Raw genomic sequence first — 144179 nt, forward strand, 5'->3', positions numbered from 1 at the left:
GCATAGATCTCTTGATGCATAGGGTATTTCGTGGTTTGTGTGACTGATAATATGATTTGTCTCATTGCCAGATATATTGGCAGCCTAACTTTACAAGAAATTGCAGCACAGAAAACCCAAATATATCTTTGCTGGTGGTAGATTAAAAATGTCATACATAGTTAGTCAATCAAGACAGTCAATAGAGCATGGACATTTGTTTTTAAGTGTATTGGATTAAAAAAATGGGCATCCTTTTCAAAAAGGTGTGGTATGTTTTGTATAGACTTCATTTAAATTACATGTTGTTGGGACAATATTATCCATGAAAGACAACTTCTATATAAACCTTAATGTAATATTTGTTTCCATTCTGAACGGATATTCTTTGGCTTTCACTTCACACTGCTAACTAAAACCTGTTTATTTTTTAATCCAAATGTGCTCCAGCTACCTCAAAAGTGTAGCCCACATCCTCATTCTCTCATTCGTGTTCTACATCCCTCCTCATCTGGCATTCAGGCATGCTACAATGACCCAGTGATGCTGTGTGACAGGCCTGGCAGGGCACTGGCTGTTTGTGTCAATCCAGATCAATCACTCCCTCTTCTGGACGGACAACGTCATCAACGGGCAGAAAGGTCACAGGGTGTATTCAAGCCAGGCCTGATGTTGTGAGTAGGGGGGTCAGCAGAGCAAGTGAATACCCTTGACTGACTGAGCTTCATCTTGAATAGACGCTGTGGGCTTTTGAGCAAGACATTTTTTTTATTTGATTGTTAGAAGAAGTCATTTCTTCCCCCTTGAAATATTTTTGTTGTACTCTCCTGTGACTGGGCGTATACAAAAAGCATTAAGACTGTTTGTGGTATTGATTGATATTCCAGTGGGCATGATAAGCCCTCAGTTGCCCCACATCTGACGGGGTCCCTATTCTCTAATGATACGTGTAAATATGGCCCACCGCTTACACTTCTATAAGAGAGCAGGAAGAAACAACACAATAGCCAAAATTCAACCCATTTGAGGAAAAAACAACAAGAAACAGCACTTAACAGCCCAGAATGCACTGCACCCGAGGGAACCAACTCAATTACTGTTACACGTCCGAAGAGAACTCCAGGAGAAGTGATTGCTGAGATGGAAATGGCCGTGTGTGTGTTTGTGCATGTGTGAGTGTGTTTTTGTGCGAGTGTGTGGGTTGAAGGATGGATAGAAAGGCACTCAGTAAAAAGATCTTTCAGAAACACTTTGCCTCAGTGACGTTGACACGAGCTGTTGATTGACATGCACTTCTCGACAGAAACCAGAGCTATCAACCTATCTGCCACGCATTAAGAATGGCACTGTCCTCGGGGAGGGGCCTAAGTGGTAAATGATGTTGCTCAAGACACTCTCTGTCCACAATGTGTGTGTATTTCTGAGTGTGTGAGTGCTGAGGATGGCAAAGTATTCAATCAAGCTTTGATTGAAAACCCTTGTGTCCTTTAAGATCAGAAATCTGTTCGCTGATGAATAGGGTGAATGTGTGGATGCAGGGGTCAGTCTGTATGATTTTTAAATACAGTATGGTGTGCCATGCAGGGAAAACAGAGCTAGGCCTAATTGCAGAAACCTCGTCTCAAACATTTATGTTAACTAGTTCTGTCAAAGCAAGCGATGGAGTTTGTTTTTGTTTTGGACAATTTTCAGAAAGAAAGAAGGCACAAAACATTCTCTGCAGGGAATCTTGTAGACTCATATTTTCTCTTTAGATATGAAAACAAATGTCAGGCTCTCCTTGATATATCATATAACCACGTTCCATTCATCATCTTGCTCTTCGGCTGATCGTCAATTCGGTCTACAGAGACCAAGTTGTCACTAACAACTTTGGATTTAAGGAGATGAAAAAGTAAGCCAGATAAACACGATGTAGTAATAACACAAGGAGCACTAGGGGGCACTCTGACTTTCCTAGTATTGGGGACTGCTCATTGCACAGGGGGTGAGTGTTCAATGTCTTTGCAACTGTGAGTGTGTGTCAGTCAGAGCGACCGCTGGGGGTCAAGGCTGTGTGTTTACATGGCTGAAGTTCCCATGACAAATGTGGTCAGAACATCATCTCGATATGGGAATGCACTCTACAACTCCGCTCTTATTCTTTCTCTACAAACATGTGCTTTCAATCTCTCTAAACACTTGGTGCTCTTGCAGTTTTACAATGTCATTAGAACATTTTTTCTTTGTTTGGCTTGTTTGCTATGAATTAACAACCCCGCCCGTCTTTGTGCCCGCAGCAGAGTTTCTGATCTGTGGAGCCAGTTGCATGGGGCCCAGCTTTCCTCCTGTCAGAGCGCCGGCTCCTTCACTGCTGTTATATTTCAGGCTGTTATTGTTGGCCCTCTTGCAGCCCCGGTAAGATCTTTAGTCCTTTTCCCAAGCGATATAACCCCCACACACATCACACAGTATCTGACCCCTGTCTCCATGACACATGACAGGTCCACTGTGGGGCGAGTGTGTGCGTGTGTGTGTGTGTGTGTGTGTGTGTGTGTGTGTGTGTGTGTGTGTGTGTGTGTGTGTGTGTGTGTGTGTGTGTGTGTGTGTGTGTGTGTGTGTGTGTGTGTGTGTGTGTGTGTGTGTGTGTGTGTGTGTGTGTGGGTGGGCAATGTGAGCAAGGACTGATGTGTGTGTGCTTTTCCTGTGAATGTGTAGTAAATATGTGCATGGATATTTTTGCATATCTGGCACAGTATGTAGGTATTGGATATGCTAAAACAATGAGGCCACTTGTCACATGTTCAAAGTCACAGACAACCCGCTGTGATCTCAAACCACACACACAGATGTTCCTAATGGGACTAAAGTAGCATTCACATTCCTGTGGATAACCAGTCTGTTTATTTTCCTCTCTAAACTGAACTGGATTGCCACTTTTCCTGGTGAGAAAAAGGACGAGAGATAATAGAAAAACAATACAAGGGGGCTGATGAGAGAGGCTCCCACCATAGTTTAGACCTCCAAAGCCAACTGTCAGTCCCACTAAACCGGCAAACCTCAGCCGCGGTGATTTAAGGGTGACTGTAATTCAATGTATAATGGGAGGTGATGCTAGTGTGCAATACATAGCAAGCTAAAACTGCTGTTGTCTCATTCCCTAACATGAGGAAACGAGCTTGGTGTAATTGTGAAGGCTTATGTTTATGAGTCAGGGTGTAACAGTAAATCCTGTTGCTCTGTACACGGGCGAGGAACACGTACACGCAGAGAAACCCGCACAGGTATGCTCAAGTCCTGAGAGCATCTGCTCCTTTACAACCAGATTGAATTAGCAATTACAGAGAGTAAAAAACAGAACAAAACATCTGGAGCTGTGAGCAGCAGAGGTTATAAATCTGAGAGAGAGAGAGAAAGAGAGAGAGAGGGGGGGATATGAAAATGAGCCCAAGTGAGATTCTCAAGGACAGTGTCTCTGATTGGCCCATTAACATGCCAGGGGTGTCAAAAAGGACCCGAGGCAATGGTAGAAATGGGACAGAGCAGAGGGCTTTAGAGGGCGTGTGGAACACAGTAAATGGAGAGGTACAGGGAGAGGGCCGGTTAGATCCTGCAGGGGAGGGAAATGCAGTAATGGCAAAGATAATACAACTCAGTAGATACATGGATGGTGTTTGTTTCTTGAACCTCCTCACAGGAAATCAACCAGATAAGCAGAGAAAAGAATGTGGAAAAGCAAGGGGAGTTGTTACAAAAAAGACCTTGGGTTGATCGGGGTTTCTTCGCTTTTTTTGGATAAAGCCCTGGAGCTGTGTGGGTGTAAGAATTAAGAAACAGGCTGAGTATCACCAAACCATAATTATGCATGTTTGGACACAGAAAATACATCAAGTAAACGTGAGGCAGGGTGTTCATAAATGTATTTTAACCACTATATCCAGTTTGGTTTAAGTCCGTATAAATGTGAGGTTGGAAAGCACCATTACGACATCTATTTTTGCTATTATTGGCACCATAAATTACGTAGGCAATTTGTTTGCGCTGTTGTTAGAGTAATAGAATCAAATTATCCCATGTTAGGGAAATGATTATGTACGAAGCGGTACCCATCAGGGACTCACAAGGCAATCAGTGAAGTAAGGCAGAGCTGAAATGTTGGCGCTCTGCACATCAACGCTTCCAGGTCCACGACGTCATTTGGAAGAACTTCTCAACCTCGGATAGGAGATAATTGTACCTGAAGTAGTCTGGTTCACCCACTAATCTAGCAATGCTAACTCATTGTAGAGTGACTGTTAGTAGATCTCCAGTTCAACATCAATCCAGTAGAGATGTAGGAAGAAAAAACACAGAGTAAGAGTAGTAATTGAAAGAGCCTGACACGAGCGAATGTGTTCGGAATGAAGGACAATATCAAATATCAATTAAAAGTCAGTTTACATTCCCACTCCAAGGCCAGACACTGGGTGGATGCTTCAAATAGGTCAAGGTTGAAGCGAAAACAAAAGTTAGTTGATTAGCAGTCGAGGTGCAACATTCCTACTTTGTATGCTAATCTGGCAGATCATCATATCGTGTAGGCACTGCCGGCGATTCTACATCTGCACGCACTCATTTAATTATCCAAACACAATTCACAAAAGTCATTGGAAACAAACCAAGCCAAAATAAAATAATTTGCATATATTTAAAAGAGCAGATAAAGTCCCTCGGGGTTGGTTAATATTTCAGAGGCATAATAATAATATGCTAAATCATTCACATTTTATCCAGCACCAAAACAAAGTGGCTTTGTCGATGTAATTAGGGTGTTTTAGAGTTGAATCACCCTGGCAAATGACCATGTTTTTCTCTCTGGGAGATCTGTGTGTGAATGTATCTGCTCCTCTTGCTGCCTATATGTGTGTGTGCTTGTGTTGTATTGTCACCGTTCCTCCATGTGCACGCAGTCTTAGAAAAGGATTGATTAAAGAGAGAGTGTCTGTCTCAGAGCAGTTAATGAGGTTTAGTCCCATGAGCTGCGAGGTTTGGGCGTGTGTGAGTGCACGCACATGTGTGTGTGCGTGTGTGCATGTAGACCTAGTGGAAGACGTTGTTAATTGGCTAAGACTTACTTTCAGCAGGGGGATAGTCAAGGGCACAGTGCTTCCACATTTGCAGAGCGCCATTTGTAGAACACGGTGTTATGCTCACTTCCTATATTACAAATTATTTTTGAGGGAATGATGAGTCAGTAGCGGGCAGACAGGAATAAAAATGATTGTATTTACACTGTAGAAATACGAAGAATGCATGCTAAAAACTGAATGGACAACTGTTATTTTGCTGTTTTGTGTTACCTGAGTGTATCCGAGCATGTGAATGAAACTGTCTCTGGGGACAATAAGAAGACAAAAAGGAGAGGGAGAGGAAAAGAAGAGGAGAGGAAAAGACACAGAGAAATAAATATTTGTAAAAAGACTGGAAAAAGAGAGACACAGAGGAATAGAGGAAGAGGAAATGAGTCAGAGAAGGACAACAAACATGGATAAAGACATTTGAAAAAGGCCATGGCACTGTGGATGGATACAGTCTCACCTGCTCTCTCCACACAGACCTGTCCGTCTCCATGTATATACAGACCTGTATGTTCCTTTGCGGCGCAGCTCTTCTCAAACAGCAGGAAGCATCGATGCTTTCATGTGGAGCACAGCCCAAAGTAGAGCAAGATCACAATGTGTGTGTGTGTGTGTGCGCGTGTGTGTGTGGGTGTTTGTGTGTGCGTGTGTGAAACCCAGGCTTTTCCCCCCCTGGGACCTGCACAAACACGCTTCCCATCTTTCCTTTGAGTTTCACATTCAAAGGTTCCACTCGTTCAGCTGTCAATCATCCCCTCAGCCAATCAAGGCCCTTCATTCTCAGTCTGTTTATAGATCAAGGGTGGTTTAAGCGTATGTATGTGATGTGACTGGAATTTTTACCATGACTAATACTAATACTGTAAATATTCTCTTTTTTTTTACACATCACTTGTGGTGTCAATCAAAATCAACACTATTGTGCCGTACTGTGAGCATGTGGGAAGTCTATAATAATGTGTATGACTGCAGGACCTGGAAACCCATTGTTGGTACTAGAAGGATGCCAATAAATGCAGAAAGGAATCTGGACTAAGAAAAAAAAAAGGTCTCCAAAATAATATGGTAAAAAGGAAGTATGGATGTATGTAGAAGGAAAGAGGAAATTCGGCACACATGGAGGTTATTAAAAGACGTGTGTGTTAGGGCTGGTGTGTGTGTGTACATTTGTGGTATCAAAAGAGACTTGGTGCAGCATAGAGGCATTAACTATTGTGTTATAGGGCTATCGCAACCCAGATATGTCATTCTTAATTTAGTGGCTAAGAGTACTAGAGAAAGGGGGAGAAAAAAGTACAAATTACTGTGAAATGTACAATATATATCTGCGATGTTGAATACATCACACTGCAACTGCACTTATGCTTTAACACATGGGAGAAGGAAAGAGAGCCATAGTATCAGAGAGGCAGAAGCACAGAGCATCAGGTGACAGCAGGCATTACCAGGCCTCACCTCTGATTGCTATCTATTATGATAAAACAATGGTTTCCTGAGGGCCATGCTAACGACCTGTGTTTGTCAGCAACAGGGGGAATTAACCCAAGCCATAGTTTGCCTGTTTAATGCCAGGAGGGAATAAGACAAAGGGAGTGGAAGAAGGGAGAATTAGTCACACACCTGTTAGGTAGTGATAGACAGCTGCCATACAGTATGTCCATACCTGCACCGCGTGGGAAACAGTGCCGGGCGAGTATCAGCCGCCAACAGAGGGCAGCAGAGGGCTTCGGAGCTGACGGCCCCCTCACAGGCCGGTCACAAAGCTCAGTCTCCTTTCTCAGAAGATTGTCTAGTAACCTCACACATGTCCACTGAACCCTAACTTTACATTAAAAATGATTGAACGCAGCGCTTGTGCCTGTAAACAAATCATGGCTTCACCTCGGAGCTGCCACGGTTGCAGATACTTGTTTGTTTTTGTCAACTTTACCTATTTTCACCCAGCTGACACATAAGGTGGGAGTGAGGCTTGAACCGCAGGGCACTGGTAATGGCGGAGTGTGTGTTCTACAGCACGTCTGTGTGAGAAACTAGCTCGATCTATTCACGCTACATGCAGAGCCGTGGCCTCCAGGCTTGAGTTCCTGCTTCGGTAATGACTCTGTTCCCCTGTGGAATGTAGAACATTGTCTTTCCTCAAATGAGGAAAGCACACAATCGCACAAACATGGCCATAAACTCACACACACACACAGGGCCTCACACGCACACACTTCAATATGCATGGATCTCACAAGGTTGTAAACATATATGGACAAAATAGTGCACATTTGCATGTACACACACACACACACACACACACACACACACACACACACACACACACACACACACACACGCACGCACGCACACACACACACACACACACACACACACACACACACACACACACACACACACACACACACACACACACACACACACACACACACACACACACACACACACACACACACACACACACACACACACTCCCCAGTCTCCGAAGCATTGATTGGGCCTCCCTCTCAGGTCTGCTCGCCTCCCATGATCAATCAGTGAGTTTATAGACCACATTGTGTGGCAGCTTGTATTGCTCTTTCTCCCACTTCGTTACAGATCAGAGAAAATCCCACTCCAAGCAAGCGCAATGCACATTCATACAATTTTAATGACTCCTAAATTAACCATCATATTTTTGCTCCACTCCTTCACTGACTAAACCGCTTAATATGCATCAACACTGGCCTTACTTGTGGGTTCGAAGTGACATTTTTATAATTCCTTTGCACGGGTATTGTGTTTATTTATGAGTGTGTAGGCTTTTTTTGGCTGATAAATGGTACAATTAAACAGTGCTCAGACACTCGAGCAGGCGTTTCAGGCTGCTGACAGATTTTTAGTGTCCTCTTCCTTGGCTAACGATGAAAGTAAATAATGTCTTAACGAGGTTGCTCGAGCAGTTGTTTGAGGATTCACTTTATATTTTACATTTGCTTTGAGCAGCGTTGCTGGAACAACACTAAAGTGAAGTTCACAGCCTAGATTTTTTGGCTTTGAACATAATTTAGTAGCTTGTTAACAAATTCCTTGACAATTATTACCAAGGTTACAAATGAGAATTGAAATAATCTCTGACTTTTGTTCAGGTTTGTGTCAGCAGTGAGTAGACTTATAAATTATTTATAATGTTTGGTCTATTTCTGTGAATGTTACCACTCTTTTTGCAATGTGTCTAATTCTGTCCATTTTGTATTCGTACAACTTGATAACAGCGTCAAATAAGACAGCTGTGTTAAACTGCAGTTTGCAGAGCACCACACAATTCAAATCTGACTTCCTGTATGCATTATTCAAGGTCCCCTATTGGCTGCTGTGGGTTTAGTGATGAAAGCAGCCTGACGCAATACACGGCAACAGCGTTTTACAGTATTGTTTTACAAACTATTGTAAGGCAGGGTTAGAACAACGGAGAGCATTAGCCAGGCTAGGAGGAGGGTAGCTTTATGAGGCCGGCTGGGCTCCTGTGCAGTTCAGCAGTGGGCTACGGCGCTACAAGCTGCCCCTACATTTACAGAATGCCCTTGGACGGAGGATGTGTGCGAGAGAGAAAGTGTGGGGCATGCATGCTCATGGGCTAATGAGTGCATGTGTTAATGCCTGTGTGTGTGCTTGTGCGTATATGTGAGTGTGCGCGGACGAGATGTTGTTGGGTTGAGTCAGTCTCCAGAGGGAAGGAGAAGGACAAATGCTCCTTAAAAATAGCCCCTGGGCAGCTGGTGTACACAGTCTATCAGCAGTCCGTCCCTGGGGCCAAGGAGGGAGGGAGGGAGGGAGGGAGGGGGGAGGATGGAGAGAAAGAGCTAGAGAGAGAGAGAGAGAGAGAGAGAGAGAGAGAGAGAGAGAGAGAGAGAGAGAGAGAGAGAGAGAGGGGATGGATGTAGGAGAGAGTGAGAGAAATGTGGAAAAATAGGGTAGGAATGGAAAGGGAATGGGGAAAAAAAGATATGGATACGAAAAAGATAACTTTCTTCTCAAGAAAGAGTAGTAAAAAAAGAGTACCAGAAGTCAAAGAGAAGAGGAGAACAAACTGAGATAGTCAGCGAAATAGAGATGGCAAAAGATGGAGAGTGCCTCCTGGTCCCAGTTGTGAATGCTCTAGAGGTCACAGTGGAGGGAGAGGGTTTGAGAGAGCAACTCCGTCCCCAGACGTCTTCAGTTACTAATATACCAGTATGTGCTCGGCTAAATCGCTCCCAGTCGGCGGGAGTAGAGATCCTTGAGACCCACTGAGACCCTTTATGGAAATAACTCTACCCCATTTGCTCTTCATAACTTGCTGTAACATTTGTGGTGTGCTTGTGTGTGTGTGTGTGCGTGCAGGGGGTAGAGTGTGTGTGAAAAGGTTCTCATTGAGCGTTTGTTTTAATGGACATGCTCGTAATGGATAGATGGTTTTTACAACTGTTCAATCTACTGGGAGCGACAACATCATCAAGCTATTAGATATGTACGGAGCGCTCTGAATCTGAGGCTGCAGTGCATGCTTTTGGGGGATTCTGGAGTGATCTTAGGCATGGCATTGCCACACAGCAGAACATAATGTGATTAAACACAGCGTATGCAGAGAATTCTTTAAAGTAAGAGCAGGTAGATAGTTTTCAGCTACTAGAAAAGGGTTTGTGGGAGTATTTCAACTTTCAATGAGAAATAAAGAGCTGGAAGTCATCCTATGGTTGCCTGAAGGATCCCACACTCGCAGTATCACCAACACACCAATTAGAGCCACAGACTGGGGAAGGATCAATGCGGTTCTGAGTGTGTGTATGTGTGTGGGTGGTGTGTGTGTGCATGTGTAGATGTATTTCGTTAGCTCCTGCACCGAGCTAATTGAGCTGTTTTTCCTCAACAGTTGGGAGCTCTTAAGGCTGCGGACAGATGCCCTTGGGCACAAGGTGTGTGTGTCAGTTTGTGTGCATCTGTGTGTTTGCCACGGCGAGCATGTGTTCCATCCTGATTCCATAGTGATTGCGAGAGTTTGTCGGTGCATGCCAGAGTGAAAACTTGTGTGTGATGTGTGTGTGAATGGCACGCAGGCCGTTGGTCTGTCAGTGGCGTATTTAGTGGTCTCCAGGCGTCATTAGTACCCTGACTGTCACACCGCTCCGTCTGACTTGAGCTCTTTATAAAGCTTTGTTTGGAATACTCCGGCCACATGTGCTCCGCTGCGACTGATGGGCCCTGAGCGGGTGCTGATGGAGTGTGTGCGTGTGTGTGTGTGTGTGTGTGTGTGTGTGTGTGTGTGTGTGTGTGTGTGTGTGTGGAAGCGGGGTGCTGATGGAGCAGAGTCGTCCTGACAGAGATGTTACCCAACAGCAGGATCCTGTGCCCCAACCCCCTCCCCATAAACACACACACACACACACACACACACACACACACACACACACACACACACACACACACACACACACACACACACACACACACACACGCACACACGCACGCACACACACACACACACACACACACACACACACACACACACACACACACACACACACACACACACACACACACACACACACACACACACACACACACACACACACACACACACACACACACACACACACACACACACACACACACACACACACACACACACACACACACACATCGCCATCACCTACCCAAACAGCCTCGCACTCAATGTCATCGCTGGGCTCATGTTTAACTTGAGAGAAGAGGATATACTTTGTTTATATCACAGAAAGGACAGTTGACCATTCCTCGCATACAGGGCATGCAGGATACGGTAGAGGCCAGCAGTCACACCACACGGATGGAAAGTAAACAAGTATATTTAACTTCTTTCATTATACCTTATATTAAGCACTGCACTTTTGTATTCCACCTAACCAATTTCATTATACCCAAATGCATACAGTAATTGACAGATGTAGTTAGATTACAGTATGAGATTGTAACAAATGGTTATCTATGCATTTGATTAAAATGAAGTTAAAATCAGTGCATTTTGAGCAGCATTAAAGGACGGGCTCAGTCTGTTTGCTGAACTCATCGGAGATCGTCTGAAACCTCTTCACCAACACTTCCCTGACGTGTGGAAAGGTGGAGTCAAACAGGAAAACTATTCCCGCAGAGATTTGCCAGTTGTACCGACGTGTGTGAGAAGAACCAGGGTTTTAATTTCTGTCTCGTACAACTACTCCCACTTTTTTAGGAGATATTTTTCAACCATTTGCACAATTTATTACATCAAGACTCCAAAGCCACACAAGCAAATGCAGAGTAATTGGAGAAGGGAGGCAGTAATGCAGCCAAATAGAGGCATTTTAAGTTGTCACGTTAATGTAGTGTTGGTCGGCTCAATGACACACACATTGAAGTATATGAAATAACCATGCAAGATAAATAAAAATCTTTAAAATGACTATCAATACAAGACCTATGACCAGTGCTGCAATCAAACCAATGCACTTGATCTCATCCGTACTCCTATACTATATACACATACTACATATTTTGCGTAGTATTCGACGCAGCATGTTTGTCCATTAAAGTAAATTGTTGGTTAACGTTTGGACATGGGATATATTTGGTCCATATCTGATACCCTGGGATGAGACTAGATTACCAGACTGTGCCGCAGTGCTTCCAAATAAATATTGAGTATTTCTACTTTATTGTATTCCCATTTTCACTTAACTTAATATTCTGAATTCTTATTCTTCTGTACACACTGTGAAGACCACTGAGACAAATGTAACATTTGTGATATTGGGCTATATAAATAAACATTGATTGATTGATTGAATACTTCTTCCACTCCTGCATTGTGATATGAATTTCTATATGACAGGCTGTTTAGAATTAAAGCCCTTGCACCATTTTTTACATCAGCAATGGATGTAAGCACCCGTGGAATCAACAAGTAACTCGATGTTGTTTTGAAGGAAACTTCCCTGCAGCATGGAGCTGGTGCTGGTCGTCTCTCTTCACCACGGCAGCTGCCTGTGATGGTTATCTCTCATTCATTTTCAAACGCACACACCCACGCACATTTGCACACCCACTCTCACACAACTCGCACACTTCCACATTTGCACACTTGCTTGTTCCTTTCCTCCCTTTTTCACGCTTCTGACAACACAACTTCCAGCGTAACTTCCAGCAACAGTGCGCCACGCTCAGTCCTTCAGCAGCAGTCGTTACTTTGAGCTACTCGGGTATACACTCCCAACTTTATGCTACAAGACTAGTCATTGAGAGTCTCTCCTGGGACCTTTGCTATATAACTTATACTCAGTTTACAGGACTTCCATATCAGTGGAGCAAGGCTTCTCTTTGTGAACGCACTGAGGCAGGAGTTGGGATAAAGCTATTTGATGTTTTGTATCTGAGGTAATGGATACTGTGTGAAAAGCTATGGCTGTGTGAGTGAAGTGACAAAGTTAGTTTGGGCCATACAGATCTTTAAATCCCCCCGGATCACTCATGCCCCCTTCTACACTCGCCGCTCCAATGATTGTGTGTGTTTGTGTGTGGGTGTCAGATGATTGGTACCTGGGCTAGCAGAGAGGAGTCCCTCAGGTCCTTCTGTGGAGGTTCTCAGGTCTGGTCAGTTAACCTCCATCTCTCTCTTTGATCGCTGCGGCTCCGGCGACCCTCAGGGAAAACACAACACACTCAAACCTCAGTCTTCCAGCGGACACACACACACACACACACACACACACACACACACACACACACACACACACACACACACACACACACACACACACACACACACACACACACACACACACACACACACACACACACACACACACACACACACACACACACACACACACACACACACACACACACACACACACACACACACACACACACACACACACACAGATCCACACTTATCCACAGCAGACAAACACATTGACACATAAAGACAAGAAAAACTTTGCGCATATGCCAATGCGTACACCCCGCCGTGTACACATCTACACACTTTGCCACACAGTCAGTCCAAGGGGTAATGCTATACAGCCGGTGTCAGTGAGAGCAGGGTACTTAAGGTGCTATTACACTCCCATTACCTCTACTCTCATGTGCAATCAGGGAGAGGTGATGGCCTGCGCTCTGGCAACACACACCCTGTTTCCTCTTCTGACAGCGCTGTGGACAGAAGCCCGAGCTCCAGGAATGGAGGCGAGGAGATTTAATCTGAAGGGTGTGTGTCGTATCTGGGAGGTGGAAGAGAACGAGTGTAGCTAACAGGGATGAAGCTCATACTCCTATTTGCAGATGATGATGATGGATATGCAGAGTTTCATGTGTTTGGGAGTCTGTTTTAATGAAAACGTACGAAAAGAAAATATCTTTCCCCCTCCCGCTCCCATTTTTTCTACCTCTGTTTTTGTGTGCCCCCTCTCTCTCTGTCACACACACTCTGGCGCTCTCTCTCTCTCAGCTGGCCCTAGATAGTTTTGCTCTTCCCCCAGCTCCTCTGGGACCCCTTCTCTGTGTCGTTAATCAGAGCTTCTCAGCTCAGCTTCTCTCTCTCCCTTTTTCTTTCTTTTCCAACCAGCCCCGTGCACACACACGCACGTGTGCACACACACGCACGTGCACACATGCACACACACACATTCACACTCACAGTCTTATAGTCTCTCTCCCCTCCTTCCCCCATGCATCCTCAGCCCCATCCATCATAAAACGGCAGTAGGAAGGTGGGGTAAGTGTAAGTGCGAGTGTGTGGAAGTGTGCGCGTCAGCTCCTGTGTGTGTGTGCGTCATGTATGTGCGCGGTGGAGGCACACATCTTCTGTGTCTCCTCAGCAAAAATGAATTGAGACTTAACAAGAAGAAAGCAATTAGGCCAGGGCTTTGGCCTATCATTCACTGGCTAATGTATCAGAGGCAGAGTGAATATTATGAACGCACGGGGAGGGTAAGGCTCTGTGGATTTTACAGCCAGAAGGTAGGACAAGAAAAGACTAATGATTGTGATAAAGTAACCCCGAGTTGAAGGGTTTTAATCACTTGTAGGCTTTGTGGCTTCGCAGTTGACACTCTCTTTATGATAACTGCACGGCTTCCAGCTCTCGGTCTCCGCCATCCACTGACTGAACGCCAGTAGAAAAGAATCAAATGAGCCATTATCGAACATGCACAAGGACAGCTGAGTACAATGCAACAAGATTACTCATTCATCAGGATGTGTGAGTGAGAGGCCATAGGGGTGAGGGGAGAAAACAAAACGTGAGTCAGGAAAATGGAAACTATGATGAACACAGGACAAAGAGAGAAAGGAAGAGATAAAGGAAGAGATAAAAGTGCTTTGCCTTTTTTTTACTCTCCCATTCAGTGGCAGTAAACTACCCCTAATGTATGAAAATAATGTAACAGTAATACATGTGTACAAGTAATTGTATAACTGAAATGATTTAAGATGGCAGAACACGTTTTAAACGTTAATATGTTAAAGTTAGTTTAACACAATAATATCTGTTTCACCGGTTTAGTGAGTGTAAATGCATACGTTGTATACAATCTTTGGTGGCTCCAGAGGTGGGTCCGCAGAGTTTGATATATTGCCTTAAGTGATGTAACTCATGTCTTGAAACTATAAAGTAGATTTTAAAACTGTGGGGGTATAAAGTTGTAAAGAGGTAAGCTTACCAGACTGAAGTCTCTCCTAGACTGTAGCATGCTCCTCATATCTGCGCAGGCTAGCAGCTCAAGGCCAAGTTAGCCAATGCTAGCATATCACAGCCAAATCTCAGACAAACTGACGATGGTCAAGTTGCATTCTGGCAAAAGTAGTCTTGACTGGTCATCTATTAGGTTTGTATGGGACACCGTGATACATGTGGCTCCAACTGTCTATCTTGGTAGGGACGACAAGCTAACTTCCAGCTAGTCTAAAATGTGTTAAAATGGCAGCGTCATTGGTGGTGATAAGACAGATAGCAGCGAACAGTGAGTGTACCGTACTGCAGAGGTGGGGACTCGAGTCACATGACTTGACTCGAGTCGCATATTTTTGGACTTGAGTCTTGCTTGACTAACATTGATAAAAGACTTGACTTGACTTTGACTTGGTATTCATGACTTGAGACTTGACTTAAGCTTGAGACAGATGACTTGAAAGGACTTGACTTTTTTAAATGAAATATTTGCGTTTGTTTTTGTATTGAGATATTACGTTTAGTTTTTTCGAAATGTGATTGGGTGATTATAGCGCCATGCGCGCAAACCTGGCAACCCACTAGTAGGCAGGAGTCTCAGTTAACATGGCAGCGGCTAGCGTTACTCCAAAAATAGTCAAGTTTGGATTCAAGGATTATGTTGTCGATGACGCTAATAAGAAAAGAACAGCGGTATGCAGGGTCTGCAGCATAAAGATCGGTGACACGACCACCACAACATCCAACTTCATTCGTCACTACAAAAAACCCCACAGAGAAAGGTAGGCTACGTGCATGTGTTGTGTTAGATAGAAAGCTAACGTTAAGTTTAAGCTACGTTAGACTTGGTTTCAAATCGATTAAGCAAAGAGAAGACACAACGGTAAATTAACACTAGAACCGCCAAGAGAGAGAGAGAGAGAGATGCCTCGTTATTTCCCCTGTGTTATTATCAGAAGTTACTGTAAACTTTTGAATAATGTAGTTAATCTACTTTTAGTAGTTTGTTTAAATGTTTTAATTATGTTGTTTTTGTTTGTAGAAGTGCTTTGATTTATTATAAAATGAATCTGAACTTTTTTATCTGTTATGATGATAAACTGAAGCAATTTCAAAGTTAACCCAATTAAGTGAGTTTTAAATCGTCCTACTTAGTTTATAAGAAAATTATGAAGAGGAACAAATTAAATGATTTGAAAACGATATCTATGTAGGTGCTGACGCTGTTGGCGGTTCTAGTGTTAACATACATTTAAATTAAATATGTGTAATGGAAAATGCCATATATGATTTTCTTACCTGGAATACTGCCTTTTTTAGCAGACTTTTTGATTGAGTCCTAGCTATATTGTCTGCAGTTCTAGGGTTAATATTAATCTAATATGATTGTCATCGGTCTAAATTAGATTTCAAATGATTAACTGTGTATGTAATGAAGATCATAGTGTGGGTTGAATCAATTTTCATAACCACTGTCTTTTAACTGATTTAAATGCGGAAACTGGGCTTATTCATCAGAATTGTGTATGACTTGACTTGACTTGCTTGACCTGAGCAATGACTTGTCTTGACTTGACTTGCTTGACTCTCATCACAGTGACTTGGGACTTGCTTGATACTTGTAGGTCAAGACTTGAGACTTGCTCATGACTTGCACATGTAGGACTTACTCCCACCTCTGTCATACTGTCACAAGTGACCACACGTTTTACTTTGCCTAATTTTCAGCGTTGATATAAGCTGTCATGAATGGGGAAATAAGATATAGAAACCAAAACCATTTAGAACAGGGGTGTCAAACTCAATTTCATCACGGGCCACTTTAGCATTATGGTTGCACTCAAAGGACCGTTTGTAACTTTAAGACTATATCAAAATACATATATAAATATTTAAAGGTCACCTATCATGCTATTTTTAGGCATTAGCATAGGTCTCAGATATATAAAAATATATAAAAAACATGTCTATGAAGTGTTTTGCTCAAAATACCCATCAGATCACCCATTCTAGCCATGCCTCATATCCCTCCATTTCACTTCCTGTTTCAAAGTGCTGATTTGGGGTATAAAGCTTTAAAAAAATGAGGGGGCTGAGCTCATGCGGTGATGAAACGCCATATCATGGATTATCAAGGATTATTTCTAAAAACAGTATGGAGCTCAAAGGCTTTCTCTCTTGCCGGTTATACCACAAGGTGAGTTCCTTTTTATTTCCTGCTTCTTCACACACATGCTCTGGGCAGTACAGGTTAGCTCTAAGTGTTAGCGATGCTAATGTAAACATGCACCGGCCATATTACATCCAAAACAGTCGGGCATTGTTTCTGATAGCAACGTTTCTGATAGGGCATGTAAAGCCAGCCTACATTTCCGATATTACGTTGTAGCCCCGTTTTTAGAGATTTGGGTACGGAGGAAAAGAGAGAGGGTTTTATTTTCTGACGCTGCGTGAGTTCCCCGACACATATTTATGTGCATTTTGCATGATAGGTCCCCTTTAATATATATGAAATAATGTATTATATTTTTTATATAATAATGTATAATTTCCATGGGAAGTTAAGCTGGGGAATTTTGGAAATATTCCATATTGGAAACTTTCCATGGGAATAATGGGAATGGATGGGAATTAATGGGAACTAACTGGGAATTGAAGGTAATGTAATCGAATTGTATCGTATCCAAGCATAAATATAAACATTTTGTTTTGTCATAAGAAAACATCCATGCAAAATTATACAATTAAAAAACATGACATTTCAACAGATTTATTTGTAAGTAGAACAGAACACGTTTTAATTATTTTATTGAACAATCATGTTCATTGTTTAATTGAAGAACAAAAACATGAATGCTGAGTTAAATATTACTTCTAGAAATCATCTGTGCATATGATGGAGGAATGCACAGTGCCTGTAGGAAGTGTGGCCTCAATAGCCATGCAGTGCTATTGTTATGCAATAGCATAGGTCTCAGATATATATGAAAATAAATAAAAAACATGTCTATGAAGTGCTAGTGGATCGCCGGAGCTGTATTGGATTAACATTAATATGCTTATTGTAGTTGTAAGTGCACTGCCTTGCGGCCTGAAGCACCATCATTGATGGAGCATATGTGTGGGCTGGACCTGTATTATACAGGAAAGGAGTGAGCAGAGGGTCGAGTTGTCGATTCTTGTTCTGTTTTCTGTGACTATCTTCCTCACCCTCTCATACTTTCAGTTGCGCGTGCTACTAACGAGACACGCTGCCATGGAAACCAAACAATGGTGTAGCTGTATTAAAGTCCGAGTGGAAACAGTCCTGAGTAAATCTGATTTTGTCAGAAATCGGGAGAAATGCGGGAGAAATATGACCCCGGGAGGAAACCGGGAGAGGGCAATGAAATCGGGAGTCTCCTGCGAAAATCGGGAGGGTTGGCAACGGAATGTGATGACACCCCATAATTGACATAGAGCTGTTGAGGGCCGGACCATCAATGATAGTCTGAAGTCTGGTGCCGTTTGGACGATTCTCCATTGAATTACGACAAGATCTTGTTTTATGGCGAGGGTCTGCTATGGAAACGGCATATGATGACATCCCATAATTGATATTTTTTGTCCGTCCCCGCACCCTAGATATGCGTAGCGAGTTTCGTTCGTTTATGTGAAAGTGGTGGGAGTGGAAAACTTGAAATGTTCACGTAAAAACCGGAAGTGGCTTGCGTAATTTTTGACGTAAAGTTCCGGAACCAATTACACATCGCAATTTTCACTACTTCTGACGCGCGTGCAAAATTTGGATAACCGATATCAATAATGTGCTAGTTTACATGCGTAGCCCACGTCGCTGCGCGACCGATTTCAATAGGGTCTTCGCCGACCTCAGGTCTCAGACCCTAATAATAATAGCAATAATAATTGGGATGGGGGGCGCGGCTGTTCTTATGTTCTCTGAGGGGAGGCTCACCTTCCCACACTTTGAAAACCCCTGCTCTCCAGTACAGGTTAGCGAGTGTTAGCGATGCTTGCTAATGTAAACAAAGGTCATATTACGTCCAAAACACGTCGGGCATTGTTTCTGATAGCAACTTTCTGATAGAGTGCCATCCGCTATGACGTAAATAACGTTGTAGAGATTTGGGTACGGAGGAAAAGAGAGAGGGTTTTATTTTCTGACGCTGCGTGAGTTCCCTGACACACCGGGGACACATATTCATGTATAAAAGACATCAACAAGTGCATTTTGCATGATAGGTCCCCTTTAAGAATAATCTAGATGATTCAGTAATGAACAATTACAGGCCCATATCAAACCTCCCATTTCTAGGTAAGATCATTGAAAAAGTGGTTTTTCAACAGTTGAGTAATTTCTTGCATTTAAATAACTGTTTTGATGTGTTCCAGTCAGGCTTTCGTCCAAACCACAACACTGAGACTGCTCTTGTAAAGGTCTTTAATGACATCCACTTAAACACAGACAGTGGCAGAACTTCTGTGTTAGTATTATTAGATCTCAGTGCTGCGTTTGACACTGTTGACCACAGCATATTACTAGACCGACTGGAAAAATGGGTGGGACTTTCGGAAACAGTTCTAAATTGGTTTGAATCCTACCTAAAGGACAGAAACAACTTTGTTTCTATAGGTACATACACATCTGAGTTGACAAATATGACATGTGGGGTTCCTCAAGGCTCCATCTTGGGGCCTCTTCTCTTTAACATCTACATGCTACCACTGGCTCAGATAATGAAAAACAACAAAATAAGTTACCATAGCTATGCAGATGACACACAAATCTACGTAACAATTTCACCAGGAGACTATGCTCCAATTCAAACACTGAGTAAGTGCATTGCACAAATCAATGACTGGATGTGTCAGAACTTTCTCCAATTAAACAAAGATAAAACTGAGGTAATGGTTTTTGGAGCAAAGTCAGAACGTATAAAAGTGAGCGCTGAGCTTCTGTCTGCAATGTTCAAACCAACAGATAAAGCCAGAAATCTAGGTGTAGTCATGGACTCTGACCGAAGTTTCAACAGTCACATTAAAACAGTTACTAAATCAGCCTACTATCACCTAAAGAATATATCTAGGATTAAAAGACTAATGTCACAGCAGGATTTGGAAAAACTTGTCCACGCTTTTATCTTCAGTAGACTCGACTACTGCAATGGTGTCTTCACAGGTCTCACTAAAAAATCTATTAGGAAGCTGCAGCTGATTCAGAATGCCGCTGCTCGAGTCCTCATTAACACTAAGAAAGTGGATCACATCACTCCTGTTCTGAAGTCTTTACACTGGCTTCCTGTGTGTCAAAGAATATATTTCAAAATACTGCTGCTGGTTTATAAAGCACTGAATGGTTTAGGCCCAAATTACATTTCTGACCTCCTGCTAAATTATGAACCATCCAGATCTCTCAGGTCTTCAGGGACTGGTCAGCTTTCTGTCCCCAGAGTCAGAACTAAACATGGTAAAGCAGCGTTCAGTTATTATGCTCCAAATATCTGGAACAAACTCCCAGGAACCTGCAGGTCCGCTGCAACTCTGACTACTTTTAAATCCAGGCTGAAGACTTTTCTTTTTGTCGCTGCTTTTAATTGAACTATTCATAGCTTAGACTGCACTTTAACTTTTATCCATGTATTTTTTCTTAATTTCTTTCATTTTTTGTTTTTCTTTCATTGTTTCTTTTATTATCTTTTACTGTTTTTAAATGCCTTTATCTGAATGTCTTTCATTTTTGTAAAGCACCTTGAATTGCCTGGTGCTGAAAGGTGCTATATAAATAAACTTGCCTTGTCTTGCCTTGCCTTAATTTACAATAAACCTCGAAAGTACAAATGTATACAATTTAGAAAAGACCACCTCCCTACTCTTCCAATACATTATGACCCTCCCTTCTGCTAAAAAATAAGTCATATATAACCCTTCATTTCTGGATTACATTTCTGACCCTTCAAATATTTTTTGTACAGCCCCTTATTTTCTCCTTCAAATATGTATTTATAATTGGGCTGTCTTGGAGCATTCCTTTGCTTTCTGTGATGTTGAAGCTGATTTTGATTGTTGTCTTTGCTTGCTCATTCTTTTATTCCTCTTCTGAGCCAGCTCTTTTCTGGTGGTGGATTGTGAAACAACAAGAATGTGTTTTATTCCCGTGCGGTCTCACCCACAACATTTGTTTCCAATTTGACAGAATTTGGAACAGAAATTCTTGCGAGAGAAAATGATGTTTGCATGATGGTTCAAAAATAAGCTCTTTACGAAAATCTTCCACCGTTGCTCTTAGGCCTTCTCTCCTCTTTCCCCTGTTGGTTTGAGTCCAAACAAAGTCACCTCATCTTGTATTGTGGGAGAGATTGTAAAGTTTTCATTGAGCCCATGTGGAAGTGATTTAGCAGTAATTGTGACTGTAACACAGAAACAGGCTGGAACAGATTGGCCTCGTATTTTTCTTCGGGGTCACTATGGGCTTATCTCAATATTTAGCGTCTTGCCTGATTAAGTTATCATATCACATTTGCTGTTAAGAGCTGAGTGATGTCAACAAATGTAACCAGAGAGCACAAAATGTTGCTTTAAATCACAAAGAGGAAGGTTCCTGTTTGAAGAAAGCACACACATCAATGTCAGTGCAACCCGCAGAGACCCTGACTTTTTAAAATGCATGACATTTAAGAGCACTGTGGAGATGTGAAACAAAAATGCTGTTAAAAAACTCCACCATTACAGTGTGACCTATCCTAGATCGGAACCCAGTTTCCCCCGACACACACACACACACACACACACACACACACACACACACACACACACACACACACACACACACACACACACACACACACACACACACACACACACACACACACACACACACACACACACACACACACACACACACACACACACACACACACCCACACACACACACACCCACACACACACACACACACACACACACACACACACACACACACACACACACACACACACACACACACACACACACACACACACACACACACACACACACACACACACACACACGGAGAAGTCAAGAGCACTCTGCTCAGATGCTTCCGAGGTGCAAATGGTTTGTCTCTACGCATCACTGACCCCCCGCTGCTCCTTCACCCCCCCCCCCCCCCCTCTCCTCTGTCTGCTCCTTCTTGACTCTGTCAATCAATGCTCCACCTCGGTCACCCTCCAAACTCCAATAATTTGTATTTTGTATACAGTCCCTTATTAAGGAAGGGACTGATTGTTCAGCTAAGTAAAGTCACTTCTACTTTTCCCCACATTTCCTCCATAAAGTGAACTTGTTGAAATGTCCTCTTTGTCCACAGCAGCTCGTTGGTAAAACAATCCAGTGTAAAGTCAGAGCGTGTGGTCGTTAACTCCGGCTGGCATACCTGCCTTGCTTTTATAGGTGGCAAATGCTACTAATCCTTCAGTCCAATATTTACTTAGTCCAAGTTATGCTTTCCTGGACCCTAGCTATGCATCTCTCCTGCTCCCTGCTTATATATTCTTGATGTATTCCTGGCTCAGGAAACAACTTTTAGTGCCCCGCAAGGGCTGAGTGAGAATTGACAGTGTGTGCCAGAGTGAGAGCGAGAGGTAGGGGGCCTGTTTTAGTTCCACTGTGTTTGTAAGGTCACTCAGAGTACATCTGTATGGAGTGGGAACCCACTCGCTTTCACTGTCACAACCACTCACAACAGCCATCTGTAATGCTGTTATGTGGAGCACTGTGTCCCTTACATACACAGACACACTGGCAACCACACGGTCACCTACACATCCCTGCATGTGTAAGGGGACATACATGTGCACGCAGACACACACACTTACATGCTGTCACCGTTCACACGACAACAAATGAGCCAGTGCGAACACACATTAACATAATGCTAAGGTTGTAATTCACCAAGCATGTGTTTCTAATGAAAAAGTTGTTTTAGGGTTTTATTCCGCTCGGCTGTCAAACAATTCGCCCGTGTTTTGAAATATGTGGGGACCATAAGAGTTTCGAAACCAAACCAAAACATTGTTGCGATCCTGGTTTCTAATGTTTCTAATTTGTTAAAATATGCTGAGTGAATGACAAACGTAGAAGCTGGACCTGCCAAGAAAAACATATCAGAGGCAGGGCCATGTGGAAATACAGAGTCTCTTTAAGAAACATGATCAATGTAACCTTTGTTACAGGAAGGAGACGGGGCGAGAGGAGAGGTGGGGGGGAGACAACATACCGAGACAGTAGGTTCATGTTTGTGTACATGTTTATTTATCAGTGCATACAGTAAAAACACGCTTAAGAATTCAAGTGGACATTTTCCCTCACATGCGGCACATACCGATGTACACACACACACTGTTGTGGTGACTTTGTGCTCGGAGCGAATATGTTACAGAGATATTTTCACAAACTGTCAAACGCTGAGGGGAAGGGGAGAAGGATTTAATCACTTACAGATGGGAAGTATATCTTTTACTTCTCATTTATGCTCATTCTCTCTCAGGCTGGTCCGAGGAGGATGTGTAACCCCCCTCCTTCACCCCACACACTTACAACCCAAAACTAACATACAGCCTGGAAGTGGGCTGAGGGGTGTGTGTGTGTGTGTGTGTTTGTGTGAGAGAGAGAGAGAAATTCATATGGTTGCAGAGCATCCCCCCCCTTGCTCTCTGCTTCTCTTTCTCTCTCTGTCCCCCCTTCCCTCCCCACGTATCTGTTTCTCCGAAGAATAACATACAAACCCTCTGTGAAAGGATTCATGGTTTATTAAACCAGAGGTCCTTTTCCTGTTTCAACACTGAGAAGAAAAAATAAATACCACAGTTTGTTTTCTCTCCCTCTAGCCCGGTCCTCTATCTCTCGATCTATTTTCATACATTTGTTTTACTAATTTCTTTTTCTACATCTCAGTGGTTATGTCAATCTTACAACTTTGTTTTAGCGTATTTTTTACCCTGAACTTTCCATACTCTGTGTCCACTTCAAGTGTTTTTTTCATGTCTTGGACACCAATCAGCCACACAGCCCATTAAAGCCGAGTGTGTGACCACTGAATGGGTCCCACTACTTTGTGCGTATGAGTGTGTGTGTGTGTGTTTCGACGAGGGCAGACTAGGATAACTCAGGGTAATGTATTGTCCTGGGCGTGCACCCTGACAGTTCCCCCTGCCGGTGCCTGCTCATTCATTACTGCTAATTTGACATGTTTACGGACCCCCCTCCTAACATTACATACTTAAGGCAATCGACTGACCTTAAATGGAAACACCTTCAGCCGCGCGGCATGTCAATACCAGATGAGGATGTTTGTGTCTGTGTGTGTGGGGGGGTGTGTGTGTGTGCGTACCTACCTGTGAAGCAGTGCATCAATACTGAGTTAGCGTTTCATCTCGAGGAGCAGGTGAGTTATGCCTGCGAGGACGGTTTCAGGCATTATCTGAGTGTGTGTAATGTGGCTAAAAGGTGAACAATTCAGAATAAAACAGGAAGTGTGTGTGTGTGTGTAGAAAGCCAAGTGGAGATTAGACCTTTAAGAGCCAATATCAGTTTTTTTCAATCAGGACTTTTCTAATCCCACCCCCACACTCCTCTCTGCTTGTGTTTTGTTTGTACATATTCAGCACTTAAATACAGTGTTGTGTCATTAAACGACCAATCTTGCATTGTCTCTCACTGATACACAACATTAATCACCAATTAGCTCGTCCTGCGACTGGCCACCTCTCTCATTAGAATATGATAGAATATAATGGTACTTAATGATGCTTAGGAAACATAATTAAATGAGTGAGCTGTAGAACATGTGGAAGAACCGCGGTCCATCAATCAAAGACGACCCTGTCAATCCAGCGCTCGTCAAGAGCAAACACTGAGAGTGTGTGTGTGTGTGCAGGAAACCACTGGCCTCTATCATGACCTCATTAGGGAGAAATGAAGGGTGGACGTGTCCCCATCACAAGATACCATTGGTGCTTCAAAGTGTGAATGACATTAATGTGGGACTGTCTCTGCCTCTGAATGTCAGTTGGTCTATCTGGCTGCACTGGAACAGATGAGGAGAGAAAAAACCCTCATCTCTCTGAGTTATCTGCTTCCAGCTCTAATTAGCATGTGAATAAATAATCTATATTATTTATGGATTTGCTTTTATCATTAATCAACATAACAAAAAGCTTGTCTAATGTGCTTGCTGCCGTCGCAACCGTACTGTCAGCTGAGGGGAGAGAGAAAGTAGGAAGGGGCGGGCAAATAGCTTATCTTTTGTGTTTTTTGTTCTCATTTTAGTAGAACAATAAAGATAAGTGTTCTACATGCTTGCTTAACACACGCAGATCGTCAGCCTCCTCCCTCTCTCTGCCGGCAGTGGTGAAATCCATCTCTCCATCGCTATCTCTCTAACATCCATTACATACCCCAGCTCCTCACCTCGCTACTCATTAGGCCAACGCACAGTAAATTAGCAGCAGCAATTACAGGGAATATAAAGCACGGGCTCCCTCTGACAGGTACCACACAGATCATAGACAGACACCCACAGTCGTGGAGATAATTACTGTGGGAAACGACCACACACCCTCGTAAGCGAGAGCGCAAACCCTGGATGTGAGTGCACACACTCTTTCGAGGTATGCCTGCACTCAAATATGCTCTGTCTTGTCCCGAGTGTGTGCACCTGCAAACACACACTAAGCAAGGCCGGGAATGGAACTTTCTTCCCTCTATGATGTCCATTGTGACTACTTTCCGACATAGAATATTATTAATATTCATCCCTCCTCTCCTTTGCTCACTGCCTAGGTTTGCCTCCATTCTGAATACTACCCCCCCCCCCCCCCCCCACCCCCCCACTCCCCATTTCTTTCCTTTCTTTATCCTGGGATCCCCATGGGGACTCCTGTTTTTCTTTCAAACACGCCTCTCCGCTCTTCATGTGTCCATGCAGGGAGGAGAATGAGAAAACGGAGGAGGAGAGGGAGATGTTGAAGAGGAATATGTGCATTAATATATTTCATTAGGGTAGTAGCAGAGAAGCTCCTCTCTTGATGTGCGAAGGCTGTATCCAGAGCTCTCCAGGAATGGTGTCTAATGTTAAGTCCCCAGATAGTGAGGCCTCCCACTCCTATTGTCCTCCTCCCACACTGACCAGTCTATCTGGGCTGCTGGAAATAAAGAGCAAAATAGGCTCACCTTTTGTCTATATGTATTTATGATTTACGAGTGTGAATGTGTTGTGTTGCCAGCCGCATTTGGGCAAAGCGGGAACCTGGACAACATGGCAGTGGTGCTCGGCTCGCTACTCAAAAACATTAGGCTCCAGGACTCATTTTTTCCTGTGTGTAACCTCCATAATTCAATATCCCACCTCTTTCCGCTAAATCGTGCACACCACAACCCACTTTAGTGCTTGTCAGCAAAGTATCAACTCTGTTATTAGATGTATGGGAGAAAAGCCCGATGCAGTTACAAACCTTTGGGCAATTAAGGAGGCAAACACACTCACACACACACAGTGTTTACGAGTCCTCATTTCATCAGTACTTCCAGGTCGCCTCGCTCCCCCGCCCCTCGGGGTTGCGGAAGCCTCCAGTTACCGTGGAGACCCTGGAACACTCTGAGGTCAGCAGAATCCCGGGATCCGCTATTTTCACAGGCTAATCCAATCGCATGCCCCTAAATTAGATATGCAAAAAATAAAAAAATAATGAATTTTCTGCTGATGACCGGGTATGCAAATGATGACTCAATTATGGTGGGCTGGTGCGTTTGCAATTAATAACCTTGGAATCATCATTAACTAATATGTTTAGGAGGAAACTTGTCAGGCTAACCATGTTCACCATGCCATCAGTAATGCAGTAATGAATTAGATTCATTAGAGACAGGAGCCCAGTGGGGGAGGGGACGCAGGCCTTTTTCTGACCTGTGGTATTAGTGATGGCCAGGTCTCATCTATTCTTAGTCAACTGATGATGATGCTTTTAGATGTACATATGACAAAAAGCCACAGAAACCCCATCTTCATATGGCATCTAACTTAGATGGAAGGGGTCTGCGCTATATTTGTCTCTCCTTTGAGTTTCACACTTGTCGTTTGTATTGCTTTGACATAAGAAATTGCAGTGTCCAGTGTGAAGTTGTTTGAATTAGCGCACATTAAGAAATACCGGAGGCCATCAATGGTTGAATATGCACTTTAAAAAAAATAATATGACAACTGACAAAGTCACAGACAAGAGGTAACTTTAATTCAACATTGTGAGAGTCCAAAAGTTATCTTACAGCTCAATTTTCATCAAAAACAAAACAATCTATACAGTAGAATTTTTTTTCTTCCCTTATATCATAGAGCTGTTCAGTGTGTTTGCAGTCAAAGACAAAACAGAGGGAAAAATAGACACCAGCTATTTGGTTTGCATCTTTTTTTTTTTCATTGTTTGTTACCTAAATACAAAACGTTGTCACCCATTACCAATATTCATAATCAGGATGGAACTTTGCTTACAAAGAAGCCATTGTATGACAACAGACCTCTGTAGTTCATTTGAAACAGATATGGTGCGGCCCCTCCCGCCCGGCCCCTCCCAGCACAAGCACACAAGTGCCCGAAAAACACTCGTCTGTCAGCAGGCGCCTCTGTGAAAACGCTCCTTTCTACCCACTTAACAAAACCAGGCTCTAGGAAAGAAAAGCAGAGAGAAAAGCCCTATTCTCTGTCCAGCAACAGCTTGAAGATACACGGCAGATACAAAGAAAAGACTACAGAAATGGCTGAGGGGCCAAGGAGCCCCCTTTCATGCTTCCTCACTTGTTCTTGTTCTGTTTAGCTTGTAATGAAGCTGTATTGTCCGAAGGCTGATACATGGAGAGCAGGACTGTGGCGATCGGATGTCAGATACTGGAGTCAGACCTATGTGTGAGATTCAAATTGTGCTGTGACAGTGTTCCTCCTCACTGTGCGCCCCTTTGTACTACAATTAAAACGGCTCTGTGTTGTCACACTGTTGTGATCCAGTGGTTAATGAGAAATATTACCAACATGCGGATGAAATTATTTCATTAATTGGAAAAAAAGCTACATAATCGCTACGAAAGAAAAGTGTTTCTGTGAACACTAAAGTGCAATGAGCACTGCTGGGACGCGCCTCCTTCAAAGCGTGCCATTGCTGTAGATCGGGGTACATCGGGGTGTGTGTGATTGTTGAATTATGGCTCTTTGTATTCTAGTCTGGCTTCACCACCAAACAGTGTGTTTGTGCTTTGTCCCCAAGTTCCCATGAATTCCTCTGTGGCAATAGACAATTGTGGTGAGGGTAGAAAACTGTACATGTGATTGAATGAAGAATGGGTTTGCATTGTTAAGGCATCTAGACTGCTGGTAAAGATTACAGTGACCGAAAAAAAGAAAGAGTATAGATACAGTATGTAAGCAGGCATAAATAACAGGAAAAGAAAGAACAGAGGGGGAAAAGAAGAACTCAAAGAAAGAAAAACACAGAGCAATGTCTTAGTTCTCTTGGTTTCCACACACACACAAAAAGAAAGTGTCACTCAAGAGAAGAACCCATGCATATTATCAGTTCAAGAACAGGATCAATCTGAAAGCCCCAACAAAAAGATATAGATTTACAGTATATATTAATGTGTGTATATATTCTTAAAAAATCTACTTCAACCAAATACTCTGAATAAGATGCTACTTTTTTGCCATACAATAAACATTTTCATAAGGAAATAAACTGAAATGTTTTATTAACTTACAAATAATACAAAAATAGACAATGGCATGTTTTTGAATCAACAACTGAAAGCATGGTTCACCAATGCAAAACAATCAACATAGAAAAAAAAAAGATTAAAAAAAAAAAAAAAAGTCACATTTAAATAGTGAGAGACAACAGCAAATAACGAAACAAAACATTGTGAAATATGTTCACTTACTGTATTAAACGTACACAATACAACTAATCGAGGGTGAGAGGCAATGTACAAATACAAGGGATAAATACATTATTTATAGGATATTTTACAGAATCCCCTTTTTGTATCCAAATCCATGTTTGTCATGTGTCGCAGATGAGATATTGACAACACACAGTAAATCTATTTTCTGTACTGAGAAGCTGCCTTAAGACATTTTAATGTTTACATTTCAAACTATAGCTATCGCAGAAAAAGAAACATCAAATGATTTTTTTTTATATACAAAAATATATCACATATATCACGCATTTATTCTAATTTGATATTTGCTAGACTCCTTCAGTGCAGTGCTGGCTGGACACACACATCCTCTGGCTTTTCACTCAAATCTCAGACAAAATGTCAATTTTGGCTAAACCACCTCCTTTTTCTTCACATGACAAGCAGAAAAGCATATTGCAAACGGCTCAATCCTCACAGTTTTATTAAAATTCAAACAAACAAACAAACAAACCAAACGGGGAGGGAAATAAAAGAAAGGCATGGTTTCTGATGTGGAATTAGCATAGGGCGATTTTCTTATGCCATTTTTAGATAAATGGGATAATTAGCAGCAAAGTTGAAGGTTGACTTTTCTGTATTTCTTTGTTTTTGTGTTGTTGACCTTAGCTCCATTTGGCTAGTGTGCTGTTATGTGGTTTCACTAAAGAAAGCATCTTCTATTGTGACAGAGGTTACGCAAACTTCATGGCCAACTCTTCACTGTTGTTTGTACGAGTTACGGTTTGCGAGACGGCGTGGGGCCTCCGCTAATCAAACCCAAACCTTACAGGCATAAACATAAAAGATAAATAAATGCTCTTTTCATGAGGTCAGTGTCACACTGTGGGTAAACTATCAGTCTCTATACACTCCATCCAACGCGGTGTCAGAGAAGCTACACTAATTCAACCAAGAGGGAAATTACATCACAAAGGTTCGTATTGTTCCTTGTTCCTCTCCTCCCCTTATCCCTTCAGATGAAATCTCAATGGAAAGGCCAGAGTCCTGCGTCTTATCTTCACTTCCTTCAGTTCAGCTCAGCTCCGGAGCCCAACAGAGACTCGCCAGACTCTGCTACTGTGACTTTTCCCCCTCTCAAACATTCCCAAATCTCCAGCCATCCCAGATCCTCTACATGGGTGGAACGATCATCCCGGGAATCGCTGTTTTGTGGGAAAAGAGGGGGAGGAAGATTGTGGGTAAGGAAAGAAAGAGAAGGGGAGAGAGAGAGAGAGAGAGAGAGAGGTCAGTCATGTGATTGCTGGGTTTCATCTGTCATCACAACAGTCACATAACAGCAATGTGCTCCAGCATCTGGCGAACAAAGACGCTCTCCCTCATTATCTCTTCATTCCGAGGCCCCCAAAATCAAAACATTTTCCTCCGCCGCGCCGCTAACTTGGCTAACATCATTCCAGTTTTTTTTCTGAATAGCTGCATGCAAAAGCTGTCGCTGTTAATTGTTAGCAGTTACATTGTGTGGGCCCCTAGTGCAGCATGGAGCATAAATCAGACATGAGAGAGGGGGGGGACGCGGTGATGTGGGATGACAGAGGCGATGAAATGACGCTCAACTCTCGAACATGGAAATTGAAGTCAAGAGCTTTATTCACATTTTTACTTTCTTATATCATGCTCTGCCTGCCACTCGCTCCCCGGTGTTCACCTCCACTCTCCCACCTCCCCCTCACCCCTATCCCTTCCCCGTAGATTTACACAGAAGCCATCACTGGGAGGAATTTTTCATATAAGATATTGGCTCACTATTGATTCCCCCTTCTCTCTTCAATCCACTAATTCTCTGGTTATTTCCTAAGTGTCTCCGGCTTGTTGGGATTAACAGAGTGTGTGTGAGTGTGTGAGTGTGTGAGTGTCAATGTGATCAGTGCGCAGTGGCCAATAGCCCTTTGGGTCACCGTGGTCAGCGCTCATCAACGCCGACAGAGGAAGTGAGGAAGTGCTTAGCTCGGGGCTCTGATAAAGATTCCCATCCATCATTTCTCTCTCTCTCAGGATCTCAACACCGTACAACATCCTGCCTAGACTAACAGACCCTGCGCTGCATTCGATGGATATGGGAAAACAGAATGACTCACGGTGGCATTACAACCCCCCCTCTCCGCTGGAGTACAGGCAGGAAGCAGGAAGTGAAAACAGGAAATGGAACACATGTGGCGTGGCATGCTGTCTCTTGACAAGTCGAGGGTGACAAATAAAAACAGAAAGGAGAAGGAAGGGCAGGGCAGGATGAGCTGCCGGTGCAAATGATGTGTGGGAGAGTGTCGCGCGGAATGAAACAAAAAAGGAGGAAATCAACGTACTTCAGGAGAAGGCCAGGCCCTGCAGAGAGTTGTTTGATGAGTACTTGCTAGAATCCACAAAAGACTGATCTAAAGTAAGGAAGGAGAGTTGAAAGAGAAACAGGGAGTGAGGAGGAGGAGGAGGAAGAAGTGGGAACAAAAGGGAGAAATTGTTAACATAAGCAGGTGAAGAAAAGCAGGATTAAAGCTTGATGCAGAGATATACACATATATTGGATAGCATGTCAATTAATGTAAGGTGTTCGACGGCTTACCTTGCAGGCCGTTATTAGTAGCGTTGTTGCACGTGGGCGGGGGGGAGTTCTGTGGTCGCACGACGGGGGCGAAGGCGCTTTTCTGCTTGACGGCGGCGGACACCATGTTGGCGGGGGAGAAGGAGAAGATGCCGGAGGAGCCGCTGCAGTTGGAGGGCAGGCTGGTGGACGAGGCCATGGTGGGGCTGGATGGGACGACTGAGAGAAGAGAGACGGGCAGGATAGGGGGGTTAAGGGGGGTCGTAGGGAGCACGTCGGGGAAGAAGGACAGGGAAGGAGAGATGAAGATGGAGAGGGGGGAGAGTCGAGGTTAGAGAGAGGGCCGAGGGCAGAGGACGGGCAGTCGGGACGAACAGAAAGGGACTGGTCAATGGATGATGGTGGGATGGGGGAGGGGGTGATATTTTGGACTCAGATCAGCTGGCTCAGACTTAAAATGTTTGCATTTTTTTTTTTTTTTTTCAGCATCTACCTGGCAATGAGATATTCCATGGCCAAGAAAAAAAAATGTGTTGAGTTGGAAACTTGCATTGAAAACAGCCCCAAGCATTATTTCCCTCTGATGGCTCTGTTTTGATGACTCATGCTGTTGCAACAGCTCGATAAACATCTCCCCCCTAACTCGGGGTGCTGTACCCGTAATTCGTTTTCAGGGCAAACAAGGCTCTCCCACATCACCTTCATCACGGATAATCATCCGCGAGATTTCAATGAACAGCCAGAGCAGACGGGCTGATAACATCGGCGTGATAATGGTTCTTTGTGTTTTCATTGCTATCGCCTTGAACATGGTGTATTCGTTTGTCGGCCATATGTTGAGCCTCATTATCAGCATCATACCCTGAAAGCCTAAAGGCCTGATCACACGAGAGAATGGCACAGTGAAATTAATCTACACTTTTGCAAAGATATGTGGCTTTAGAGGCTTGGTGGCATCGGGGCTACTCTGTGGGCTGCTAGGCGAGCTAATGAAGCTAGCTAGTTCATTCAACAATGGGAGAAGGAAACAAGGTAGCTTACTAAGTGTACATTTGTACTAAAGTAGCTCATTTGCTTGTTCGCTAACAGGACCAGTTTATCTTCTTATAAACAGAACCACCTGCAACTGTGACTGTTTGTAAACCATGTCTTTGTTATTTTGAGTTAAATAACCCTTGATGCTGAGTATTAGCAAGTGACTTTTGTTCCCTTAAAGCTTTTTGTTTGGGAACTTCTCAGATTTGCGAAGCAACCCTAGCAGTCTGGATTACATGTTGTTAAGATTGGACATAAGACATTGGTTTTTAAAAGGAAAAACAAATGATTAAAACTAACATTTTGCTATTTAGGCTTTATACAAGGCTGGATTTTGGCTCACAGAAATGACCAAAACGATATCTTCACAACCTACAATTCTTCCTCCCCCTGCCATCATCCCATTCATCCTGCTGGGTTTGTCTTTTGTCTGCTAATACACTAAGAGCATTTTCCCCTTCAGTGATTTTACAATCAACCGAGTTGTATTTCACCTGCCCTCTGATATCTGCTTCTGCCTTTATTGTTGTTATTATCCAACACTTAGCTTTTATGGCTCCTCCTGACAAATCCTCGCAATAAAGTCATAATCCATTTATGAAGGGGCCTAACTAATCAATTAATGAAAATTGGACCTACAAAGGCAGGCCGAGGGGCCATTGATTGAAAGTGTCTGTGTGGGGCCGATGAGCCTGTTAAAATACTTGTTAACACCCAGGAATCAAAGAGCTGAAATGGAATTGCTTCTCTAGCAATTAGTTTATTGATTTAATCAAGGGTCTTTAATGTAGAGGGTGAATGTGTGTGTGTGTGTGTGTGAACAGAGGTGGTGGGGTGTGTCGGCAGGGGGGGTGCTAGGTGATCTGCTCCCCTGGCCAATAAAGTGGGGATTTGCGTTTGACTCTGTTCTTAAAGAAACAGATGAGCCAGCTGAACTGCATTACTTCCCCCCCTCGTGTCACATCTTATTCCCTCCCTCCTTTTCTCAACTCCTGCAAAATTCTTATTCTTTTATGTTTAAAAGGCTTGATCTTTTTTGCTTCCCATGTTTTATCTTTTGGCCCCCACTAGGTGTCGGGTGTGGTGTGTGTTGTACTCACTAGCATAGGGCGAGTTGCCTGCAGATCCATTGAGGAAGTTGGGCGAGGTGCCCAAGGTTGCCATGCCAGAGTTAGAGTAGCCATTCATGCTAGTGGTGCTGTAGCCGCTCTGCTGCGGAGTTGAGCTTGGGACATAACCATGAGGGGAGACACTGCTCGTGTTCCTACTGTAACCTATGGACGGGGAGACGGAGAGAAAGAGAATAGGTGTTGAGATTTAGCAGATGGCAAACAAAGCAAAATGAGGACATGCGGCACTGCCAAATAATCTTTTCCCTACACGGCTAATGGGCAAGGCTAAACAAGCCAAAATAATATACTGAAAACTCTTAAGACAGCATATGGCAGAGCGAGAAAGCAATGAACATGGCGGAGAGATATGATTTGAGAGGGAACTAGCTGCTATCCAACTACGGAAACAAGAGGCCTTTCACCTTACTGGCTCCGCTCCAAAATGAGATATATCGATAAGGCAATTAACACTAAAAGGCCTCTGCAGATCGCCTGTCATTTATAAAGAATGAAGCGAGTATTTCTGACAGGACCTTTCTCTCCTTTATGCTTTACGGGGGCAGCAAGACAGAAGGAGGACAAGATGGAAACTATAAATATACATCCGTGGTCCAATGCGCTGACAACGGAGAAAAAAAACAGCTGGAATTGAACATCAGGAATTTTCTGCTCTCTAGTGCAAACAGGGCGGCACTTCTCCACTGTAGTGCAGTAGCCTCCTTTTTTATAATTAGGTACCACCAATTCCCTTTCGTCATCCGTTATGAGTAGGAAACGGTAGTCGCGTAGTCTGTTGTTTTCTCCACATCTGAGGCATGTTTCCAGATGAAGATGAAGGACGGAGGAAGCTCATTGGAAGTATTGAGACATATCCAGAGGCTGGTCCATCCACTGGGCTCTCCTTCCCCTGATACATGTGATGAATCACCGCTGACTGCACCCACATCTCTCTCTGTCAGACAGGGGCCGACCCCAGTCTAATATACACACCCCTAGGACCCGCTCATATTTCTCCATCGTACTCCGTCCGCGGCTCTCTTTTTCTCCATTCTTCACTCTCTCACCTTCGTTCTTTCCTCGACTCAAGTGTTCCCCGTTTCTTACCGCCTCCTCCTGTCCTCCTTTTTCAGAATCTTCCTTATTTGCTCCCTGCTCTTAAATCACCCTCTCTGAAATTCCCACATGACAAATAAAAATCTCCCTTTCCCACCTCTTTACAATCCATCTTTCTTTGACCAAAGCACACATTTCCCATGATGATAACACGTTGATAGTTTGCTGTTGCTCACCCTGATTGGCTGTTTGTGCCACCTCCGACCCAGTGAAGGAGTTAACTGCCATCATGCCAGCATGGACGGAGCCGCTGCCGAGGCCGGACAGCTGGTTGTGCCCCCGTGGCACCGTCGTGTAGAGCGCCTCTGCAATATCTGCTGCTCGTTTCAGAATCATCTCCTGAGGAAGACAAACAAGAGCTTTGGTCATCAGCAGGAGAGCAGAAGAAGAGAACATCCACCCTCGATGCTTCATAGGAAGATCTGCACATGAGATATTGCTACATGTTCTTTATCAGTGGTCACTGGGAGTGCTGGGATTGGTTCCAGTAAAGGGAGCCTCATTAGCGTCTTCCTCTCAGTCTTAATCCCACTTCTCCACATTCTGCTCACTTCCTATTATCCTCTCCTCCCTCTACATCGTACATCTCCTCCTTTCCGCCCCAACACATGAGCGGATAAAAGCACCGACTTATTCCCACGTGTGTGCGGTCCCACGCCTCGCCTGAACACAGCAGGGTGCTGCGGGGCCGAAGGAGACGCCACCTTTGATGCTGCGTGCGGTCGGAACCCCACTCATAATTGGAGGAAAGAGAGAGCGATGTTTGTGCTGGTGCGAGTGTTTACCTGGTTATTGTGAGGCATCCCGTACAAGGCCTCCACCAGGTCTGCTGCTCTCTTTAAGATCACCTCCTACAATCAAGCACACAAAGGGGAAGGGGATTGATCACGAGTGTGAAGGCTCAAAGAGTTCAGTCACTTTTATTACATTTCACGTCTTACATTATGCTGTGAATGCAGAACAGAGAGCGCGATGAGGAAGGAGGCAGACGGAGGAAGGGAGAGGAAGAGAAATGGGCCTGTCCCAGCACTTTGTTACCAGCCGGGCAGTTTGGGAGAGCAGAGGTAAGATACTGTTATCTGTGAATAAAACATGAGCCTATATCTCTCTATCAGTCAGCCATCTTCTACATCTTCCCCTCCCTGCTGTCAGCGGCGGATCATGAATCTACTTCACATGATCATGCATCAATCTCATTTAACACAACATATCATCAGGCTGACGGCGACACAACTCCCCTCGTCAGCGGGGACACACCCGTCTCCTGCCCCGTATTAACCCTGGTAATGATCCCAGTGAATGGCCCTGCTTCCACTTTGTGAGATAAATGTAGAGCATCATTGCTCAGGTGAAAACCGCCGAGTGGAATTTCCCACATCAAACATTTATCCTTCAGTAGCGTTTGCCGCTCATTTTCTCCCGCTTACCCTCCTTTCTCTCCCCGTCTCTATTCTTCTCCCTGCCTGAGTGTGTGAGTGTGTGACTCCAGGCGGTCGTTATGTGTGTGTGTGATGTAGACACCTACAGCCCTACGAAACCCTTTTTAAAAGTTAATGTGCCGGGGCCGGGATATATGCTGGAGGCGCGACAACCAGAAAATTGCAGCCCCCTCCCCTCCAACCTTCCCCGCGTTTCTTTCTCTCCCTCCCGCTCTCTCTTCCACTCGCACACACACACACACACACACACGCTGTGCGCTATACCCTCTTGAGTGTATCCCTCGCTGTGAACAAGCCCTGGAGCATGTGTGCTCTCTGTTCCGTGACACACCGCCTTTCAATCAGACCATCACACACACACACACACACACACACACACACACACACACACACACACACACACACACACACACACACACACACACACACACACACACACACACACACACACACACACACACACACACACACACACACACACACACACACACACACACACACACACACACACACACACACACACACACACACACACACACACACACACACACACACACACACACACACACACACACACACACACACACACACACACACACACACACACACACACACAGTCTCTTAGCCCCGCACATTGTGGAGGCTGTCGAGCACGCCCAGGACATGACGAGAGGGTCAGCAAAGCAATAAAGATTGTAGAGCGCTGTCCGAGGTGCTAAATTCACTCAATAATGGGAGCGCTGCCTCTGTGTTAACCTCCCATTACTAGCACTATCTGGGGGAGGCAGAGAGGGAGGCAGGGGGAGGGAGGAAGAGAGGAGAGACGGAAGAGAGGGGAGACTGGTAGAGGAGGCCTGCTCGGCATGATTGAGAGATGTAGAGGCCCTGGGAAGGTAAGTGGTTCTTTAGTATGTATGCACCGCTCCTCGCTTCCTTCTCTATGCTTTTCCTCGACGCCCCGTGCCTCCCAGGGATTGCTAGATGGGTAGATGGATGATGGGAGGGAGGGGAGGGGAGGGGGAGAAAGTGAGGAAGGAGCAGTGGAAATGAGGGAAGTGTGAGGCATTAGGACACAAATGTATCCGCAGCTGGAGTGTAACGGTGGGCAGGCAGGTCATGGTCACTTCATCTAAATTGTCTTTTGTTTTTTCCTGCACTATGAGTCTCGTAGACTTTCTCTTCGGGACTTCCTGTCTGTCTCCTCCTCACCTTCATCACTAGACATCTTTCTCTCCTCCTCTCCCATCCTCTCTATTAATCACTCTCTCGTGGTCCTGTGCCCCGTCTGTACCTATCAGTCTCTCGTTAGCAAAGGGATCTGTCCGGTAGCTAAACGTGATTAGGCAGCGCTCCAGAGTCCTTCTGATAAACAGATAAATGTGGTTAGCGCCGAGCTGCCTCCCTGGCTCTGATGCTGTAAGGGGAGACCATTTCCTGGGCGCAGGGTCTCTTCCCGTAAAGTCAGGCCCACAGAGACGTCAACAGGAAGGGGAACCTGATCCAGAGCAGAGCCTGGCCTCGTCTGGCAGGGCGGTCACTCATTAGCCGGCCCCAGACCCCCAGCTCCACCACAGCTTGCAGCTAAACACCCTGCAGTCTGACTCTTGCTGTTAGCCGCAGCGCAGTATGGGGCAGTTTCAGCTGGACACTGGATCACTACCACAATACACAGCGATACAGAACAGGCTTTGGCAGACATCCCGCTCAGTGTTGGTTCATTAGGAAAAAAGGTGCCACTAGAACAGACTACGTTATATTCCCAATCAATTAAGTCTCCATTGCAAACAGAACCACCACAGAGAGGCTTCTGCCAGAGGGACCAGGAGAGGACACTTGCATCTGGAGAGGTTGCCAGTGTGTGCCCCTCTCCTGGATGATTGAGGCCAACAGTTGAGAGAAGTGCGGTCAACAAACTGTTATTACCTCAATAAAGGCACAAATCAATAGAGCTGAAATGAACAACCGGGCCTGCCAGCTACCGCTGTTCATTTAGAAGAGAGAAGAGACACCGCGGAGCGAGGGAGGAAGAAGAGGAGGAGAGGAGAGGAGAAGGATGGATTCAAAGATATTTAGAGAGATACGGGGGGCTGATAGGCCAAAGACCAGACACTCGCCGGGACAAGCCGCGTATCCGCCAGACATGACACGCGGCGAGGACAAGTGATTTCTCTATCTTCCTTCTGCATCTACCTGGGCTCTCCATCTCCGCCTCCTGGTGACTTCCCTCCGCCGAGTGTGTGTGAACAGCCACAAAGAAATGCGTGTGTGCATTTCTGTGTAATGTGTGTGTGTGTGTGTGTGCTGGAAGTAATAAAGTCCACCCGGGGTTGACTTCGATCCACTGACCCAGCAGGAGGTAAGACTGGACAGCTATGATGGATCACCTAACCTGCTTCTGCCTCTCTCTTCCTCCCTCAACCTCCTTTCCTCCCTCTTTTCCCTCCCTCCATTCTTCCCCTTCCCTCTCCCACTTTGCCAGTCTAAATGACCTTATACTGGAAGGATGAATAGAGTTGCTTGTGCACTCACAACGCTGTATAAAGTGTTTGTTTGGGCAGAAAATGACCGTATGATAAAATGTACCGCACGGTGTCATGTATGGCTTACTGTCCGGAGCACACAGTTATTCCTCTGTATGTGAGGTCGCGCTGCCCTTGTGCCACGTCTGTCCGTACATGCTATGAAACTCGAGGAGTTGTCAATATCTCTCGCTGTTACCAAGACAAATCCCTATGAAGATAATAGCACGTGGCAACCGGACACACGAGAGGAGCGGAGCAGTGTACCTTGGGTAATCTCTCTTGGTCTCCGGGGTGTCTGGGGATGACCTTCTGTAACCTCTGGAAGCCGTAGTCTATGGTGGGCTCGTTCAGTGCTGCAGAAAGAGAGACGGAGGGAAGAGAAATACAACTTTTAACGTTTGATTCTTAATAATGACAAACACCCTCGGCTCAGCAGCATGCGAGCGCTTCCGCGGGAGGAGCGATTCTCTCCTACGGTAGAAACGACTGAATTAAGCAGGTTTTTTTCACACTTCAACATTAAACTAAAAGCGGGGGAAATGTGGGTGTTCTCTATTAAGTCTGGTGTGTGTCTTTGTTTGCCTGTGATGTAATGAATCTCTCTCTGTCGCCTGCTTTGGTGGTTAATAAAAAGACTGTCAGGAATCAGGCAGAGTGTGTGTGTTTGTGTGCATGCGGGGTGTGTGTGTCCTGTGGTCTTGCGTTGATCAGCGACTAATATAAGCAATTACAGAGACTGGTTCCAATATAACAAAGGCTTGATCGCTCCGGGGAACAACCTAAACACACACACACAGACACACATAGAGGCGGTCGCATACACTCACGCACACACACACACAGACACACACACACAGTCAGATCATCCAGGCAGCAGGGAGAAATCACTCTCTCGGCATGCTGTGGTCGTGCTACGGTAATTGAATATGAGAAGATTTACCATGAATATTTAAACATTAGAATAAATACAATGAAGATCTGAGGCTCATAGTACAAACACTTCAGAGGAGGATTGTTGGATAAGTGCTCTCTCCACATAATTCATTCCTAATGTACTCTCTTTCTGTCTGTTACCCTCCTCCCCCTGTGCCTCTTTGTGGGTTGCCTGGGGAGTCAATGCACAGCATGGATAACAGTCTTGACTACTTTCTCGGCTGCAGCCTACACGAAGCTGCTTCTGTTTACAGTGCGTGGCTTCATCCCGCACACTTGTTTGTGTCGAGTGAAAGAAAAGGAGCCGTTGTGCGTGAGGATTCTCTGTGTCTGTGGCGTCCGTCTGTTTCCCCCGTGGGTCGCAGCTTGGACGTTTCCTGGGGGCTGATGCCCTGCTCGCCTCACATCTGAGCAGCCAGGCGGCCCCCAGAAAAAAGGCCCCTAGAGGCTATGAGTACAAGCTGTCCTGCTGGACCTCCAGTGACTTCACCATGGCTCCTCCTGAGCCGCTCGCTCAAAACACACACAGCCAAAAGAGAGCAAAGCAGGGGGAATCGGTGTTGCTCTGTTTTGGCACCACAGACGCATTTGGAAAGCTCTCCCAGAGGAACACTCCAGTAATCCAGAAGAGTGAGAGAAAGGAAAGGTGAATCGCTAGCAACGACAAACCAGAGAGAAAACAAGTGGAAGAGATGCCAGAGGCAGGCTCGACTTCTGAAGAATGACACGCATTACAGGCCAGCTGGTCCGCTGATAAAATAAGCCAAAACAAAGAGATGATCACATGCAACAAATAAAGTATGAATTATTTCCGAGGACAAATATTTGACATTACTTCCCTATTCTCTGATCTCTCTAAAGCTTTAAGGAGGATTTGCCCTGGATTAGGCGTGCCGTCTGAGGAGGGGATTGTTCTCTCAGAGGCTTTTGTTTTTATGATGAATTTGTTATCAGTTCTCTCCACAATGCGCCAAATGAGCCTCGAGTGAACAATAGCATAAAAACCCTAAGTCGTACAGCGATACCCCCTATTACAAATAAAGAGACACTTTTGGTAATTGAGAGAGGAAGCGATATTGTCTCCGCTCATTTTCAAGGACCATAAACCAGAGGAGGAGTATGTGGGGGACAACGTGCGCCGCTAACTACGTGTCTCTTTGGGGATTATCTCTGTGTTTTATGTTCTTATATCCATGCTAAATATTTCAAATGTCACAGCGAGAATTAGTACTGGAAGGAAGAAAGACCCTGCCCGGACGCAGCAGTGTTGTGCCGGTGCACTCCAGGATTCAAAGCACACTCTCCCATACAGGTATATTTATAATCCTTCGCTGTCGCTCTCCAGAAGAGCAAATCAAAGCCAGTAAAACATAACTGCCATAAATAAATGAATAGATGAGCAACAGCCCTGGACTGGAGGGATTCACCCAGCAATCACCCACATCAGATCAGATCAATGCTCATGGAAATTTCATGAAGCCTAGAATCCACACCGCTTCATATTTCACTATAATAACCCACAGAGCCGCAGGGGGAGTGAAGGGGTGAGGGGGGGGAGAAGGAGGAGGGTAGAGGTGCTGGACGTATGAGCTTCGGGTGGGGGGGGGGGGGGGACGAGGGGGGATGTTTGGGCCGCAAAGTGTAGGGGGGGGGGTGAGGGATAATTGAGAGGTCAGCACGGCGGAGTCGTCCTGGAAACATGGGAGAGGAGGAGGGGGAAGCTACAGTAAGTGTCCAGGAGCTGCCTCCCTCTCCTTCTGTGTCACAACACTGTGTGTGTGTGTGTGTGGGGGGGGGGGGGGGGGGGGGGGGGGTGTACTTGCAGGGTGAGGTAATTGGCTCAGAGGCTTGATGTTAACACCTTAACAGGCCCTCAGACAGTAGGTAAGGAGCTGATCATATCACAACCTTCTGTTTCTCTCTCTCTCTCTCCGCTCCTTCCCCTCCCCTCTCCCTCCTTGCATCCCTCTCTCCTCCCTCCCCTTACCCTCTCTCTCCCCCCCCTTCCCCTCCCCTCTGCAGTCTCCAGTGCTCAGGTGTGATCTCATAAGCGCTGCCTTGCAATCGATGCCGCCAGTGGCAGGGGGTTCAATAGCCCTGAATTACGGCTTCATTTCTCTCCCCCCCCCCTCACCCTCACACAGATGAGAGCTGCTCCCCCCCCACCACACACACACACACACACACACACACACCCCCCCCCACACCGACTACTCACAATCCAGATCAATACCTTACAATCTAATTTTTATCCATTTTTCCATAAACCTAGAGATTGCGTTTATTTGCAGAATCCGACAAGCTAAATAAAGCATCGCTTGAACATGTCAGGGAGACTAATGCATGGCTGGAAATTCATACACAGAAAACAGACGAGTGGAGCTTTTTCCTCCTAACGGAAGGGAGAGGCTAAGGGAAGAAGGAGAGGATGGAGGAGGAGGAGGAGGGGAGACGCTAAGAGATTCTACAAATCAATGAAGGTGTGGATGCTACCACAACCTAAGCTCTAATTATCTGTTGAAAAAGTGCACGTCGACAGATAACAACAGCACTGTGCGAACGCAGAACCTGGACATCCGAGGGGGGAAAAGTGTGCGCTTGAATTAAGATATAAGAAAACATAAGAAATCATCCCCCCCGGCGAACGTCGCTCATTTCAGCGGGGTATAAAATAATCTTCGTTTCGAAATTCATTTACATCATCATCACGGACCAGATGCTCCCGTAATAAGAACGGAGCGCGCTAAAGAGGCAAGACAAGCCACATGGTGCAGAAAATTAATCTCAATCTCAAATAGAGGTGTGAATGTCCTCACTGTTCAGACGGTGTGCCGTAAACGCGGATGTGTGCTGCTATCTCAGCTGGCCCCGTCTGGCCGGCCGTTTTAATCAACGGCAGGCCTCCACCCGAGCTCAATAAAAGACTGCATTCACAAATAGGAGCAAGACAAGTAATTGACCAGCGCGCCGCTGCACCCCACTTTTATTGCCGGATGACTGCATGCTGCATGTGTGTGTTGGTGAGTGTGCTTGTTCACGTGTGTGGGTGCGTCTCATCTGAATGTAGAATGTTTGTACGTCTGCGTTAACAACGGATTTTTCTACTGATTCTGCAACATTGCACCAACGTCATTACGCCCACACAATCAGCATCGGCTACATCACCCATTTGAAGTGCTCTTCTTGGCATAGGAATCTTTCTCAGCTGTGTGTGACAAGCATATTTAATGATGAATTCGAAAATATGAACTTTACTGATCATGTATGTTTTCACCTGGGGCATTGCCTGTGTGTCCCCGCTGTGTCTGCAGTGTGGAGAGTGACAGACAACTGACAGCCCTTCTTCCACTCCTTAAAACTCATTTGGATCTCAGAGGCGGAGAGACTTCAGCAGCATCCCGCCTGGTTTAAATTCTGCTCTTGACTTTTGTCTTTCACCTCACTTTTCCTGCTCCACCTCGCGCCGACTGACTGATGTTTCCTACACACCTAATCTGCACTCGGCGCTGAAAAACTACCCCTAATGTTTGTGCGTGCGCGTGTGTGCGGACGCGCGTGTGTGCGGATGCGCGTCGGAGCGCACGGTGCCGGCCTTAATGTGAGCCAGCAGAGCCTTTTAATATCAGCCGACGCTGTAGCGGGAGCACTAAGCAGACAAGGCTGCATACTGAGGAGGGAGGGATTGCCTTTTGAACGACAAGGGTGATTCATCAATCCCCCCAATCTATGGCCGGTATCCCTGCGTCACACACACACAAACACACACACACACACACACACACACACACACACACACACACACACACACACACACACACACACACACACACACACACACACACACACACACACACACACACACACACACACACACACACACACACACACACACACACACACACACACACACACACACACACACACACACACACACACACACAAATCCCTACGGGCCCTGGTGGCACGTATTATAACTCTATATAGCGCTGCGTAAAGAAAAGAGAGAGCACCTCTGATGAATGTCACTAAGACAGCAATCCAGTATGAGGTGATACATAACCAAACATGGAGATGCATTTGTACAGGGGAGACTGGGGAGAAGGGGGGGGTGGGGGGTGGGCAATGACCTGATAATGAGAGATAGAAAGAGGGAGAGAGAGAGGGAGATTAGGGAGAGCTCTCAGCCCCAGAGGTGGGTAAGGCAGAGGGCAGGGAGAGGAGGGGGATAAGGGGATACAAAGACAGAGGGAAGAGCCACATTCTTATATTCTTATCAGTGGAGAGCTTAATTGCCTTTGATGAGTCTAATTGGAGCTTTCTGAAGTCTAATGGCGGAGGAGTCCTCAGAGACGGCAGAGGACACATTACTGTAATAGCTTCTCTCCGAACCTCCTCTGCACCAAAAGTCCCTCGCTCGTCTCCTCCGTCCCGAACTGAGGCTGAAATGTTTCCATTCAGCGCCGGCCAGTTGTGGAGTATCACTGATCCGGCGGAGGGTGGAGGGGGGGGGGGGGGTAAACGTATAGATGTGTGTGTGTATGTTTGCAAAGTAGCGGTAGCAGCATTATTGGGTATGTGTTGACTTAATTAGGTCTGTGAGCTGCTCGCTTTCCTCTCCTCAGCTGAAGTTGATTAGCAATGCCAGCTGTCCCCAATGTAATTCGCCGAGCGCACGTGTGTGTGTGTGTGTGTGTGATCGTGCGTGCACATGTAATATACGAGTGTATGCACGTCCGCCAGTGTTGATGTGTGTGTGCGCGCTAGCTGCCAGCTGCCACGCGGTGCTGCCAATCCTCCATGATTAGTACCCACTGGCAACTGGGCTCAAACTGGTGCCAAACAGACCCAGGAGGGCAACATGGCCCATGGTAATCCTCCATCCCTCTCTCTCCTCCCTTTCTCACCCACCTCTCTCCACACTCTCATCAATTGCATTTGTTACGCTCCAAATGCTCAGCTCATCCTCTCATTCCAGACACCAAATGTGAGCAGGTTCTTTCATTCTAGAAGAACGCGAAATCCTAAAAAAAAGGGGGAGGATAAAGGAGCAGTGGGAGAGATACAAATACCCGCTGAGGGTGCAGAGCGGGGTCTGAAGTGAAGTGTGTGAAGAGTAGAAGTGGGATCTATGCCTCGACACGGTTGACTGTGTCACCGTGAAGGTGCCAGCAGCTTGGCAAGCAGCAGCACGGTGTGTGTATCGGTGTGTGTGTGTGTGTGTGGCTTCCACTGGATGACCTCTTGCTACCCCTCACCTGTTGAGATTGTTCTATCCGTGGGAGCCAAAAGGCAGAGAGATGGAGAGCGCAGAGAGAGGGAGATGAATTCATCTAAAGAAGCAAGTTTTGAATAAGTGAATGTGACAAGGGGAAAGAGAGGAGGGCTGGGCGAGATAGGGCGTGTATGCATACGGTTCCCACATGTCTGGCACATTAAAAGGCTGTGCACACACATCTCCGCACGCCGATGTACACACAGCTCTGCGAGTTTGGCAGAGAGAGGGCTGTTGGATGGCTCTGGCATGGCAAAGGCTGCCTACCCATCTGCCCTCTGTCTTAGTAATGCAGTTACTTGTCAACGTGCATGTGTGTGCTTGAAATACATTCACACGTACATACAAACAAACACAGGCGGCCTTCCTCGCAGCCTTCCCTCGTAAGTACACAAACACAGAGTCATAATTATGACGCATTGGACATGGATCCTGTCCATGCCCAGTAATTAGGACACACACAAGATGCAGAGAAAATGCATGGCGGCGATGTGACGCACACGCTCGCTCTCAATTGTGATTTTGTCAAATGTTGGCAATTCCAGCCGGGGGCTTTACGGCCTAAGTCTATCAGTGGTTGAGATTACAGACAGATTTATGTGATTCACAACGTCCCCGGGGACCTGTGGCCTCGCATTGGTTAATCACCGCTTCGCATTCACTCTTCCTGCCGCTCTTTTCACCGCGTGGCTATAACTCTGCACGATACACGCTCTGATGTAACACTCGGGGTTTGCGTGCCTCCGCACTCGCTGTCAAAAATCACACTCTCCTCCTGGATGGCGCCTTCGACAGGGGTAAATCTCAATAATCCCTCTAATCAAAAGGTTAAACCTCCTCCTGACCTTCGCCTGCTTCATAAAAAGAGGGCAAACACTTTTCCTCCTCCGATCAGTAAAGGCTTTTGCGGTGAATTACCGAGTCGTGTTATTCCATTTTAAATTGCTGAGCATGCACATTGTTCTCCAGAAGCGGAGTGAAGACATTGACTGCGTGTGAGCTGCACCATGAGCAGATATTGCACATATGCAGTCAGAACAATAGAAAAGTTATTTATGTGATTATAGCTGTTATTCACATCTAAAAGGCAGGTGGAAAAAAAGAGCATCAAGGAGAAAATTGTTGTAAAAAAACCCAGCAGTTTGGAAGTTTGGGCTACATTATCTCTGCTAATGAGTGCCATTAGTAAGTGTTAGTCAGTGTAGTACCTGTGTAGATGAAGCGCCCAGGTGTGCCTTTGCAGAACTGTTTGGATTTGTAGGACAGCGTGACCTCCACCACCCCGGGGATGTGTCTGGGTGGAGTTTGCACACGGATGGCATGGGGGGTGATCAGCTACGGAGAGGCAGAGAGGGCAGAAAGATTAATGCAATGAAATTGAATATCCAAACATGTGCTCGGGGGACCGTTCTGGGCCTGCCTCAGACCTTTCCCTTTGCAGCTTTTGACTCTCTTTCCTTTGTATGATCAGCCTGAAAATGATGCGTTAGCGCTAAAGCCCTCAGGTGGCCTCGTAGCCTGAGGCAATGTCACTGTGAGGCTTGGGATGGTTATCAGTGCTGACATGGACTGTGTGAGAGGGGTTCAAAAGCAGTTATCTGTGTATGATTAACACACACCTTCCTGCGCATACATCTATTACGCGGTATAAGTAAACGTATAATATGCTCGTCTCTGCTGCGCCTGTCTCTGTGTCTGTCAGCTGAGGCTGCCGTTAGCCACATTAAAGCGCCATTGTGTCGTAAACAGGCTCACTTAGTGCGGCTGATGTGCCCATGTATATCTGTGTGTGTGTGTGTGTGTGTGTGTGTGTGTGTGTGTGTGTGTGTGTGTGTGTGTGTGCTGACAGGTATTTGAAGAAAAACGGTATTAAGACAAAACACAAATGGACCTCACTGAGTGCTCGTTTTCTGCACGCTATAGTCAACTAGCACTCAAAGCTAGCAGCGCTCAAAAGCTATCAATGCCTGTGCCAGCAGCTATAGTGCATGTGCGTGTGTGTATGTGTGTGTATGTGTGTGTTGTTATAACTATCCCTTTCATTGCTCACTTAGCTATGCTTTCATTCCACCATTGTCTGGCCCCATTCACCTCTCAGCGAGATAATATAGGAGCTTTTTATAGAATTATTCCTTTACTAAAGAGAAATCTGTTTAGCTGCGCCGCTCGCTGACCTTCAATTTCACACATACACTACATTTACATTTTAGTCATGTGGCAGATGCTCCGTACAAAGAGATTCATACAGTACGGTGTGCACATATTCCAAGAAGGTAGATGCTAACATAATAAAAGACAGGAAGGGAGATGAGAAGAGATATGACTAAAATAATAACTGGTACAGAGAGAAATGAGAAAGCAGGCTGTTAGGACTGTTGAATATTTGTGATATGGGTTTACAGTAGAGAAGCAAATAGTGATCATTGTTATTATTAATTCAGTCATGGATGCAATTTACACGGATGTGAAACTCAGAAATGAGGAACATTTTCACATTTGAGAAGCTAAAGCCAACTAATGTCATTTTATTTGAAATTACTTTAATATTCTGTTCATTAAGAATTAATTGATTAAGTCCTAGTTTACCACGGTTGTTCCCATCATGGTCTCAATACCCCCTTGGGATACCAAGATACTGTAGGAGAAGATCATCAAAGTGTTAGGAAAGGATATCTTTTTGTTACACACTATATGTATACATCTTTGGACTTTTTTCTTTTGTTTCTACCTATTATACCCATAAAAGGCATTCACGTCAAACATAAAAGGTGTGCCTTCAACTTATGCCTGTGAGATGTGGGCTGCAAACAGGCCTATGTTTTAAGTTGGCCCCAAGCTAAAGAGATTGGGAACCGTTTTGAAGTAGGAAAACCAATATTTGGTGGTCATGATGCAAACATATGAAACACACACCGTTGACCAGATGGTGACTAACCTCGCTCCAGACCAGCATTGTTCCGAAGATGACCTGCAGCCCGTCGAAGAAGTTGTCCCCGATGATGATGACGGTAGCGCCCCCTGTGGTCCAGCCTTCACTGGGGCTGATGGCTTTGATGCTGGGGGTCGCTGCAAGAGTCACAGACAACATAGATTAGATGGTAACCGACCTAATGACAGCCCATAAAGGTATTTGCTATTGCCATAATGTACGCTCGCCTCCTCTTCTCCATCTCTCTCTCACTCACACACACACACACACACACACACACACACACACACACACACACACACACACACACACACACACACACACACACACACACACACACACACACACACACACACACACACACACACACACACACACACACACACACACACACACACACACACACACACACACACACACACACACACACACACACACACACACACACGTCACCTCTCTCCTCTCTCCCAGGGGTCAGGGTGCGAGCGAGGAATACTAATCAGAGTGATTATACGCACCCCGTTATTAAACATCACCCCTGCCCTGTGTGCAAGGGCTGCTGCGGTGCGCTTGTTTTATGACACGTGGCAAAGCGTGCGGGCGTGTAAATGTCAGGTGTGCTGAGTGTCTGATCAAAGGCCACGCGACCGGGGAGCGGAGCAGAGCCAACAGTCGCTCTGCCCTGTGAATACGGCGCCTTCATTAACCAAACACTTCGCCCTCGCTCAGCTGTCTGTTTTTATATATCCGTGCGGCTACTGTATCTCAGCGCCTGTGGCCACAGAGCACGTGACCGGACGGGGTCATTTCAGCTCTGGCTCGGATATTCGTAATGCATTTTGTAAGCTTTCAATGTTTTCTCTCAAAAACATATTATTTATCGGGTACATGGAATAACAACAATAAACCGCATTTCCAATAACTGGTATTCCATGTGCTTGTTGGCCTTATCTGTTGGTATTATGGACTTGGAGATTACTGGATGTGATTGAAGAAAAGAACAGCATTGGGAAAATACATGTGTATACAAGCTAAATCTCCTCTCCTTAACAGATATGCAGCTTGTCAGACATGCTGTAATTCTGTAAAGCGGCATAATCCACTTTAGACTAGGCTGACTTTTTCCCCCTGCAGCCTAGCATTTGCTCTTTTCCCGACTCCCTGTTCTGTTGATCCCCCTCAACAAGCTGGAATGATATTTAACCCCTCGATACGCCTGCAGAGATCAACGTTCACCAAGCAGCAATCTGTGGCCGTAATCATGGCCTAAAATGCCTCCTTTTCACAGCCGCTGATATTATGTGCGCTCCATGTGCATGTGTGTGTGTGTGTGTGGATTAACCAGATGGTGGAACGTGAATCCACGTGATAGGATTATACTTTGGGGTGTTCCTCGGTGCCATCTGTTCAACTTTATGCCCCGCTCATCTATTACCGCCTGAAATGGGCCCCTAAAGTTATGTATCCTAGCACACAATCTCGAAACACACTAGAGAAATAAGTAAAGCCTTTCTCCGTATCATTTAATCTGTTCTTTATAGTATCATGCACTTTTACCCTTTCCTCTCATTGTTCCTACCTCTGTCTTTTTCTTTCACTCCTCTTGTTCCTACTTCACACCGCTGATGTCAGGAGAGTAAAAAGTCAGAGGAGCAAATTCTCAAACAAATCTCTCTGACACAGGGGACATCTGTTAGAATACTGTGAGTGCTCTCCTCTCTGTGTAAGATCCATGGCTCGCTGACGTCTCCAATATGTCTGTTAACTTTTCAAATCGCCTGTCATAGGGACAAGTGGTCCCCCTTTACCTCTGGAGAATGGTCATTAGAAAGACTTAAACATAACATTCAATCTGAATGCAATCTACTGTCGGCCATCATGTAAATCCCTTCTTAGTTTTTTGTCATTATCATCCCTGAGGTTGACTTTCCTCAAAGCAAAAAAAAAAAATATGTTTCTCTTATTCAATGTCTGGGAAATCGAAATGAGAAAATAACTGGATTAGGGACTTGGGAATCAGTGCGGGCTCCTAAATCATGTGCACATGTCATTATGAAGTATTACAGGTTTGGGTCTGACTGTGCATGCGGGGGGGTGTATGTGTGTGCATGGGCTTTTTTGAAAACCTGAGGGATGGGGAGTGATGGAGGGCTGGAGGATAAAAGCAGGTCTCCGAGGAAATAAAGCCAGTGTTGGCTTTAAGCAGAACAGACCTCATAAGACACATAGTGCTTATGCGAGGCAGAGTAGAAGGCCCAGAGGCAGAGACCTGGGGGGAGCAAGCCACAAGGGAGAGACGAGAGACTCACTAGCTAGCACTCTCTCTTAGCCCGAGCTAGAAACCCTACAAGGGAGGAAAATGAGAATCCGGGAGGAAGCAGGAGAGATATAAGAAAGCAGGTTTGAGAGGGATCGAGCGCAGACAGAAGAGGGGTTGAGTGCAGAGCCAGACGAGGGGGAAGGGGTGAGGGAGGGAGGGAAGGAAGGGAAGTTGAACAAAAAGAGAGAGAAAGTGAGGAAGACAAAGAAAAGCTTCTGAGAGGGCCTGGGTGTTTTGCTGCTGCTGTTCATACCGTGTTCCAGGTAGGACTGAGTCCCTTCCGAGGGGTCCAGTTTTCGGGCCCGGCGTCCGTGTTTGGAGTTGTTGTGCACAAACATGTTGTCGGACACGGCCAGGACGTGACCCTCCACGCTCACCGTAGTCGACACAACCACCTGGGAAATGAAAAGATTGAAGGAAATATTAAAACTACGTTAAACTCCTCAGTTTTGACACTGATTTAGCGAACATAGACACATAGACAGGAGAAGTGTTCCTGGCCACTTGGTGAATGTAGTCCTTATACTTCTGTTTTTGGCTCTTTAGCTGTGAAATACTTCAATATGTTTGTCCACCAGCTTTGGCTGTTTAGTGCTGGTCAGGTAGCGTACACTGAGCTTGTAAATGACTGTGAGAGCATTATGAGTAAAGCAAAATAATAAAGTTGCGTGCCAGTAAATACAAAAAACAGGATGGTGTTATTTGTGTATGAGAATTCTATTTGTCATATTGTAATCTTGCTGCTCTCTGGATTCCACCCTCGGAAATCCAAGAGTGTATTTATGTGAGAGACCCTGCTGATGCTTGAGCTGGGAGGTTATGCTTTTGCCATGTTGGATTGTTTTCCAAAAAACATGTGAAAGACAGTGGTGTGTACAGTGCTTCACACTGTATGCACATATGCAGTTGAGTCTCACCTGAAAACGCCTCATGTCCCGAGGGTTCCCTGCATTCTTCAGGCAGTTCTGGTTACACTTCAGGAAGAACTTGAGGAAGAACCTGCATGTGTCAAGAACAAGAGAGAAACAAATGTGTTAGTGAAAGAGAAGCTGTCTGTCACTGGAAGTACAGTATGAGCTACTTCAATAAAACACAAGGTACAAATAAAACTAATAAACCAGCAGTGGCAGACGCGGCTCATACACTGTCCCACCGCCATCCATCATTTGTTTATGACAAAGGGTGTTTGCAATGTAAAAACAGCTCGGGGATATTGAGTAAGATGCTACCTTGTATATCCATCTCCGAGCTGCTTGCCATAAACTCACCGGGGCAGACGCAGCCCCAGAACACCCCCCCCCCCCAGCTGAGGAGGTTATGCTGTAGCTACTATGCAGCATAGTGTTGCCATTCCTGCCTCTCTCAATCTCAGTGTGAGGGACCAAATCAACAGCACCTGCCATGCATTATTAATAGGCTGAGATGGCAAGTATGGCTACCCACATCAATACTTAATGAGGGAGGGGGGAGGAGTTAAAGGGGGGGGGGGGGAATGGGCGGGGGGGGGGGGAATGGGTGGGGGAACCGGAGGCCTGAAAAGCAGAAAAAAGGGGACGGCTGACAATTTTTATTCCCCAGCCCCACCCCGAGGCTTAAAGCCTGACAACTTCTTCTTTCACTGACGAGTACGTCTAACTCTCCCTTCTGCACTGTCTGTTTCTCTGAGAAGAAAACAAATGATATCAAATGAACCGCGAATATAAACAGCGCCGTGTACAAATAAACAAGAACCCTCAAAATGGGGAAAATAAAACTACACCATTTCCCGGTCCCCTCCTCCTCCTCCTCCCTTTGAGGTAGCTCAAAGAAGTGCTGACAGCTGAAACTGCTTACAATACAGATCTCCAGCAGCCAGAGAGAGAATCACTCCTTTGCTCAGCTTTTCTTTCAAATGTCTTATTTTCTAGCCTCTGTTCATTTGTTATGGCTAAGATTCTGCACTGGGCAGCGCGTTTGGAGCCAACTGCCTTTGATATAATCATGCACGAGCAAACGCATCTCACACACACACACACACACACACACACACACACACACACACACACACACACACACACACACACACACACACACACACACACACACACACACACACACACACACACACACACACACACACACACACACACACACACACACACACACACACACACACACACACACACACACACACAGAGAGAAAAGACATGTCAAGAGAAACACAGTAAGCAGCAGCGTGCCTTGGACAATTGCTTCATCGAGGGAAGAACAAAAAAAGTGGAAAAACAAGAGAGCAGAGAAGATCAGTGGACAGACCAGAGTTCTGTCTCATTGCAAGGGCCAGCCCACTGCTGTGCACATTACAAGCATCTGATGTAACGCAAGAACTTGTGCATTTATCCCGGACAACTTTTAAATGCATGACAGCTGGTTAGTGGTAGCCTCTTATGATGTGAATAACAAACTGTCTTATCTGCCGCGCTCTTTTTTTCTTCTTTGTTTGTGTTCTGATTTATGATCTCTCTGGCGCAAGAGGCTAAATCTGAATGAGAGAAAGGAGAGAGGGAAAAAGGGAGTGAAGTAGAAAGCGAGAAGAGAAAGAAATGATAGAAAGATAGACAGACGGACGAGGTGGAGAGTACGTGAAATCCGAAAGGAGAGACGGACCACCCTCCTGTATATTTTAGAAGCTGTAGGCCAATACCTCAATAATTCATGAAGCACAGAGATGGAGGCTTTTTTCCCCCACAGCGGCTGTTGGACCCCACAGGCTGAGGGTCTCCCAACTTTCTTATCTCCTCGAGGTCAGAGAGCAGCCTCACAGACAGCCTCACAGACAGCTGTGGACCACATCCACTTGTCCAACATACTCCACCTAACTCACCGCGCCTCCTGTTTTATTCATTGACTCCGCTCTCTTCCCCAACTGTCCTCCTCTGAGGTATTCATGATGGACGGATGATGGATAAGTGGCTAGAGGAAAGTCGGGGTCACCACAGTCAGAGGTGACAAAATCAGGTGGTTAAATATTAGAGTTTGGGTTGGAGAGAGGAGGCGGTGGAGGAAAAGGGGAAAGTGAGACTCTACCTAGATATCGAGTGCGAAAAAGTCAGCATGCCTCATTCGCTTAGCCATATGTCAGAGCGTCCCCTCGACCTCCTGCACGCGTGAATCATCTGATTCATTATTTACACGATTTAAGGTGTCTGGAGTCAGCTGCACGGAAACATTACAAAACTGCAGGATGTTGATTCCGCTGTGCTCTATCAACTTCCCTGGAATCACCACATTTACATGGATCAACAGAGTGTGGGTGTATGGGGGGGGGGGGGGGGGGGGGGGGGGGGGTGGATGAAGAGCAGTGTGTGTTGATATGCAATAGCAAAGAGATTACCATAAGGATTTATGGATAATCTGATTGACAGCTGACCAGTAAATATGGACAGATATCTGAGGATAGTCTGTAATTCCCTCGTTTGCTCAGCTCAGCTCTCTATTATTATGTTTTCCTCGCTTTTTAATCAATGAAAAAGGTGATTTTAAGGAATGTTGCTCTGTTAGTCATGTTGACTTTAAAATCCCTTTTTCAGACGGACCCCCATAACGTTATCCAATAAATTCCTCTTAAACGACACCACCCGCTATTCCAAATGAGTTCATTTAAACAGATTTTTAAAGTTAATGAAGTCGTATGTTTTATCAATTGACATCATGTTATAATCTCTGGAAATTTGAACATTAAAAGAATCTAAAGGAAGAATTACATGGGTTGTATTTTTTATGACGATTCTGTATCTTAAAGGGGACCTATCATGCAAAATGCACTTTTGTACGTCTTTTATACATGAATATGTGTCCCCGGTGTGTCAGGGAACTCACCAAGTGTCAGAAAACACAACCCTCTCTCTTTCCCTCCATACCAACATCTCTAAAAACTGGGCTGCAACGGATCTGATACAGACGGATACAGATTTGAACACTGTCCTGACGTCAGAAACGGGGAGCTCCGCCTATATGGGCAACTCTCCACCTATCAGGGGAATGAGAGGTTGCGTGGCATGGTAACAGCATGGTAACATGACGCTCATGCCTCGCCCCCCTCCTTTGCAGGGGGGCGTAGTCGACTGCAGCTCATTTGCCACAGAATCAGCCTTTGCAAAAACAGGGCTGGTATAGAGCAAATAGAGCGAAATGAGGCATGGCTAAAATGCATGATCTGTTTGGTATTTTGAAAAAAAAAATTCACAGACATGTTTTATATAGGTATGGCCCTACAATATATTATTCAAATATAGCATGATAGGTCCACTTTAAAACACCCAATACTTACCTAAAGTGTGACTTTTCTTAAGTGAAAATGTGGAGCTTTGGAACAGCACATTAATATCTAGTGAGATAAAATGATTAATGATCTACTTCAATTGTATCTTATCTTAAAACTAAAAGTTTTGGTAGGTCTATGGAAAATGTTGTCTTCGGCATAGATTGTTTTGATTATTGCCCCGGCTACCTTGTTTGTTTTTGAGACTCTTGCTGGTTTCAAGCTGTTTTACTGTGCAGGCTCCACAGCTACGAATATTACCACAGCAAATTGCTGTGCGGGCCCGGATTAAATGAAATAAAACCATTTCGCTCTCACGTAATTACCCCCAAATCCAGGAATGGCTGTGGAAGTGAATTTGTGTAAATAACCGCTTGGCCTCTTGAAGCCTCGTGGCGTACATTTGTAGCAGGGGAAAAAACAACGAATAAACAAATACAGCCGGTCGCCGTAGTAATTTAATGATCTCACACTTTCATCATATCATAACGGGCATTATTTGTCACATTGGAGCAATTAAACACAAAATCACCCTCTGCATAAAAAACAAAACAAGGAAAGCAATTATAACACAACTTTTAAGTAATCCCTGTAGCATCTAAATATTATTACTGTGGTGATAAAGATTGTCTAAGCGATTAGCTAACTGCAAGGAAGCCTCCGAGGGACAATTCTGTTATATTTTCTAATAATTTTCCTACATTAGCAACAAATGAGGTAAAGAGTTGTTTTCCTTGTCAATTTCAACACAGATAACTTCTGAACTGTGCGCTTTTATCTTCCCAAGTGCTTCTAGTTTATTCATCTGTTCAGCCTTTTGTTACACGTTGTGCTGTATATCTTTCTGCCTCATTTCTTTATCCTTGCCCCGCCTCTCTGTTGTTTTGTTCTGATGTCGATGCGCTGTAAAAATGGCTGTGGGTGATGCCATAACTCAGCCCTCTCCCTCTCCCTCCATCCATCTCTGCCTCGCAGATCATCTCCAGAAGAAAAGCACTGTGTCTGCCTCCTAATATGCTTCATGAGGTGTGTAATTCACTGTGCTCCGGAGGGGAGCCATTTGTCTCGGGGGTTAACTAAGTGACACAACAGCACTTCCCCACGCCTGTTACCACCGTGGGACATGTTGAACTAATCTAGGCAGGTAGAGCAGTGGAAGACCCCCGCACAACGGCAATTAAACATCACCATTTGTTCAGGAAATCCATCCTGATGACGTCAGAGGCAAGTTCAAATTAAGTGTAAATATTTGTAGGCAAATATAATGTTACAGCGGAAGAGAAGTAAGTGAGAAATAGGCGACTAAAATTAAAGTGAAGTCTGGCACTCTCAGAGAACCAAATATCTTCCTCAAGTCCTGTTTTGTGTATTTTCTTTACCTCCCCTTGTGTGTTTCACTTCTCTTTCTTTTCTCTGCAACTCTTTCCTTCACTCTTTCCGCTATGCATCACTGACACTTCAGCCAAGAGCCCGACTGGCTTGTTTTCGTGGTGACCTGTCTCCCTGCCTGCAGTATATGTTTAAGCGTGGAGGCACGCACACACATACACACACTAATTTAGGGAGATTTATGAGGGGGGCCTTGCACCAGGAGCCATGCAGGCTGACCCCAGGGGTGTAGAGGGGCACTGGGTGGGGGAGGGGGCCTGGCTCCACAGGGGGGGGACATTAATAATCCAGAACCAGGTCTGTCTCTGGGCCTGGCCCTGAGCCTCTGACACCAGGCTGTAACCGGCTGCAGTGGCCCAGTTTACTCGCAGACACATCCAGTTCAACATGCCGTGCTAATATCAGACACAGAGACAAAGATTGACTAAAAACACGAAACATAAAAGAAAAACATGCCGAAACACATATTGAACACACAGAAATGTGGGTATATCAACACACACACACACACACACACACACACACACACACACACACACACACACACACACACACACACACACACACACACACACACACACACACACACACACACACACACACACACACACACACACACACACACACACACACACACACACACACACACACACACACACACACGCACACACACACACACACACACGCACACACACACACACACACACACACACACACACACACACACACACACACACACACACACACACACACACATCGCTCCATTCCTTTGGAGTGCTACTCCTCAAAGTAGCAGCGAGCACCTCTATATTGCACTCATGTCTATCTTAAGTGTCATGATTTATTCAAATAGAACATCTCACAGCGCTGAAAAATTCATTTCCAGCTCGCTTCGTGCATCGCCCCATCCTCCTCTACGTCTCTATCTGCTCATGTCATGTCAGCTGAATTTGCTCCGTTGTTAAATATTTCTTAGAACAAATGGACCCTGGAGGAGGGAGACGATGGGTCATGGAGGATCGGTGCTGTGCCTTTGCCGCTGAGGGACAGCCCCACTTGGGAGGGATCGCTCCTCGCTTCCCCCGGAGCCAGAGCTCCAGTCCCAGCTTGGGGACAGAAGTCCCAGAGACACTTAACCGATTGTGTTTCATCCGAAAAAGGATCATTCAAAATTCAACTGAGAAATGGTGCAGCGAGCATTGAAAGACAGGCAATGAGATCTCGGCTGCTCGGAGGAATGTGGGAGAAACGAGTGCTGGGGTTGAACAACTTGTAGCCTGATAACATCGCTACCTGTGGCCTGGCTTTACACCAGAGCACCTGGGGGTAAATAAACATATCTGCATGCGTGTGTGTATCAAGGCCATGATAAATAAGAGGCTGTCTGGGTGATGGACAAGCTTGGCAGGCGGTGCTGATTGAAACACTTCCTCTGTCGGGGCCTGGCCCATTAATCTGATGGAGACAGAGACAAAGAGAGTGAGAGAGGGGGAGAAAAGCTCCAGGCCCCCAGACCACGAGAGTAATGAAGGTCCTGGTCCCTCTCACCTCAGTGCTGTCCTGCCATGCTGGGACACTCTGCTACCCTGTCCAGCCCGAGCCCTGCCCTCGTGGGACTGACCGGTGAATAATGGCCCTGTCATCAGCCCGGGTAGACGCCGCCACACAGCCGAAGGGTGTGTGTGACCGGGTGTGTGTGTGTGTGTGTGTGTGACCATGTGTGGTGTGTGTGACCGTGCCTCCGCCTGCATGCCTCCCCGCGCAGTCATTTAGCCTAACTGTTCTCCTCTCCACCTTAGCTGAAGACTGATGTATTCATATTGAATAGTGTTGATTTAAGCACATGTTAAACTTAATGCATAATGCATCGACTATATATAGCGTGATAAAGAGTATTGTGTCAACCCGGGACCAGCACCATACATTGTGGGGATGAATGTGCCGCTTGCGATAGTTCTTTCTTTTTGTTCCATTTAAGCACCGTATTAAATCATAACTATGACTGTGACTGTGCACAGGCTCAAGGTTATGTTTCTAAATGCAGCAGGATCAGAAATCAGAAACTTAATTAGTGTGCCGTGTATGTTCCCGGGTGAAAAGTTGTCCCCTCCGATGGGTCTTGAGGGAGGAATGTGGAGCCAGAGAGTGGGAGAGCCCGAGAAAAGGCAAGGACAGAGAGAGTGTGTGTGACGGAGGGAGATTGATACTGAACAGAGACGTGTGCTTTTGCTGGTGTGAGCGAGTGTATGTATGTGTGTGTGTGTGGACATGTGCACATGTGTGTTTTGGCCTCAGTGTTTATCAAACATATTACAGCTCCTTCTAGATTCCTCACCTGCACACCCCAAGCCTGCTACATATGGCCCACCAATCACAAAATAAGGAATCATGCATATATTAGCATAGCTAATGGCCTACCCTCTCCATTTAATATGCAAATTTCCTGAAACATTACTGAATGCCGTCTGTTCTAAATGAATAAATTTGAATCGCAATTAGAATAATCCTTTATAATTAATGAAAACTGTCAATTTTGGTTCATAAGTAATTTGATTAAAGTGGTGATGGGACACTTATGAAGTTCATCGGGCTGCGATGGGTGCGAACACACACTCACACGCATGCATGCAAACACACACGTTGCATGACAACCAACAGCAGGTCCAGGGCTGCAATATTGATGAAGATGATTAATAAACTTATGAAAGTGTTTTTCACACATTCCAGATCTTCCTTTTTTTTTTTTTTTTTAACCCAACACAACTTGTTTCCACTCCTTTACCGCCGTGGCGAAACAACAGATCAATCACGCCTTTCTGCCACCTGACAGAGAGGGAAAAGTGAGGGAGTGATTGAAAAGGTTCCCTGGCCTTGTGGTGCTGTGTCAGTGGCCTGTCTGTCCGGAGGGAGACACTGATGGACTGTCGAGGCGTAGAGACACACACACAGAGTCATTACAGGGGGGTGAAACGTTTCCTTGCTGTTCCTCACAGGGGGGACGAGCACTGCTACTGTTTTATCCGCGTATAATAACACATTATGAGGAGCATATAGTTGATGCGTTAGTGCGGTCAGTCTGTAACCAACCTCCCGTTCTTCACCGTTATCTCTCTCATGCTGTGCTATGCTGCCACTGAAGCGTATAATGGCGTCACTTAAATGAGGGTCACTCAACTGTGGGAAATTGTTATGAAAATGTGTGCTGCATGTGTATCTCTGTACGGTATTTATATGCTGGTGTTTGCGCATCAACGGGAACACGAGTGTGTGTACGTGAGTGTGTTTGCATGGCTTCAGCCCAATAATAATGGTCCAGATAGTGTGAGCCTCGCAGACTAATTAGCCATATCACTGAGAAAATAGCAGCCTGCTAATTAATGGGTATTATGGCATTTCAGAAGTCACTGCTCTAATTGGGAGGGGACTGAGCCTCGCATTTCCATACTGCAGTAATACCCGCTTTATCCGCCCGTCTATCTCTCTGTCTGTCTGCCCACTTGGCATGCTTGCTTTTAAAACACAATCCTCTACATGCATGCGGGGGAAATAATTATCCTGCTCACATTTTCAAAAACAGGATGTATTCATACATACACTGCCCATTTTTTCCACATAAAAGGGAACTACTTTATCCACAAAGGGGGAAACAATCACTGCACAAAACATTTGAGTAACCTCCGACCCATTATGTTATATATTTATTCTGATTAAATATCTTTTTATTGCTTTTAGAGAATAAAACGCCTCATGCCAAGTGAATCGGTGAGTAATATAATCCGTCTGAATAATTCTCTGCATCATTTTGTATGTGTGTGTCTCTCTCCGATGCACATACATATCCCCTATAGATTCCTCTTAACCCTATCAGACGGTGGGACAATCAAAATAGATTTGCATTCAAATGCCACATGCTCGGTATCAAATATCAAATCAAGCCCGAGTCAGTGAGACAGACAGACCTCCTCCCTGCTTCCTCCACTTCCCCTCCTTCCTCCACCCAGGGTCCCAGGGACTCCCATTCTCCCCCGGACGAGCTCTATCGAGTGACAGGCTGGCCAGAGCTTGATTGACAGCCTGTTGATGCTTCTCTTTCCAGCACACACATACACACAACCCTCTACTTCAACACACACACATTTGCCTCCACCACGGGCATGGGTGTCTGTGATAGCCCCTGGGCTAGTGCCCCGCAGGCTGCACAGCACTATACATACAAATCACAGTGTGTCAGCCTTGTGAATGGGCCCATTTTGACTTTGTCCTTGTAAAGCCAGCCCCCCCCCCCCCTGAAGCAGGCTGGATCTGTATCCTGCCTCTTTTTTTTGTTTTGTACTTTCCCTCTCAATCTTATATGCACATAGAGGCAGATAAATGATGAAACTTATACAAAGGGACAAGTAGTCAGAGTGTGCACACACATACACACAAACGCACAGAGAAACAAGCAGGAACAAATGTCAGATTTAAACGCAGTGCTAATGGCCAGCACCTCACAGGAGCAGGGTATAAATACATCAACAACAACACACACATAGACGGTACACACACACCCTAACGGCCAAGTCCCGAGGCCTAATCTCACACACTCAGCTAGTACACCTGGTTAATGTTAAGAGGGCAGTTATAGTCAATTACATTCCCATATAACGCATAAACCTCTACCCCGCCTCTGCCGGGAGAGTAATTGAAAACAGGCGCAGAACGCACTGGGGTCCAGACAAAAAGTCAACTTCCCACCCCTGACTTTCCCATTCACTACATGTGCCGTCTTCCCATTCCATATTGTGGAGTCCTGGGGGCAAATGTATGGGGGAAGAAGGGGCGGGCTGCCATTTGGATATAAGGCAGAGAAAGAGCAGGAGGATATGGAGTCATATGAGGTACTGGAGAGGAAGACAAAAGGAATGGGGAGGTGGTGAAGGCTTTGCCTCCCAGGTGAGGTCCAGTTAGGGTCGGGGTGCGGGGGGTGTCGGACTGGTGCTGCTCCATGTGGGTGGGGTGGGGGAGTTGAGGGGACAGCGGTTGTAAGTAGGAGTTTGAGACTGACAGGTGACATTACCCTGCGTCATGGCTGGAGGGACAGAGGGACAGAGGGCGCGATGGTTATCCAAGCAGAGAAATGTCAACGTCCAGACACCGCTGTGACACACACACACACACACACACACACACACACACACACACACACACACACACACACACACACACACACACACACACACACACACACACACACACACCACACACACACACACACACACACACACACACACACACACACACACACACACACACACACACACACACACACACACACACACACACACACACGCGCGCACACACACACACACACACAAAAACCAGGACAAAGGAGTCTGGAGGCTTTGAGAGCGGAAAAGGCTGGCTACAGTTGGCAGAGATGAAGAGATTACATCCTCTCCATTTAAAAAAGGAGGAGATGAGAATAAAAGAGACAAAGCAGAAGAAAAGGCGAGGAGTCACTGACTATACTACTGCGAGTCAACAACCTTGCATTTATTCATATCGTCTGCTTTCTAAACATCAGCTACCATCCTGTCGTGGAGCTCTTTCTCCGCATTTGTCCCTTTCCAATCTGCTGCTTTCATTAAAGCCTAACCCAATTTTGGCAAAGCTTATAAAATGTCCATATTGCTGCTCATTCGACCCCATTGATTTAGTGTTTGGTTAAATATTCACGACTGTGGATGCAATTAACATGCTGTTAATGAATAATTGATCGCATCTTAAGCGGCCATAAAACTCATGCATATTAATTATTGAAACAGGAAATATGAAAAAAACAACAACCTTCCTTGTTTTGCCTCAATCAACCTTCTTTCATTTTGTTCCTTTAGTCAGGAAATGTTGAGGGTATTCAAGGGGGAAAAGTGTAGCTCGTGAATGTGTGTGTATGGGCAGGAGACAGGAGGCAGAGAGTGCAGTGCTATGCAAATGGCTCCCGTGAACACCGCTTTAACAGCCCTTATATGCATTTAAGCAGCCTTTTGAGTACATCCATTTAGCTCGTACATACATCTCTGCAGTGTGTGTACAGCTCCGTGTGACGGGGAGTACAGTGCGAGTGAGTGTTGTGTTGACAGAGGTAGGAGCTGCCTGTTTTGAGAGGCAAGTGTTTACCGGGAGCGAACACAACAAAAACAAATCTAGCGAACATGAGAGGGCTTGTCAGCGCGAGGCTGGAGATCAGTCAGCCAACAATGAGCTTTCCTCTCCCACCGTGTGTCTGCTGGTGTGCGGTTATAGGCTGGTGTCACCCCTGGCACCTCCCTGGGCCCGGGTGAGTTTAGAACAATAGCGCTGAGAGGGAGGTGGGGGCGGGAGTCAGCCTTGAATGTGCCTTGCATTAAAGCTGCAATGCACCTGTGGTCAGGTGAACATTCTACTTCCTTCCTCGTGTGTATGTATGAGAGCAGGGTTACATTCATTATCCGAACACGTTGCACTCCTAAACCACTCTAAAATGTCTTGACATGAAAAATACATCCCAGAGGCAGCCACACACTTCAGGAAAACACCAATTTACATTGTCGCTTGTTATTTATTTAGCACAGAAAAAGCTCTCGGAGGTGTGTGTGTGTGTGGGTGGGTGTGTTACCCCCCTCTACCTCCCTCTCAAGCACCTAACTAACTATGTCGATGTTGGTGCCTCAGAGCTAAAAGTGACAAGCTGTCAATTGTGTTCCAATATTAACCCCTTCTCAATGTCTGGGTGCCGTCTTCTTCTCTGTGATGTTGGCTTGATCAAAGAAGCAGCACTTTGGCAAAAAGAAGCAGGGAGAGTGAGATGGAGGACACCATGCTGCTTACATACTGCTGAACGACTGCATGATTCCCCCTTTCCTTTCTTTGTCTGTTATCCTCTCTCATTATCTCCTTCTTTCTCTCTCTTGGAGAGGCAACATGAGGCGTTGGCGAATCAGGATTCAGTATCCTCTCTATACAGCCATGCAGTAAGTAGTAGTTCATGGAGTGTACAGTATACCATTTCACGGAGAGGCTATAGGCTCAAGCTTTTTATATGGAGACAGGCCTTGCCAACATTTCCCACCCCCCTATGCTGTTCTTACTTCTCTGAAGAGGTATTGAAAGAGGGCTGGGCGGGGATAAAAGAGAGAAGCAGACCACCTGAGTGATAGAATATGATACAAAGATGCCCCGTGTCTGTGTTTCATCTTATCTTAGACGGTTCACCTAGCGGTGAGATTCATCAAACACACCTTCAGTCAACTGCAAAGGGGATGGGGGGTGAAGGGAAATGGATGGAGAGAGAGAGTAAGAAAAGAGAGAAAGTAAACACACACACACACACACACACACACACACACACACACACACACACACACACACACACACACACACACACACACACACACACACACACACACACACACACACACACGCACACACACGCAGGGATAGAGAGAAAGAGGGAGATACGGGAGATAGATCTCTCTGTGGCTAATTCTCTGGGTGTGGGAAAGCAGAGCACCTAACACAGGTTGGCCTGGTTTCAGTAATGAGTTTGATTTTCCTCTCTGCCTCCTCAGCCTCACTAGGGACCAAGACTGCATAATAACATCCTCCACACACACACACACACACACACACACACACACACACACACACACACACACACACACACACACACACACACACACACACACACACACACACACACACACACACACACACACACACACACACACACACACACACACACACACACACACACACACACACACACACACACACACACACACACACAGGTCTATGGGGAGCTAATTATTCTCACCTGTGTTAATTATTGCTGTAAGCCAATCAGCGGACTCTGTGCTAATTAGGCAGTGTTAGGTCTGATTAGTGTTTTGCAGCAGGCCCACTCAAACTGTTATCTACCATACTAGTCCCCTCAGGCGGGAGAGGAGAACAGGTGGAGGCTTGCCCTGTGTGTGTGCGTCAGTGTGCGAGAGTGTGTGTGTGCACACTCATCCTTAATAATGAATAACTGAGGGACAAGCTTACATTCACAATAAGACAGAGTCTAATCAGCTTATTTTCCAATCAAACTTATATTAAACAAAACAAGGCATGCCATCAATTCAACTAGTCTCTGCCCTCTGAGTTAATTGCCCCGGTTTGGGGTCATTTCTTTTATCTGGACAAACAGCCCTGCTGCCCTTTTAGTTAATGAGGGCTGATCCAGGATCAGTTCTGTCACTAATGGCTCCTTTTTGCCAGGATAACCCCTTGAATTGATCCACACATCACACACACACACACACACACACACACACACACACACACACACACACACACACACACACACACACACACACACACACACACACACACACACACACACACACACACACACACACACACACACACACACACACACACACACACACACACACACACCCCATCCTGACCCAGGAGATCCATCTCCTGGGTCAGGAGTGTGTGTGTTTTTGGCAGAGATGCTCAAAAAGACAGGGAAAGACAGAGACGAAGGGAGTGGTGAAAGTGTGAATGGAGGGTCTGTAGACGTTGTCTCAGAGGAGAGAAATTAAAAGGGGAGACAAAAGGAGAAAAGATGAGAGGAGGAGGCGGCAGAGGGGGGGAGTGAAAGAGGGAGAAGGAGGCTGGAGGAAACCTTCCTCTTATGACACGATTGATTTTCTTTCAGAGGCTTGAGCCTGTCACTACTGAACACTTGGTCCCCCACTCCTCCTCCTCAACACACACACACACACACACACACACACACACACACACACACACACACACACACACACACACACACACACACACACACACACACACACACACACACACACACACACACACACACACACACACACACACACACACACACACACACACACACACACACACACACACACACGCACAAACACAATCACACACATGCACAAACTCCGTGCCCTGACCTCCATGTGTGCCTGCTGGTCCATACTGGGTCTAATGACACCAGGTCCTCCCGCAGATCAATACTAAACTGTCACTCAGCTGGCGAGCACACACGCACACACACACACACCACACACACACACACACACACACACACACACACACACACACACACACACACACACCACACACACACACACACACACACACACACACACACACACACACACACACACACACACACACACACACACACACACACACACACACACACACACACAAAGCAGTCGGACAGATGCAGACGCGCACAGACCCACATGCAAGGTGGGTATGCGCTTGCACATTTGTGTATGCTGGAAGCAATGTTTTATACAACCTCAGCAGATGCCCTCATCCTCCCACTCTGCTTCCCCCCCCAAACACACACACACACACACACACACACACACACACACACACAACACACACACACACACACACACACACACACACACACACACACACACACACACACACACACACACACACACACACACACACACACACACACACACACACACACACACACACACACACACACACACACTGGACCAAAGCCATATTCTCTCTCCCCAGCCGTACTCTCGCCCTCCTGCTCCCTCACACTGAGAGTCTGGGTCCTGATGTAATATTGATGAGCGGGGATGGAGGCCCTATAAAAAGTGATAGGTCCTTGTGATTGTAAATTATAGATTGTCATCGATTTGACCACACAGAAATGCACACACACACAAACGTATCAAAATAGACACACAACTGCTCATTTTGCCCAGGAGAGAATGGGGATAGACGTCCTGCCCCCCCCCCCCCCTCCTCTTGACTGACTTATTCCACGCCATTCAATGCCATCTCTTCCTGTTTCTTTTCGTCTGTCCCACCCGCCTCCCTCCTTCACTCTCTCCTCCTCCTCAACAATCTCAAGCACCCATCCGCCTCTCTCCATACACATCTCAAGTGGCACTTAGAAACCCAGACTGGGGCTCGAGCCAAACTCTTCTCTCAGTGACTGTGTGTTTTGTGTGATTTTTTGGTGTCTTGGAGTCAAGTTTGTGGAATAAAAAAATCAACACCGGATGTGTGTTTTCTTTTGATTCTGGACAAGTCCAATATTTCACCAGAAAATGGGTTGACTATGAAAATCTGTGACGAAAAACATTTGTTTGTCTCTGTTGAATCACTAATTATAGCCTGGCACAACACAGGGCAGATGCAGGCTAATTCACCATTAGGCCGTTTGGTGTTTATTAAACTTTTATAATGTGATCACTCTGATAACGGCACAATTGTTTCCCTGGGCGTGTGTGATTATACTGCTGTACCCTCTGTCCCCTTGTAATGGCTCCCGCCGAGTATGTGTGTGTGTGTCCGTATGCGTGTGTGTGTCTTGGAGCTTGCGGAGTAGTGTTTTCCATTTCTCATTAGAGTGGCACAGACTCCTGCTGCAGGGTCAATGGGGGGGAGAGGGTGTGTGGATATGTGTGTATCTGTTTGAAGGGGAGTGGGGTGGTAATGAGCGCAGGAACATAATACTACGGCGTCCACTAATGCTCTGAGGCAGTGACATTAGGCATACTTAACTAATAGAGCCAGTCTCTGCAATTACCCACTGTTATCTCTGCAGCTTTAGAGGGGAACCGGCTTTAATAAATGTTTGTAGTGATGTGATAAATGCCAGGTTTGCTCATTTGTAATCCACACTGCGGGACAAGGGGAAACGGGTGGATCTAATTGTTTTACGCCTCATTCAAGAATGAAGAAAAAAAAAGAACAAAAAAAACCAAGAACAATTTCCTCCAGGTATGTGTTCCTCCCTGTGTGTCGAGGACGTATCTCTCTGTCTCTCTTGGCTCTCAGTGGGGGACTGTTACAACTGTCCTCCTGTCAAACACTGCAAAGCAGTCCATACCGTCACGTCTCTGCCTCCTCTTCCTCCTCTCATCTCCCTTTCATCTTGGCCCACATCAGAGAGCGGCCGTGATTGTGTGTGTAAACATCTTGTCATGCTAACACGACAGAAGAGAGACACGCTTCATTAACGGCACGCTTGTAAGTTTGCCTTTGTGTTTGAACATGTGTGTGGGTTACATGTCCACCACTACAAGTGTGTTATAGTGGGTTTTTTAATTGTCCAGGGTCAGTGGCAGAAGGAGACGAGTTGTATGGACTAGGTTTTTAGATTTAAGGCTACAGTCTACACGGATTTACTCTGTCAATTAACAAGCAAGTAATCACTTGCTAAAGACAATACACCAACAGCTTTTACCTTTCGGCACACCCCTCACTCTTTTGGCAATAAATCTCCCCTGTTTGTGTGAAGACAATAGCCAGAGGAAGAGAGAGAGAGAGAGGTGTAGAGAGAGAAAACGAGGGGTAAGGGAGGGAGGCAGAAGAGAAAGAGGCGCTGTTAATTGTTTTCCAGAACAAGGTTGCGAAGGTCTGCACGTTTGAACTGAATGTCACCTCATGTAAATCACAGCGTCTGCGTCGGAGAAGCCAATAACTGGGATAATTAGCGCGACTCTCCGGCGCCGCGCGCAGAGAAGAACACGCGGCCGAGCAAGAGCGTTCAAACGCAGGAGGAAGATTCCAAGTGTGATTAACCAGAAAAACCTTCAGAGTTAAATCTGGAGTTCTGAGTGGGAGGAGCCAACAACAGACAGAGGCCAGGGGGAGAGAGCAAGGGAGATAAAGGAAAAGGTACACGTGGATGGTGAAAATCAGAGAGACAAACACATTAGGAGACGCACAAGGAAAGGAAACGAGTGAACATTCCTCCCAGCGAGGTCAAGCCACTCCGTAAACAAACAAACAACGTGAGCCGCGCACACACAAAGGGGGTGAGGCGGTGTAAAACAACAAAGTGTCTCAGTCGATTTGCCCACGCCTTACTTTGTCTCCCCTCATCAGTTACATAAACACAAACAAAGGCCTTTAAATTCGGCTCGGCTTTTTGAAGTGAAACAGTGACATGTGCTTGGGTCTCATTTGTTCATGATTAATGCAAAGTAAAAAGAATATATTAGAAATGTAAGAACATATCATCCCTTTGATCGGACCATGCTGTTGACCATAATTGTCTGCATGTTGACGTGGTTGCTTTACGTTTAATTACACCAGAGATACTTCCTTTAAGATTTATTTTTGTCTCCGAACATTAAAGCTCATATTAGTCAAGCTCAATGTCACACAACTCATATATAAGCAGATGGTTAAACTTGAAAATAATGATATGGGTACTAAATAGCCATGATAGACGTCGAAGTGTTTTTTATGTTTTCTGAAAAAAAATTAAAGTCATCCTGCAGAAATATCTCATTAAATGATCAGAGGACATGAAAAGGATCACTGTTGCAGAGTCTCACCACCACTATCACACTCCATATCTCTCCCTCCCTGTCTCCCCCATGCCGTGCAGGTTTTCCTTCCATTGTGGCGTGTGAAACTGAGAGCGCCGCTCACAGCGCCTGGCCAGCGATCCATTCTTCCTGGACAGATTGATGGAAAACAATCAGCAGACTATACATCTTGCTCGGGCACAGCGGGTCACCAGCACTCATCCTGGACACCTGGACTTACATCCTGGGCTACAGGGCTGAGGTAAGGCGCCAAAAGAGGCGCTGGGATGGAAACTGGCCGATGGGAAGTGAGACGCCAGGTTGGGGGGCATGTGGAGCTGGCATGAGGGCGTAGAGTCTGCGTTCTCGCTTAGCAGAAATAATCAGTAAACAATGAATCATCAGCGAAGGGCTGGGAGGCTATACTCAGCCTGATGGGAGCGGAGGGCCTGGGATCCTTCGCTGAGAGGAGCTGCTGTGTCTATTCAATTACGAGCAGCAGCACAGGCAGCCATGTAACACATTGCCTGTGAGAGAGCACTTAGTGGGCCGTGCGCTCGACTGTCCACACACATCAGAGTGCTGAGAAAACAAAGCGTTGCCCCTGCCGCACACACACATAAGCGTGCACGTCAAAATAGCGTCACACCGAGAGGCACATGCTCGCGCTCTTCACGCCTCATTTGAAAAGCAAATTGAGCGCATCTTCTAGGGCGAGTCACGGACTAAATCCTGGAAAACGGTACCCTTCCCTCACTGGCGGAGCCACACACACATTTCCCACGTCATGCGTGAGACCTTACACAAAGTAAATATATCTTCTTTCTGTTTCACTCCCCTTCTATCTCTATCTCTCCGGCCTGCAATTTCCAACACCAGAAATGTCTTAAATAGCTCTCAGAGAAGTAGGACGCTACTCATTTGGGTCAGATCTGGCCGGCCGAACCCCTTCATTCTGGGGAAGAACAAACTCGACACAAAGGCAGTGGGAACGGCCAAGCTGAGCAGCCAGGTCAAGCAGGGAATGTCAAGCAGTAATGACAAAGCATTTTGCAGAGAGAATAGAGCTACAACAGGGCTATTTACAACAATGAACTTTTCTCAGTTTTGACATTTGTAAATTACATTTTATATGCCCTAATAAACCTTCTGTTACTTGCATTCAGCTGGGGAGCATTAGCCTAACTACCTATAAAGTACGATGGTGGCTCGGTTTGGTTTATTGGGGAAATAATTAAAAACATAAATACACACACGCACCTTAGCATTAAACACTTACTTCCAGTGTTTACCCTCGTTGTTTCCTCCACAAAACAAAAACAGCTTGTGTTATTTGATATTTCATATCATGGAAACAAACCCATGTTTACTCTGGGAATGATGTGTTAATTATTTTATTTTCGTGGGGTGCTGGCAAAATGAAAGTGAGCCAGTTGTTGGGGGTGAGAGTGCTGAAGGTCTGGATGAGAGAGAAGGAGGCAGCGCTGTTTTAAAGGCTCCTCGACCTCAAAACTCCCAGCTGTCAATCAGCGCAGCCGTCCGTCCCCTGGGGCTGCGCTTTCCTCCAACCCCCGGGGGGGGGGGGACTACCGCAGGGGGAAAAAAAAAAGAACACAACCAAACAGATGCAGAGAGCTGCAGGTCAATGTGTGTGTGTGTGTTATATTTTTGCCCGCCTGTGGATTCTTATTAGTGCGCATGCGCCTGAATATGTATTTGTGTATAACTTTATTTGAGGGTGAGAGCTGCATCTGTGTCCATGTGTGTGCATGTGTGTGTATGTGCGTGCGTGTGTGCGTGCTTGTGTGGGGCAGATTTGTGAGGCGGCCAACACCTGAGGGAGGGGAGTTCTGCCTGCATATCGATGAGCCAGCAACTCTGCCTCTTTGCCCCTGAGCCCTGCTCAAACACCACAACCAGCTCAGGGCCAGTCCTTTTCAAAGTCTCCCATAAAGTGTAATGCAGCTGCCCCCCCCCCCCCCCCCCCACCACCAGCCAAAAATGAACAAAAGAAACATATGAGAAGAAAAAAAAAAGCCTAAAATAAAAAGATCTCTCCTCCCTAAAGAGAAACACTGAAGAGAGATGCTGTCAGCCTCAGGGTGTCATGACTCCAGCTTCTCTTTGTCTTGAAGGGAAATGTACAGCTAGTGATAGGTGGTTAAAGACACAATAGAAAAGCAGCGATGAGAAACAAGCGGACAAGAGGGGGGGGAATAATGACTATCCTGTATAATACAAAAAGAGGTCCAGGAAGTGGGACGGCACAAATAACTAATAAAGAGCTCAACAGACGTCACATCGGCAGATTCACTGACAAGAATGTGGGATAGCTGCACTGTAAGTGTGTTTTCACCTTCTCACTAACAGAGTCATGGATATGAAAGTGAAACTAAGCTGAGGGGACGGAAGGCGCTGCCAGTAAACCACATTAGCATCAAATGCAAATGAGAAGGGGGCTAATGGCTGGACAGGTGCAGACTGGGCCTCTAAATGACACACACGCACACACATCGCAGGCAACACACACACACAAATGAGATGGATGAATTAAACATGGGTGGGCTCGGCTTGGGGGGCTGGCAGGGCTGACATAAAGTCAATGACATACATTATTCACTAGAGCACGTTAGCCCAGCCAAGGCAACACATGACCTCTCACCCCAGGAAGTGCATCCAAACATAACAACCAAAACAATGAGGGGGTTCCCCACTACAGAGTGACAACCAAGCAGCGCGGCAAGAGGCATCGGCCGGGAAAATGCAATCCTCACAACACTGAAAAGTTGACTTCCAGATGTGTCGGGTTGTCTGGTGTAGAACCAGAGCAGGTGTCGGGCTGCGGAGGGCGGAGATGAACCAGAACCTGCTCCACAAGCACTAACTACCCACCGTGAAGCAGAGCCGCTCCGTTCCACCAGCTCGCAGAACAGGAAACTGTCGGCCATGACATCATCCTCCCCGGGAGGAGCACTTCCTGCCCGACATTCTTCACTCAAGACACACACACACACTCGCGCCAGGAAATGGCCTCTATCAACACACACACACTCCTGGGGAAATAACCAACATTGATGCGGATACACAAGCACAGACACGCATGCAAGGAAATGGGCCACATCAACGGCAGGCTGCAGGAGTGTGTGTTTGAAAACACACTCAAAAACAGCTATAAACCTGAAATAACACTGTCTGTGCATGTAAACTTGACCCCCCCCCCCCCCACACACACAATGGGAAATGCAGGGCCATCCAGTGGATCCTTATCTCTGGTCACAGAGAGTTTCTCTCCCCCTCCAGAGAGGCTCTCCCTGCCTGGGTGGGGGACTCCCTGCCTGGGTGGGGGACACCCTGCGGCGGGCCTGGGGGAGCTGGCCGGGCAGGAAAGGGCCACGGGACGCAGGTGGGAGGAGGCGTGAGAGGACACATGGGGCCAGAGGGACAGTCAAAGCGAGTCAGATGTGTCCTAAATTATCAGGATGCAGCAAGTAAATAAAAAAAAACAGATCTGTGTGGATTCAAGAAAAGCTATGTGGAGGAAAAGCAAAGGTGAGAGGGAAATGTGCTTGTGATTTGAGGCCCATCCAGGCACATGATAGTTTGACGAGCAGTGACTGCATATGATTAACCCCACACTAACCAGGAGTGATGGAGAGAGGTGGGAGTGGAGGTGGGGGCTCCCCTCATATTATCCTGCCTCTGTAAGAGGCTAAAGTGGACCACACATGTTTCCCCGGGGAAGATATAGAGAGGCGCACATGAGCTTCTCACCTTTCAGCTGCTGCCCCTGCCCAGTGTCAAGCACAGACACAACACATCATGCCAAGGTCTCTCTGAAGAAACCCCCTCCTCAAAGGGCATACATTATAGCATGAGTTGTCTCTATCTTCAGGAGTGACTCATTCAAATCAGATGGACTTAAAGAGACACTCAAAGGGATGACAACGCTACAAATTAAAATACACGTTGCTGCTACCATGATATCAACTATAAAGCTCCTGAAAACAGGACATATTGTGGGGATGTTTTTTTTCAAGTTGAGTAAAAATCTAAGAAATGTTAAAATGCTTTTTGCAATCAGCTTAAACAAATATGCTTCATAATTAAAATCGGCATGGCATGGGTCCTTGGAGACGCTCTAAACCCCAAACAAATTGTCTTTGCAACAGGAGGTGAGGTGAAGGGACGGGTGAGGGAGATTCTCCCGGTGAGAGCGCAGCACCCAGAGCGCTGCAGATCCTCACTGGACCAGATTTGTTCTCCTAACAATCAAATAAGTTTCTCATTAGCTGACTTTATTTTTCCTCATTCCTGCGGTTTTGCTGCAGTGGCCTGTTTCTCCCGTCTTAACGAGAGAGAGCTAATTAGGCAATCAGACCCATTATTCTTCCAGAAGAGTTAGAGCTAGCCCAGCTAATTAGGGCTGTAAAATCTAATCATCTCTGCAAAACAGCAGAGGGATAACGAGCCTTATTTAACGAACTAAATAACTTCAAGGCTGTTGATGGTATTTCTTTATGAATTTGAAGGAGGGGAACTCGTGGTAATTGAGTCAGTTTCACCCTCACAGTTGTTTGTTTGTTTATGAATCCCTGATTATTACAACTGCCAAGAATATATTGGTACTAAATGAGCAAACGTATAAACCCACCCTCCTTAATTCCCCTTCAGCCCCCCCCCCCTTTAAAGCGAGCCAACCCCTCTGTTCGCTCTCCTCTCACCTGACCTATTTTCCTGTCCAGAAAGAGAAGAGAGAAAGAGCTGGAGAGGAAAACAGAGATATTGCTGTTGTTTTCCCTCCCCCTGTTCTAATTTGTTGTTCGTTAATGCTGCCCTCACACCTGAGCCATTGGGCGTCGAGGGAATACCGCCAGCGAGCGACCGCAACACATGCTCAGTGCGGGGAAGCTGTTCAGAGCAGAGATCAGCCTGTTTCATCAAGGTGCCTCTGCTCAAACTGCGGCAAACTGAAAGGGAAAGTTTAACCGTACGCCGAAGCCAGGATGGGCGACAGATGAGAAATTCAACAAGTACGCACACATGGCAAACAAAAAAAAATCAAAGATATGGCACAGAGTGATGGGCAGGCGTGTTGTGTGAGGCCACGTGGCGGGGTGCAGCTGTCTCAGGGAGCGCTGAGGTGAGGCCTTCCGCTTCACTGGAGCGGAACAAGGGTGGCGCACACACAAACTCGCACACATACACACATACACACATACACACACACTCACTCAGGTAAAGAGTGGCTTTTGACAGAGCAGCAGCGAGCACAGGACAGCTGTGTTCATCAGATAGCACAGGTCACTGCTTCATTAACACTAACACAAATACACTCAAATGTGACAAATTCAAATCAGGCATAACACCTACATGACCTACGATGCACGACATGACCGTGCATTTGTTTGGATAGGTTGAACACAAACAGAAAAGGAGATACTTAATGGACAAATCATTTACACAGCCTCCACGTACAGCTTTTAATCTGCAGGCAGCAACTACTGCTCAAGTATAAACAAATCATTTCCCTCACACTGTAGGTCCGTATTATTCACACACGTGCACACAGCACAGGCCCGACTGTAAATCTACACACCGCTTTTTTCAACTGGCAGTAAATCAGGCGAGCTGCTGCATCATTCAGAGGTGGTTTATGACGGCAGGAGAAAGGTGTACACTTGAAGAAAAGTGTGTGTGTGTGCGCAGGAGTCTGCCAGTGTCAAAAGCGCTTCAGTGTAAAACAGTCCAGATTTATACACAGAAACACACACACACACACACACACACACACACACACACACACACACACACACACACACACACACACACACACACACACGACCGCCAGGCTGTAGCTGTAACCCTAACTGCTCATCAGCTAAGTCATCAGCCCAACCACACAAACACTGTTTGACCACACTTGAAGCAGAGCTCAACTGCTCTGTGATTGCTTCTCCACTTCTCTCTCACACACGGCATATTATTTACTGCCGTTTCACACATTTTGCGCACACAGACGATTAAGGTTTCTGTAATGTTAACCGGCCTGCGGCCTGTCTTATTAGACGTGCCGGTTCCTTTTTTTTCTCAGACAAATCAAATGCTTCCATTGGTTAACTCCACTTATATGAACATGTTTTATATGTACGGGTTGTTGCTGCCAGTGTATTCTGCACAGCTCCTATTCTGAGCCACAGGCAGCTGATGAGCTACACTTGTCTCTGCGATGACAGCGCCACATCACATCGGCTGAGGTCAAAGGGCAACGTCTTCTTACCTGTCGATGATGACAGGGTCTGATGGGGTCTCGTTCCTGTTGCCACAACTCTTCTTATCGCAGCATCGACTGTGGGGAGGGGGGAAGTAAAGACAAAGCGGAGTTAGTCACTGAGATGTAACACAGAGAAATAACGATAAGGTACATCACAGAGAGGGAGAGGAAGTCAGACGAGGGTGCAGGGAAGAGAAAGAGGAGTAAAAGGGCGTGGGACTTTGGCGGAGTTTTAAGAAACAATGTGAATTGGATTTCTGCCGGGCTTCCCGAGGTAAGACCGGGGCTCTAGCGCTACAGTAGGTGAGATCAGCGGGGTGATTTTTTGGAGAAGTTTTGAGGAGGAGAGCTAAAGCAGTGAGCTTGAATGGAGCTGGATACAAACTTGAATTAGCCTCCAGGGCTCAGGTTAGCTCCATTTCTGTCAGACATCACACAACCAGACATCTTATGTTCTCTATTTTTCCTCAGTGCTCGTCCCCTCCCTCTATCCCGCCTCTCTCTCTCGCGCTTTTCTCTCTCTCAGAAGTGGGTCACAGAGTGGTCCCACTGGACCTGGGGAGTAGTGCATGCTGGGTAGAAGGGGGTTGCATACTGATGTGACGAGTCCTTTCTGAATCGTTTGACTGCAGCACAATATAACAGTGTTGTTGTGTGCCGTCAGCCCCCCTATATCCCCCAGAAACTCACAGCGTCTACCTTTTCTTCTCTGTCTGTACCTGTGTCTGACTCCATGTGTGCTTCTACTGTACATGTGTGTGTGTGTGTGTGGGAGGGGATGGAGAAAGACACAAAAGAGAGGGAGAGAAAGGGGGGAGACAGATTGACCCTCCCCCCTACTTTCTTGCGTCCCTCAGGACAGGAGGTTTGGAGAGCCAGATCAGATTTCTGATCTCGACCGTTTCCTGCAGCGTATGAAAACAAGTGGTCTAAATGGCCTTGTGTGATAACCAGGAAGTGGCTACACTTTGCCACTGGCTATATTCTCTACATGTAACTCTACATGTATTTTTAAACGGCTGGTTTGTATGGGGGCAACCACAAACTTTGTGATGCTTTTATTGATTGTAAATGCACGCACAGGCCTGCGAAATCGCTACGCTTGCTTCTGTATATTTGACTGTGCAAGTGTTTGTATTTTATGTGTAATCCGAGCCTGTCCCCCTCTGCACATAGCTCAGTGTCAGGACACAGCAACATGCATGTATTACACAGACTAAGGAGGATGGGTTTGAGTAATGAGCTTTTCCTTGTCCTAATTAGCTGAACATGAGAGGGATACACACACACACACACACACACACACACACACACACACACACACACACACACACACACACACACACACACACACACACACACACACACACACACACACACACACACACACACACACACACACACACACACACACACACACACACACACACACACACACACACACACACACACACACACAGAAATAGGCCAGGGCACATCTTCCCAACCCACTTTGAGGGAAATTATAAGAATGTGATTGTAATTGAGCATTACATGCTCCTCATGTATTTGCCACCACTTTACACCGACAGAGTCACATCCGATGTGCAATAAGTATATATGTTGATCGGGTACAAAGTGTCAATTGGACCAATACATGACAGCTATACCTGGGTGTGTCTTGTCTTACCTGCACATGATCTCGTGGGTCAACAGGACCCGACACATCTCAGGGTTTTTATCCTGGCCCTCATAGATAATCGCCTGAAGGATGGAGAAGAAAAAAAAAGAAATCACAGAAGATTCAAAATAACCGTGATTGAGATTTTTTTTTAATTGGCATGTGAAAAAAAGGGAGCCGTGATGCAGGGGCAAATTAAAAGAGAGAAAAAGTGTGTCTCTTTCATCTGGGAGTAGTTTTGCCTATCTGGAAAATGTGTGTGTCGTGAGAATCCAGTCCTCCTGAACAGGAACGCTCTGTTCTGACAGAGACAGTTAAAGAGAAAGTGTGTGTGTGTGTGTTTGTGTTGTGCATGTGCATACTCCTGCGATTGCATATGTGTTAGTCCGTGCACGTATGTTTATATGCTGTGTACAGTGAGCAGTTGGACTGCCAGACTGGAGTATAGTGCACCATCTGGTCCATACAGCACATCGTCCAACAATCTAGTCTGGTTACCCCTCCAACCCCACTCAACATGCTCTCCAGGGCTGTGATCACCCTGCACACACACACACACACACACACACACACACACACACACACACACACACACACACACACACACACACACACACACACACACACACACACACACACACACACACACACACACACACACACACACACACACACACACACACACACACACACACACACACACACACACACACACACTGATAAACATGCCAACACACGTGCACAAACACACACGCACAAAAAACATCCCCTCCTACTCCTTTCATTCTAAGGCAAACTCTCTTCAGGCCTAATGGCACTAGAGGCGGAATTGGCAAAACAAAAGACCTGATATCAAAACAGCGTTGAAGGGGCTTATTTTCTGCGTGTCTAAGTCATCCGTACGGAGAATTCCCTCAGTCTGCGCCAGCCCACATGTGCTGCTCTGTATTTCTTTGTGTGATTGAATTGGCCATAACACACTCTGGGATAGTTTGTTCTGTTTCACATTGAGGAAATGAGGGTCAAGGTCCTCAAAGAGTGTGCTGGCATGCATCACTGTCTCTCTCAAACACTAACACACAACCGCTTCTGCACCTCGCTGAAATATTCACACACACACACACACACACACACACACACACACACACACACACACACACACACACACACACACACACACACACACACACACACACACACACACACACACACACACACACACACACACACACACACACACACCACCCACACACACACACACACACACACACACACACACACACACACACACACACACACACACACACACACACACACACACACACACACACACACACACACACACACACACACACACACACACACACACACACACACACCGCATGGTGCTTGTAAAAACACACACATCCACACACCATCCCCTAACTGGCTGCTGTGCAGAGGTAGAGTATGAGGACACATGTCCTCTACTTTTCTGGGCCCCTGTAAATGTATTCCACAGGTAAGACAGGTCGTTTATCAAGCCGCCTGTGCTGAGCTGAAGTTGAGGGTCTCAGACACAGGCATGCAGTGGGGGGAGGAGGTGGAGGAGGTGGAGGAGGTGGAGGAGGTGGAGGAGGGGGGCGGTTGGTTGGAGGTAGGGGCAACATTCAGACCCACACAACCCGCAAACGGATGCACGGGTTCACTCTTTAAACTGTAGTTTAATGCAGACTTCTTACCTGTTTAGTCATAGAGTCGATGAGACGAACATACAAGTCCTGCTCAGTCCTGATCCCTGCAGAGACACAGAGAGAGGGAAATGATTCAAATGTGACCGGCAGGCTTTGCTTCACATCTGAGGCAAAGCTTTCCCCATTCTGGGGGATATTTCAGATCACAAGTTGTATTCAATCTGAAGTCTCCTCTGAGACACTTATGGAAACCGATTGAGCCCAAACTGTTAGTAATGACTTTCTGTATGTGTTGCATGCTGTCATTTTGCTTGAGACTTGAAACATGTTTATTTTTTTATTTATCCCTGTTGATTTTATCGCTAAAAATGTATTAAGAACTTTGTAAATGTGCACAGCAGGGATGAATGAATTATAATCAAGATTATTTAATTATTCAATCGAGGCAACGACTACAAAAAAAAGAATCATTAAAAAGTAAGATGGCAAACATTTTATCATGCTGCCTTGGGTTGTTTACTGCTGACCGGAGAAGATCTATTTAATGTAGGAAGCTCCAAGCAAAACATAATTATAATTATAATAATGCAAACCTAAAAATAATAAGTATATAAGAATCATATTGTGGTAATTAAAATAATGTGTAAATAACATTTAAAGCATTTAACATAAAGCATTACTCATTCACGATTCATTAAAAAATAATACATGTAAAAAACACGATGTGACCTCTTAAGACATTTGTTTCCCGAGTTTCCTCTCGTTGCTGTGGCGTATCATTCACACACTGCTTTTGTTATTGCTCAATAAAAAAAATGATGGAAGCTAAACTCACCGTTACTGTAGAGGAGCTGAAGCCTATAATGGATCCCATTGTTGGTCTTTTCCCCGGTCGTTTCCTATGAAAATTAAAGCAAGCAGAGCCGGTCAGAGCAGGCATCTCCTCCTGCCTCTACTGCGCGTCCACAACATAGCACACGTTTGTCGAACTGTAATATCATTTAAATTACTTCGATATGACATCCACGCAGACAAAAGAAAGAAAAAAAGTTTGAAACTTGAACTACTTTTCTTTACATGTTTTGATGAAATATAGCGTAACACGTAATTTCTCGAAAATCTGACCTTTTGAAAAAATAACTGTAATATAGGACTCTTTTCAACTATATTTACCTAAATTAGAAACGGAAATCGTTTGAAAATATTACCACAAAGGTTAAAGATACAATAATATTATTTATATATTCAGTAAATCACATTGTGTACGGTATATAATATTAATGTGTGTTAATACTGACACACAGTAAAAGGCCATTTGGATCTAATAAACAAGTCAATACAAGAGCTGATGAATAAAACAAGCGTTTAAAGTAAAACACTCCCATTTAACGCTACTTGCAAATAGATCAATATTACGCTTGATCGACGTATCAAACACGAATATTGATGTTTTTTTGGGAAATGAAATATTGTGTCTGACAACACCTGCAGAAATAAAGCAACCCGCTGTGCTCAACTGACATACGAAATATTAATAATAGTGGCAAAAGTGTTCATTCACTTGATTTACACCTTTACGTAAATTAGTTCAACATTAACTTCGAAGGTTCTGTAATTATAAAGAAAAGCTATAATAATCAGAAGTGTGTAAATCTTTCAGGAAACCACATCTAAAAAGCCTCCAAGACCCATGATCCCTGCTGTGTGCGTCTGGCCACTTTGTTAACACACGTCTGGTAATTTATCACTTTGACTTAACAACCAATATACTGTGCATTCATCAGTCGATGCTCCGCTAAAATGCACGCATTACAAGTTTATTTTAAAGATTGTATTACAAACTGTCATGTAGTGATTTGTTTTGGGTTTTTATGAAATGTGCAAACTCACCTTATCCTTCTCTACAAAGTCGATGTAGGTGGTTCTCTCTATTTCCACCGGCTGGCCCTGTCTGTCGTACAAAGCCAGGACGAAGTGGAAGAAGTTGGACTTGCGAAGATTGGAGGGCGGCTGTTTCTCGAAGTGTGCCCGAGCCAGACCCACTCCGCTGCGGACACAAGCACAAACCAGCAGCAGCCACCACGGAGACAGTTACAATTATTTAATTCAATTAAATTGCAACATAAATGAGATTAGCTTTAGAATATATAATCTACAATCGCCTATGTTTCAGTCACTGTCCATTATAAAAACCTTAAATAGGCTACATATATGGCATAATTTAATTTAACATCTTTCTAATTCGCTGAAAGACCATTTTAAGTTTAAATCAACAATCATTAAACAACTAAGTACAAGTTTTGAGCTACAGGCCTAACACAGTTAAAACATACCAATGTTTTATTCAAACATAATTTTGACAAATAAATGCTTTGGTGGCAGGAAGATACTGTCAATAGAAGTGTGATATTTTATTTCTAAATGTAATAAGGAATTAGATTTTTTGGTTGAAAAAAACACTGAATTTGAACTGTAGAAATATATGCAAAAAATAACCTCTGCTTAGTAAAATGAAAAGCTTAACCACCACCGAAGTAAGGTGAACATCTTAAACTCACTCTCACAGCCCACCAAAGTGAATCCAAGCCTTTCATTTAAACTACAAGCCGTAAAGTGCCTGTAGCTAACTGTGCTTTTCCTCAAGAAATATGCTAAACCACTCTGAGGCACACGCAGTTATTATTTTTATCTTATATTTAGAGCTGAAAACTTATAAAAGCCAGCAGGAACAGTGGTTATCCAACTGTACGTCCTCTGGGAACGCGAGCTGCCCCGAGTGATGCAGCCCCTCCGTCTCTAACACCGCGGATCTGAACGCGCTCCCCGGTCTCCACGCCCCGGTGCAGCGCAGCGCCAAGGCCGCCTCAGGCTCACCTCTGGGCGGCTGTGTTGGAGTCCAGCACTCCGGCGCCCTGCATCCATGTCCGAACCGCGTTCATCCCGGCCACCATGGGCTCTTCTTTCATACTACTCCCACTCCTCTGGATGCTCTCGTGGATGCCAAACATCAAAACGCACCTTCACACCGTCGCTATCTCTCTCTCACTCTCTCTATATCCTCCTCTCCTTTGCTCCCTCCTTTTTTGTCTTCTTCCTGCCTTCCCTCCTCTTGCGTCCGTTTGATCGCACTGTCAGAGGAGCAAAGTGGCGTGGTCTATTTCACTTGGCGTTTAGTTGCGCGTGTGTTTCTCAAAGTAAACAAAAATATGCGACATGTGGAAGGAAAAGGGGAGCTGTCAGCATCCAGGGTTAGCTGCACCTCATGTCAGCGACTCCACAAGAAAAAGAGGGGGAAGCAGCGGCAGCGGCAGCAGCAGCAGCAGCAGCAGCAGCAGCAGCAGCTGTGAAGATGAACACCGTTGAGAGCGATGAAAGGGGAAGCGCAGGATGAGAGGCTGCACTGAGTTGGCGGCAGTCCCCCGGATCAAGGTGCAGCTGACAGAAACACAAGCAAAATGTCACTTTTTTCCTTGCAAACAGTCCACGGTGTGAAGGAAACCCAAGGAGATGAAACACGCTTCGCTCCGTCGTTTTATTTACTTCTCCTCTGTTCAGATGAATGAAAACGGGAGATTACGCGCAATTAAGAAGCAGTCCTGGGCAACAGCGTCTGTTCCACTCCTCGTCAGCTCCTGCTCCGGTGCTTTGCGCTCTATTCTTCCCTGAGGGATCACTTTGGACCATCTCTGGGATGCCAAACAGGAGAGAACTAGTAGGTGAGGGAGGCGTGGTCTACAAAGCGAACGGGGACGCCCCCAAACACAGTTAATAACACCGACAATCAGCTGTCCACCAACCCAGACGAGCACGCTGCCCGCCCGCCTGCCTGCTGTCCCCGCCTCGTCCCAGCGTCCCGCCCCGGCCACTTAGTCAGAAGCTGTGCACAGGTCGTATGTGTGTGTGCGCTCATGTTGTCCTGTGCATTGACAATTAACGTATATCACACATCAGCTCAGGGGAGTACATTAGTTTAATCCACGCAGTTTGCCCACTGCGACTAAAGGGCAGAGCGGAGAGGAGCCCGGGGGTGGCGGTGCTGACATCCATCCTCTTCTGGCTGCGTTTGTCACTCGATCTGCTATGGAAAAGTGCCCGCATCTCTGCAAAACAAGACGGAACAGAATGCGATTAAATGTTTACAAAAGCATTACACAAAGTGGATATTTGTCTCATTATTATGTGACAAAAACACCAACAGAACACAAACAGTTGAGCATAGTTGCAGTGTTTTGTGCAAATTTAATTTTGCTTTCTTGTGTCAAATTAATTCAACAGCAACAAACGAGTTAGGAATTTTCCACATTGTGCATGAGTGTTTCTACGATCAAATGACTTAATTTGAGCATTTAAAATGACATTTAAATGTACTTTCTCGTAAAATCGGAATCAAACGTGTTGAGCAGTCCAAGTGCTCATTCAGAGTATCAACTCTGGCAGATTATGAGCTTAAGAAAAGTTTCAGCTCACAAAAAGCTTGGCAGTCTCTGCGAGCATTTTTCTGTTACAGCCCGATGGTTTGAAATTAGCTTTGATTAGATGCATTACATAAATCTTGTGGGACTAAGTGCTGAATCCAACATAAATATGAGGATTACAGCTAAACTGCATGTGTCCCGCTGTCCAAAGAATTTGAAAACACTCGAAAGTAAGGGCTCAAAAACAAATAAACTAACACAAAATGGTGAAATACAACATTTGCATGGACCCTGAAACTGCATGGTGAGCTCAGGAAACAGTGTTGAACCCAGGTTGCATGAGAGCATTTCTTCCCCATGCTGCCATCCGTTCTGGTTTCCCCCATCATTACTGAGTCATTTCTAAATTGTCAAATCGAATTGTCTGGGGGCCATCTGTTCATAAGTCCTGTTTGGTTCATTGTAATGAAATGGAGCAAGGAGAGAGTCAGTTTGTTTTATCAGGTGTGCATCTTTGAAAATTAAGATTTTATCAGCAATGGTTGAAATCAGTTTGACACGTGTATGTTGTTTGGATCACAGATTAGTAAAACTGCCTCAGGAAAAAGTAAAATAGTATTACAGAATGCGCAAATGTGTGCAATATAAATACCATTCTGTAATTTTAAAAGTCTGAAACTTTTTTTTTAAGCAATGATATGACATGTTTTGAATGCATATACATGCAGCCAACAGACTCGGACATTAGAGTCTCAGCAGTCTGATAAATGCCATAAACGGTCAAGGTTGGACACCACTCCCCTGCAATCATCTCATTATTGTCTATAGATGTTTATTTATGTCTCTTGCTGTGGGAGGGGAAATGTGAGCACCCCTCCACGTGAGCACAATATTTAATAAATAGTGATAAATAAAAAGCGACGTGAGATAAAATGTCTCTCACATACGCGCACACACACGGCCAGAGACATCTTTCAGCACATTTGTCTGATTGTGGCCGGCTTTCTCGCCATGATCCCGTCTGCCTTGGTCGGCATGCGGGCCAGCGCGAACACTTGAGGCCTCTGGGGTGGCATATATTTATATCCCCGAGCACCAACACATACTGTTAGCCCAAATATCACCGTCTCAGTATCCAAAAACAGAGATGTCAGATGGGGCCCGATTATCCAGCATGTTAATACTGTGATTTACTCAATGGCACCCTGGAAGGTTTGCTAAATATTCCCGGTCATTACGCACAGGAATGCGCGCGCCATGTAAACGATGTTAAGGCGTGTGTATGTATATGACTTCCATTGAAGAGTCCACATATGGGATGGCGATTAAGATTTTCCTGCGTTATAATAGACATTTTGAAGCAAGTGATCAGAAAGGAGAGGCGCCTCTTCTAGCCGCCAGATGTTCTCGTAAATCAAAAGGTTGGGCTGATGATAATAATGGCCTGATTGAATTGAAGACTCGTAAAAATGACTAGTTGTAAAAAGCAGGCATATGCTTATGAGAATGGGCCTTATGTCTAACAATATGCTCTCTAGTCGACATAAAAGAAGATAAATATAGATGCTAACCGTTTAAATATGTCGACAAGATAAAAGCAGAATGTCATTTCCTTGATACCTACATAAAATACGACGTTATCATAACAGTGTGTTAAATAGTTTCTAAAGCATGGAAGGAAGTACTTTTCTGCTATTAAACTGAATGAAATATTAAGATTTTGGAATAAATCAGGGGCAAACTAAGATAAAATGTGTATTAGTAATAAATATCACACATGCTATACATTATGTTTAATTTCCCCTGGTTGTACAACACATCTGTGGCCATGATGACCTCTCATATTTCACTTCAGGTGAATTGAAGGCCTGTCAGCCAGAAACCCCAGTCCCTGTATTTGGTGCAATGTTTCCATCTACTGGCCTTAATATGACATTGCACGATTATAAATAAAACATGTTGTGTCCAAGTTAAATCACTATTGTCAAATGTAGTACTTGCATAGTAAGTGGAATGCAGATAAATGCCATCTGTCCAAGTTTCTCTGCAACCATTAACTAACATGGTCAATACATGTGGACAAGGTCTATGAAAAAGAGTATTCAAGTTGTATTATATTTGATATTGTAGGCAACATCTGAGGATGAACCTTAAGAATAAATCATGTAGATTCAGTCTAAATCTGGTGTTGTCTGAATGGGATTACCGACTCCACTTCAATTTATTTTCTTTCTAAATGGAAACAAGTCTTTGTTTTGAGGGGAATGATGGGAAGGAATGTACAGTTTGTGTGGGGAAAAGTTACCAATGTAATACCCTTTGAAGACAGAGGTGAACTTCTCCATTTGCTTTAGAAAGTTCAGATATGTGTCTAATTTCAAAATGACTACAATAGGCTTTCTTTGTCCTTACCTAAAGGTCAAAACAAATGACGTCAAATGGCTTTAGCAACTCTGCTGCCGACTGCTCCCCAGTTTCATGTTCCAGAAACGATTTTAGCCACACAACTATCACTTCAGCAAAGAGAGTTAAAAAATGTTTCATAGGTGGCGACAAAGGACTGAGAATCCATTGACTATTAACATGCTGGGTTGATGGCTGTGTTAAAACAATAAAACACTTTGATTACATTTGTACCCTTTGACATCCTTTAATCTGAGACACACTGCGGTTTGTTCCAGTGAAATCATGCGAAACAATACATCATTATAGTGAGACTGAAGCCAAGGTCACGGCTGACTCATCAGAACTCATAATGTATTAATTGCCTTTATGGCTGTCTCAGCTTTATATTTTTAGCACAGTACAACATAACCACTTCCTCCATTATTTGACATGGCTAGCTTTGTCTCGAAATTGTGCTCATGTAAATATGTGGGTCTTATAATGTAGATTATCCAATTAAACACATAGCTGAAACAATTGTTTTAAGTAATATTTAAAGCAAAAATTCCATGCTGGTTTTGTAAGATTTTGATTTGATACATTTTATGTATAAAATATAATAACCGTAATATCTTAGCATGATAGACTCTATGCATTACATTAATGCATACAATGTACAACAATATCTGTTTTCTTTTCTTATTACTGCCTTATTTTTATTCCATATTTTATTCCATTCTACTGTTATATTTTTTTCTAGTTCTCTATCTGTGTTTTAATTGTTGTTTTACTTTTATGAATGCACCACAACACCTAGTCAAATTCCTCGTAAGTGTAACCCTACTTGGTAATAAACCTGTTTCTGATTTGATTCTGATCTTAAGGTTTTGGACTCTTAGATAAAAAAATAACTAATATGTCCTTTTGGGTTTTGGCAAACTGAAATAGGAATATGTCACTACTTTCTGACAATTTACAGAGAACATGATAACCAGTTTAATTGACAAAACAAAGATGAATCCATAATGAAAATACAGTAATTGTTATTTGCAGCTTTACTGGATATCCATTAGTTCATTTCAAAAGACAACATGAAGCTGGATGACCTTACAATGATCAGCTCTATCATGTAATTTGAAAAAACGAGATTTATTAATGGACACACTGATACAGAAGATCTAATGTAATGTCACGTTGAATAGTGCCATAGGGCGTGCATTACAGCAGTATCAGTATGTTCTTCCCCTATTACATTCAGTGGGAACTGTAAAATGTGTCATGTGCTCTCTGTAACATTAAACCAACAATAAAAAACCTTCTGGGAAAAGGTCAGGAGTGTTGGGTCAAACCTGCAGTATGTCGGCCCCTGACTGTGCTTACATCACTTAACCTCTTCTGCTTTTGCTGAAGGGGAAGTGAAGGTTTACCACTATGACTTGGAAGAGATTCTCACTCTTCGGTAGGTATGGTGTTGTTTGTTTGGGCATTTCCAGCACGTGATGTGGTGTTTTGGGAATATACAAATCTGTGTAATGACTTTGCTAAATAAACACTGGATTTGAAGGTTACTTGGATCTGCTGTGTAAAAAGACACCATCTTGTCCACAATGTGCATAGGATTTATGGTGAAAAAAGTCTAATGATCTTTAAATATCTGCTTTGAGAGATGCAATAACACATTTCCTATCCTGTGTTTGCCTGATATATTTATTTTATCTTCTGAATGATATGACATTATGTGATTAGTATGATTATAAAAGAACAGAATGAATGCAGTTTGTCTTAGTTTAAATTCCCTTTGCCTTACAACCTGTCCTGATGCAATGTAAAATTCGACTTACTACATACAGTGGGGCAAAAAATCAATCAATCAATCAATCAATGTTTATTTATATAGCCCAATATCACAAATGTTACATTTGTCTCAGTGGTCTTCACAGTTTGTACAGAATATCAGTATGACAATACGACACCCTCTGTCCTTAGACCCTCACATCGTACAAGGAAAAACTTCCGGAGAAAACCCACACTTTAAAGGGAAAAATGGGAGAAACCTCAGGGAGAGCAACAGAGGAGGGATCCCTCTCCCAGGACGGACAGACGTGCAATAGATGCTGTGTGTAAATTGAAAAGATAATACATTTGCAACATAGGTAGTCCAAATGTTTGGAAATGCATGTGTGTATAATAAGAAGATGAATCCACGAGGATATCCATCCAGGACCTATGATCCAGGACCACAGCCACGACTCAAGATCCAGGGCTCGCGATCCAGGACACAGGACCGCAGGATCATCCATGACTCCGGTTCCCGGCGTATATAGAAACCAAAAAGAAAGAAATGTGGGGAAGCTGGGTTAATCGGAACATGAGAGTACACAGGTATAGACAGAGAGAAGGAAGAAGTAAGATGTACCCCGACAAACTAAGCCTATATCAGCAAAACTAGGGGCTGAATCTAATCAGCTCTAACTATAAGCTTTATCAGAAAAGAAGGTCTTAAGCACCCTCTTAAAAACGGATATGGTGTCTGCCGCCCGAACATAAACTGGAAGCTGATTCCACAAATGTGGAGCTTGATAAGAAAAGGCTCTGGCTCCCATTGTACTTTTAGAGACTCTAGGAACAACCAACAACCCTGCATTCTTGGAACGCAATGCCCTAGTAGGACAGTAGGGTATAATGAGTTCTTTAAGGTAAGATGGCGCCTGCCCATTAAGGGCTTTGTAGGCGAGAAGAAGAATTTAAAATTCTATCCTGTGTTCTATAGAATTAAGGCAGCCAGAACAGGAGTAATGTGGTCCCTTTTCCTAACTCTGGTTAGTACACGAGCTGCAGCATTTTGAATCAGCTGAAGCGACTTGACTGACTTCTTGGTACTCCCTGATAATAAAGAGTTACAATAATCCAGCCTTGAAGTAACAAATGCATGGACTAGTTTCTCTGCATCGTTTTGAGGCAAGATATGCCTGATTTTTGCAATGTTACGTAGATGGAAGTAGGCGGTCCTTGAAATTGATTTTATGTGGGCATTAAAGGATAAATACTGATCAAATATAACACCAAGATTCCTTACAGTCTCACTGGAGGCCAAATTAATGCCATCCATAGTTAGTATATCTTTAGATAATTTGTTTCGTAGATTCTTCGGGCCAAGTATAATAACTTCAGTTTTGGTCGTGTTTAACATCCAAAAATGTAAGGTCATCCATGTTTTTAAGTCCTTAAGGCAGTCTTGAATTTTATTTAGATGATTAATTTCATCAGGCTTGATTGATAAATATAGTTGAGTATCATCCGCATAACAATGAAAGTTTACAGAATGATTCCTTATAATATTGCCTAACGGAAGCATATATAATGTGAACAAAATAGGTCCGAGCACTGAGCCCTGTGGCACTCCATGGCTAACTTTGGTTTGCGTGGAAGATTCATCGTTGACACGTACAAACTGAGAGCGTTCAGATAGATAGGACCTAAACCAGCCTAAAGGAGTTCCCTTTATGTCAACTAAGTGCTCTAATCTTTGCAATAAGATATAATGGTCGATAGTATCAAATGCAGCACTGAGATCGAGCAAAACAAGAATAGAGACAAGTCCCTTGTCTGAGGCTATGAGAATGTCATTTGTGACTTTAACCAAAAAAGTATTTAGTCAGCCACCAATTGTGCAAGTTCTCCCACTTAAAAATATGAGAGATGCCTGTAATTTTCATCCTAGGTACACTTCAACTATGAGAGACAGAATGGGGGGAAAGAATCCAGGAAATCACATTGTAGGATTTTTAATGAATTAATTGGTAAATTCCTCGGTAAAATAAGTATTTGGTCACCTACAAACAAACAAGATTTCTGGCTCTCACAGACCTGTAACTTCTTCTTTAAGAGCCTCCTCTGTCCTCCACTTGTTAACTGTATTAATGTCACCTGTTTGAACTCGTTATCAGTATAAAAGACACCTGTCCACAACCTCAAACAGTCACACTCCAAACTCCATCTTGGCCAAAACCAAAGAGCTGTCAAAGGACACCAGAAACAAAATTGTAGACCTGCACCAGGCTGGGAAGACTGAATCTGCAATAGGTAAGCAGCATCAGTATCACACTACGCCGCCAGGGACTCAAATCCTGCAGTGCCAGACGTGTCCCCCTGCTTAAGCCAGTACATGTCCAGGCCCGTCTGAAGTTTGCTAGAGAGCATTTAGATGATCCAGAGGAGGATTGGGAGAATGTCATATGGTCAGATGAAACCAAAAGAACTAGACGTGTTTGGAGGAGAAAGAATGCTGAGTTGCATCCAAAGAACACCATACTGTGAAACATGGGGGTGGAAACATCATGCTTTGGGTCTGTTTTTCTGCAAAGGGACCAGGACGACTGATCCGTGTAAAGGAAAGAATGAATGGGGCCATGTATCGTGAGATTTTGAGTGACAACCTCCTTCCATCAGCAAGGGCATTGAAGATGAAACGTGGCTGGGTCTTTCAGCATGACAATGATCCCAAACAGACCGCCCGGGCAACGAAGGAGTGGCTTCGTAAGAAGCATTTCAAGGTCCTGGAGTGGCCCCGCCAGTCTCCAGATCTCAACCCCATAGAAAATCTTTGGAGGGAGTTGAAAGTCCGTGTTGCCCACCGACAGCCCCAAAACCTCACTGCTCTAGAGGAGATCTGCATGGAGGAATGGGCTAAAAATACCAGCAACAGTGTGTGAAAACCTTGTGAAGACTTACAGAACACGTTTGACCTCTGTCATTGCCAACAAAGGGTATATAACAAAGTATTGAGATGAACTTTTGTTATTGACCAAATACTTATTTTCCACCATAATTTGCAAATAAATTCTTTAAAAATCAGACAATGTGATTTTCTGGATTTTATTTTCTCATTCTGTCTCTCATAGTTGAAGTGTACCTAGGATGAAAATTACAGGCCTCTGTCATCTTTTTAAGTGGGAGAACTTGCTCAATTGGTGGCTGACTAAATACTTTTTTGCCCCACTGTAACTAAAGTGTTTAATGATGCGAAACAGATAAAGAAGGACAGAGAGCAACAGAGAGATGGGAAGAGAACATAACACAAACGACATGTGTCACTTGGCAAGCAAAGGAGGAAATGCCACACGTGCCACATCTCCTTCCAAAGAACCTTTGTGAGAAGGAGAGTTTCGTCTAAAAGCCACACTCACCTAACTGGTTAGGGAAAAATCATGAACAGCTGACAAGATGCAACCCTTTTTAAATGAGTCAAATAAAAAAAACGATTGATGCTTCTGTTCTAAAAAGGTACAAGGTTAGGCGTCAAGAGTGTAAAGAATGATACTTTGGAAAAACAATGTAAACAATTCCAATAAAGACTTGAGGTCAAATATCACTTCTTCTAATAGAGAATAATGCTGCTGATTGTAACTGTGAAATAAAGGAAAATCCAATATTCAGCAAAATGATACATAAGACAAACATTTTTGCGTTAAATAACATTTTATTTTTGTACTCATCAGTTAGAATATTACAAACTACAGGATAAATTATTAGATAAATAAAAATAAAAATAAATAAAAAGCACAACAAACATTCAATGATATGTCCAGTTTGGAGATTCTCTTTTCCTGTTGAGCTCAGGGTTTGTTTTTCTTGCGTTTGTTGTTTTTGTTCTTCCTGCCTCAACTCATTCTGTAATATTAAAAAAAGACAAGGAAATTAGTTCTGAAAAAGGCAAGCAAAATCATCTAATTGAGTTCTCTGTAAGGTAAAAGTTAAAACCTTGTCTACATCATGCAAGCTCCTGAGATCTAGATTGATGCCGTTGAGAAGGTTATCATCTCAAACTATTAATCAATCGGCAATAAGGAGAACATACAGTAATTATACTCTCTCACAAATTATCCCCTTCTTGCTTTAATGCAAATATGTCTGTATACAAAATGATAGAAGCAGGGGGAAGCCAGATGACAAGCAACAACAACAACAACAACAACAACAACAACAACAACAACAACTTGTATGAATTAAAGGGGGATACATCCTGAATCTCCCACTTGCCACCACTGGGAGGCACTGACCTGATGTGGCTCCACTCGCTCCATGGTGAGTCACAGAGCGCATCTTTAGCCCGGACACAGACCACCTTAGTCCTACGTTGAGTGATCCTAAACTGACAAACGTCTGAAGAGTTGAATGTCAATGTCTGAGAAATAAAAATAAGTTATATTACGTCATTTTTTGATTTGATAACATTTGTATTTTTACTTTAACTCCATTTTAAATTGCAGTTTTCAGTTGTTGTGTCTTACTTCAGTTGATTTTATGTTTCCGCACAGGTCCTTGCATCTTTCGCATCCCCGCCTGAGCTGGGCAATCTCGAAACTAAGAGGGAAGTAGGAGTAGGGACTGCTCCAGGAGCTCGGGTAACTCCACTGTATCGTAGTATTGTTTACTTTACTGATTTCCACCTTGTCAGGTTTCACTATAGAGATGAAAAACAAAGATAGAATCAGAAAACAAATAAAAACAGAGAAAGGGGACCTCTACAGGAAAACAAAAAAACATCTCCACACATACCTATCTCTGACAGGAGAAAGCGTTTGGAGTAGTTATCCAAATAGAAGTACTTCCTCCACACGTAGACAGTGATGTCGATATGCTGGCTCTCCTCAGTGAAGGGGCAGTGCTGCTCATCCCGGCACGAGATCTTCCTTTTTCTTTTCTTTTTTTTGTCCACTGAACAAATTAAGTTACTCTGACCTGAGGAGCACGTCCAACACCGACCGCTTTTATCCACAGAACACTGGGTTTCATAGTTGTCAGAAACACTGCATACAAAAATACATATCTTTATTGACAAGAGTTTGATATTCATGTCATTAACATGAGTCAACATTTTATAGACAAAAAGGCTAAGTAGCAAAACAGCATTCGGGAACTTCTAGAGCTGTGTTATTTATTTAAATACAAATCTGATTGCAATGATCCCTGCATGACATGTTAAAGAAGTACTTTGTTATGTTTCCTTTCACAAGGAGGTATTTATGCATGTCACTGTGTAGTCTCAGCTCTGACATGAGTCTGAACATGATGTTATTATTGGAGAGAGAAACAGAAAACATTTCAGCAGCTAGTGAGCTTACCGTCGAGCTTTGATAAATGCTACTTTGCCACCAAGACCGGTGAGTTTGGGCCAAGAGCAGAGGAACTCTCCGTTGTAATTTGTAGCGGAGCAATTCAAATTCTCATCTAATAGTGGAAGAAACATAAACATGCAGAAATGGGAACACACACAAAAAAAGAGAAGGAATTCATCAGTTGAAATCCTTTAAAAGTTCCCCAAATCGTGCTGCTGTTTAACTGTGACATTGCAATATTTCAAATAACACTCCACCTCTTCTCCGGTTAGTTTCATTGTCTTGGATCAGGACAACAGTGTGATTGAGGAGCGATCCATCCTTGCTGTGGCAGGTGAAGTTGCCCCCTAAGCTTTCCTCCAGCATATAGGTGTTTCCTTTCTGTTCTTTTTCATTTCCGTCCTTTCTCCAAAAAATATCCTCGATCTTGGCGTCTTTCCTCAGAAGCTCCGCTGGCTGCTCCAGGCACCTCAGGGGCATCTGGTCCCATGGTGCCTCCACGACCAAAACTACAGGAGGACACAGGAGTTAAATGAGGTTAGGGAAGTACATATTTGAACGTGGAGTGAGGATAATGTGTTTTCAAAGAGATCAAACGTACTGTGGGGCAGCAGAGTCCAGTGGCCAGTTGGATTTTGATGACTGACTTGCAGAAATACACAGACCATAGTCAAAACAAATAACTTCATCTGAATAACAAGGAGGAGACAGAAAGGGAGAAGGTGAGGTCTAAATACATACTACCTAAAAAAACATTACATCTTGAGTTAATGACACAAAATGCCATACATTGACCATGTTAGCATTATGTAAAAATCGAAGGAAATACATTTGACAATATAAACACATGAACATTACCTAAAATAATAGAAAATATACGGATAAATAAAAACAAAATAACAAGGAAACATTGCTTAATCTCAATAACCAAACATGAAGCAATATGATGCTTAACATTCCTTCATTACAACATCACTCAAATTTGCCTCAATATTGTCAAAATCTAAAACACATATGTAAACTCACTATACCATACCAAAGTTACTAAGAGCTACTGGCTATGTTTGGATTAATGAAAATGCAGTTGGCATGTTCATAAAATAAAAAATCCGGAATCAATTTAAAATATGTCTATATGTCAATTTATAGTTTCAACATTTTACTTAGTTATTTAAAACCCTAAAGCTACACATTGTTCAATGACTAACCCATCTTTATGGATTAATCTCAATATTTTTCAAAAATAAAGTTAAACAAATAACAAATCAGTCAGATATCTTACCTTTGCATTAACCTCCCGATTCTGCCATTCTGACGGACTTTTATGCCTTAACGTATGCTGACGTTTCAGAAGAGACAAACCCATTTCCCGTCCAGAATAAAAAAGTCCAGAATAACTTCGCTTTCCATCAGCCAGGCATGAACAGAGGAATCCATGCTCACTCCCACTGCCACACTTCACTTATTTTGTGACCTTTTCTATTCCTCTACATTATTTTTATTCAAGGATTTCACGGCTATTTGTCCCCTTTAGCAGCATATTAACGCTGTTTGCTAGCTGTAGCGATGCTATTAAGTGCAGTGCCTGTTTGTTTGTTTGTTTGTTTACCTTCAGGCTGGCATGTTTTACATTTCACTTTCATTTTGTCATAGCCTTTGTTACACTGACATCCGTGGGCAGGTTGACGTAACACTAGTTGTAAACAATAGCCTTAACCACATGTAATTTGACATGTTACTTATTTGGCTAACGGTACACTTTTTTCTCATGACAGTTTCAAAGTGTTACATTTAATGTATTTTACAAAGACACAACGTTACACAAAGATGAACATTTGCGCAGTACAATTATGAATGCTCCATAGTAAGTTTAATTTAATGTAACAACCCCACGAAAACAGCTAGCTTGTTTCATGACATGTGGAAAGGGAGATTAACGCTATGTGCACATTACTAGTCAATATCGAAATGAGGATTTATAATAAAGGTAATATAATAGTTTCATGCTGGGGGTTAGTTGGACCAGCATTGCAGGACATCTTTATATAGAAAATACAACATACCTTCCTTCGTGTTTTCTGACATTACTTTTGCCGTGAAAAGTTTGGCGTTATCCCAGGACCCACTGGGCCTGTGATTGATCGTGCACTTCTGTGCACACCTGCAGCGAAATCAAATTACACTTCCGGCCAAACCCTTCAGAATAAAAGGGTAAAACAAACCCCTACAAACGATAGATGTATTCTTATTACAGAGTCAGACACATGCATTTTCAAACATTTGGTCTACCTATGTTGTAAATGTATTATCTTTTCGATTTACACACGGCATCTATTGCACGCCTGTCCGTCCTGGGAGAGGGATCCCTCCTCTGTTGCTCTCCCTGAGGTTTCTCCCATGTTCCCTTTAAACTGTGGGTTTTCTCTGGAAGTCTGATATGCTGTACACACTGTGAAGACCACTGAGACAAATGTAACATTTGATATTGGGCTATATAAATAAACATTGATTGATTGATTGACTTACTTCGCCTCTCGATAGGCCTACTGACATTTTAAGACATAATTGTCCGTGACAATAATATTTTTTCCAAAACTATACAAATAAAGTTTTCACCCGCTTTTATTAGTCTTCTACATGAACCTTATTGATTTACTTTTGATTCATAGATGTTATAGGCTAATGCAACAATAACAATGTGTGTCTCATACTTTCTTGTTGTGTAGCTATTCAATAATAGCTTTGTGTTCATGTCCTTGCTTCCTCTGTTGATGAACAATAGGCGTGTGGGGCAGTGGATAGAGCCTTGGTGTTGGGATCAGGGGGTCACAGGTTCAAACCCCACGGCAGTCAGCATGTTGTTGTGTCCCTGGGCAAGACACTTCACCCCACATTGCTCCTGTGGGGATTGCCCACAGTATTGAGTATGTAAGTCGCTTTGGATAAAAGCGTCTAATAAGTAACATGTAATTTAATGTAATAGGCAAAAAATACAATTGGTCATACGACATACCTAAAGAAGAACGAGAAAAGGCTGGGAGGATTTTGACAGACCGTGATGGCAGTGGAGTATTTGTTTGAATCACACCCTGGAGTGATGTAACATTGTGTGTGTGTGTGCGCGTGTGTGTCAAGTGTTATTATAACCTTTTAATGACATCACTGCATTCACTTTCTGATCTGCAAAAATCAGGGGATTATTGTGGGAATTATGATAGCCATTTGCTTGTCTGACACAGGTAAAAGTCCATTAGAGTAAACAAAATATCATCAGAACCACCAATTTCATACATGATGTAGCATCACGTTATTTCCATGATACATTTAAACTTCTGTGTCTGTTTCAGTTTCCTCTGTTTTCGATTTTGGATTATCTAGAATCTTGATAAATTGGAATCTGTGATTGAAAACTCTCCTGGAATCTTTACATTGATCAATAAACTATATTTATTATATTTGTGTGTAATGTCGTAGCATGTTATGTGTCCTTGCAACATGATGTCACATGTTAATTTGGATGCATACCATTAAGTATGTGTCATCCTTAAAACAGGTTTGACCATTTCTCAATTCTCTATAGGTTTATTCATAGCCGCAAAACACTATGTTTCAAAGACAGAGAAAACCAGAACAGGGTATGAATCACATTTCTGGAAGATGTAATAAACCCTGCCAGGACACAATTCATCCTTAGGCCAGGAAAATCCACCTGAAGGTGAAACCAGGGAAGGGGAGGAAAATTAAATAGGCTGTCAGGTCAAAGAAGGATTTCTCTTACGGAAGGCTAATAATATGACAGATGTAGGATAAGATGATAAAATGGATAACAAAAGGGACAAATGAGGTCAGAAGATTGGACTTTACCCAACTAGGTGGACATACAAAGGACTTCATTCCTCAATGTCTGTATACCTTCACATTGTTAGGCCAATATGATACCAAAACAAGATATTTCTTTAGTAATCTTTTTATATTGAAAAGTGTGATTGCAATATCTTTTTATTTCAAAATATCCTTTGAGCATTGTCTGGTTTTAGTTCATTGGGGTTATGAGGGATAGAAGTTCAGATTATTGCATTTATAAAATACATTATCCAATAATAGGTTCACTGGGATTAAGTGTCTATATCTCTCTATCTCTGGGTGCTGATCCTGTGAAGCATTTCAGTTTTGTTTAGCCTCAACATTGATGTGAGTGATCTCGCAACACTGTAAACAAACCAAGTTCCTGTCCGGAATGTATTCATGACACGTTCCAATATAGCACAAAAGATGTGTATGCACAATGATTAATGATACTACACATTTAAGTATATCTTATTGGCTTCTCGTTCAGTTGAATGTCACATTTTTTCAGAGAATCATTTGAGGTTTTGGTGTATGTACGTGTAGCCTACTTCTCAAGTGTTTGAGAAGTAGGATTCCCATTGTTGCAAACATTAGTGTATTAGCTTGCAGTCCATTATAATATTAAAAGACAACAATAGTATTCCAACAGCCTGTTTTAGTTTAGTTTTTTAGTTTATTTATTTATAGTGTCGTGGACAGTGCCCATCGATGAACTGTCACAAAAACAGTAAATGGAGCAGCTTTAGCCGATATGGCTAATTTCCATCTGTTGTCCCCGGCCAGATGGTAATAGACACCCTTAAAATCACAATATATCAACAGCATTAGTTATACAAAAATATAAAATAAAATAAAAAGGATGAAAGACAAGTAGATACAGGCGAAAGGATAAGAGAGGATAAAAGAGAACAATAAACAACACACGTTACTACATACAGTACATGTCACATATAGCACATCACAATCACATAACAGAAACGAGGGGCAACATCCAGGATCACAACATGTAACACAATGTGCTTATGCACAATGATTAATGATACTACAGATTTAAGTATATCTTATTGGCTTCTCGTTCAGTTGAATGTCACATTTTTTCAAATAATCATTTGGTTTGGTGTATGTACGTGTAGCCTACTTAGTGTTTGAGAAGTAGGATTCCCATTGTTGCAAACATTAGTGTATTAGCTTGCAGTCCATTGTAATATTAAAAGACAACAATAGTATTCCAACACCCTGTAATGTGTTTCTCAGTGGAAGATATGACTTTTTACCGACCTGCTTTGGTAAGTTTGCCTGACAGATGGATCATCCAATCACCTGCCAGGTATTTTTTACAAACGTGTCTGATCTTTTCTAGTTGCCACTGATGTGTTCTAAGTTGCTTGTTTGTCACAAACCATCTGGCACAAAGACTGTTTGGACTGAGAAGCATCTTAGGAGTGCGAGTGGAATTACAAACCACCATCAACTTTGGATTGAAGAAGAAATTGCGATTTTCATTAAGCTGTTGATGTAAAATCAGTGTGTGTGTGTTTGTTTGTGTGTGTGTGTGTGTGTGTGTGTGTGTGTGTGTGTGTGTGTGTGCAGGGGCGGACCTAGCATATTTGGTGCCCTAGGCGAGCTTCACCACTGCGCCCCCCCCCCCCAAAAAAATCAAAACATCTTAACAGTTATACAGTAAAGTAAGGCAAGGCAAGTTTATTTATATAGCACCTTTCAACACAAGGCAATTCAAAGTGCTTTACAAAAAACGAAAGACATTAAGAAAATGGCATTTAAAATCAATCATTAAAAAGAAAAGATAATAAAAGAAACATTACAAGATAAAGGTTACAGTGCAGTTTAAGATGTGAATCAATTAAAAGCAGCGACAAAAAGAAAAGTCTTTAGCCTGGATTTAAAAGTAGTCAGAGTTGCAGCGGAACTGCTGGAGTTTGTTACAGATAATTGGAGCATAATAACTAAACGCTGCTTTTTTAGTTCTGTCTCTGGGGACAGAAAGCTGACCAGTCCCTGAAGACCTGAGAGATCTGGATGGTTCATAATTTAGCAGGAGGTCAGACATGTATTTTGGGCCTAAACCATTCAGTGCTTTATAAACCAGCAGCAGTATTTTGAAATCTATTCTTTGACACACAGGAAGGCAAGGCAAGGCAAGGCAAGTTTATTTATATAGCACCTTTCAGCACCAGGCAATTCAAGGTGCTTTACAAAAATGAAAGACATTCAGATAAAGGCATTTAAAAACAGTAAAAGATAATAAAAGAAACATTAAAAGAAAAACAAAAAAATGAAAGACATTAAGAAAAAATACATGGATAAAAGTTACAGTGCAGTCTAAGATATGAATAGTTCAATTAAAAGCAGCGACAAAAAGAAAAGTCTTCTTGCTGGATTTAAAAGTAGTAAGAGTTGCAGCGGACCTGCAGGTTTCTGGGAGTTTGTTCCAGATACTTGGAGCATAATAACTGAACGCTGCTTCTCCCTGTTTAGTTCTGACTCTGGAGACAGAAAGCTGACCAGTCCCTGACGACTTGAGAGTTCTGGATGGTTCATAATTTAGCAGGAGGTCAGAAATGTAATTTGCATAGCTATGGTAACTTATTTTGTTGGAAGCCAGTGTAAAGACTTGAGAACAGGAGTGATGTGATCCACTTTCTTAGTGTTAGTGAGGACTCGAGCAGCGGCGTTCTGAATTAGCTGCAGCTTTCTAATAGATTTAGTGAGACCTGCAAAGACACCATTACAGTAGTCCAGTCTACTGAAGATAAAAGCATGGACAAGTTTTTCCAAATCCTGCTGTGACAGTACTGCACCTTTATTTATTAAAAGCAAGAACAAGAGCTAAGAATAAATGTAAAGTGCACACTAAAGAATTAAAACAAACAACTTAGCTAACAAACAATAATAATAACAACAACAATAACAAACAATAAAAGAATGTGCAAATTTGCTTTCAAAGAAAATTAAGAAGAAATGTAAAATATGTTACACATATCAAATAATCAAAATATAATATGCTAAATAAACAAACAAATAAATACAAAACCTTTCACCTTGGCACGTTTCTCTTCTTCTTTTCTTCTGTTTTTATACTGCGCCCCGGATGGCTTTTGCCTCTTCATAGTTCTCTAACGTTAGTCTTTCTTTCCTCAACGCTTAATTTTATAAACACTTGACCGATACCCATCAATGCACAGCGCTCAAGCATGTTCTGACTGTGAACACCTAAAGCCGAGGCTCTTAGACCGACCGACCGTTTTAGATTTTTGGCTCATTTCCCCTTATGTTAGAATATTGTTTTTGTATGTAAGAATAATGGTTGCAGATATAGAGGGGTAAAAAAAAAAGTAAAAAAGTAAAAAAAAAAAAAAAAAAAAAAAAAAAAAAAAATATATATATATATTTTTTTTGGGGTCCAATTTTTGGCGCCCCCCTCTGGGAGGCGCTCTAGGCAACCACCTATATCGCCTGTAGGAAGCTCCGCCCCTGTGTGTGTGTGTATGTGTATGTGTGTGTATGTGGTGTGTTTGTGTGTTTTAGGTATACATGTGTTGCCTGGAAGCTCTGATCATGTAGGGAAATTAAATGATGAAATCAGGTCTAAACACATAGCTTTGAAATGCTGTGTATGTCTGTGTCTGTGTGTGTGTATTTTAATCAGCTGGATAGCACAAATACTTTGACTTATTGCCCCATTTCACCACCGGGTCAAATTTACCTGGGAAGACCACTTTTAAATAAAATACCCATAATTCAATTAAAGTAATGCTCATACTTTTTTATTGCAAAGAACATAACAGGGAACCATCCATGTAATTTGTGTGGCAATGAGATAATCACCCCTTTTTATCACATCAAAGCTTCTGAGATTGGGTCAACTTGACCCGACGACAGCAGGAAAGCTAAATAAACGAAAACTTGACTCAAAGTATACATTTTAAATGATTTTATTGACTTAAAGATGAGTGCATTGCTTCCTGTAAGAAACAAATATCTGTTCCACTGAGTACCAACGTTTTTAAATATGAATAAGATGCATGAAAACATATGATTCAAATTAGGCTATAAAATATATGAACATAACCTTTACAATAAAGATGTAAAATATACCGAGATTAATAGATTATAATGATTTATTGATATGAATTGATTGAATCAGCTACAATATGTTTGTATTGAATGAATGTGCATACTGTTAATGCTTAATACAGTATTCTTAACAATATCATTATCATTAATATTCTTCCTCTTTAAATGTTCATAATTTCCATGATTTTGTCCTCGAGACATTTGTCTCTGATTGCTTTTATTGTTCATTTTAAGAAATCTAAGAGTTTTTTTTAATGTAATCAATGTGGGGAAATTGGAACGGAAAAATACTCCTGGACATTTGTTCCTTCAAAGTGGCTTTCCACTCTTAGAGTTTTTTTTACTTGATTTCAGGAATCAGTTGGGAAAACCGAAGCACATTTTTCACTCGGAGGAAACCCGTGTGGATTTAGAAGGACAAAGACCCGTGGAGATCTACCCTTAATATCCCCCTAAATATTGCACGCTACAGGTTTTTCATTTGCAGTTAAATGCTAAAATGCGGGACAACCTGGAGGAACCCTGCGGCACAGTTCACTTACTGAACGCTCCTCCAGATGTTGGAGAAGGCTTTTCCAACAGACCTAAAGAATCTGCAGATGGTTCTATGTTTCTGAGGTGGGTTGAGCAGATGATCATCGACGGACCAGATTATATAAGCTCCAAGTCCTGGGTCCTTTAAAATCAAATGGGCCAGGACCATATCTTGAGAGCCCGCATTCTTGCACAAGCGCTGGTAAACAATCTTGTCAAGGTCATTGAAGGTTGTTGGGGTGGTGTAAAAGTCCCTGTGCTGCACCTCAGCCCAAACTCTATCAAAGAGGCTCTTAATGATGTCCCTGTCGTCCACAATAGTGCGCCCCACTTTAGATTTCTTGAAGGCCAGCGTGACCAGCTTCTCCACAAAAATCTGAATGCAGACTCTATTCAAATCCCACTGCCTGTTTGCGTCCTCCTCCAAAGGACTGGCAGTTCTCTCCTCACAAAGCTTGGCTTGCTGCAAAGCCTCGCCCCTCTCCAAGGCCTCTGACTGAAACGGAGCCTCAGGCCCCATTATGGCCTGTTGGACCCTTTGACTCTGGGTGGCGACCTGAGTGTTCACAAACCAGCTCATCAGCGACACGAAACGCCACGCCTGTTTGCGGATCTCCGCGTACATGTTGGCATGCACCTGAGGAACGAGCAACGTCCTGACGGACGAGTGCCTGACAGGCTCTGGGAAGTCACTGTGCGACATACCACTAGCAATGTGTCTGTACAACATGTCGGAGAGTGCCTCAATAAATACTAAATGCTTGACACTGGAGAAGTCCTTGAACCTTTTAAAGACACTAATTTCTTTCCCTCCCTTTTCACCTCCCTCAGTCATGAGAAGAGCACTTACGCTGCTCATCAGTGACATCATGGACTTCGTAGTTTCAGCTTTGGGCTCTGGGTGGAATTTCTTTTTAAGCTTTACCACCATGCGATGAATCCAAGCTTTGGCAACACGCTTTGCCAAGCAGTTCTTCACCCTCAGCTTTACGCCCTGCTTGCATTTGGTCTCCTGTTTGTGTTGACTGGTGGACTTGCCATCATGCGTCCTCTCCTGATTCTCCTCCTGCTGGGTCAGAAGGGCTGTGATGCCCATCGCGGTGTTGGCGATCTCTAGAGAGCACTCCTCTTGCAGCAGAGCATAAACCTGGTCAGGCAAATCGTCCAGGACAGGATCGGTGATTTTTCTCAGCTCCTGGTCAATGAGTTCTTCGACGGATTTTTGTTTGCGGATGTCAATCACTGAGTCCCCTGACGAACTCTGCTCCTGGACTCCTATTAGTAAGGAAACCACTGAGACCGGTGACTCAGCTCTGGGCTCCTCGTTATCCACCAATGGTATCTCCAGGGGGGCGGGACTTAATTTTCTCTGACGTGTTCTACGTTGGCATCTCCCAATTCTCATTTTTCCGGCAAAGGCCTTCAGCATTGTGCAGGTGCGCCCCACCATAATGTTGAGCCTGCGGGGGCGAATGACGCGCTCAGCAGTGTGCATCGGGGTAGAGAGGGCAGAGTTCACGCTCTCTGCCACCTCTTTGCTAATGGCAGCTGCACAAAGCTCCACGCTGTCGTCCTCCACCTGGCTCGCAAGGTCCAGAGCTTGGGCGATACTCTGGGAGAGCGCGTCCCCCAGGCTGGACCTGATGCTCTCATCAGAGACAGACGTCTTCATGCCCGTACAAGCAGCCAAAATGGCCTTAGTTAGGGACGTTACAACCTCGACAACAAGGTCTGCCACCACGATTAAGGTGGCATCATCAGGTTTGCCTGACCTTAATAGTAGCCACTGATCTCCTGTCACCCCTTTAACAAAGGGCTCAACAATAGGAAACAGAGTCACTCTGAGCTCTGGCATTGCCTCTGTCTGTTGGCTGTTCATGTCCATTACAACTGTATTAACCCACTAACCAGCAATTTAAACAACACTGTTATTGATTATTTTTAAATATCTAGCAACTGAACAAATTATGGGGATTATTTTTAAATAATTAGCAATTTAAAAAACAATCTGAATTATTTTTAGATATCCTGATATTCAAAGAATAATGTGGATTGTTTTTAGATATCCTGTTATTCAAAGAATAATGTGGATTGTTGCCTGTTATTCAAAGAATAGTGTGGATTGTTTTCAATGCTACTGTACTAAATTTGAAGGAACTGGTCTCAAGGTGACTGTCTGACAGGAGAAGCTGCTCCTATCTGCAGGAACATATGTCTACGTCATTCTAAATTTCAAGGACCAAAGTGATCTAGAACGTGACGCCATAGATTGAAGCAGCGAGCGATCGCTACGCTCCGCCCACCCACACAACGACCGCAGCTTTGCAACAGTTGCTAGGCAACCGCTGCCACTTGGTAATATCTGTTTCTTTTCAAACCTTTATAAACACATTTGAAGGCGCTTTTTGAAACCTTTATTAACACTTTTTGAAGGCGTTTTTTCAAAGCTTTATTAACATGTTTTAAGGTTTTTTTTCTTACGTTTTTTTGCAGTAAGACAACTCCAATATGATTTTTATAGAGCAAATAAAGTTTGTATAAAGTATTTTTATTATGTTTGCAATTTTAAACATGAACTAGTGACTTATTTTGTACAAATGTTTGACCAAGAATGGTTATGAATATTTACAAATCATATCAGTCAAAGAGTGAAATCTTTGATTTTCTTATCACTCATGTTGTGGACCAAAGCGCTCCACTAGAAGTAGCAAGGATTCTGCACACCACTTCCACACTTTGAAATCCAACTGGAGCGGCCAGAGTTTACTTTGCAGCTGGAATCTAGCAGAATCAGTGGATCACAAAATAATCTGAATCTTGTCAGGATTCAAGTAATGTGTTTGTGTTGTGAACGTTGTGAAGCAGCCATAGCATGTGAGGCTATATACAGGGGCCAATCAACGAGCGTCCTTTGAGGAGCTGCTGGCACTCACAGCCATGGTTTGGGAGTTTGAGGGGACATGAAGAGACTAAACAATAATAGCATCTGCAAGAAGTTAGCGTGGATGCAGCAGTAGCACATAGTTATATTAGAAATGTAGCGTGTGTTTTCATTGAAAGAAGAGCAATACATGGTGTAAACACTGATTTGTATCTGTGAAAAATATCAATTAATGCTAAGAATTAATACAACATATTTTATGATATTTTGATCACAAAAAACAAGGCTTACATGATTATAGTGTATAGGTGTGTCCAGAGAATATAGTGTTTGCCTCTGGCCACTAGATGTCCTCAGAGGGCTACAGGTGATTACAATACTTTAATGTGGTTTCCATTTGAAATGAAAAGTTAACTAAGCAGTTGAAGTAATACTTCATGAAACATATACCACCCTTGTTGTTTGATAAGTTATAGAAGTCAGCATGGTCTAAGCATTACCATACATTACACATGTAATAATATTTTAACTAATAATGTGGAATATGTGCACTTTGGCCTCGGTTTTAGATTGAATTAAGTTGGGCTGGTGTACTTGCACAAGTGTCGACCCCAGGGTCTGCAGCTGTTGAGAATTTCACAGCTGGGCAAGAGGCTCTGTGCAGGCTTGTGATCTGTGGCTCTGTGCTGGAATGTCTCCCAGATGCCCCCAAACCGTAACAGCTGGAACGAAATCAGTGCAATGATCTCATCTGTGTGAAGGGATGGAAAGTATGGGAACGAAAGGAAAAAAGAGACAACAGTAATGATGTCATTTGTTTTGTGAGTGGTAGAGTGAGAAGGGCTGATGAAGAAAGGAGAGGATGAAGGTGCATAAAGGTCTAGTCATATAAAACGGTGGATTCTCAGCCCTGATCCAAGGCTCTTATTTCGCTATTATTGACAGCGCCCTTAGTGATCTGTGCAACAACAGATTTGTTTTTCAGCATGGACGGACCTCACTGGCATTTAATTTGTTTTGGCAGGCTTTCTTGACGCTTAGCTGGTGTGTGTGTGAGACTGCATTTATATACAGATACACAGAGTCTTGTACCTCTCGCATACAGTGCTGTAACATTCATATAAGCAAAGAACCCCTCTTTAATACAACACCAAATGTATTGTGTTCATAACGAAGAAGTTAAACTGTCGAGTGAGGAATTACCAGTCCATCACATCGAGATGCCACAGATGTATTAAGTGTTCAAAGAAAGATAACCCACACACTGCACAACCTTGTAAAAATTCACACACAAAGAGTAAAAAAATGCTGTATCCATGAATAATTGTATTGCCTCTGAATGAGAGATTTGACACATTTAGCGTATACCCTTATGCACATTATTTTAAATGTGACTTTCCCATAGAAAGTGTTGATTAGTCAATGAATTCTCTTGATTTTCAAAGATGTTAGTCACATTACAATCAGTAACTCCTGACACTGTTTAAATTGAATCATCTTTTGATAGCAATCATGCAGAGGGCAACAAATACCAAAGCCTGTTACAGAGTTAATAAGAAAGTTCCACAAGTTCTAAAACGACTTTCGTTGCAGATGAAGAACAATGAATGAAACCAGCTTTCCATAATCTCTATCGTCCTCTCCCAGGGAAATATAGGCTGTTGCCTCACAGTTTATCGTCCCCTCTCAGAAGGACAGGGTCATTGAGGGGTAGCCTGCTGGAGAGAAGTGGTAGGTGGAGGGATTTTTTCCTTCTTATATCACCTTTTCACAGACTACCTTCCACAAAGTTTTTTCTTCTAACACCAGAGAAGTTTTGGCCCGGTTTACACACCAACCCTTTGTTAGAGAGGAACATATTGTTTTTTAGTAAGAGGAGGACTGAGGCTTAAAAGAGATCGATGTCATCCGTGTCTATCAAAAAAGCCTGCTGGGTTGGCTTCACAAAAAGGCCCTTTGTGTGTAACAAAGAGTGTCAAGATTCTACTGATGATTTTCGCAATAGACCATGAGAAGAGGAAGGAAACAATCAATTGGAGAACATTGTAACAACAGGAAATGTTTGGGGTATGGATTTTCCTGTTGTGCATTGTACATCAAGAGATTACGATGGGAAAATTCATTGACAGCTTTGTGGTTGAGACACAAGAGGTATTCTTTATCCCATGATTGATATCTCAATCATAGTTGGTGTCTTTAAATTGTCTGAGTTTGAGAATGAAAGGGTGGGGACACAGACAAAGTCTCTAGAAACCTCCACCCTTAACATACTGGCGATCAAATGATAACAGTGTGCAGGAGTTTTATATTTAAGGGGGATTTGTATGACATAATGTGCTCATTACGATACTCTAACTCTTATAATTGTACACGTTTAGTCAAGAGTGGATATAAAAAGGTGAAGGATTAGTAATGGTTTCAGAGCCCTTTTATATCAACTCTAAATGTCCTTTTTTTATTCCCAGGATGGATAGTTTTCCCTTTCAAAGAGCATGTTGTGTGATACAGAGATTTTTTCGCTTCAATCTGTGGGTGGTACAAGATGTTGTTGTTCTGTCTGACAACTTTATCAGACAGTCTCATGAGGTCAGTGACTGCTGTCTGGGTTGTGTGTGTGTGTGTGTGTGTGTGTGTATGTGTGTGTGTATAAAGTGCGTGCGCTTAAAACCAAATAAGATGAAGTGAGTCAATGGTCACTTCCCTTTAAGTTATTTTCAGAAACTGCCCGTTACAGTGACTCCAGCCGGCCAAATGAACTTACTTGTTCGGCTTTGAACGACTCAACCATTGGCTCGCTGTTATCTCTGAGTGTTAGGCAGGGTGCCAAGCTCCACATGAAGTGTTGCCTCAAATAATTAGAATTTCCATTTTTTTCAGTAATTAATGCCTTTCTTCCTTTTCTGGTGTTCTTATAGTGGCACGGGACAAAGGTCAGGTCTGGACTCTTCTCAGGGATCCTGGCATTCTGCCTGGAAGTCTTTTTGGGTGGAGGCAGGGCCAGAGAAATGTGAGACAAAACGGGCCAATCAGTCCTGCTATGTGCAAAGTAGCACAATCGCACCATAGCAACGGCAAATACTTTTTGCATGTACAGGGAGACAAAGACAACATGATTATTATTTTGGTTTCTACTGCAGCTTCACTTTAGGCTTTAATTTGAGGGTTAATACAAGGATGATGTCTATATAACATACAACAAAACATTACAAAACTTCCTTAACAATTCATATTATATTCCTCTCAAAACAAATCATTGCTTAACACATATGGGATGCCAAAGCTTTTAACAACCTTTTGTGTTGATGTATGAGATAATTCCTAATAATAATAATTCATTACATTTATTTTAGCACTTTTCCGAATGCTCAAAGCGCTTTACATTACATATTACACATATACAGTATGTAACAGTGAAACTGTGGACAATACCCACAGGAACATATCAATATCATCATTTTCATACCATTCTGATAGAAGAGTCTTTATGAAATCCAGTTCCCTAAAGTCTCTAAAATATCTTTAAAGAAGTCATTCACACCCAAAAGGATAATTTGTATCAAATCATTTTGTCTCATGTGTTACCTTATTTTCTTAAAGAAACATGCCTCTACTATGTTGAATGTGTCTCCCAATTATTTATAGTCTTTAAGCATTTTCTCCATTTTGAGATTCCTTGTTGAGGAATGCAAAAACATGCAAAAATATGCATTCTTTAAGAATTAAAGAAACAAGTTGTGTGAGGGTTGATAAACTGATGTTTATAGCTGCCATGTTTTACTTCAATTTGTCAACAACTTCTCCTTGTGTTTGTATTGTTAATTCCCAGGACGGTATCCAAGAAAAACAAAGTTGCCATCAAGGATTCAAGGTTGCGTGGAGAGAGTAATACATGTAATATTTCAAGTCTCTGACACGATGATTACATAACATACTGGGACAAACTTTTGTGAAATATCCTTGTCAGTCAGGCCTGTTGAGTGACGCTGAGCAGTCGTCCTGTATTTCTTGCAGTGACAGCTGGTGATGAAGAGAGCGAGTAAAGAGCATCCACAGGTTTTGTTAGCTTGTACATTTGATAAGGCTTCATATCTCAGATGCATTCAGGTGTAATTTTGGATCAAAGAGGGTCTAGTGCCAGCCCACACAATCAATGTAATGGACTATTTTGGGCAAGTCACAGTTTTATCTGAACCGTACTAGCTGATATGAGGAGAAGTAGACCTGTGAACCCGTGCCAGTGGAATGTAAAAAATGTCCAACAAGGTTCTTCAAAGGCAGGGTCATGCCATTGCATTGTTTTTTTCTATCTTGCCTGATGAACAGCTTGAGCAAGTGTGAGAGAAAGACTCACGATTCCTGTAACATGGGAAAATGGAGGTGCTGGTGGATCCTGTCCAAAACTCATAGCCCTCCGGGAAGTAATTCCTTGTAGTACCATTAATGACCTCAAACTTCTTTGGACATTTTGACACGTGCAGTTTGCTTATTTGATTTCATGTCACATAACGTTAACAAACACAATTAAATGTTTTTCTTAAAATGACTTCAATTCAAGCTTACAACAAAAATGGCTCATAAGTGAAATACAGATCAATAACAGAGATAAAAACACAAAAATAGACCTAAGAGCGTACAACACAAGTGGTAGCCTATTTAAAGATAAGGGTACGATGTGAGGGTCTAAGGACAGAGGGTGTCGTATTGTCATACTGATATTCTGTACAAACTGTGAAGTCCACTGAGACAAATGTAACATTTGTGATATTGGGCTATATACATAAACATTGATTGATAAGAAAAAGTGTAAGCACTAGCTAGGCAATACTGTCTTCTAGTAATATAACGTATGTTTAATAATTTGCGTCTGAGATGTTTTCCAAGCGTAAGATATTATTTTTTGTTTAAATGTTAACACAAGATGTACATTGCTGAAAAGATCCAGTCTCTCTAAATTGAGATGTCGTCTGGTTGTACACAGAGCACATTTTCATAGAGACCATATTGTTGACTGATGTCATTTGTTTACTAAATATGATCTGCTCTTGCACTACCTAATGTCCCCTTGTACAAAGCATGATTAGCTCGGGTAGATTACATTGGAGAAGCCAGCATGAGGAAACTAGATATATCAAGGTTCAGTTCTCGGCCCCCTCCTCTTCATCCTTTACCTGCTTCCCCTTGGTCACATAATCCGCCGTCATGGACTTCAATTCCACTGCTTTGCCGACGACATCCAGCTTCTCATCTCCACCAAGTCCATCTCCACTGCTACCCACTCAATTCTGACAAACTGCATCACTGAAATAAAATCCTGGCTCCAACTTAACTACCTGAAACTCAACTGCGATACATCTGAAATAATAATCATTGGACAAAACAAGCTCACCACACCTATCCATAACTTCACCCTCAACATAGACGGCTTCCCAGTTCAAACCTCCCCTCACATCCGGAACCTAGGCATCATATTTGACCAAACCCTCTCCTACAACAAATACATCAAACAGATCACAAAGACAGCCTTCTTCCACCTCAAAAACATCGCCCGTCTACGTCCATCCCTCTCTCCCACTGCTGCCGAAACCCTCATCCACGCCTTCATCACCTCCCGTCTGGACTATTGCAACAGCCTCCTCTACGGTTCACCTGCAAAATTCCTCAAAAAACTTCAATACATCCAGAACTCTGCCGCCCGTCTACTCACCCACACCCGAATCCGTGAACACATTACACCCATCCTCATCAAGCTCCACTGGCTCCCCATCCCCCAGAGAATTCAGTACAAGATCCTCCTGATGACATACAAAGCCCTCCATAACCTGGCCCCATCCTACCTGACTGACCTCCTCCACAGACACACTCCCACTCGCTCCCTTCGCTCTGCTACTGCCAACCTCCTGTCCCTCCCCACCCGGACCAACCTCAAGTTCTGGGGCGACAGAGCCTTCTCCGTTGCTGCACCCACCCTCTGGAACTCACTACCCCAATCCATCAGAGATTCTTCCTCCCTCACAGCATTCAAAACATCACTCAAAACCCACCTGTTCAACACTGCATTCAATCTCTGACCACCCCCCCTATTTTCTGTTCTGTTTATCTCTTTATGTATTTCTTTGTTATCTATTTTATTTATATTTTGTTTTTTCTTGTCTTTTTTCTCCTCTTAATTCTCTGTCAAAGCGTCTTTGAGTTCCATGAAAAGCGCTATAAAAGTCCCATGTATTATTATTATTATTATTATAATATATTATATTTTTTAGCATAATTGTCAATCTGCTTTCTACGGAAGAGGATTAGGGCCACATGAATATTTTTTTTGGGAGGATTTTAAAAAATATATATTTTTTTTTGTTCTGGGAAAAAAGTCAGAATTCTGACTTTAATCTCAGAATTCTGACTTTTTTCTCAGAACAAAACAAATAAAAATTCTTTGGGAGAAAAAAGTCAGAAATACCGGTAACTGTAGAACCAGCTTCAGTGAGAGATTTACACATTGCAGTAGGCAACAATGGAGGACGTGAGTGCATTTCTGCGCGCCAGAGGGGTCCAAGAGGAAATCATATTGCAAATGGAAGAACAAAAGGTGAGTTATAAATATATAAGTGTGTTTTGGGCGTTCGTAAAAACAACGAAAAGGCGTTAGAATATGAATGTGAAATGCAGACATTGATGAGCTAGCAGCAAGTGCATTAGCTTATATGCTATGGCTCCCCCCCCCCCCCATCTAATTCAGTAAATAATGGTTTAGTTTGTTGACATGCAAGTTTGTTCTTGTTGGAACAGTGGCGACTAACCAAGAGCAACAGCCTGGTGGTTTTCATGTTTCTGTAGAGATTTAATTAAGTGTGTTTAACAAGGCAGCTAGCAGGCGCAGCTAGCTGAGAGCCTGACAGCTACCGCTCATATCGCCCAACCTTCTTTTTTTTTGCCGTCATTACTTCAAATTATTTTGCCTCTAACAGTTTAGAGATCAGTGGTCAAAGTACAACGCAAGGAGGCAGTTGCTAATTATATTCCCAAAATTCGCCCATTGTAGCATTGTTACCACAGGGGTTTGGGCCATTGTCCTTTTACCCCACAATCACAGAATTATCAGCATATGAATATGAATCCTGCTGTACTGTCTGAAGGAGATTAAAACAGCAGGACAGTGTTGGTAATTGTATCTAGTATGTGTTGCTGCGTATCATGTTAGTCTCTAACGTTAACGTTACTGAAAGCTGCCGTTGGTGGGCCGCTGGCTCTGGCATAGGTGGGCCGTGGACTTTCACAGCACCGGTACCGCATCCGCCACCGCAAACACCCGCCGTTGTGAGGCTCTGGTGGCTCCGGCAGGTCCGGTGCAGCGGTGTTGTTTAAGTCCACCGCCGTTGCGAGTCTCCGGCTGTAATAATCCACTACCGCCAGCGAGTACCCAGGTTCGATTCCGGCCTGAGGTCCACATTTTTTTTTTTTAAATACAAAAAAAAATTACGCATCGAACTGATCAATCATATTTATTTGCCAAAAGTGTTTTTAACTTGTTCCAACAAGTTAAAAACACTTTTAAGGGTTATACTTATGTGAAGGTTATAAACTTTAGGGTAACCAGGGAAACTAGTAGTTTCTGTTTTTTTCTAATAAAGTGATAACAGTACCATCATGGCAAAAACTGGCTTTTTAAGTGTTAATATTCTGAAAATGAATGAATGTTTTGTATTATGAACAGGACTGATTTGGTCTGCGAAATGGCAAAAATAGTATATATCTAAATATAACGATGTACAAGGGTTGACAATAGTTATACAATGTGCACAAACTTGATTGTGTTTTCTTTTCTTTCTTCTTTGCAGATTGACAGCGACGTCATTGGTCTTATGGATGATGCCACTCTTCAAAAATACATCCCCTCCTACGGAGACCGAATAGCCATCTTTAATCATTGTAGAAGTAAAAAGCCCACATTAAAGCGAAAAAAAGGCCTTTATGAAAGACTGAGGGAAAAAATGACACTGAGACCGGAAAGTTCTCAAGGAAACGCATCAGGTACAGAAACAAGAAAAACACAGACAAAGAAGCTGAAAGCCACAAGAAATATTGAAATAGGCTGGATTCACAAGGACACTAACACAACCAAACAAGTAAGGGCAAAACAAGGAGGTGGCACTAGAAAAATTAAACTATCAACTAATGCTGGTTTGAATGAAATCCTTGAAACAGGAAAGACACTATTTTTTCCTGATGGAATATCACCTAAAGGACTTGAATCAGAGTTCAACTTTGAGGTGTGGGATTTTAAACAAAACTGCCTTACAGCTGAAACGTGCCCTTCAATTAGCACAATGTACGAAACTGTGCAAATGACAATGTTGCGATTTTACATTGCCACAAAGCGAAAACCTTCTGCAAACGCTGACAGTGACACAGTTGAAGAGACTTCTGAGTTTAATCTTGTCTCGGGTGAAAATGACGACTACACAGATGTCATTATTGTTTTGGACAACACACAGCGATCACTAAACATTTCTAGTGATTCTGAAATCACCTTTGGTCCTCATTTCGGCATCGAGGAAGATGAAGAAGAAGACACACTCATATTTGAGAATGTTCCTGTCCCCGCCAGTCCACTTGAGGCAGAGAAACAACTAACAATCACTGTACATCATGCGAACACCCTAGCTGACATGATTACTGCCTTTTCTGATGCAGAGATTTTAAACAAATCATTGAATGTGAGGCGCATTCTCCCAGACAACAAGGAAGAAGCAGGCAGTGGTTCTGGGGTACTGAGGGATGTTCTCAGCTGCTTCTGGCAAGAATTCTATGAGAGATGCACACTTGGGACAACAGTTAAAGTGCCCTTCATTCGCCATGATTTTCCTGCTGAAACATGGAAGGCAATTGGAAGAATCCTTTTGAAAGGTTACCAAGATTGTGAATATTTCCCAAACAAACTTGCACTGCCTTTCCTTGAACAGGTGCTGTTTGATAATGTGTACAGTGACCTCAAAGCATATTTTATGCAATTTGTGAGCAGCCAAGAACGTGAAGTTTTGATGCAAGCGCTGACTGATTTCACTGCAGTTGACACTGATGACCTTTTGGAGGTTCTCGACAGCTATGGCTGTAGAAGGAAAGTCAGCGCAGAGAATCTTCCTAAAATAATTGAAGAAATTGCCCACAAAGAGATGGTCCAAAAACCGATGTTCGTTATTGACTGCTGGAGGGAGATTAACCATCAACATCTCAACCTCAGTCCAGAGGCACTGACTAAGTTGTTGTCTGACCTGCAACCCACCACAAAAAAAGTCTGCACACTACTGAAATTTGATGTTGATTTGACTACAAACCAAAAGGAGGTAGCAAATCATCTGAAAAGATTCATCAGAGAGCTAGATGAGAGTAAACTTCAGAAGTTTCTACGGTTCTGCACAGGATCTGATCTCATCGTGACCGACAGCATCTACGTGGGATTTGAGAAAATGACAGAATTCACAAGAAGACCGATTGCACACACATGTGGGAATATTCTGCACATAGCTGACAGCTATGAGAACTTCCCAGATTTCCGTTCAGAATTCAATGCAGTTCTTGAGAGCAATGTGTGGGTTATGGACATTGTTTAGACTCCAACAACAATAACCAAACCAATCCAAACCGTTTCTATATTTCACATCTTGTGGATCAACCAATAATTTAAAAAAAAAAAAGCAAAGCAAAAGGGCTGTAATTTTCCGGTCATCCTTGTGCGGAATTCTCATGTTTTGTTAAATGTTACTTTTAACATTGAAATGTAAATTAAGGTTACATTGTGAATCACATGTATTTTCTTACACCACATTTGTATGCAGGCCTTCGATTGAATGTTGATAAAGTTTCCTATTCTTATGGGTGTAAAGTGATTGAATAAATAAGCTTTACAATAGTTGTTCCAAGGCTAAGACTTGTATTTAATTGTCTAGAAATGGTATCCTTTATTGTCTTAATAAAGTTAATTGTTTATTTTTGCCAACACTAGGTTGTAATGTTATGGTGATACAGTTAAAAGACTGATGTATATCAATACTGAGAACATATGATGAATACTGCACTGACATACTCATTGTATCAGCATTGGATAAAATGTGCTCCTACTGTATTAGTATGAACTCACAACCAAGCTCCCAAAGTCTGTTCACCTCAAGTTATTACGGCTAAATTGTTTCATTGAGTTCCGAGAATACATAAATGTAACCACATTTTGAAATACTCAAAGTAATTGAAATAAATAAAATGTGTTACTGCATAAAGACAATCTGATCCATTTAATTAATGTGTTATGCAAAAAGGTGTGAACGATGTATCTATTGGTTAAATCATTCAATTTGTGCTTACACTTTTGCAAGAATGTAATCAGACATTTTTAGTAAAAACAATGGAGTTATACTGAAAAATTAACATGTTCATTATTGTATGCATGTGGCAATCAATAAGTCATTCTAAACAAGTGATGTGTATTCACCAATACATGGCACTAGTAGGTTTGTTATGTCAGCGAATGGCGTTGTTATCCTTTCTTAAAGGAGGAAGTTTGTCCAGTGTAAGCAAGGCCGTCTCAGTTGCAGCAAACTACATGGCAATATTAATGACTGGCCTCTTACTGTTTTTAGAGCGCACATGAAATAATCTGGCAACTGAGTGAAAATTAGCAATCAGTTGTTACCATAATGTGTACATGGTAACGTGGTACATTATTTGTGTATACAATGTAGAACAATGTAACAAAGATTTGGCCCATACATACAGTACCATTAAAAAAAACTGTTGAAAAGCTGTAAAGAAAAATGAAAATAGTGTTGCTGAGAGACAAACATTTAAGGAATACATGAAATACATTGAATACATGAATACATTGACTATGATTTTTATTGATACATTTTTGACTAAATAATTACTTATTTTTTAAGGTCAGTTTTGTCCTGAATAGTATTTTGTGTTTTGCATAATGACATGTACGCTACATGTACCCTTAATCAAATACTTGTCGTCGTATTTCATCTCGTAACAGGATGTAGAGATCAGCTGCAGCAAATGGATCTGCTGGATCATCCCATCCGTTTTCCGCCATGAGTAGACAACACAGTTCAAAAACAGTTTCATCGCACGGAAACTGGCCTTTGGGAGAACACTCTTCCAGACACAGATTGACCTCCTCCATGGCAATAGGTTTGAGTCTATCCTCAGCACTGTGCAACTCTGGGAATGAGTACATAATCACTGGCCGACCAGATGCTGTGTCATCAGTTGATCTTGGTCTGATTTTGTGGGAATTCCAGGTGTTGACCACTTCATCAAGTTCATCCTGCATAGAAGAAAAGCACAGTAAATGTAGACGACACACGTCTTAAGAAGCTTTCGGACATAACTTCTACCTGTCTAGATGGAGGCTGAGGTTGCTGCAATGTCCACGAACATAGTGAATTATAATATTATTATTACTCATACTACTTTTATTAATGACTAATCTCAGAAATAAATAAAATATTTTACCTGAACAAGATTAAGGTAACAGAATTGGATAAGACTTTTGTCCAAAAAGTCTCCTGTGAAGTGGCCATCTTCCTGGAGAGTTTGGAACAGGTTCATCCAGAACTGCGCACTCTGTTTGCGGAGTATACCCCACCATGCTTCAATGCGCTGGTTTGCTGTGCTTCTTCCATAAAGGAAACTTCTCACCCCAGCTAAACTGTCTGGGTGGTTCCTTCGCAAAAACATCTGCATTTCTTCAACAGAAACATTTTCCGTGCCCCTGTCTGCACGAATCCTTTCTGGACATCCACCTATACCTGAAACTGTTTTGATAAAGTAACTTGCAACTACTTTAGGATCACTGTTTGTGGTATAGGCCTCCATCCATAACACATAGCGGCTAAAACCATCTATACAGCCATTGATGGCAATGCCATAGGGCTTTAGTTTATCATAACCATCCATGTGCCAAAGTGCATTTGGCCCTCTGCATCTGTACTGACGTCTTCTCAAGCGGTGGGCTCGTCTTAATTCCACACCTTGTGGATCAAGCAGTTTGATGATGCTTCTTATGCTATCTTGTGACACAACAAGTGTTAGGAATGGGTGAAGCAGGTAGGACTCAAATGCAGAATAACGAAAAGCGAGCTTTATTAAATAAATTAAAGCTGTGGCAAAACAAGGCAAAATCCAAAATATCCAACACCAACGAGCAGCACAAGGAACACAGACCGTGGAATGACATGGAGGGGAAACAATGAACCGACATGGAACACAGGGGAAGACTAGACTAAATACACAGAAGGGTAATCACAGAACAAGACACAGCTGGGCAGGGGAGGAGAAACACAAGGACAACAGGTGAACACAATCGGGTAATCAGGGAGGGAAACAGACAGAAAGCAGACAGGCAGGAAACGGGGGTGAACACTTTACACAGTAAAACAGGAAACCCAAAGACAAGAAAAACACCAACACAGACAAAACTACAAACGTGACATAACATGAGAATCGTGACAGAACCCCCCCCTCAAGGGACGGATCCCAGACGTCCCAAAAAAAAGGTCCAGCAGGGTGGGTGGAGGGGGACCGGAGGGAGGACACATAACTAGGGCCAAGAAAGGGTGGGTGGAGGGGGTCTGGAGGACGGGTGGAGGGCGGACGGCCCGGGGGAAACGCAGAGACCAAGGAGGGGGTCTCGGGCGGAAGGCCCGGGAGCAAGGCAGAGACCAAGGACGGGGTCTCGGGCGGAAGGCCCGGGGGGTAAGGCAGAGACCAAAGAGGGGGTCTCGGGTGGACGGCCTGGGGGCAAGGCAAAGTTCAAAAAGGGGCGAAGGCCACAGCGGGCAAACTCAAGGGGCCGAGCATGAGGGCAAAAGCAGCGGCAGGAAGAGTCAGGGGGCCGGGCCCGAGGACGAAGACCGCGGCACTCAGGGGGCCGGGCTCGAGGGAGAAGACCGCGGCTCTCAGGGGGCCGGGCTCGAGGGCGAAGACCAGACAGCTCCGGAGGCCGGGCAGGACCCGGTGTCAGCCGAACAGGAACCGGAGCCAGTGGGACAGGCTTCAGCAGGATCCCCCACGGAAGAAGACCAGTAGTTGGCAGGACCCCCGGTGAGACAGGTGATGGTGGGGCCTCCAACGGAACAGGACAAGGGGTTGGCAGGACCCCCGGCAGAAGAGTTGTCGGCGGGACCCCCAGAGGAACAGGACATAGGATTGGCAGGACCCCCGGCAGGAGCGCAGTCGGCGGGACCTCCAACGGCACAGGACATAGGGTTGGCAGGACCCCCGGCAGAAGAGTAATTGGCAGGACCCCCGGCAGGAGAGTAGTCGGCGGGACCTCCAACGGGACAGGACAAGGAGCTGGCAGGACCCCCGGCAGAAGAGCAGTCGGCGGGACCTCCAACGAGATGGGACAAGGAGCTGGCAGGACCCCCGGCAGGAGAGCAGACGGCGGGACCTCCAACGGCACAGGACATAGGATTGGCAGGACCCCCGGCAGGAGAGTAGACGGCGGGACCTCCAACGAGACAGGACAAGAAGCTGGCAGGACCCCCGGCAGGAGAGTAGACGGCGGGACCCCCAACGGGACAGACATACGATTGGCAGGACCCCCGGCAGAGGAGTAGTCGACGGGGCCTCCAACGGGACAGGACATGGAGTTGGCAGGACCCCCAGCGGAACAGGACATTGGGTAGGGACTTGAGACGTGACTCGAGAGGGGAACTAGAGACCGAACTCCAGAGGGGACTAGAGGAGAGACAAGAGGAGGGACTAGAGGAGGAACTAGAGGAGGGAACTCGAGAGGGGACTTGAGAGGGGAACTAGAGAGGGGACTCGAGGAGGGACTAGAGAGGGGACTAAAGGAGGGACTAGAGGAGGGACCTCGAGAGGGAACTGGAGAAGTGACTAGAGGAGGGACTTGAGTAGGAACTAGAGATGGAACTCGAGAGGTGACTGGAGAGGGGACTCGAGAGGGAACTGGAGATGGGACTAGGGAATTGACTAGAGGCGGGACTTGAGTAGGAACTAGAGATGGAACTCGAGAGGTGACTGGAGAGGGGACTCGAGAGGGACCTGGAGATGGGACTAGAGAAGGGACTTGGGAAGGGACTAGAGATGGGACTTGGGAAGGGACTAGAGAGGTGACTAAAAGGGGGACTGGAGAAGGGACTAGGGAAGTGACTAGAGGAGGGACTTGAGAAAGGACTTGAGAAAGGAATTGAGTAGGGACTAGAGAAGGGACTAGAGAAGGAACTATGGCAGCTGGGACCAGGACTGGGGCCGGAACCATGGCTGCTGGGGCCGGAACCATGGCTGCTGGGGCCGGAACCATGGCTGCTGGGACCGGCACTGGAGCCGGAGCCGCTGGAGTACGGGCTGGAATCCTGGCCTTGCATCTTCCAGAGACCCTTTGGAGGCTACGTGGACCTCCAAACGCCAGACGGGTTCCTGAGAAAAGGTCTGAGGTTGGAACTGGAGCCGCTGGAACCGGAACAGAGGCCTGGACCATGGCTGTGTGGGCCAGGTAATCGAGCAAGGAAACATAGCTCTGCGGGCCGGTACTGGTGCATGGATCCATGGCTGTGGAAACCAGAACTGAAGCCGGGATCATGGCTGTTGGAGCACGGGCTGGAATCCTGGCCCTGCGTCTCCTAGAGGCTTTTTGGAGACTCTGTGGACCTTCAACAGGACAGTAGTTGGATCCCAGGAAAGGGTTAGAAGCTTGTGCCAATTCCTCAGGGCTACTTGAAAAGGTTTGTAGCCACTCCGGCAACAAGCTCCTGAGCCAGGGCTTGCGAGCAACCTCCCGGCGTGCCTCCTTCAAAGCAGCCTCTTTACCCCGTCTAGATGAGGCGTTCTTCCAGGTGTAAAAAATGTACTCCAGAGAATACCCAAGACATTCCGCCTGTGGGGCCAAAACATTGAAATCTGCTGAGTCCAAATTTGGTCGGTTCATTCTGTTAGGAATGGGTGAAGCAGGTAGGACTCAAATGCAGAATAACGAAAAGCGAGCTTTATTAAATAAATTAAAGCTGTGGCAAAACAAGGCAGAATCCAAAATATCCAACACCAACGAGCAGCACAAGGAACACAGACCGTGGAAAGACATGGAGGGGAAACAATGAACCGACATGGAACACAGGGGAAGACTAGACTAAATACACAGAAGGGTAATCACAGAACAAGACACAGCTGGGCAGGGGAGGAGAAACACAAGGACAACAGGTGAACACAATCGGGTAATCAGGGAGGGAAACAGACAGAAAGCAGACAGGCAGGAAACGGGGGTGAACACTTTACACAATAAAACAGGAAACCCAAAGACAAGAAAAACACCAACACAGACAAAACTACAAACGTGACATAACATGAGAATCGTGACAACAAGGCCCTGTTGAATTGCACGGAGATGAAGCCAACGGTATCCCTGCATCTGTCCATTGGTCATGATCTCATGCTGTACAAAAGCTAGCACTTCCTCCAAGTCAGACTGGTTCTTCCTCCTGAACAGGTTAAGTCTTTTACAAATTCTCTTTAATGTTCGGACACTAATTACAATGTGATTAGTGTGTGCCAAAATAGCAAGTATTTCTTTGTTACTTAGGGAAAGTCTGAAGTATAGTTTAATTAAGTCATCCAAATCCGGCTCTGCAGGCATTGTTGTGAGCAGCGCAGCAAACTGATGTAATGCAGAATATAATGAGGACAATTTGGTATTCGTAGGAGGGTTTGTAATATGGCAGTTGAAGTTGAATTCTACATCAGACAATAACGTTGCTTTTAATCTGCAAAAAAGAAAAGAAAATACATTGTTTAAATATTGTAAGGTTAAGACTCTTCTTCCTATTTTACACAGTATATGCTCAGTAAAAGTGTCCATTACGGAGTACGGATCTTATTTATCAGGAACACTTTATATGCAGGAACATAAATCCTACCTTTAATTTAAAGCCAGAAAGTGTTAAACACTCTTACTGTTAACCTCACTAACTTGTTTCATAAAATACGCATTTTATGAAACAAGTCTAGAATGGAGTAAGATAGTTTTGGTTGTGGCCCACAATCAAAACTGTCTTTCTAGACGAGATGATGTTTGAGATGTTGATCATTTTGATGGTTAATAGCCTTCTGATTCTCAGCTAGCTGCTAGCTGCCTTGTTAAACACACTTAATGAAATCTCTACAGAAACATGAAAACCACCAGGCTGTTGCTCTTGGTTAGTCGCCACTGTTCCAACAAGAACAAACTTGCGTGTCAACAAACTAAACCATTATTTACTGAATTAGATGGGGGGGGGGGGAGCCATAGCATATAAGCTAATGCACTTGCTGCTAGCTCATCAATGTCTGCTTATACACTTATATATTTATAACTCACCTTTTGTTCTTCCATTTGCAATATGATTTCCTCTTGGACCCCTCTGGCACGCAGAAATTCACTCACGTCCTCCATTGTTGCCTACTGCAATGTGTAAATCTCTCACTGAAGCTGGTTCTACAGTTACCGGTAGAATTTTTATTTGTTTTGTTCTGAGAAAAAAGTCAGATTTCTGAGATTAAAGTCAGAATTCTGAGAAAAAAGTCAGAATTCTGCGATTAAAGTCAGAATTCTGAGAAAAAAGTCAGAATTCTGACTTTTTTTCTCCCAAAAAAATAAATGTTTTTTTGTTCTGAGAAAAAAGTCAGAATTCTGAGAAAAAAGTCAGAATTCTGAGATTAAAGTCAGAATTCTGACTTTTTTCTCCCAAAAAAATAAATGTTTTTTTGTTCTGAGAAAAAAGTCAGAATTCTGAGATTAAAGTCAGAATTCTGACTTTTTTCTCCCAAAAAAATAAATGTTTTTTTGTTCTGAGAAAAAAGTCAGAATTCTGAGATTAAAGTCAGAATTCTGAGATTAAAGTCAGAATTCTGACTTTTTTCACAGAACAAAAAAAAAAAATATTTTTTAAAATCCTCCCAAAAAAAATATTCATGTGGCCCTAATCCTCTTCCGTAGCTTTCACCTTGGACCACAAAGAACACAGAATTTGTAATCCATTTCTATAAAAAACCTACCCAGGTAAAAAAATAGTATACTTTAGTGTATTAGAAATATAATGTAAGTATACAAAAGTGTATACAAGTATACTTCTACTTTTTGTGCTTGATTGAAAGTATGTTTAAAATGTACTTTTAAAAAGTATAATTCAAAATAGATGTCATTTAGTTCAATTTTAATGTACTAAATATAAATATACTATTTCTGAAATACTTAAAGTGGTATTTCAGTGTGCTTATTAAAAGTGTACTTGAAACTAAGTGTATTGTGAATTGCAAGTAAGTACACTTTCGCTATACGTACTACATCGCAAATACTTATAGTAGTCATTAAGTATACTTATCGAAAGTACAATTCTTTTTTTACTATTTTGTAATACACTATTAGCATGCTTTAATAACAAGTACTTAAATACACTTCATTAGAAATGTATTTAAGTACTCTTATAAAAAGTGCACTTTAATATACGTTAATGTTAGTTCATTTTAAACTGCACTTCAATGTACTTTGTTTGTAAGTGTTTATTTTATAACACTTGTGAATAGTGTACTTTGTTTACACCTCTGGGAAGTGTATAGGTCTGGACTATTACCATAATGTAATAATAAAATCCATAAAAGCATTTCAATTAATATTGGGAGTCATGTCGTTACTTTGTTGAGAATGTGGCCATGTAATAAGCATAACACGCTTCGCGTCGGGCTCCTGATCGGCCTGTCTGTGTTCTTTTCCCCATAACGACCGTGTCGCTGCACATTAACTCTTACATATGATTATATAGAGTCATTATTCATTTGTTTTAAAGCAGGAGGCGCAAACGCTTGCCTCGGGGGGGGGGGGGGGGGAAGAGCCACAGCGGAGAATAAACAGAAGGGCAACCATGGCAACCATGCAAGGGAAGTCTTCTTCGCTGCTTTTGTGGCAGACTACAGCGCCACTTACAGGCCTGGCATATGTACTACAGCGTCTCCAGCGCTTTCGAGCAGCAATGGCCGACCGTGGCCCAACCTCTGATTCCCCTGATAGGTGGAGAATTGACCAATAGCCGTAGCGCCACCGTCCTGAGGTCAGGACAGTGTTCAAATCTGGATCAGTCTGTATCAGATCCGTTGCAGCCCCTTTTTTTAGAGATTTGGGTATGGAGGAAAATAGAGAGGGTTGTGTTTTCTGACACTTGGTGAGTTCCCTGGAACACCGGGGACACATATTCATGTATAAAAGACGTACAAAAGTGCATTTTGCATGATAGGTCCCCTTTAAGTAAAGTATCTAAAGTATCAGACAGAATTAGTCGTAATTTACTGTAATATTCTGAGCAGCCCCCGACCAACACACCACAGTTTTGTGTGTCTGTGTTATCGGAACTGGTAAAAAACGAATTGTAAAAATCAGGCTATTCAGTCGTTATAATTAGATGTGTTGTAGAAATGAAAAGACGGGGGGAGGAAAGAGAAAGAGGCCTGGAACATTGACTTATTTCTTGCCTCTACCGCTCACAGCCTCACAGCTTCTTTGGGATGCCGTTTTGTCTTTACTAAATACTCCCATTTATATGCAGGTGAGGGAGCAGGTGGATGCTAGTCTATTATTCCCTTGATTCCTATTTCGAAAACAACACGTCAGAGATGATGGTAGAGATGGAGAGGAATCAGATTCTATAATTATATCAGCTCTTTTCCGGAACACAGCACTAATATTAGAGATTCTGATAATGCATCTTTCAGTTAAGTTCTGAAATTAGAAGCTGCATAATTCATCACTTGCCGTCTTGGCACAAAACCTGGGTTTGAAAACTAACGCCAATTATTCATTGCTTGATAGAAACCATCTGTCTGGAGTCAAGTAGGTTTGAAGATTACTGATATATCTTAATGCTGGAGATATAGAAACATTGAAACAAAATCTAATGTAAGATGACTGGCAGCTGAGCACTTTCAGGGCTAGGCGTGAACCAACAAGTCCTCCAACTCATACGACCAAATAGGTCGATTGTTCAGCAGCTTATTACGACCTATAGTCATGTTTTAAAGTTTAGCACCTCTAGTGGTCGTGTAAGAAACAACCATTTGCGGCAATTGCAAACGCTCCGGAGGGTTGTATATAGGGTTGGGTATCGTTTGAATTTCCACGATTCCGATTCCGATTCCGATTCTACTTTTCGATTCCGGTTCTTAACGGTTCTCGATTCCGGTTCTTTGAGGGGCAGGGTAAAAAAAATGATACATGCTTCTTCCACCAAAAAAATTACATTTATTCGAGAAACTTTTACACAGGTTAGTTTACAGTAATATTCACATTAATCAGTCTGTTTATATTCACTGCTATGTAACTGTAACCTGAGAACCACTGAAGCTACAACAGTGCAACAGTCCAACTTTTAAAGAACAGTTCTTTTTGAGAAAAACAAGCATCTGCCTTCTCAGGCATACCCGGAAGAAATGTTTGAACATTTTGAAGTAAAATGCTTCAATCTGGTGCACTTTAAGCATAATTACTAGAGACTAGATCTAGGGGGTACAACTCCAAACACCCATATGAAAAAGATCGGTTTACATTTTAATAATTAAATAAGTATGTGAGCATAACCAGTAACCTACCATAGCCAATAACAAATACATGTAACGTATTTTATTTTTGTTGTTCATTCATATCTTATTTTACTATTTTATTTATGCATATGTTTGTATCTCTCCAGTTTAAACGATATGTCTGGTTTACTGTCCTATAGTATACATTGGAATGATTTCAAACCTGTTTTATCCCAATAATTATAAAGGAGAGCCTTGGAAATATGTGTTTACGTAAATTGTGATCAAACCGTTTGAGACCCACTGAGATAACTTAGACTAAAGGGAACTATCTAAACACTCAGAGTCCTTTACCTCACTGAGCTGAAGTTATCAGCCTCAGTCTGACTGGAGAGGACTCTCCCTCCACATCATTGTAGAAACATCTTCTTCTTCCGTTAGAGCAGCTAGCACCAGATGCTAATAACAACAGCGCCCTCACTTTCTCCCTCGCTCGCTCGCACTTTGGCTGTGAGCTGCGGTTGCCAGATAAGCCAACATCCCCCATTTTCATCACTTACAGCGCCCGTCGTACAGGGGAAATGAAAATTGTAACCGGGATGAAAAGGGTGTTACATTTACTTAATTATGAATGTTGTTACATCAAGGCCAAAAATTAGGATGAGCACCAACGGTCAAAACATTTGTTTTCCCTCCCAGAGCTGTCAGCGTGGCGCCTCCACAGATCTGGCGCCCTAGGCGAACATCTATAATGCCAGTGCAACGGGCCGGCCCTGGTCTCAGGTTACACTGTAGGAAGTGTAGGTACAACGCTACATTTCCCGCCCAGCTGCAGTCATGCAGTAGGCTACGGAGAGCGCGAGAAACATTTCCTCAGGAATCGAAAAGCGGAACCGAAATTCACATTTCTAAATGATGCCGTTGGAATCGAAATGTTGGAACCGGTTCCGAACCGGAACCGGTTCTCGGTACCCAACCCTAGCAACCTGATCTCACCAGAATGCGTGACTCCACCACGACTCCTTAACACCACAATGCGTGTTGGAGTCACGAACTTTGTTACATTTGCGTGTCGGCACCACGCAAACAACCCCAATGTAAAGTGAATGAGGCTCCTTTGTCGTGGTGCACACACGCATTTCTACAACGTCCCGCAGTGAGCTTTTGTTCTATACAACGTTTTTAAAATCTACTATATAGCTTGTAGTAACTCACGGGAGGCTTCTTTTATTTTATTTGTATTCATAATCATTTTTATTTTTCGTCAGAATGTAAAAATGACATTAGTTACGAATTTGTGTTCTCAAAAAACAGTGCATTGTGTGTAATGCAACTGTGATTTTTATTAAATTAGTTAGTTTTTAAGGAAGGCCAGAGCTTCAGCTGTGTCAAATAGATTGTTCCCTTCAGTTAACGTTATTTAAAAGATAATGATCATGTCCTCTGTATTGTATTACGAGCGTCCATTCCCATTGGATAACGGAGAATTTTACACCCGGAAGTAAGTAGCCTATTCTCCTTACTGTCGATTGATTTTACAGTGATATCTGCACTACTCATCGACTAAAAAACACCAAATTGTCCTTGTTAATTACACAACATTGATTGGTTTGAATTGTGTGCAATGCTTTTGTATTTTCCCCCTTCGATTCGGAGAAACAAATATTTTTTCGGAGTTTTAGGATGGCCGAAGACACTACACTACCCAGAATCCTCAGCTATCGTTTGGGACTACACCATGTGCTTAGCTTGACAAACCCCGTGATCAGTCCTCAACCTCTGTGATTGGATGCGCGACGTTTACACAGAGCGTCCAAAAGGACTTTGAAATGGAATGGAACCCATCGACGGCACACTATTCAAAACAGGAATCGAACGTGTCCGGCCTGTGGGATGAAGCTGTCTCTGTGTCTGGTGGTTTTAGTCCGAATGCTGTGGTACCGCCTGCCAGACTGCAGCAGACAGAACCGTTTGTGGCTGGGGTGATGGTGGTCTTTTATAATCCTGAGGGCTTTCTTTAAGGTTAACCTGTTATCCACTACATTTATTTTAGTTACTTTACAGATTTGGATTAATGATGTGAAATATAAACAACCCTTAAATCAGACTTTAGTTACACCTGAATGAAATTCAGTGAAGGTGATTGTCAAGTGCCAACAATCAGGCGAGATATTTGATAGTTGGTGCTTGAGAAGACTAAATATTTATCTGCAGATCCGTTTAAAGCATATTCATTACTCGTTATTCTCTAATAGTTCATTAAAGACTGTATATAATTGCTATTTTGCACATCCCTTTCAAGATTTCAAGATTTTCTAAGGTTTATTGACATATCATATACACAATAGCGTAGTTATGCAATGAATGACAAACTTGGGTCACAGGTTCATCAACAGTGCATTACAAGACATCTATCAATGTGTGTATACTTCCACCATTACACTGTCGTATTCTGCACATTTCTTTAAATAAAGCCTTATTAGTTAGCACATCCTCCTATCAGGCACTAAACTGTTTTACTCTAGATATCATTTGAGTATCTTCTTGATATTTTCTATTCTATATTTATATAATTGACCTTCTACTTTCCCACTATTTTGTATGTACTCTTAATATTTGAATGTTTTCATAAAATATAACACATTCAAAAGTGCGTTACAAAAATGAAAGACATTAAGAAAAAGGCATTTTAAACAGTCATTAAAAAGCAACACAATCTTCCTGCATTGCAATTACTCTAAACGTGTAATAACGTGCTTTAACCAGTAGGTGGTTTGGGTTAAAAGCATAGGTCAAAAGGCTGTCAAGTTTACAGTGTTAACAAAATAAAATATACTGCTGTTTCCGGTTTAGTTTACGACGAATAGTATTTTGTTATTGTTTTGATATTTGTAACACAAAAGCGATGGAAAAAATCCATAGCAACCAAAAAAGATGGTCTTAACATGACCCAGTCGTCTAGTAGTTAATAAAAAACAATAATATCAAAACAAAATATTACTACTAACTTTATTGTGAAATTAAAACAGAACGGTAAAAGAATAGTTTCCGTTCTATTCTGATGCCCAATCTCTGTAGATAAATAAAGAACTAAGACATATGTGTAATATTTAATGCAGCCAAACCATTTATTACAATGCATTCATGTGATGACTATCAAAGAGTAAAGCAAGCACTGCTGAATAAAGTATGATTTTCTCTTTTACGAAACGTTTTTTTTCATATGGAATGCAGTTGGAGGTCAACCAATCAAAGAGCTTGAGGGCTGATCACGGGGTTCATGGTGTAGTCCCAAATGATAGCTGAGGATTCTGGGTAGTGTAGTGTCTTCTGCCGTCCAAAAACTCCGAAAAAATATTTGTTTCTCCGAATCGAAGGGGGAAAATACAAAAGCATTGTACACAATTCAAACCAATCAATGTTGTGTAATTAACAAGGACAATTTGGTGTTTTTTAGTCGATGAGTAGTGCAGATATCACTGTAAAATCAATCGACAGTAAGGAGAATAGGCTACTTACTTCCGGGTGTAAAATTCTCCGTTATCCAATGGGAATGGACGCTCGTAATACAAGACATGATCATTATCTTTTAAATAACGTTAACTAAAGGGAACAATCTATTTGACACAGCTGAAGCTCTGGCCTTCCTTAAAAACTAACTAATTTAATAAAAATCACAGTTGCATTACACACAATGCACTGTTTTTTGAGAACACAAATTCGTAACTAATGTAATTTTTACATTCTGACGAAAAATAAAAATAATTATGAATACAAATAAAATAAAAGAAGCCTCCCGTGAGTTACTACACGCTATAAAGTAGATTTAAAAAACGTTGTATAGAATAAAAGCTCACTGCGGGACGTTGTAGAAATGCGTGTGTGCACCACGACAAAGGAGCCTCATTCACTTTACATTGGGGTTGTTTGCGTGGTGCCGACACGCAAATGTAACAAAGTTCGTGACTCCACCACGCATTGTGGTGTTAAGGAGTCGTGGTGGAGTCACGCATTCTGGTGAGATCAGGTTGAACCCTAGTTGTATATTCACAAATAACCCTCTCTGGAAAATCCTAAATTGTAGGATAGTTTGGCCATTAAAATGCTTTTTGATTAGATTTCTAGCGAGAAGTGTATATTGTACTTTTAGAATCCACGTCCAGTGGATGTGTATGTGTATGTGACACGAAACACAATTAAAAAAAATTCCGATTTAATTCAATTTCCTGCATTCTACAAATAATTAGGGACTATGGTGTTAAAAAATACAAGAAAAATATGTAGTGTAGGTTGGGAGGGTTACTTTGTAAATGTAATCAGTTACTGATTACTGAATACAGTAAAACTCCTGTCTCCTGCACACCAAAACGTACCCATCACAGATGGGTATGTTTTGGTGTACAGGAGACATGCAGGATATGAATTAAAATGTCGAACTCGGACTTCATTTTAAGGACATTTCGGCCAGGGGTGTAGAGCTATATTTGTTTAAGCCTATTGTATGATAACTGTGTGATTACTATTTCTTTTCAAATGCATATGCCACCCATTTACACTGCTCTTCCCGTCAAGAATTGGAATTTGAATAGAATTTAGTTTTAGTTTCTGGATCTCACAGAGAACACTGTCCCGCTTCATTATAGGATTTCTGCCTTGTCTCCACTTTATAAATAAGTAGCCTAATTAGGCTACCTTACCATTAGGCTATTGCGCTCATAAAGAATGATAAGAATAATGCTGGCGTGATCAGATCACATGACCTGTTCAAGCCGGTGCCGCATAAAAACAACAGTCCGGACAAGTACTGGCTTGAAACTATATGCCAGTCTTTGTTTCATGCAGAAAGACCCAGTAAACACGGAGATACAATGATATAAAGTTAATACAAATATATTTAAAAAGTATGAAAAATGGAAGCACATATATTTTAATAACTTTCGCCGTATTTTATAATTTTACGTGATTAATGAGTTTATTTAAGGTAATTAGGTAGAAGCATTAAACACACAGCTGAGAGCTGCCGTTTCATTCAGACTGTTTAAAAAACGGTAACAACGGACAATTTTTCTTAGCGGATGCATGTCAATTTAAATCAATACATATAACTATTTTTTAAATCATTAAAAACATTTTCTAAATCCATAAAAGCATTTCAATTAATATTGGGAGTCATGACGTTACTTTGTTGGCCATGTAATAAGCGGGATAATGTGCAGCGACTTGGTCATTATGGGGAAAATAACACCCTTCATCCAGATCAAGATCCCTCCACTACGCGTCGGAACCCTGATCTGCCTGACGAGGCTCCATTAAAATATAAATATTTTTAGTGAATTACTGAGTTTAGGCACGTTAATAAAGTTTTAATGAAGTTGACTACAGTATATTCATATTTATCAATGCTTTCATGTAAATTCGGCCAACATAAACATAAATGATCGTGGTGAAGATGATGATTAAATTAGAATAAAAAATTGAGAGCATTTCCTCCCCGTTCGTTTTTGGAGCCGGCGGGCTTCCTGATGTTTTTTGTGCAGTAGTTGTGGACTAACCAACATTATTTTGTTAAATAAAAACATGGTGATGTTTTGTAGCCTAAATGATTACATGTCTCTTATTTAACACAGAGTATGATCCTATCCGTGACATATGGATCTTAACAAAGATCCGCTACACAGTAGTAGCCTACCAGACATAAATCTACCGTACTATATCAGAGTTTATTTCACATGAGCTCCAGTGTGGAACCCCACTGCACCCCCTGGTGGATCAATGATCCATTGCAGCTGGCTTCATTATAATTACATTTATTTATCAAGGGGGCGGTCTCAAGTCACGCTGGAGGTTTTCCCTTGAGCGAGGGCAGACCCCGTGCCGACCACGGCCCTCACGTTTCAAACTGTCTGAAATGAGGTGCTACATCTATAACATTGAGGGAACGTTTTATAAAGAACATCTTTAATGTGTTACCCAACAACGTCCAAAACACATCCTTAGAATTTTGCAGGCAAAACGTTCCACCTTTGTTAACATATCACATTAAAGGAACGTTTTATAAAAAAACGTTCTGTCATCTCAGGCCTCAATAACATCCTCAAAACATCCTCTGAATGTTGCAGTTAAAACGTTATGTCTTAGTTAACCTTAAACCTTATAGGAACATTATTTGAAAAAATAAACATCCTAAAAAGGTTCTTTGAACATCAGATTAAAACGTTTCTTTAAAACCTTATTAGAACCAATAGGTAACATTAGCCAAAGTTGTGAGAACGTCCCCCACTAGCTGGGATACTCCCTGTCCCCACGCACGTTCAGCAAATGTGTGGCCACAGCGCTTCAGCCGCTTCGCAACCAGGGCATGAGTGTTTTCTTTTATCTGGACGACCTCATAGTCATGGCCAGGTCCAGGGAATGGGCAATGTTTCACACAGACCAAATTGATCATACACCTAACCAAGTTGGGTTTTGCGATCAATTGGAAGAAGAGCAGTCCCATACCTCACCAGCAGGTAGAGTATCTGGGGATGTTGCTCGATGCAGACAGGCTACACCCTGTCAGAGACCAGACAGGCATCCCTGCTTTGCAGACTGCGACAGGGGGCAACGGTGACAGCTTTGACCATCATGCAGACTCTGGGTCTCATGGCGGCTGCTCACTTCGTGGTACCGCTGGGGTTGCTGCATATGCGCCGCCTGCAGAGGTGGTTTGCCGGCCTTCGCTTAGATCCCAAGAGGCACAAACAACAAGCATCTGCGGAGGGGAACTCCACTGGGGCGAGTGACCTCCTACATCAACAGGCAGGGCGGAGTCCGCTCTGCCGCCTTGTTGACCACAGCAGAGAACCTGTGGTTGTGTGCATCAGAGAGTGTGTTATCTCCACATCCCGGGAATGGAGAACAGGGGGGCCGACCTCATGTCAAGAGGCGGGCCCCTGTCAGGCGAGTGGATGCTTCACCCGGAGGTGGTGAAGCAGATCTGGCCCCAGTTCGGGAGAGCGGAGGTGGACCTGTTCGGCGCCGTGGTACGCAGAGGTGACACAGATGATGGTGGGCCAGCCCTGGGTGATTCCTCAGGTCTGGGGGGCGCTGTATCAGGAAGCAGGTGCAATAGGGGCGTTACCCTTTCTGGGCCAACCTCTCCAGGCTTGACTCCTGAGAGGGACAGGCTGAGACAGGGGACACTGTCTGACAAAGTTATTCAGACTATCCAGGCAGCAAGAGCGGGATCCACCACAGCCTGTTACAGGACGAAGTGGTTGGGATTCCAGCGATGGTGTGAAGAGGGGAGTCTAGAGCCCCTATCTTGTACGCTGGGCTATATTCTGTCCTACTTACAGTTACTGGTGGACAGGGGACTGGCTCATTCCACAATCAAAGTGTATGCAGCAACCATTTCGTCCTGCCATGAGGGATTTGACGGCAGGTCAGCCTTCAGTCAGCCGCTTATGACGCGGTTTTTGCAGGGGGTCAGGAGACAGCAGCCAGTAGTGCACGCCTCCTCCCTGCAATGGGATCTGCCGTTGGTGCTCGAGGCTCTGGTCACAGAACCATTTGAGCCCCTGGAGCTCTCCTCCCTGAAAGCACTGTCATTGAAAACAGCTTTACTGCGTGCCCTGACCTCGGCCAAGAGAGTGTCCGAGCTGACCGCTCTGTCGGTGCACCCGAGTTGCCTTTTGTTCTGGGGTGACCGTAACGGGGCGACACTCAGACCGAACCCCTCCTTTGTTCCCAAGAATCTGAGGAGTTTGTTCAAGTCGAGGGCTATACAGCTAGACAGCTTTAGTCTTCCACCCCATATTGGGGACAGGGAGGCTAAATTGCACCTCCTCTGGCCGGTGTGTGCGCTGGCATGTTATGTAGAGCGCACAGGCTTCCATTAGGCGCACTGAACAGCTGTTTGTGTGCTTTGGGGATGGTGTGGCCGGTAAAGCTCTGTCCAAGAAATGCCTGACAGGCAGGGCCACCTTAATGCACGGGCTGACCTGGGCTGAAGCCCAGGGGCCTACGGAGATTGGAGGCCTATCATGAACCAATCAAATAAAAAAAGATTAACATCTTTTTTTTATTTCGGGTGTTTTATTTTTATTTTAAATAAACAAAGTCTTGGCTTTCAGAATATGAAACTTTTATTTCCAAAATCACACGGTAAATACATTTTTGAAGCTTGGAAAGGGAAGATTACAGCTCTCCCTCGCTACTCTACTCTTCCACAGCGCTGCTTCCCCTCCCTCCGCTGAAATTATGAATGTAAGGCGTATAGTAATCATAGATAACACGGCAGGGTCCGTTACAGTTTGTTTTCATCTGATTTTAATTAAACAAAGTCTTGGCTTTCAGAATATTAAACTTGTTTTGGCAAATTCAGATGATAAATACAGCTTTGAAGCTTGTAAGCGGAGAACGGAGTAACTTGACGTCACAGCAGGCATAACAACAGCCGGTGTTTCTCGTGAGTGTTTTCCCCGGGAAACAAACACAATACACACAAACGCAAAAATACACAAACACACACGTATACACACACTCGCGAGCTTCCCCCAGACCAGTAATCCAAACGAAAATATCTTCCCTCCATACTATTTTGATCATTTGCTCTGCTAATCAATCAGATCGATGGATTCCAGAGATTTTTCTCAAAAATGATGGCTCCGTTACAGTCAGTGGGCACCACTTAACAGCCAATCAGAATGAGAATATGTTTCACATGTGACGTATTCAAATTGTGAGTGATTGAGTGACAGATGAAGGTTGTTTAGGAGAACATTTTGGAGAAGAAAAAGTTTGAGAGTGGCGCTCGGAAAAGGAAACCTAACACTGATGTCAATTGAGCATGACATTCTTCGTGAGATGGATTTTAAGAACATCATAAAGGCTTTTTCTTCAATGAAAACCAGATGGAAGCTAAAGAGGTAAGGCAATGCTGCACTATTCATTGATTCCCAGTATCCTGCAGGTTTAAATGTGCATCGTTTTACATAACTATAGGTTTGTGTTAATCCACCGGAGATAATGATCATTCTCATCTACTGATACCTGGCATTGAGGCCATATGTTGCTATTCATGGTGCTGAATTAGTGGTGTGTGTGTGTGTGTGTGATCACAGAGCCTGTACATGTAGGCTATAAATGTATTTGATTTGTTCTTTAAATAGGGGGCCTACAAAACTGAAAAATCAGCCCCAGGGCCTGATGGCAGGTTAAGGTGGGCTTGCTGACAGGATGGCTCTGCGAGTGCATTTCACATGCCTATGGACAGGCGGGGAGAGCCTTCCCCACTGGGGTCCATGCACACTCAACACGGGGTATGGCTGTGTCAACAGCCTTGTTCAACGGCGTGAGTGTGGAGGACATATGTACGGTGGCGTCTTGGTCCCCTTCATAAGGGGCCTGGCATCTCTCTTTATCACATGTCTGGCTCTTTCTCATCGTCTGTGCTTGCAACACATGACTGGTGAGAGGGGGGGGGGGGGCTGTGGGTCAGTCGGTATCTGACCCCCCCCTCCCTGGGACATAGCTGCACTTATGTTTTTCCCATGCTCCTTAGGGACTCGGGGAACATGGTGCTCCATACAGAGCCTTCCTCACTATTTTCCATACACACTCTACACGAGGTAAGCGTGTGTGAGTGTGCTCTATCCACAACTGGATGAGAGGAAGTTGGGGTGCGGTGGCTGTTAACCAAAGGCCGGTCAGGGGCAGTGTGATGGGTCGATGTTGTTGAACGACAGGGCGTTTATCCATCAGGACTCCACCCAGTGTACCCATAAAGTCCAGTAGAGGGCGGAGCCTGTGTAAGATATACGGGGGTTACGTATTGTCAGGGGCACTGTAAGGGGGTAAAAAGTTAGGATGATTCTAAGGGCCCATGACTGACAAGGGCCCAAAACATTTTTAGAACATTAAGAAAAAATGTTTAAGTAACCTTTCATCAATCATCAACAATTAACATTAATATAACGTCAAATTGATAATGTACTCACTAAACCTACGATTCATTTCACTTTTTTTCTTCCAAAAGTTAATTATCCAAAGCCTCTGTACACCCCCCTCTATTTACAAGTAATGGTTTGGTCCTGCCTCCAAACACTGTGCGGCACCGCACTTTCTGGCCGAGAGTGAGAGCATGTGAGGAGGGATGCTAGTACTAAAATGTGTACGATGTCTCAACGACTAACAAAGTCAGGCTTTCAAGAAAGAAAAGAAAGGAGAGAAAGACAAGAGAGAGGGACTAAAGGGCGACAGTATGTCACCCAGTCTTTCAAAAGAAAAGGTGGGTGTGGTCCATGAGTGGTGGAAATTAGTCTGTTAGCTAAGCTTAGTCCATTGTAAATAATAATTGTAATGTTTTGCTGACATTAAGTACTGTTAATATCTTCACAGGTTGCTGAGGTTATTCATTTCACTCCTCTTTTAGCTGGCATTTAATAAATGCAGGTACATTTTTAGCAGCTATTCATACTAAATCAGTTGTCCCTCCCCCTGGTGCCAGGACCAACAGATCCATATTTAGGCTCAGGAGCCCTGTCCCTCCATAAGGCTTTGCAGTCTTGCCATGCTGTCCATTGAAAGCAAGTTGGCTAGAAAGCTGGACTTCAAGGACTTGATCAGTGACTTTGCCTGTAAGAAGGTTAGGCGCTGGGCTCTTGGTGAGTAAGGCTGAGCCAGGGCTTGTGATAACTGTTGAAGGGCAAGGCTATGGTAACGATATTGGATCACTACACACAAGAAGCATAATGAGAAAAAGACTGAGAACAGGTAATAGGCTCTGATTTAGCACCACCATCAGGCCTTTTCACTTCCATTTCCGTTTTGTTGTCCATTTACACTTTAACACCCGCTTATTTTGTAGTTGGTATGTATATTTAATAAAAAAATCTGCTGCTTATGTTGTTATGTTTTTTGTTATAGCATTTTATAAATGATAATATTGGTGTTAATGTTCACTTTATTTTAATTTAAGAGGTCATGTATATTTAAGTTTTTTTATTTTGATTTATGAATGTTCCATTCAAAAATGTTATTAAAAAGGCATGTACACCATAAAAGATGACTATTGAGGTCTATTGTCAGGAATGTTAGTGTTATATCAAATAGTGAATTATACTGCAGCAGAATGTTGCACGTCTGCACAGTGTTATATGTTCACTGCTCAGTGTCAGTAAATATTGTGCGGTTAGTATTGGACTACAAGATAGATGCAAGCCTGTACAGGTAGAGTTATTTAAAGCATAAATGAGTCCGTTGGGTTCTGGAGGTGTGGTTACAGCAATTGTGCTTGGTTGGCGTGGCCTGTGCCTGGTGGTGGGGCCCAATGTGATATATTTTCATGGGGCCCAAAATCCCTGGCGGCGCCCCTGCGTATTGTAACCCTAGTATATAAGCACAGGCGTAGCCCTCTACCTGGGTGCCCTGTCGTTCCTATGCCGCTCGCTGAAGAGGGTGTTGGATGACAGTCAGTTGGCGTGGCCGCCTTATATACTGTGGGCCTGTGCACGCATTCAGTGAAGGAGTTGGGACTACTTTTCTCCGCGCCGTTCCTAATGAGCTTGCTTTAAAAGGAGGAACACTCAAAACAACCAGGACGAGGGTTAAACAAAAATCTGTTTTAATCATAAAAGGTAATAATGCAATACCATATTATACATTACCATACAAAGCCATATCATATGCGTAATGTCAGGAGTATGCCTACTCCTGGCCTTGTTCACGGGCTGCCCCGACCTCCCGGTCCGAGCCGCGCGAGAAGAGAGAGGGAACAACAAGTTGCATGTCCCAAAACCAACAGAAAGGGGTGGAGTTTCATTTGGGAGATACCAAAATGCTGTCTCACAGGGAATCAGCGCAGGCAGCTATGAAAGCCACAGGTGTTGGGAAGGCCTGCAGGATGCACCTCATTAAAATCAGGGGAAATGTCCCTCCCAATTTGCAAAGCCTATCGATGGTTTAACCCAGAAAAACATTCTAAGGGATAATCTTTACACTCAAAACAGAAATCACCATTAATTCTGCATCTTCCTTCTTCACAAATAGCTTAAAACACCCTTTTGATAAACAGGTAAAAAGTCAAAGAAAAAGACTATTGCGCTAATCTACTTTTAAGAAAAAGGGAACATTGTTTCAGGAATCTATAAAAAACCTCTATATTTGAGAAGAAAAATGTACCTTTTGTTCCTTCAACTATTAACACACAGGAATGTATAAACCCACACATATACTTATTCAAGATATGTAGATTTCCCTGAAACATGACCCGCTTGAGATCTTAAGCAGAATATACTCTTTCCCCACCAATCACCCTGTCCTGCATATCTCCACCTCCCCCACATGGCAATAAAACCCAGTTTACTCTTAACAGCCCTTTGTCTATCGCCATTTTAGTCCTCACATTTATGAAAGGCTAAAACAGAGAAATCACTATAAAACACAAACACAGGTATTGTTTGAACAGTATTCACTTAACTGCTACTATTGATAATTACCAGAGAAACTCAAAGGGACCTCTTTTAATATCTGGAAATTGCAACAAGACTTTCTGCCATTTCAAATGTAACACACTTCTTCGGTACAATATCTCACATCAATTTCCACAATTCCCTCTTTTGCACTCTTAAAAAAGAGTGCAACTTACACAAGGCACTTGAAACATAACTATTGTCACTCCTCTCCACTGTGTTCACCTCTCCACATTATATTTAGAGCTCTTTAAACATTTGGAAACAGCCCTTCATAGCAATTTCTTATGGCAGAATGAGAGGGAGACCAAAAAATGACAAAAAACTGCATCCTTGTCTGCTGAGTCTCCATACTTGTCCTCTCCCTCCGAGACACAGGCCAACAGTGGCATTTGATACGGGGGAGGAGAAGCATCTTTTCCTTCAATGGTGGAACTGATTAGTCTGACACATAATGAGCGGATGCACGGCACACAACAACACCCACATGATAGTCTTTGTCCATGGATATAACTCGAATGGTTTCATCAGACCCCTCTGAGGGCAGGATGGGCTGGTTACACGCAGCACATTTAGGCGCCAGGACCCTGTGGTAGTCTTTCAGACAGTAGATTTTATTCTCAGTGTCCACAGTGAAGGGCACTCCGTCCAGGCTCTCGTTGCAGATGACGCAGCAGAAACAACCGGGGTGGTACGACTTCCCCAGGGCCTGCAGGATCATGTCCATGATCAGATGTCCACCTGCGTTGCACTTGTCTGCAGACTGCTGGAACCCAGAGTACAGAAAGTCCTCTTCACAGAAAACCCTTCCTCCGTCATAGTAGAACGCCTTCCCTCTCAGCCTTCGACTACAGGCGCTGCAGGTGAAGCAGCTGTCATGGTAGAGGCTGCCCATAGCTTGGCAGGCCTGGCTGGCTCCATACACCGTCTTGTTGCACTTAACACACACTCCTGTTTCAGCGGAGAGTGGAGTCCCCTGTGCCGTCCTGGCTTGCCGTGTCTTTGTCCCCCCGATCCGCTGACGGCGGCTTCTGGGCTGCCTGCTAGAGAGATGTCTTCCTTCTCCTCCGGCTCGCTGATGGCGGCTTCCGAGTCGATGCTGAATAGATGTCCTCCCGATCTTCCTTCTCCGGTCCCATGATGATGCCTCCCGGGACGACTGCTGGATGGATGTCCTCCCGATCCTCCTTCCCCGGTCCGATGATGATGCCTCCTGGGACGACTGCTGGATGGATGTCCTCGAGGTCCTTCTCCTCCAGTCCGCTGATGACAGCATCCGAGTCGACCGCCATGACGAGAGCCAGATCCGTCCTGATGTCGTCTAGGGTCCTCGCAGGTGTTTTCCCCCGCCGCACACTGGCTCCCGTGGTACGAGCTGTCCCCCTTTCCTTGTAGGCGGATGGCATGGGATGTCCGCTGGGTCACTCGGTCAGGGCCGGAGAGCCTGGGGTTGATCCACTTTGTCCTGCTGACAGTCAGCCTCCTGCGTCTCGGGTCCCCCTTTTGGCGTCAACAACCTGTGTGGAGAAATCTGATACAAATCCCTCAAGCCTACGCTCCGGGCTCTGGGGCCCTCGGCTGTTTGACCCACCAGTGCGTGGCCACTTGGAGCCTGTTGGTGGGGTGTCTTAAAACAACAGACGTCTGTGCACAGGTTTTCTAAATTAATTGTGCAGCTTCAGAATCTTAATACTTGGACTGTGCCAACTAAATAAGAACCCCAACATCTTTAGGTAAACTAAATAACATATTTCAATAGCTCTGAATTTCTGACAAGCATCTGTGTTTATTTTTAAATGAAATCCTTGAGATCCCATTAAAAATATAAATATGATTTGAACTGCTAATGTTTCTGGTAAAGAAACACACTAATGTTATGGATTCAAAAACAACCAAAATCACAATACTAACAAAGTGAATGGCTTCCTGGTGATACTGCTTCTACCCGTCAGTGCTTAGATATTATCCCGCTGAAAAAATTAATACAGAATTCCAACAAACTGTCATCAAATGTCTTTCTATTATAAATGTAGATGAAATGTATATCCCCATAATGACCTAAACAATAAAGTCTATGGCTCTTACTTCTTTACCAGGCTAGTTACATGATGGTGTTTAAATTACATTTTGTCTCATTACATTACTATGTTTTAACTTAACTGTAAATATGTTCTTTCTACATTTCAAACCTCAGTTACTTTAATACCTGTTGAAACATTAGTTAACACATTACTCACAGGTCAGCTTCTTCAGTATTCCATTCTGGACTTACATCTCTCTGGTAGCCCCTTGGCCACTGATTCTTTATCTGTGTTACCTGTTATAACTCAATCAATATTAGAGACATGTCAACATTCATCAAACAGTGTCTTATCCCCAGATATGGAGCAGGTCAATTCTAAAACTGTCAATCAATGGTCAGATTGAACAATCGAGTTTGGGCAGCCGGTTCCTTTCAGTCCCTAAATGAAAAATGTACATTGTGAAGTTTACACTCCCCCTTTTTACACATTAACTCATGTGTAAACAAAATCCTGTATGGGAAGAAAACCTTCAGGTCATAATGGATTATAAGACAATACCAAACATTTTTCCCAAATGTACATCCATCATTTCCACAGTAAACACTTCAGTGAAATGAAGTGTTTCTCTCCCTCTTTCAGTCCTAAAAGAAACAGAATCCTCAAATGTCATAGTTTGAGTTTCACATTCTGCAAACTGCCACCTCCTGTGGGAGTGAAATATTATCAAGCAGATTAGAAACGGTTTCCCCTTTTGTGCAATGTTAGGAAACCTCTCATTTCACACATTATTATCACACAAAAATAATGTGTTTGTCCAAAAACATGCTTGATTAGTCATTGTTTTAAATCATGCAGTTGCACTGATCAGATGCAGACATACACTCACTCTAAATGTATCAATATACATTAGAAAGTGATGCTCCTGACTACCATACAAGTTTAAGAAGATAATATTGGTTTGAAAGAAATCAAAGCTATAAATAAACAGCAACAGGCTCTTTAATAAGGCACTGTTAGTAACATGTAAACTAGTTGTTCACACTAATCCTAATATTATCACTTAATATTAGCAAATTCGATTTTATTTTTTAAAACATATTGATGTAAATACATACACATATCGATTTGTTGTATAAATATTGCAAATCAAAACCTTTATTCACTAATAGTTAACAAAAATCGTAGTTCTATCTCCTGTTATCAATGCATTCACATTGCCCGCCATGAACTTCCGGGGAACGATCCTCGTCTACATGAACCACGTGACGATAACCGTTTTTGGACTTCCGGTGTCGTAACTCTTCTATCTATATGGCGCTGGTTCTAGCTAATGATATAGCTGCTGCCCCTCCCTACACGCAGATCACGCAGACTCAAACCTCATCAAATGCCCAAATGCGCTCCGCAGCCGTTGCGAGGTTCCGGCGCTAACAGTTCATGAGCGTGCTCCCCCGCCCCCTGTCAACACTCTCGACCAGTGTTGGGACTAATGCTACGTTCACACCGGACGCGATGCGACGTTTGGGGGCGGCGCGATTACATGTAAAGTCAATGCAGAGACACGATCAGATGCGAATTCGCTCCGACGGCGCGCATGAAGCGGTGGACGCGGCGCGAATCACGCGATTGAGGCGATTGAAGGGGGCCGCGTCAAACGCGAGAGTTCAATTTTTTCAACTCGGGCGTCAAATTCACGTGACGTGTTCTCGCGGAAGCCAATCAGCGGTGAGGATCTCAGCCTGCCGTCACCGACATTCAACCAGAAAACATCAGCCATTAGCTGTTAGCAGTTAGCACACAGAGATCACAGCTCCTCATATCTGTTCAGAAACTGTACAAAAGTTAAACAAGAACAAACCACAGACTGTCTGTGTCATGGCGAATACAGTCGCTGGTTTATTTATGTCTGTAGGCCGTTGTTATGAGTGTGGAGTGAGCATATACAACGTTAGCTTAGCCTGGTCGACCCAATCTCCATTCAGAAAACAAGCATTTTAAAAAGGTTTTTCGCCTGCCGTCTGTCTGCAGACTTGTCAAAGCATAAATTCATGCTTTTTACTAACCGGTATCAGTATGTTGTTATGTCGGCATCATTTAGAAACGTGTATTACAATTTAATCACGGTAAAATATGTTCATTTTGTTGTAGTTGTAGCTCCCGAGCCAGCGCGTCTTGTTTGAATGATGCGAGTAAACACAGCTGGCAGCCGCGGTGAAACTCGAGCGACTAGAGCGATGCGATAGGAGCGTTTAGAGCGAAGCGAATATTCACATTGCGTCCGGTGTGAACGTAGCATAACGCGTTACTAAGTAACGCGTTACTGTAACGCGTTACTGTAACGCCGTTATTTTTGGCAGTAACTAGTACTCTAACGCATTACTTTTTAAATTCAGTAACTCAGTTACCGTTACTACATGGTGCGTTACTCCGTTAGTTTTTTTTATATAGTCAACAGCCAGGCGAACAGAGATGAGAACTGTACTTAAGTACAGTACTTGAGTAAATGTACTTAAATACTTCCTGTGTCACATGCGGAGACGGGCTGTGGGCGTGTTTGTGTTGTTTACTAACAAGACTATCATGGCGGCGGTGGAGCTCAAGTCTAGTTTCTCCACCTGGAGATATTCTCACTATTTCACTTTTGTTGAGCACAAAGAAAAGAAAGTTTCTGTTAAATGTAAGTTGTGTCCTGGCGGGTCAAAGAGCCTATCTACTGCCCAAAACAGCAATTCAAATCTCTTAAAACATCTGCAAAAACAACATGCTGGGACGAAGCTAGTAACTACAACCGGCACAGACCCAGACTCATCCAACGCCACTCCACCTCCACCTAAGCAACAGCGGCTGGATTTTAACCAAGGGACTGCCAGCGCCATATAGATAGAAGTCTATAACAGTCTATATGGCGCTGGGGACTGCTAGCCAGGGAAAAGTCGATAAAGCCATTGCACGGTATGTTGTAGAACAAATGCAGGCTATTGCTACAGTGGAGTCACCCGCTTTCAGGGAGCTAGTTAGGTGTCCGGGGCGGCACACGGCATATGGGACGGAAAACTTTTTCCAACTACCTGGAGAAAGAATATACAAAAATGGAAAGCCAGCTAATATCGATGCAATCCAGATTGCATATAATGCATGTCAAGTTGATCAACAGATTGTATTATTCTCCAATGCAATAACAGTACTGAAATGAAGGCTATAAGGGCATTAATGGGAGCCCTTTTTTTAAGTAACTAAAAAGTTACTTTTTAAGTAACTGAGTTACTTTTGAAATGAAGTAACTAGTAATGGTAACTAGTTACTGGTTTTCAGTAACTAGCACAACACTGCTCGCGACACATGGCCAGCCTAAACAACAATAAGCGCTGCTTGGCAACCGTGTGTGGCGGCAAAGTACATAGACATTTTGACAGGAGAGATTTAGTTTTGCCGGTATTCAACATATTTTACCAGTCATAGTCCGGTAATTATTTACACTCTAAGAAGAGTCCTACACAACAGACATGGCGTCAAAAAGGAGTGTGGAAATATTTCGACCAGGTTAGTGAGTGCGGTGTAGAGTGCAAACTTTGCCAAATTAAACTTATATATATATATATATATATATATATATCCTGCAGGTCTCCCTTGAAAAAGAGATCTATGATCTCAATGGGACCAATCTGGATAAATAAAGGTTTGAAATTAAATGAAAATATACATACTATACCTTGCTATACCGCAACCTCCGTTCCAGCTGAGAGGGTCTTCTACAGCTGGCCTGATTGTGAATCGCCTCCGCAAGCTGTAGGCCTATGCTGTCAAACTGTGATCACCAGTTCAATACATTTGACTAATTTGACTTGGTTTCTATACTTATTTGAACATGTATTTATTTTTTTCCAAAAGTTATTTAAAAAATGTTTTTGGGATTTCTTTTTTATATAGGATATGTACATTTCGGTTAACCGGTTAACCGTTTTTTGGGGGGTCGAATATTCTAATATACATTTGCTTTCAAATTCCCATCCCTAGTTAGCAACACACGTTGAACAGCCTTTTAATTGTAAATTCCGTTCTCTTAATGTCATTTCGTCCAACGTTGTTGAATTAGAGAAGAGGGGCTTCTAAACGGGATTGTATGCGGGGGTGGAGGGAGTTAAATATTAGATAAATATAACTTTGGTGCGTGTAAGAGTGAGTGTTTTTAGCAGAGCCATATTGTGTCCTTGTGATTCTGTTGATTATTACCTGTCTGTATAATGTTGCAGCTCAGCTGATTTTGGATTGATGGCAAAGGGAGAGGGACTTAAGTGAGAGTGAAAACACAAGGTAAGTTTAATACTACGGTTTTATATAAGTAAGCATACTAAACATGTATTCTATCACTGTATTATGTAAGTAATCTTATTAGTAACCTACTGTATGACAGGTGGAGGGGCAGTGATGTTACAGGTGGAGGAGCAAAACTGCAGTGCAAACTCACAAGACAGAGAAATCAAAGTTTGTTCTCCAGAGAAGAGGTTGATTTCACTTCAATTTTTTATTTCATATTTTCTAAAGATGTGGAAATGGCAAAAAAACAAACTTGAGAGCTGTAACCAAGACAACTGTAACAACATGAGTAGAGCGCCACCAAGGTTTTTCAAGTCCCTCTCTTACTCCATTTTGCCAACCCAAACTTCCAGGTACATGACGGGACACCTTGCTTGTTTTTGTTGTTTGCGCTCCTCTGGCTGGGTGCTGGCAGGTGGAGGGCAGTGATGTTGGCAGGTGGAGGGGCAGTGATGTTACGGGTGGAGGGGCAGTGATGTTAGCTGGGTGCTGGCAGGTGGAAGAGCAATGTTTAGTCCAAATATTTCCATTGCAACAACTAATGGAAATGATTGCAGCTGTGGATCTGTTTGGGGGTTGCTGGATGTGGTAGCTTGGCTGCTGTTGTTCCTTTTCACCTTTTTGGATTTGCTCTTGCTTCCAAAATGGCCATCTTTAAAAAATAAATAAAAAATTCTGTAATTTCTGATTTGTTTGGCCTCAATTCTCAGCCTCAGCCGTATGAATCTTTTTACGAGTTTTTGTTGTACTACACAGCATGACGGAAGCCTGCTGGAGAGGGCCTGAGCTTCTTTCTCCAAGACACCCACTGCGTTGGGGAGCTGCATGAGGGAGGAACCAGTCTTGGTCCTAAATAGTTCCTCAATTTGGTGAATGAAGTCAAAGGCTTCTTGGGAGGGACGACAAAGAGCACCTGCCTTGAAGTCTTTCAAGTCCACTAACAAGCTGTTGTCACCAGAAGTTTTGTGAGGTCGGTGCAGCTGCTCTGTTCACCGCCATCAGCTGTTCCACTCTGACTGATGGAGTGATTTTTGGCTCTCCTGTGTCCAGGAAGTCTGCCAAAAAGCTACTGTGGTCTTCCTGGTAGCTCCCAGAGCTGATGGTGGTGAGGAACTGCCCCACAGATATGATTCTCAGTGCATGATGGAATTCCACTGGAGTTGGGACAGGATTTTTAGACCTCACACAGCTGAATGTATTTTCAAGGCAGTCTTGTGTGAACCTTGACGTTAACACAAACCTGTGTCCTTGTTGTTGAGGCAGAAGTCATTCTTTGGCGGGGGCTCTGAGGCCCCCCCCTCTGCCACCGCGCGTCCTTTTGTGAATGGGTCAGATTAACAGAGGAAGAATTCAAAGCAACCAGGGTAAGGTTATAACAAATATGCTGATTTAATGGCAAAAGATACAATAACACAACATTACGAAGTAATCCGGATTACCTCGGCTCTGGTTCCTCTCGCTGGGAAATCTTACTTACTTGTCTTGTCAGCAGGAGGAAGAGAGGACGAACCAAAGACAGAACAGGCTTACATACAAAAACAAAACAGGAGGAGCTGGGTCAGATGCTCCTCCTTTTAAGTCATCTCATTGGGAGATGCAAAACGATGGCGTGTCGTAGCGAATCAGCCAAATGATCCGGAAACAAGTGTCTCTTAGGTTGTAGCAAAACAAACACATCTGGTGTCCGTTGTCACACATTCTTGCATAGACTTTCACACACACCCATCCTGCAGCATTCCAGAGACTCCAGTTGTGTCTAAAGAATATTCCCTTGCTCACAAAGATAATACAAAGGTTTCATTTCTCATATTTCCAGCTTCTGGTTACACAGACTGCTATTATTAATACAAAGTAATTAAACACACACATATACTATTCAAGATATGTAGACTTCCCGATACTTCATGCTGGAGATCTTCAGAAGAATGTCTCCTCCCCCACCTAGTCTCCTGTCCTGCATAACTGCACCCTCTTCATACAGAGTAATAAAACATGTTTAAGCCAACTAATCCACAATGTTTGTTGCAATTCAGTCCTCACCTCATGAAAGAATAAAACAGGGAAATCAATTGAACACAAACACAGATATAGTTTGATCAGTAATCCCATCGAGCTGCTGCAATAGACACACATTCACCTCCTATCCTGCTGCCCTCCAGATGTCACATGTCTTTCTTCATGAAAGCCATATTTGTAAATGTTTAAATGTCATGGGGACACAAGGTCAGTCAACTAACCAAAGTTAACTGTCCTTGTAGCCTAAAGCCATCGCTGTTACGGTGTGTGTAGGAAGCAGGACCCAAATGCAGATTATAGTGACAAAAATGACTCCTTTATTTCAAGGCTAAATTAATCACAAAGACAGAACAGAACACTCACCGACGACCAAGTCATAACACAAGACGAACTGACAAAGACAGACAGAAAAATCAGAACTTAAATACACACAAGACTAATCAAACAAACAAGACACAGGTGAGGAGGGAGGAGAAAACACAGGGACACCAGGTGAACACAATCGGGTAAATTAGACACACCAGGGAAACTAACGACAGGGAACCACAGACAGATCTAAACAAGACAAAACACAACGCAGACAGATCTAGACAAGACACAACGCAGACAGAAAACCAAAGACAGAAAAAGACAAGACAAAACACAACACAGACAGATCTTAACAGTACCCCCCCTCAAGGGACGGATCCCAGACGTCCCAAAAAAATAATCCAGCAGGGTGGGTAGAGGGGAACCGGAGGAGGGACACAAAACTAAGGCCAACAGGGTGGGTGGAGGGGGTCTGGAGGACGGGCTTGGGCTGACAGCGGAGGACCCGGAAGGGGTCTCGGCGGACGGCCCTGGGGCAAGGCAGAGATCAAGGATGGGGTCTCGGGCGGACGGCCCGGGGGCAAGGCAGAGTTCAAAAAGGGGGA

The 144179-nt window shown here is 43.7% G+C and overlaps 2 protein-coding genes across 4 annotated transcripts; both read right to left on the reverse strand.

Annotated features, from left to right (window-relative positions):
* Positions 1–27020: 27020 nt before the first annotated feature.
* ebf1a (EBF transcription factor 1a) lies at positions 27021–80873 on the reverse strand. 3 transcript variants are annotated; one of them, XM_034092671.2, is made up of 17 exons: positions 80500–80872; positions 79516–79672; positions 78461–78524; positions 77674–77729; positions 75962–76035; positions 74299–74367; positions 50906–50987; positions 50242–50383; positions 47675–47805; positions 45948–46074; positions 38799–38887; positions 35359–35424; positions 34750–34912; positions 33449–33622; positions 31335–31532; positions 31081–31149; positions 27021–29922 (listed from the first exon to the last, which is right to left on the reverse strand). In XM_034092671.2, exons 1-16 carry the CDS (start codon positions 80631–80633, stop codon positions 31082–31084), a joined length of 1794 nt encoding a protein of 597 aa, XP_033948562.1. In that variant the 5' UTR covers positions 80634–80872; the 3' UTR covers positions 27021–29922; position 31081. The 3 variants fall into 3 exon arrangements, with proteins under 3 accessions (XP_033948562.1, XP_033948563.1, XP_033948564.1); XM_034092672.2 differs by lacking the exon at positions 31081–31149; XM_034092673.2 differs by lacking the exons at positions 27021–29922; positions 31081–31149; positions 31335–31532 and adding an exon at positions 31543–31697 and having other exon boundaries at positions 80500–80873.
* Positions 80795–93536, reverse strand: il12ba (interleukin 12Ba). The gene is given in 9 exon segments (XM_071204655.1): positions 80795–81060; positions 90485–90609; positions 90716–90888; positions 90984–91234; positions 91550–91655; positions 91801–92052; positions 92145–92232; positions 92826–92938; positions 92941–93536. Coding segments are annotated over 9 exon segments (1323 nt in total). The 5' UTR covers positions 92981–93536; the 3' UTR covers positions 80795–80885.
* Between the last annotated feature and the right edge of the window lie 50643 nt (positions 93537–144179).

The sequence above is a fragment of the Pseudochaenichthys georgianus genome, chromosome 10, assembly GCF_902827115.2.
Source record: "Pseudochaenichthys georgianus chromosome 10, fPseGeo1.2, whole genome shotgun sequence".
In the NCBI taxonomy this organism is placed as follows: Eukaryota; Metazoa; Chordata; class Actinopteri; order Perciformes; family Channichthyidae; genus Pseudochaenichthys; species Pseudochaenichthys georgianus.

What these genes read in the sequence shown, in the direction of transcription:
- ebf1a (XM_034092671.2), bottom strand. Translation starts at nt 80,633, where the DNA reads ATGTTTGGCATCCACGAGAGCATCCAGAGGAGTGGGAGTAGTATGAAA. An exon ending in TCGACTCTATGACTAAACAG is followed by an intron (nt 76,036 to 77,673) that starts GTAAGAAGTCTG and finishes TCCATCCTTCAG; the next exon opens with GCGATTATCTATGAGGGCCA. An exon ending in GGATGCCTCACAATAACCAG is followed by an intron (nt 34,913 to 35,358) that starts GTAAACACTCGC and finishes TGTCTTCCTCAG; the next exon opens with GAGATGATTCTGAAACGAGC.